Source organism: Pollicipes pollicipes, unplaced genomic scaffold (genome assembly GCF_011947565.3).
Source record: "Pollicipes pollicipes isolate AB1234 unplaced genomic scaffold, Ppol_2.1 Scaffold_7261;HRSCAF=8764_pilon_pilon_pilon, whole genome shotgun sequence".
Classification (NCBI taxonomy): Eukaryota; Metazoa; Arthropoda; class Thecostraca; order Pollicipedomorpha; family Pollicipedidae; genus Pollicipes; species Pollicipes pollicipes.
Window position 1 is genome coordinate 26,101,614 of NW_023597054.1, and position 111,156 is coordinate 26,212,769.

Sequence of the window (111,156 nt, forward strand, 5' to 3'; positions counted from 1 at the left end):
AACTGATGTGAGCCAAAGGCGGATGACCTGACTTACAACATGTTTAGCCTTAAAACGGTTTTTTCGGCGGGCCTAATCGCTTTAAGCGAAAGACGTCCACCTGGCGATGGAGAATTCCCCGCCGAGTAACCTGGTGTGGTGTGGTCGCTTGTGTCATTCGTAGACTCCCAGGCAAGTCCACCCTGACGAATTATGAAAGATCGCCGTTGTCTTCTGTCAGAGAACTGCGCAATGACCTTCCTCTGAAAGAATTTCCTGGCCTTGATGTAATCCGGAATGACAATGAGGTTGAACGCCATCAAGGCGTCTCTGAATAAAGTCGATAAGCCGTGAGTAGAAGCTCGCCCCGTACCTCGCAGTCGTTGCGTATCCAGCATAAATAGCTCGGGATAATATTCCCAGCTAACGTCCGTGCGGAAAAGCGGGCTAGCGGAAAGAAGGACACTGAACTGCTTAATTATGAATACGCTCTCTCGGCGCACTCATTCGTCAGAGCGAATCGCTTTCCTTTGATTTACCATAAATCAAATCTGGTTTGACACATAGCATCCAAATGCTGCAAGGTTTGCTGCGCACCCGTTTCACCGGTGCCAGCTCTGTCCAGCCGATGAGCGTTGCGTGGGAGCAGCTCGCCACCGCGCCAACGGCGCCTACTGAGCGGCTCATCGTGCCGGTCCGTAATCGGACGAAGACCCCGGTGGCACCGGCAGGCCCCTACGAACTATTGGCTGGCTGTCACCGGTCCGAGCTGGGGATTCCGGTGTTAAGCGTCATCCTGTTCGCATTGGAATCCGCTGGTCAGACCGTCGAAAACTGACATTTTCATGTGGAAGTTTAACTCTTGGCCATCCTGTGTGACAGCTAGCTTAAGCACCTTACGATCATCAGACTATCTTTTGACGTAAAACAGCGAAACCCACTTGATCGGGGATCATTTCGAATAACCTGCCCTGAGCCGTGGACAGGTCGTGTGCTACAAGCCAGTGTTGTTATCTCGCCATGAGCCGAGCGTGGCTTTTCTGACGATTTAGCACTGCGCCTCGGTGCGCGCGCGCAGCGTGCCACCTGCCCCGGCAGTTTCTGGCCCGGCTGCCGGCGCGTGCTCCGAACAGCTCAGGGGCTACTAGGTATACCAAACCATTTTGGGCCTTCTGGGCGCGCCCCGGACCTCTCCGGACTGTATGCGTCCCGGACCTCTCCGGACTGTACGCGCCCCGGACCGCTCCGGACTGCACGCGCCCCGGACTGCTCCGGACTGTACGCGCTCCGGACTGCTCCGGACTGCACGCGCCCCGGATCATCCGCACGCATTCCAGACCGGAGCGAGCCGTCCGGATGCGCTCCGGACCGTCCCGGACCGCGCGGATGTGTGCCGCATTTTTCGGACCGTCCGGACCGTGCGGACGCTCTCCGGATGGGAGCGGGCCGGATCGGCAGAACGCTCCGGACGGGAGCGGGCTGGGTCGGCACGACGCTCCGGACGGGAGCGGGCCGGGTCGGCAGAACGCTCCGGACGGGAGCGGGCCGGGTCGGCAGGACGCTCCGGACGGGAGCGTGCCGGGTCGGCAGGACGCTCCGGACGGGAGCGGGCCGGGTCGGCAGGACGCTCCGGACGGGAGCGGGCCGGGTCGGCAGAACGCTCCGGACGGGAGCGGGCCTGGTCGGCACGACGCTCCGGACGGGAGCGGGCCGGGTCGGCAGAACGCTCCGGACGGGAGCGGGCCGGGTCGGCAAGACGCTCCGGACGGGAGTGGGCCGGGTCGGCAGGACGTACCGGACGGGAGCGGGCCGGGTCGGCAGGACGTTCCGGACGAGAACGGGCCGGGTCGGCAGGACTCTCCGGACGGGAGCGGGTCGGGTCGGCAGGACGCTCCGAACGGGAGCGGGCCGGGTCGGCAGAACGCTCCGGACGGGAGCGGGTCGGGTCGGCAGGAGCCGTCGCCCGCCGGCCCGGCTGCAAACGGGTTCCGGGTGGCGGCGGCCGACGGCCCCGCCGACTGGTTCTATCAGCGTGTAATCGGTGTTTATGGGTGGATATTTTTGACCGCCGGGGCGGGCGTCTGGTTCCCACGCCTCTGTGCCGGTCAGCCGTGCGGCATCGTCGGATTAGCGGAGCCGGTCCTGCTCCAGACGCCGTGCCGCCTCCAGTGGGTCACCCGTGCAGGCCGGCCACGTGTGCCGTACAGGTCTAGCCGGGTCACGGGCTCCCAACATGTCGGTGTTGGTCCGTCGGGTCCGCTGGTGTCGGTCCACCATGGCACATGGCGCCGAGCAGGGTTGGTTAGTTGTCTCGCCACGGGTTTCACAAGCACTCCGGCTCGACGGAATGCCATGGTTACACGTGTGTTCGCATAAGGATGAGATGGGGTGGGCAGGGGTGCAGTTTCCCTTTTAGTTAAGAAGGGAAGGGTCTTCAGCGCCCCTCCCCAACTTTGGGATGCAAGCGGGCAAAATCAGGGGAGAAACTTGTTTGTTGGCATATTTTGGGGATAGGTTGGGTAATTGTTCACTGTTCATCCCCCCTCCATCTCATTTTGCAAAACTACGCCCGCAGGGTTGGGTGAGACTAGCTTGGCTTGGCTTGGTTGGGGCGGCGCGATCAAAGACCTCGCGGTTCACCTGTCGCGGCGCGATCAGAGGCCCCACGGCTCATCTGCTGCAGCTCGATCAGAGCCCTCTGGACGGGTCCGCGGCCTCTGCTGACACGGCGGCCCCGGCTCAAAGACTGGCGAGTGACCACTCCCGGCTGCTGAGAAAGCGGAGGTCAAGTAGCAGGTGTGGCCAGGTGGGCAGCTCTTCCCACCCAAAACGGCTGAGTTATTCTAGGAATGCATGTATACAACCAGACATGTAAAACTTCAATAAACACGTCGGAAAGGGAAGGCGCTTCGCGTTGCGTTTGTCTTACGACAGTAGGTGCGCGAGCCCCTGACGCTGGGCGGTCACAGATCCTTGAATTTACGACTGTGTCGCGTCGTCGGTACCGGCCGCGCGCTCCTGTGATGCTCTCGTCACGGCACCTGGGCAGCGGTCAGTGGCGCAGCCAGGGCTGCGGCCGGGTGGGGCCAACACCTGGGTAGCGGTCAGTGGCGCAGCCAGGGCTGCGGTCAGGTGGGGCGAGCACCTGGGCAGCGGTTAGTGGCGAAGCCAGAGCTGCAGTCAGGTGGGGCGAGCACCTGGGCAGCGGTCAGTGGCGCAGCCAGGCCTGTGACCGTGTGGGGTGACCGAAGCCCATCTGTCTGCCCTCTCGAACACTGCCACTGCTGAGGACATCCAGTCGATCGGGGCGACTACGACCAAAAGACTCCTGGCGCGTGGCGTCGGCCGCCCTGCTGGACACGCCCCTGCGTCACGCCTCGCTGCCTACGGACCGGGCGCAGACCGTTGGCCGCCGACCGATCGCCGATCGGCATCTCGGGCCCTCGGACGCAGCTCCTGACGCCACCCGGAGCCAGCTCAGCGGCGCCGGAGCGCTGCGCCCCCGTGCCCCCGCCGGAGGGGCGCTGCGCACCGCCCCCCCCCCCCCGGCGGGGCAGTGTGTCAAAATTACATAGGTTAAAGTTGCCCTGGAGGCCAGCAATGTCTTCGCGAAATCCCCGAAGGAGACCGGGATCAACAAAATATGTGATATATCCGGAAATGGAAGACTAAAATTGCGGAAAGAATGACAAAACCGAAAGCCCAAATCGTCCATGGCAAAGTACCATTTTCCACACACAACACTGAATTTTGACATACTCGGCTGGGGTCACCTGGGCTGCAGAGCTGCACGTGCTACCAGCGTCGCGCAGGGACAACGGGTGGTGCATTTCTTCTCGAAGGCTGTTTTGATATGCACGTGCTTAGGGAAATGTGATGAGTTCAGCGTAGTGTACACCCACGACTATGTTGCATCACGCATTTTTTCTTGGCTGAAAGTGTGGTTTTCTTTCTATGCATCAATCGTTTTAGCAAATACCGAAACGCGTGTTTGGTCATATTGGTGTACAAGTAGCACTAAATTTTTAAAGCAGGAAGGTTTCTGACTCCTCCAGCTCCTACAGGATCTCCATTCATGATGTGTACCAGTCACAGACGGTGATTTGTCTGTCGTAGCATTCGCAGTCGTAACCCCACGGAACCATGAAGACACCCCCTGTGCGTAGCGCAGCTGCTGGTAGAACCTGGGGAAGACGTGTCTGCCCCCATGCACACCTGCATCCTTTCCTCCCAGCGATCGTTGTGCCTTTCCTAGAGCGCCATAAATTACCCGTTTCCAGCGAGCACGGCGTCCACTGGGAGGGGAGGGGGCTGCTAATACGGCCCGGTGACAGGTCGTAAAGGCAGAGCGCCGGACGTCGACCGTCGTCCACCGCCGGCACGGAGGTCCGTGAGGGCCTCAGTCGCCCTGCCCCCATTACTCCCCCCCCCCCCCCGCCGCCGGATGCTCGGACGCCGGTCGTTGGGCGGGCAGGCGCGTGCCGAACTGGAGCCGCCCGCGTCCGGTGGCGACTTCAGGGGCGCGCCTTAGGGGCGGGGGGCGTCAAGGTCGCAACTTTCTATTGAAACGGGCGCGAACAGGCACGGAGGGTAGCCCGGCTGGCGAAAACAGGCGCCCAGCTGCGACTCATCGGCGGGATTGTTTTCATACTGATCACAATCATCAGGGATTGTTAAGTGAAAGGATGCATCACTTTACACAGTTCCGGGGCGTGCGTCACAGCATGCGATGGAAGTTCTTCACGGAGTTGGTACTCCACACCCACAGCACGCTCAGAAAGCACACCAGGCACAGGTTGCTACCGTTGGGATTGGCTTACAAGGGGTGGAATGTTCTAAGATTCACGCATTAGTTAACCACAGCTTTCATGCACCCTCGACCACGGACCAGGAAATCCTGCTATTTTGCCTATAAACGCCGAGAAAATTGATGCTTATTTATTTCTGATGACATTTCATGTCACGATTTCCTTTCACGTATTAAATGTTGCTACCAGCAACTGTAAAAGCCGGAGGCAAAATGCCGACTACATTGTGCCATTTACGAGGAGCGGAATTGTAAGTCATTTTCAGATTAATTGAACTGAACTCATCATCGCATCGGAATGATACATTAATACTCATTACTCTTCATCAACAGTGTAATGAGAGATGCGCAAGTTTCATAACTATGCATCCTCGGCAAAGTATCGCTGTCATCTGAAGGCTGCTTCAACCACATGGTCACAAACGAAATGAAACACATGAACAACCAAATCCATCACGCCTTCGCGACTTTCTTGCATTACACACTTTTCCTCTCCGAAAGGCTTCGAAAGTACTTAATGGATTGACTGAACTATCCAGGTGCTTAATACGCTTACAATACCACACGCATATGAATGAGGATCCTTCAGCTTCACTATGACAGCACCAGTGTTGCATGCACCCGTCATCATATACTTACATTGAAGGCATCCCTCACGTTAGCTGTTGTTAGCTGTTGGGAAGCAATAACTACATGCAGGTGCGCAATGTAACCTCCGTTTCGCTTCAAATGATAGGAAGTCCTGTGAAAGGCCTACTCCGGGCGTTCGCCTCAAATCTGCATGTCTACAAATGGCCGTTCACACGCCCTCTGACCCCGGTCGCGTCTCTCGATGACCCCCGTGGCCCCGGCCTCCTCTCCAGGTGACCTCCCGGGCGGAGCGGCGCGGCTCCTCCGACCGGCTCAGCTGGCCGCCGCCGACAGCCAAACGATCGGCCGCCGCCAGCGCCGCCTGTCGGTAGAGACTCCATCGCCCCACGCCGCACGAACACCGGCCCGCCGGCCGGGAGTGTGACGCCGGCGCGCGCCGCCGTGGGAGGTAGTGGTGACCGTGCCGCGTGCCGGCTGCGCTGGCGGAGATTTACCACGACCTCCGCATGGGAAGCGACGTGACGGAGCACGGCACGGACGCCCAGTGAGGATTTGTGACGCTCCTACTCCGACCGCCGCCTCTGCGCGGGACGTGAGAGGTAAGTGGAGGTCATTAATCTCTGACATTGTCGGTTGGGTCAAATCGTGCCTGCTCGTTACTTCGAACGCTTATTGGCCTGTGTCCCTGAAAAAACAGTCACATCAGGTCAGCCCTCGTGTTCAGTACACGGCATGCTCCTTGACATGCCCTTCAAAAAGCGCTCAGCCGCACCGCGACATTACGCCACCACCAAATGACGTTACCACATGATCACCCCATTCAACCAGCAGCAACCGCAGCAGTGGGGCACGGGCGGCTCTACCGGAGCGGCCGTGCGGTGTGCCGTGCTCAGGAGACCCGCCGCTCTGTGGCGGGCTCGGCCTGCCGACGGTCCGGCCACCACGCACGGGGCCCGCCGAGCGGCCCGCGCTCGGCGCTGACGTCACGGCCCGGCCGCGCCGCCGGAATACAGAGCGGCGTTCCCCGGCGGCGCCTGCACGCCCGCTCGGGCCGCGAGCTGCGCGCCGGCGAAACGGCCCATAACGCCGGCAGAGCCGAGCTGCACAGAGGCGGAGACGGGATGCACAGAGGCGGAGATGAGCTTCACAGCGGTGAAGACGGCTTGCGCAGAGGCGGAGACGGGTTGCACAGAGGCGGAGATGAGCTTCACAGCGGTGAACACGGGCTGCACAAAGGCGGAGGCGGGCTGCTCAGAGGCGGAGATGAGCTTTACGGCAGTGAAGACGGGCTGTACAAATGTGAAGGTGAGCTTCACAGCGGTGAAGACAGGCTGCTCAGAGGCGGAAATGAGCTTTACAGCAGTGAAGACGGGCTGCACAAAGGCGAAGGTGAGCTTCACAGCGGTAAAGACGGGCTGCACAAAGGCGAAGATGAGCTTTACAGCGGTGAAGACGGGTTACACAGAGGCGGAGACGGCTGTAACACCAGAAGAGGGGGCGGGGGAGGGGGGGGGGGGGCTGCACAGAGGCGGAAGCGGCTTGTAGCATCAGCGAGGATGGGCCGTGCAGAGGTGACGACGGCTGCGCAGCGGACGGGGACGGAGAAGGGGATGGTGGGACGGGTTCCACAGCGGCGGAGACGATCCGCGCAGCGTTGGAGACGGCCGCGCAACGGCAAAGGAAGTTGCACAGTGACGGAAACAAGCCGCAGATAGGACATGCTCTTGTGCAGAGTCTTGATATTATATTTAGTCTGACATGTGCATGTCTGACGAGAGTGAGTAGGCATGTGCATGTCTGACAAGTAGCCGCAGATGCTGTGGTGTCGGATTGCATTTCTATTCCGTGCGTTCGCGGTTCAGACGGCTCTTTTGATAACACAGATATCCGGCCCGATATAGATGCATTGTTCCACACGTTGATTGATGATTAGTTAGCTTACTGCCTGACATGCCCCGCGATATTTCCTCCGTTCTTAATTATGATAGGCTTAGTGCCCTGCTCTGCGATGGCTGAGGAGTGGCGGGCATAGCTATGCTCAGGATGGATGTCTGAGCTAACTGCCCACTGTGTGCAACTATTGCTCTGGAAGGAAATGCATACTGATATTCAGATGATATTCAGATGATATCAGATGATATTCAGCTGATACGCATGCAAATCTCTACAACACTTTTCTGTCATCCAGCTCTCTACTTATTATGAACGCAGCCTCCCACAGGTTGTCCTTTTGTTCTTTATCCGTGTTCTATATAGTTACCTGAAATGAAAAACAATTTATCGAGCGGGACCTTACAACGACCAACTTAAGTACTGGGATTTATATTTCATATAAGGCGATTTATAATTCACATAATTTATACTTCATATAAAGGGTGTAACATGCCAAGGAAAGCGAATTATACAGTTACTTAGTTCAGATGCAACAAAACCGAACAAAGACTGAAGAATAAGGCGTGAAACTTCCGAAAAACTATCAGCAACATTTAATGAATACCGAATATAAAGCTCATAGCTTTGCTAGTCGGTTAAGGTCACCGCCTCCGCCAGATCCACCGCTGCTCTCGAGTGCCAGCCTGAGAACGTCAGTGTGACAGAGCGCGGCTGTTCTGTTCTGTACATGGCTACATTCTTTGCCTTTTTCAGGCATTGATTCAAGGTGAACGAAAGTAATTGATGCATGACCTTTAAGCTTGATGTAAGGAAGAGTTTTTCATAATAAACGCTTCACTAGCGTGCTCCCTGTCTAGAAGAAAACCTGACTGGGGACTTCCGTAAGTGCGATTGTTTATTTTTTTATGTGCAGTTATGCAGCCTTGAGCTGTAAAGCCTTGGTTTCTGTTTCTTAAACAACCTTTTCTGTAGCCTTTTCTGCAGTTCATGGAAACTTTGATGCTCTGGTGTCGGTCAGTAGACGCACGAAGGAACGTTACTGATAAGCGGTTTTTGCCCTAAGTGCTATTCCATACCTTATTATTTTAGATTGGTACGAAGTTGAGCGAAGTGTCCAGAGTTCACGAGGCTCATCCTATATTCATGTGATCGAGACAGTTCCGTCTTCTGTTGTTTGTTTTTTTGTGGTTACATCATTCCGTTTAATCACCTTCCAAGAAAAACACCCGCAGATTCAGGTGTTATCACGATTCACACACATGTTGAATGATTCGGTGAAGGACACTGATCAGTCGTCAGTCGCAAGCTACGGTCATCTATCGTTTCCTATGTTGAGCCATCAGGTGCTGCGTTGTTTAAAGTCTTGTTTGGTGCCTTTTTAAGTCAGCAGCACCTACAGATGGTACATGTCTGCTGAAATAGGTGTAAGACACATGGGTTCATTAATTACCAGCTCAGTTGCGGGGCTGCTCTGATGAAGAAATCGCTGACCGCCCTTTGTTCTTGGCTCGTAAAGTCGCTTTCCCTGCGTACAAAACTGCCCGTCATCGCTCGGGCGTTCAGCAGCGGGACGCTTCTTGTCGTCGCCGGCACGTTTGCCCCGAGCTGACCCCTCGTGACCTGATCTTGCCCACGGCGTGTCGATCCGGCATGACCGGATAATCTGATTCCTTGGGCCAGCAGTAAGAGGTTCGCTGTGTCTGCAGAGAGACACTTGGCTCGTCCAGTTGTTTAATGGCGTCAGCGGAGATTAATGCAGAGCAGGCGAGGACGTAGGCCGGCCTCTGGCGAGCACTGGTGTGACCTGGTGACCTCCGATCCTAAGACGGAGCTAGTGTCGACCTGACCACCTCTAGGCGTGGGAGTGGGCCAGTCTGATCACCTAGAAACATGACTGGTGTTGATCTGACCTCCTCATGGCGGGAGTGGTGCCAGTGGGAGACCGTGGGTTCGCATTCCAAAGACAGCGCTTGATCACTTGGCTTGTCGGGGGCGGTTAAGCGGCAATCGACCAAGGTGTCAGCTGACACTGGGCAGTGGTATCACTTCACTACACTGTATGTTAAAATGTGTCGACAAACATGGTCTGCTGGACTAAAATTGCTGTGCCGGTGTGGTGTGTACCGGCTTCTTGCGCGAGGCGTGTTTGCGAGTCGTCTGCTTCCAAAACGATGCCTGTCGGTGGTGGATCAAATTTACACAACAGAAATGACAAATAATAAGCTGTAAGATACCCTGCCGACTTGTGAGCACGCTAACGTTGATTTCACTGGCTCGACAGTGTTTTTGAAACGGGAGCTGGCAAGCATGCCAAAAGCAAGGGCTTACAAACCTACCAGAATGAGTACGGCAGGCCTTCGTCCGTTTGAGATGAATGAGTTTCATACAACGCTACATGGCCGTATCTCGATGTTTTGCTCATCATCATCTTGTGGGAAACTTTGACGGTTTGTTAACGGGCTCCGACCGAGATCGCTGTCTGAGGAGGCGGTCTGTGACTAGGGCGGCAACTGTGTCATTCGGTACCCATGTGCGTATTGCGCAACCGCATTCAGTGCGCTCTATTTGCGCAATGCTGCAGCAAATGAGGTCGTGACGCTTGCGAGTTTTTGATGATAGATAAAATGCTTTTGTGAAATGGTGGAGGTAAATGATGGACAAGATTATGAATGTTGGAGGCATTCAATGAGCTGTAGCATGTCGATTTCTCCCGCTCGATTAACAGATTGCGGGTACCTAAAAGCAAAAACATGTGCTGCAGGGTTATACTACTCATGCAAAGCTCGTTTCTTCAGTCTCCTGCACACATTGATTATGCTGAAATGTGTATTAATACGCGCCCGGGTGGCCGGCTAGATAGCCTTCGCTCGGGTGGGGAGGGGTCAATTTGACCCCCTGAGATCTCGGGAAACAAGAGAGCTAGAGTCACCAAATCTACAGGGTGTATTGACCTGCACATGAACTCACTTTGTTTAAGGTTTCAGGTTCCCTGATAATGAAATTTAGGTAAAAAAGGTCAAAAAAGGTCAAGTTCCATGTTGGTCTCCAAAGTGCCCCCAGAACCTAGATAATCGTGTATAAGCAAAAGGTGACATACTCATTTAAGGTCAGTGACCTTTTTTGGCCTTCTGAAGGTCAAGGTGACCAAATAATATAAGATTGCTTTGGGTTTTGCATTTGACTAAGCGACAAAGATCACGCTAGGCAGTATGTTCCTAGAATCAAAGTGTTGACCTGGGTCATTTTAGGTCAATGACCTATTCTAACTTCTAAGAAGTCCATGGAAGCTGTATAATGCGATTCCTGCTATCAATGAATTTGAAATGAGCACCAGAAACTATTCCATACAGCAAGCCCTAGAGTAACAAAACAGGTTGGTTTTGACCTTGGCGTGACCTTTACATCTGACCTTAGGTCAATGTAATTTGCTCATTCAACTGCTGTGTTGCCAAAGAAGGCATCTCAGAGATGTATGGCTTCGTCTAACACTCCGTTGTTGGATCAGATTAAAGGATTCCCTAGAAATACCTTCGCTGAAACCATGGCCTGAATTTGACCTGCTATAGGTCAACGACCTTACAAGATGCACCTAAATTTTGTATGTCAAACGGTCCGCCATTCAATTATCTACAACTATGCAAAATTTGGCGTGGCTGTGCCGCGCCGTTCGGGAACCATTCTGGAAAAACCTTTGGAGGGTCAATTTGACCCCCACCCGAACGCGTGTTAATAGCCGAAACACGTCTTTCCGCCATTAGGAATGTTGGTCCTGTCTGGTTGCACTTTTTTGCCCCACATTGGCTCATAAGAGGAGATATTTGCATGAGTTCCAGTAGCTGTCTTATCTGTCAATGAACGACACAATCGGAATTGTGGAGTGATCTTATTTGGATGCCTCGGGCTTTGCTTTTTTGCGCCTTGCATACACGGTTAGATACTGATGGTTTGAGTGTACCTCTGCAATATAACGAGGAAGACCCGAGATATCTCTAATTCAGTCATACTGTAATGAACTAGGCTGTCTTTTGCTTTTATTTACGATGATTATTGTTGAAGTTGTCGACGCACGCAGGCTCGCCATCTCAGCTCCATGCGCCCGGTGTCCGGAGTCGGCAATCACGTGTTCGCGTGCTGCTGGCCGCTGACACACCGCGATCAGTGGCAACGCACAACGCCACGTCCGGGCGTCGAACCGGGTGTGACGTCACCAATCGGGGGCCTGTCGCCGCCGGCGCGTCTCGGCCAGCCGGCTGCCGGGCCCGAACCACTCCAGATCAGGTGGAGCGGCGCGGCGCGGTGCGGCTGCTCAGTGTCCGGTGCGGATAGCACGCAGAGCTTATCGAGCTCGCCCGAGCTCACAGATCTCTCGTCGTGATCTGTGCCTGGTCAGATCCGATCAAAAATCGTTCGAACCAGATCCGATCAATGGTGGCTTTCAGCCTGCTTCCCTTCGGTCGGGCTTGTAGCTGCTCAGTGTATTCACGGCGTGCACATGTTCAGTTGACGTTCACTGTGGTCGAGGGACGAAGCGACAAAGCGCAGTCTTTTGCAGAGTCTGATGGGGACTTGTACATGAATGAACGACCCAACCTGGCCCAGCCCCTTTTTGTTTTGGTATGGCTGACTCTTTTTGAACGCAGTAATAATGCATTGTAAGCTTATGCGCTTGGCGGGATACGGCATCACATTTTCAGTCATTTGCACACGCATTATGTCATCTCATCTGAAATGATGCTGCATAGACGAGCTGCGTTGCTGTGCTCTATTGCACGGTACAAGTCGGTAATGAAGGTATCGGGTACCTATCGATCACACACACACTTGCAGTAAATGTGAATCATCGTTCCAGTAGATGGGTAATGATAATACACAATAAACAAAAAACATCGTTTCAGTAAATGTGGAACAGTAACTGCAGGCACAAGCGATGTTAGCATCGTTCTTTTCAAAGATTCGTCGTTTGAAATGCCATCGGGCCGCCTCGCTTGGTATTTATGCCTACAGCTAGAGGTGTTGAAACCTAACAACTCATCCAAAGCAGTGCGTCTGGTTATGCATTTAAATGCATAACCGAATGCACTGCTTTGCTCAAAACTCATGTTCTTTGCTTTGCATCAAAACATCATCAACAATGCAATGCATTTGGTTAAGCCTTAAGAATGTGCATGAGTTTAAATGACATGTACATGGGAATAACCGAGAGGTGTCGGCGGGCGGTTAGGCGCCCATTAAATGCTTTATGTAAATAAAGCAAATGTTGAACTCGTCATGTCACGTGAGCATGAGCGAGTACGGCCCGAAACGTCGAGTTTTCTCCAGATAGCCGATTCTTGCTTGGTAGCGCTATTTGACCACCACCTTCTGTTATAATGAAGTTCGATCGTTTTCAGAACAAAAACTCCCAGTTCGTAACACTGCTTCTGTAATTCAGACCGAGCAATCATAATTATCCATGATCCCTCCATGGCTTAACCCCTTCCAAATACTTCCATTGCTAGGCTGTAGTTGGCTGTGAGTGAGTGTTATTGCCGTTTCAATCAGAGCAACCATCTTCAAGGCAGCGCCATCCAATTAGTGAAATGGCTGAGACAATCAATGCTTCCTTGATAAAATGCCAAGTACTTTCATGTCCGTGACCGTTACAATGCCGGTGCTCCATCACACGCTTCATGGCAGCCGTCAGTTCTGATGGGGCGCCGTTGTTGTTCGGCCCCGTTTAAAAATAGCCGGGCGCACGCCCGCCGCGTCCGGCGCGCCGTGTTTCTGGAGGCGCCCAGCCGCCGCGATCAGTCAAATCCCCGGCACGCACTGCCGGCCGTGCCGCCGCGGACAGGCTCGGCAGCTGTGCCGCCGCCCGCCGCCCGCCGCCCGCCGCGCTGTCCCGCTACACGGTCACCGGCGCCGGCGCCGCTGGCCGGCCCAGTCGGCTTCGGCGCGAGGTCTCGCCGCGGAGAGCAGGTGAATTCGCGGCCGGCCGACGGCACGGCCGATATAGGTCAGCCGGCAGCGCGGCCGGGCCGCCCGTTCAACGCCCGGCCTCGTGTCCAGAATAGCAGACGAGGAGGCTTGGTGTCATGGCGGGCATGGGCGGTGACTTGGCGACGCTTCAAGTAGCGAAAAGTTGGCGAGGAGTGATTTGATTGGTGGAGAGGGAACTGAGATTTCGAAGCGACTTGGGTAATACAGCTCTGCGCTGTCCAATTGTAAAGGGAAAATGCGTCGCTGAGCTTTAATATTTCCCTAGCTTGGCTGGAATACGCTGAATATGCAAAAGGTTTGTGGACGGTTGTCACCCCTGTCCTCTCAGTTTGTCATTCTAGCTGTAGCGTATATGTCTTTAAATATCTTTATATATTTTTACGTCTTCTATATGTGATGGGTGTCTTCAGCCCGATGCAATGGATGTGTTTTCCCCTGGCGCATGCCATCAGTTGACATGCACATGCTTCAGTGACTGCTTCAGCAGCACACATCATCAGTTTAGCAGTGTTGCCAGCAGAGGTCTGCAAAGATCTGCAAGGGTCATCGACCCTCTGGTCGTGAGCGAGCTTGACGCGAATCATGCTACAGCGATGTAAAACTATGTATTTAGTACTGGTGGCGAGGAAAACGCATAATCCTGTGGGTGATAGCGGGGTAGTCGCGAGCAAACTACCATGGGTACTCGTCCGCGAGCCATGGACTTAGCCGTGTTCGGGAGTTTTTAATGACTGATATGAGATCTCGGCGCCCAGAGCGGGTGGAGCCTTAAAACCAGTCATGTGATGTCGACGAAAGCGCTGGCTTCATGGGCGATATCAATACTGGCCGACCCATAGGTACGTCAGTAACAGATTTACCGTTTGCCAACGTCGCTTTTCTTAAAACCGGCCTAAAATGGATTGCGTTGTGGCCAAAGCCGAAACACATCGGACCGTTAAAAGTGTACAGGCTGGGGAAACATTCCTTTTGAACAAACATGCACGCAAAGCATTAGCGTTTTTCCAAATGCTTCCGTCAGCCACCAAAAACTTTAATTACACGAAATTCATGTATCTCGTCGACCAAAATATCCAGTTCTCAGTAGGCTTAAATTCAACAATAGTCCACGAGTCACTCGTGAATGTGTGCGCGAACCTTTAACATCTAAAATTGTGAAAGAAGGGCATTCCACCTCATGTTTTGATAATTACCGGACGCATTCATTTTCAAAGGCCATGGCCCCATTCGCTTATGTTTAAATAGAGTCTAACTCGTGATAAGAAGCACGTGATCACCTCGTTTGTCCCGTGTCGCAAAAGACGTCATACTGGTTGTACCGTCAACCGGATCTCACTAAAATGCTTAACTGAAATGGGCGGTACCAAGTGTGGACGTAACCACGCCCTGTCATTCGGGGCTTACGACGCGTTCGGCTACTGAGACCAGATGACATCGCCTGCCCTCAGGCGAGCAGGTGGTGCTCGCCCCTGCCCCAGCATGAAGGAGGGGCACAGCGAACAGTCGAAACCCGTACCTCTGGTTTCTCAGGCGCGCTGCTTGGCTTAGCTTAGCACGAGGTGTCACTCGGGTCAGGGGACGCAGCCAGAGCCTTGGTAAATGGATGGGAGGCGGGGGGGGGGGGGGGGGCGCAGGTTTGACAAAAGCCCCCGGATGAAAATGCCTCCCCCCCCGCCTGATAAGAAAATTGGATGAGGCCCACCTGACTTCGAGAAGGCACAGTTTTCTGTCTTATCTAATTCTCACTTTTTCAACCGGAGCAGAGATCAAAAGCTAACGGAAGATGCAAATCGGTTTGCATTCTGAAGACAATAAGCTGAATGAGCGGGCATTAAACGACTGTATGAATAAATCGACAACGTTTTCATTTTACAATGGTTCGGCGAGCGTTTTCTGAACCGATAGTACTCAGGGACTTTGCTAGGATTGCCAGGATTGATTTACCAGGATTGTTTTACGAATGTTTTGAGGACCCTATGAATGGAGGTAGATCGAAATGAGGTCAACGTTTGATAAAAACATGGTCAGTTCATGCCCGTCTGGAATGTCCGCATCGATGAGTAATGCAAGTTATGCATTCGAGTTTTGAGCATGCTCGCTCGCAAGTCTTAGAAACAAAACCCCGACTACCGCCGTCGCTGTCCCCATGGCCGCGTGGCGTGAGCCCTGCGGCTAGTACTAGGTGCTGGCAGACAGGCGGACACAAAGTATGACGTATCTGAAAGAAGCGCCTTTAAACGCTTTAGGGCATCAACTCGTAAGTGAACAAGGCAGTCCGGGTGTATTTCACCTGGAATTTTTAGATTGATGATGGTTACGGATGAACATTCATTTACAGCACCGTGAACTGATGCTGGAATGTGATGAAGAAAGACTACAGGTAAAATCTTCTTTTGTTGCCTCTTCCTGCGGCTGTTCCGTTCAGAGGACAACCTTTCAACTACGGTGTTGACATATTACTCCAGTCTAATTTGTGAACGTTGCGAAATGATTTGGAAATAAATTTGGCAGCATGATTCCTCGTCGGTCGTTCTCGCGCGCCCGGCGCTCGCCGCCTGTTGTAATCTGCAGCGGCCAACGCCGTTCGGCATTCTCCCGGTTAGGGCTGTAGGGCCATTCCGTTCCAGCGCAGGGCGTCTACCAGATACCCTTCTGGCGCCAGGGCGGCATGGTCCCCTGGTCGATCCGGTGGTACCAAAGGGATGCATTACACACTGGTCCTCTCCGTGACGCGGGAGGCCCTGTCACCCGGGCTGTTGGCCCGAGATTGGCGCAGGAGCCCTCATTGACGTTAGATTCCTTATCGCTGCAGGTGTTCCAAGTAATTGGTACACAGACTCCAGTTTGGCTTAACAAGCCCTTTGCCGTAATGGGTTGCAGGCCCCCATTTGGCACAGGGGGCTCTGAATGACGCAGGGCCATGAACATAAGTTGTACATTATTTCATTGTCAGCCGGCCGTGACCAACGTTCACCATTTACCATTGACCAACGGCCCTCTGACATTCACCATCCCGTCCCCGTCCCTGTTCGCCAAAGTTTCCCTGGCCGGTTCGGGGCCTCTTTTCGACCGACACAGGACCCCCTTTCAGGCCATGTGGGCCCCTGACCGACACAGGGACCCCTCATTGTTTCAGGGCCCCGAGCCGATGCAAACTGGGTACTTCGGCCTTTTTCTGCTTGGGAATTGGGCCACCAGGGATCAGGTCCGACACGGAGACAGCTGCGCGGTGTTGGTGGTCTCATCCCAAAATTGTCCCCTCCTTGAAAAAGGGTTCCAAGGCTCTCGTTGTCCCAGGGGCCCTACATCTGTACAAGAGACCCTCTGACTGGCATTTGAGGTCATGGTCCCACAAGCTGGGATACAGGGATCCTACCGCCAGCCTCTCGGGCCGTTCAGCTTTCCGATCGGGCCCTTGATCGTCAGGCACGGGACCCTCTTCGCCCCCCCCCTCCCCCCAGAGCGCTACCCCTCGCCGACCCGGGGCCGCTTGCCAGCGCAGAACCCCTTGTCAGACATTGTGACCCCATCGAGCCCCAGCCAGTGTAAATCGCGGGTCCAGGCTCGTCCTTACTTGGGCAACGGGCCCTCAGACTGACACGGAGCCGACTGTTCGGCACTGGTGGTGCCTGACTGACAGAAAGGCCACATCGGCTTAGGGCGCCTCCAAGCAGCACAACGAGCCCTCTAGCTAGAATCTGAGGGCCCGGACCCGTGGGTCCGGGCCCCTTAACACGACTTCAGGTCACCCTTTGGGTCTAAGGGTAGGGGACGATAAGGAGAAGGGTATGGAGAAGCACTTTCCTTTTGCACCCAGCCCCTCCGCCCTTGCTACTGACTGGCGCCCCTTTCTGTTTTTTTTTGTGTCATCTGGTATGATCTGTCAGTCAAAATATTATAAGTTGCCCAAAAGTGGCTGGGGTCCGGGCCCCACCGACTCCAGTAGTAGTTATGGTAGTGATGTCCGTGGTACCAGGAATAAGCATTTTCCAGCTTTCAAAAAATCCAAAAATAGCTTGATTCTCATCCGATTGTATTTCGTTGGAAGCGTCCCGCGTGTTTCGTTTGCAAGGTGTATTGTATGACGTTTGCATGACAAGAATACATGACTCCAATCCTCACGCTGCACGATAAGGCCACACGGCATGTAACGCTTCAATTAGCTTCTTTGCAGCTTACCATTCGTACGAGCAGAACGGGCGTCACCGCCTTTCATGCGGCTTACAAGCCCGCATTCGAAAAAGGAAGGCCGTATTGGGATTGGCTGATGAACTGATATCGGCGGTTATAGCCGCCAACCGTTACCGGGACCAGCCCTGAAGCCGCCGCTGCCGAGTCGGACCCGGCTGCTGCTCTGCTGCAGTGCGAGGCCGCAGAGCGGCGCGCCTGGCCGACAGAAGTCCACCCGAGATGTCGGACAGCACCAGCTATCCATAACTAGAGCGTAGGCCGTCTGCACGCACAGGCGGCAGCCCAACAAGTGGTCCGTGGGCAGAGGACCGGCCGATGGTCTGTTCAAGGCCGTCTGCACGCACAGGCGGCAGCCCAACAAGTGGTCCGTGGGCAGAGGACCGGCCGATGGTCTGTTCAAGGCCGTCTGCACGCACAGGCGGCAGCCCAACAAGTGGTCCGCGGGCGGAGGACCGGGGACTTCCGGCCGATGGTCTGTTGCAGGCGGTCTGGTACGGCACGTCCGGACCGCCCACCGCGATGAGTCCAGGCTGGTGCGCAGCACCGGGAGATGTGCGTTCTGTGCGTTACATTTGCACGGGTCAAATGTGACAACTTGCCAACTTCTTGAACAATGTCATTGTTCTTCAGCGATGTCAATTTGTCACGTCTTTCGTGTAGTTTTGGTAGCCGTGGAATGAACGTGTCTTTAGCGTTATATTTAATTATCAAAGGTAAACCGAAAAATAACCTGAGCCATGGACACCAATAACCATCCCAAAGTTAACAAAATGACAGGATTCCGCAATGATCAAAATCAAAATCAGGCTGATCGACGCATTTCACATCTCGCGCCAATCTGCTCTGGCCGCGGCCGGCGTCGGTGGACACGTTTAATCCAGCAGTAAAAAGCAAAGGACACCAGCAGGAACATGTGTCGATGACACCTGATGCCATCGCGTCACAAGCCGCATTGCGTGTTGGCTGGAGCCGGGCGGGGGACGAGCGGGCTCGAGCGAGACCCAAGGCGGCGGGCCTGGCCGGGAGGGCTCGAGCGGGGGCCGGGCGGAGGCCGGGCGGGCTCCAGAGAGGCACCAGGGCACCTTGCAGGGCCGGACCGGCGGCGCGTGCTCACGCCAACCTCGGGCGGCGTACGCCCGTCACCTGACCCCAGGGAACTTGAATCACCTAACCCAACCGACTTAACCATATCCAAAACATTCCATCAAACACCGTCATGAACTCTGATCAAGTGCGCCTTATGTGCGCCCGAAAACGGTGACGGCGTTGGCGAGTCTCACGGTCTCGTCAGTCGTGCTGGCCTGTGAATGCATAGGCGGCCACTCTGCCGCCCCTTTCCCAGCGCTAAAAATGACCTCCACAGGTACATCGACGATGCGAAGACGGAACCACCCAGAGTTTGGCGCGATCCCCTGGTCGTTGACGCTGTTCCCACGCCGTGACGTGAGGCCCCATGTCTGGTAGACAGCTCTGCTGTGGGCGTGCTCGGCTGCCGCGTGGGCGCGATTCTGCTGCGGCCAAGCCGGTGCTGGTGTTGAGTAGGCTGTTAATCCGTCAATTAATGCTCATACCTGGTCCGAGCTTCGTGACACACTGCTCTAAGAGCTCACTGTCGGTCACAACGAGGGGCGATTCATAAATCACGTGCAAACCGTCGTGTAAACCATTCTGTAAGAAAGGAGATCACTGCTCATTGATCCTAGTTGAGTCAGCGTTCCGCTGATTTCGTGTCAGGGCCGCCATTGCAAGCCGCTTCAACGGTAGGGACCATTCGTAGATTTGAAGATCAATGGAAGCATGCCTTACACATCTACTCTGTGCTCAAGGTGGCTGCAGTTAACGAATGCAGCCGTATATAATAATTGATAAATGAACATAATGAAATATGGTTCGACATACGTATTCCAGTAAGAACTGGCAAAACTGGTTCCGGTACGCTCTGCGTAGGGTAGTCGTGTTTGCAAATGATACTTTTAACGTGATTTAATCGTTAGTCACGTTTAATCGTTTCCTTTCGCGCGTAGTGACATCTGTCGTACGTAGGAACACGGGATGCTTGCACATGTGCTGTTGTTAGTCTTGCCGGCAGTCGAGCACCTGACGCGCATTGCTTGACGACGTCGACCAATGTCGACAAGAAACTGCTCGTTTTCAAGACGCTAATAGTTGCATAGTTCCGACTGAAGTGTGCTTACGACGTAACAAAACGCAAGCATGAAAAAGAGATGACTGCCCGTGGCGGTTTCTTCACATTGTGTTGCAAAATATGGCGCCTGTGGAAGGCCGTGATGATTGGAGCGTGCTGGGCGGGAGGATCATCGCCGTAACGTCAGACTCCGGTCATCACGGCCTCTGCCGGGCTGGCAGCCGGCTAATTACATCAATATCGCCGGCTGCAAGCATGCGATCGCTCAGGGCAGGCATTACGAAGGCCTGCCACTTCCTGGTAGAGAGGAGGGGCCTCAACAAGCATGTTTTTGGTCATAGCAGACAGAGCTCAGACTCCGGCTGACGGAGGTCAGAGTCAACAGGCAGACTTAAAGCCTTAGCAGACAGGCCTCGTACTCCAGCAGGTAGAACTCAGACCCCGACAGACTGAACTCAGAGCTCAACAGATAGACCTCAGGCCACGGGAGACGGATCTCAAACCAGCGAGTTACGGGGTCACAAAATAAAGAGATCCATGACGTTGGCTGTCAACAAGCATCCTGGTGGTCAGCAGTTGGTGACGTTCGATGGTTGGTTGAATGTGCCGATGTGCGAGGGATGACAAGTAGGGGGGATGGGGGGAATGCTCTTAAAACTATGACACTTTCAGTGCTGTTCTGGAACAGCACATATGTAGTATTACCACGTCCAACGCACGCTGTTGAATCATGTATTGCCCTTTTCTGGTCATCCTTAGAAGTTAGGGGAAACATTCTGCTGAAAAGAATCGATCAGAAACAATCCAGGAATGACTCAGGAAGCGTAGGTATGGAACGCATCGTTTAACGAACCCAGCGACCGTCCGTCCTTTCGGTGCCGCGACGTTAACCACGCTGCCCCAGTGTGTGCCTGCGGTGAGGCGAGCAGAGTAGGACGGACCTCAGTATGATCTCACTCCTCCGACCCGGAACCGCCAGCTGAGCCCGCTGCTGGCCGGCCCATGCACCGTTCGGTTCAATGGGTGAGGCCGCCACCGACACCGGCGGCCGGGACGCGGGCAACGCACGGCGTGCCGGGAGTCGGACGTACCGGCGCCGGCCGGCGGCGGCCGACTGCTGCCGACCCGGGCGACTTTTTACTGCCGCGATCTGTTCGCGCGGCGGGCCGTCGCAAACGCTGGCATAGATCTGAACTACCTCTCCGCGCCGGCTCGTGCAGAAACGTGCTACGTCATCGCCATCGGCCACCCGCCATCAGCCAGCGGCCGGTGACGGCCACGCCTTTCGTCCATAGCCCATATGTCTCAGCGGTATCGCGTGAAAAGAGTTCCGCCTTTTCGCTTATCTCAGTCTCTCCCACTGCAGCTCTCTCTCTCTCTCTCCTCTCTCTCTCTCTCTCTCTCTCTCTCTCTCTCTCTCCTCTCTCTCTCTCTCTCTCTCTCTCTCCTCTCTCTCTCTCTCTCTCTCTCTCTCTCTCTCTCTCTCTCTCTCTCTCTCTCTCTCTCTCCTCTCTCTCTCTCCTCTCTCTCTCTCTCTCTCTCTCTCTCTCTCTCTCTCTCTCTCTCTCTCTCTCTCTCTCTCTCTCTCTCTCTCTCTCTTCTCTCTCTCTCTCTCTCTCTCTCTCTCTCTCTCTCTCTCTCTCTCTCTTCTCTCTCTCTCTCTCTCTCTTCTCTCTCTCTTCTCTCTCTCTCTCTCTCTCTCTCTCTCTCTCTATCTCTCTCTCTCTCTCTCTCTCTCTCTCTCTCTCCTCTATATCATCTCTCTCTATCTCTCTCTCTCTCTCTAGCTCTCTCTCTCCTCTCTCTCTCACTCTCTCCCTTTCTCTCACTCTCTCTCTCTCTCTCTCTCGCCCTTTTGCTCTTTTGCGCTCTTGCGCCCTTTCGTTTTCTTTGTCTCCTTTCCTCCTTTCGTTGTCTCAGCGCTGGATTTCTTGCTCTCTACCCTCTGCTCTCCGCGCTGTGTGCCCTGTGTCAGGGGCAAAGCCTGGATTTTCGTAACGTGGAAGGGGGAGGTCGGAGCTAGTTGAGTACGCATCACGCCCTTTTTTCACTTTCTGTCGGGAGCCATCTAAGATGAAAAAAATTCAGACAAAAAGGCTCCTTTCTTGACTGCGCCCCTGTCCTGTGTGTTCTGTGCCATGCACCCCACTCTGTTCTTTCTCATCTCCTTTCATTTCCTGTTCTCTCCTTCCTCCTCCTCTTTTCTCCTTTTTCTCTGTCTCTTCCGCTGTTAGTTAGGGCGCCCCGTCGCCTGCGCGTGAGTTCGTGTACTCCATTACGGCAATTAAGCGTGCTTCAAACTCGGCCTCGGTCGCAGTCACGCACCAGGCTCCGCCCTTCAGAGGCAGAGGCTGGGATTAGAGGAACCGACGCCCCGCTGTGCTCTCTGGAGCGCAGGGGACTCGGCTTGCCGACCAGCGCTGGTCCCGTCGTCAGCACGTCGGCCAGCACTGTTACCCTCGTCAGCACGCCGGCTGCTGCCCTCCCATGGCGGTGGCGGCTGTCAGCGGTGGTGCAGGGGCCAGGTTGGGCGGCTCGTCTGGTCGGCCCTGGGTCGTGGTTTGTGGGCTATCGCTGCCGTTCCGCCTTCGCAAACAAAGCCGGCCCCCTGCCGATAAGCGGACGGCGCGCGCGGGGCCGGCCGCGACGCGTGTTGTGCGCCGGCTGGAGTGCGTGTCCGCGTCAAACCTGGCCGCGGGGCGACGGTGGGATGCCGCCCCGCTGGGCGGAGGCGGCGGCGCGGTGGCCGGGTCAGCGGCGCTCGGACCAGTTCGGTGCGGCCGCGCCAGGCCGCGCCAGGCCGTTCCACGCTGCGTTCCATGCGTCACCGCTCGGTCAGGTGTATCCCCCCTCTCTCCACCCCCAGAGAAACCGGTCGGGCCAGCCGGCCGGCGCGCCCTGGCCCGCGGGCCCACTCGGTGACTCGGTGTGCCGTCGTCATGGGAAACACTGCGTCACGGGTCCGATGCCGGCCTATTGAGCCGGACCGGGCGGTGATTGGGGCCCGGCTGCGTGCGGCCGACCAGCTGCCGCGGCACGGAGCCGGAGTCTGGTGTTTACTGCGCAGTCTCATAGGTCTCAGTGCAGATGTACTCTGTATGATGCCCCTGCCTGTGTGCTATATAGTCATGAGTGGTCCATTTTTGTCGCGAAACTGCACACTCCTCACCTTAATAGCCAGTTTATGTATGCATTTATTCACAAGTGATTTCATGCATGCACTTGGAGCTCACATACCAAGGCAGCTGGTTAAATTGCGCCAAATTATTCACTTCCTGAAGCTGCGAATTAACGCTGTACCCTGTAATTCGCGGCACGCGTCCGACTGTTGGGACTGACTAGGCTGCCTAGCGAGCCAGCGATCCCGGCGGTCATCACCGGATAGAGGCCCGACCAGAGCTGAACTGCGCGCGGCTCAGCACGGCAGGCGGTGGACTGCCAGAACCTACTGCGCTGGAGATGCGCACAGAGGGCGCGAGCGACGACCCCACCCACGCGACGCTCCGCCCTGCCGCTGTGAGGCGCGCAGTCCCGGCCGTGCGGTCCTGACCTTGCGGCCCCGGCCGTGCAGTCCTGACCGGGCGGTCCTGACCGGGCGGTCCTGACCGGGCAGTCCCGGCCGGGCAGTCCTGACCGGGCGGTCCTGACCGGGCAGTTCCGGCCGTGAGATCCCGGCCGTGCGGTCCTGACCGGGCGGTCCTGGCCGGGCGGTCCCGGCCGTGTGATCCCGGCTGAAGGCGGACCGGCCCGCGTGTTCCCCAGGCCGCAAACAAGCGGCGCGGGCGCCCAGACCGCCCCGTCCCGTCCCGCGCGCCGCCAGCTGACCACAGGCCAGCTGGCGGGCGCGGCTACGGCTGGTCGGAGGCCGCGCACCTGCCCACAGAGCTGAAGGGCCGGCGGCGCGACGCTCCAGACGCGGGTGGGGAGCGGGCAGCCATGATGGAAGGGGTGCCTGTTCGTGTTGGTTAGACGTGTTCACTTTAGAGTGAATGTTTGTGTTGGATCTTCTGCGCTTTTGTCAGTCAAACATCTATTCGCACTGTTACTTTCATTGCTAGGCAATGACAGAGGATGGTGTGCATATGATCAGGCGTAGGCACCTGCAAGATTTATATGCAAGCCGTAGAAATAGATAGCTAGGTGGATTTGGTTGCAGATACCGCATGCTGATAAGCCTGATGCTCATGTCCCAGTGGCGCGTGGGTCACAGCTGTGGTGGAGCTGAGCTCATGCTCCCAGTGGCGTGTGGGTCACAGCTGTGATGGAGCTGAATTCATGCTCCAGTGACGTGTGGGTCCAGTCCCATGATCAACGGAGCACGGCCCTTACACCCGACCGGGGATCAGCGGGGACGCCGAGGTCATGCGGGCTTTACCTGGCGACCGCAGCAGCCAGCCGTCGGGCCGGCCAAGGGTGAATCCAGTCGAGTCTGCCGCTCCCGGTCCGCTGCAGCGGCGCACGGGACAGCGGGGTCAGCAGGAGCAGTACGGACCCAGCGGGGTCAGCAGGGGCAGCACCGACCCAGCGGGGTCAACAGCTGCTGACCAGCCACGCGGATAGCCGGCTGCGCGACGCGCTATTTGAATTTGAACGACGATGCATGTGATTTGAATTTATTTGGTGTAGCAAGCACGATAAAACAAAACGCACGAAACTCATTCAAAACTACGGCAACGACGGCTTGTATTTGACGGTGTTGATGCATTTATTGATAACATGAAAGTCACTTGGTTAGGACAATTAGCAAACCCGAATGCTGATCGGGCGGCATTAGCCGATATACATATGCCCAGCTTGTATCCCCTCTAAACATGCGGAAGTGGCGAATTAGGTCACACGTCAGGAAACGTTACACCGTTTTGTACAGGTTTGCTGAACGCATTTATTAGATTTAACTCTGGTTAGCAACCAAGCATCGAAGGCACGTTAGCAGAATTAATGCGGCTTTGTAATCACACCAAATCCACTGAAACAAAGATCCGGAATTGGGTTGACAAAGGGTTGCAATTTATCGTAGCCTTATTCCGTTGTTGTACAGAAAATATATGTTCAACAGAACAGCTCAACGCATTTCACATGCGAATGGCATTATTGTGCTATATGTCTCTTACGCGTAGCCTTTCACTTAGCTTACGCATCCAAGCAGACACCTACTATCTTAGCACTCAAGCATTTCCTTTAAGATTAGCATGATGCTGAATAAAACAAACGCCAAAGGTGTGCATACGACACTTTCACCTAAGCACTAGAAAAACACAAAATTTGTAACGAGTGAGTTCACGGTGGTTGTGAGAAAGATGTAGGCAACTTTGTGCAAGGAAGTTTTGTTCAAGTTAGGATCGCTACTATATCTTCGTATATACTATAGCTTTATTAGACAACTGTTACAAGAGTAAACGCAACGAACAAATTTTTGCATGCAGCACATCTTAAACACCAAAATCACTGCTCTTTCTGTGAGAATTCTGGGTAGATTCTGGTTCACCAAACAGATGGTGCTGCTACCTGGTGCTGTTACAGATGGTGCTGATGGTGCTGCAGGTGCTGTTACCCAAAGGTGCAATTTTTATTAGAGAGATAACCTTACACACTCGAAAAACTTACAGCCTTCAGTTCAGTTACAGTCCCTCTTCGACAGCGTGTCTGGTGTTCAGGCGCTGATACTGATTGTAAGCAAGCCGGCGATGCATGGAACTACAACAGCTCAACAGCAGCTACAGCTACAGCAATGGGGACGCACCTGCCGTGAAAACAGTCCATTTTTCTCGTTCTCAATTCATAACTCAGAACTAAAATTATCTACATGTAAGCATGTGTATACGCATATTATATATATATATGCGTTAGCATGAATGGTATGTGACATTAGTATAAATGATAATGTATATATATATGCATATATATACGATGTTAATTTAGCTGTTTCTTCGTACACCTAAAATATATATAGCGGTCGCATTCCCATTGGTCGTGGCTCAAGAGATGTTACCACAAGCAGTGTGAAACCTCAGAATAATTGCAAGTGACTACATGATGGATTTATGCTGTCTGGCACCATGTTTTCGCACGGAAGTCCTTCAAGGACACTCGTTAGCTTGCGTTTCAATATGCAGCAGGGGGCGATTAATTACCGCCCCTGCATTCTCGTTAGCATGTTTTGGCGCCTGGCTGTCGTCAAGCGTCGTTTCGGAGGTCGGCCGCAGTTGCATCATGTCGGCAATTCGCGACATTCCACATCCTTCAAGCCACGGGAAGATGGCTGAGCTCACTTAGAACGTTATCTGCTTTTTGTCGTGCATTGTTAGCGTTCTTTCTGCTGCATGGATATCGTGATCCACTAAAGTTCAGTCAGCCGCCGAAACAAGCACTGTGGCAACATACCGGACTTGGGCTTCCGTGTTTGCGGGAGTCATTCCTTCCCCGACCCATGGCCAAGCCGATCCCACCGAGCGTCCACCGAGCGACTGTCAGCACCTCAGTCATGAACGCGTCTCCCCCCCCCCCCACCCCCCTGGCACAGCTGGCGTCGGGACGACCCGGCGGGTCGTAACCCAGGCCGCGTGCGGTGCATGGGTGACGACCCGCCGCGTGCGGTGCCGAACCCCCTCCGCTCGTCTGACGCGCAGCCCGCTCTGCCCTGCAGGTCTGGGGAGCGCGGCGCGCCGCCGGGGCCGCCGCCGGCTGCACGCTGGATTCACGCCGGGCACCAGTGGTCGGTAAGTGTGTCCCACACGCGGACCCAGACGCGCCCCGGAGTCCTCGACCGCTGCACGCTCACGCTCGCCATTGTCGGTTGCCAGGGCCAGGGCAGGATAGGTAGAGCCATGCGCCTTCAATGCATAGATCGCTAGGTCCCGCTTTCTCGTTTAGGTTCGAAAGGGCGTTTTCATACTGACACCGTGCGCTTGATGACCGCTTTGTGACAGCACATCATTCACGACTAGTTTAGTCCAGGTCTGTCCATTAAACGCCTACATAACCGCTGTGCGTCCTAATGCGGGCGGCGGCAGCGAAGCTGAGCGTTGGACGGGCCACAGGCAGCTTTCATTTCCCAACAGTGACAAAACACGGCAGTGGGACGCTTCTACCACAACAACCGCAGATTCAATCAAAGGCAGGGCCAGCCTCCCCTAATGGCCAGCGATTACGAAGTAGCCTTTGGCGACGAAGTGCTGCGCTGCATTAGAGCCCAATCAACGCGCCGCGACCCCGCGACCCCCGGGCCGGCAGCAGCGCCGGCGGCGCGCCGGGCGCGCTCTGTCAATACCACGTGACCAGCCGCGGGCGGGCTCGTCTGACCTCCTGACCCCGCACGCAGCTGGCGCGGCGGCCGCGGTCCGACAGTGCGCCCGAGCGCACCAGCAACCAGCGACGCGAGATGTGACGCGCGCGCTGTCCCGGCGGCCGCGGCGAGAGCGCAGGCGCGCCGACCGGGCGGCCCCGATGGTGAGAGGCGCGTGGGCTGCCGCCGGCCAGCCATTTGCATGCGGCCCGAGCTGCCCCGCTTGCGCGCTGGCCAAGGTGCGGCTGGGGGTACCGCTGCGTCTGCGGAAGGCGCCGCTCCGTCGGACGGGCCGACGCCCGCCGCCGGGGACGGCAGGCGGGCGGGCGGCCGGCGCCGTGGCCGGCTGACCCGTTTGTTGTTGCTGTGGTCCGCTTGTCGGTCGGCGCCCGGCGGCGCTGGGTCAGCACGCCGGGCGGAGGGCGGCAGACGGGTGGCGGGCCTCTGGCGGCTGGTCTGCACGCCGTCCAGCAGCGGTTGACCAGACATACAGCCCGCAGACGGGCCACAGCCAACCCTGTTTCTGCGGCCAGCTGCAGAGTCGGTCGATCAGATGCCCGTCAGCAGCGACTGCTGGCGGCTGAGTGGCGATCAACTCCCGGATCAGCCGTTGGCGACACGGACCGAGATGCTCTCCATGGGCGTCAGCCCACGTCGAGCTGAGCGCTCCAGTGACGCACGCGTCGCTGCGAGTCGTCGCGTCCAACTGTAAACAAGCTCTGATTCACCAGAACAATGAACGCTGACCGGCGTTACTCGATCTCGGTGTCTGCCCTCCTCAGTCGCAGGCCAGCGGCCGCCTGCCCTCGGCCCACGTTTTTTGCCGCTCTCCCTTCTCCCCGCGTCGCTCGGCGTGAAATTCTCGGCGCGCCTCCGCCGACGCTGCTGCCGAGCGGAGAGCGAACAAAGCTCCCCCTCCGAGGCGCGCCGACAGCGCCGCTCGCCCCGCCCCGCCGCCGCCGTCGCCGCCGAGTTTGCACGGAGAGGGCCGGGGCTGGCGCCGCCGCCGGCGGACCCGGCAGTGCTGCGTCGGTCGCGTCGCCGTTGGGAGCGGTGCGGACGTCCGGCGAAGCTGACCGTAGATGTAGCGCGAGGGTGCGACGCGCTTGGATGGCGGCGCGATGACGAGTGACAGCGCGAATGAAAGGGACTTGTTGGGAGTGCGGTGCTAAACTGAGTGGAGCCGCGGTGACCTGCGGGCAGCAGCGGCTCGCGCTGCCAACCAGTGCGGCGGTGGTACCTAGTGTGGTGAGGTGCTGCCGGCGTTGGTGGCTGGTGTGGTGAGGTGCTGCCATTTGCTGCCGGCGGTGGTAGCTGGTGGGTGAAGTGCTGCTTTCTGCTGCCGGCGAGTGGCTGCGTCTCGGCGGCTCCGTCTGCCCCCCCCCCCCCCCTCCTCCGCCCACTGGCCGACTGAGTGACGCCCGATCGGCGATGCAAGCGCCGCCCTCCCCATGACGACTGGCGGCGGCTCATTCAACTGCTTCGGCAGCGCAGGTGAGGCGGGGAGGCCCGCCGCCGCGGCCCGCTCTCGCGCGGCGGCTGCGCACGATCTCATGCTCCGCCCGCGCCCGGGTCACGACCCGCGAGCGGCGCGGGCGCCGCAGGCCCGGCTGCGGGAGTCGCCGACCGCCGGCGGTACGCACTGAGGCCGGCCGCTGCACGAGCCGAGCGGGAGAGCGGGCGGGGAGCGAAGGAGAGAGCGAGGCAGGCCTTGCAGAGGTGGCTGCTGGCCAGCCCCGCGGCCCGGCCGTCGTGCCACATCTTGCTGGCGTTATTGTTGCAGCAGCGGTCCAATGTATGCATGCACGTGCAACCGATCGTGTGCAACAACAGATTGTCGGCCGTAAATTCAAACGGGCCAGTCACCGACCCACTTTTCTGGCCCATGGCTCCTCTTTCTCTCTCTCTCTCTCCCTCTTTCTCTCTCCCTCTCTCTCTCTCTCTCTCTCCTCTCTCTCTCTCTCTCCTCTCTCTCTCTCTCTCTCTCTCTCTCTCTCTCTCTCTCTCTCTCTCTCTCTCTCTCTCTCTCTCTCTCTCTCTCTCTCTCTCTCTCTCTCTCTCTCCCTCCCCCACCCCTTCTGTTCCTCTCCCTTTCTCTCTCTTATTCTCCCTCCCCTCTCCGCGGCACCCCGCCTGGTATCTCGCATCTCGCCGTTGCCTGCTCCTTCGGCGGGTTTGACCGCCTGTGTCAGTGCGTCCGGGCTGCGACCCCACGCGCAGTCGACTGGCGGCGACGCCGTCAACACCGCCCGGACGCCCTGCCGCCGCTCTTGCGCTAAAAACAAAACAGTCGGGCCCGAAGATGCTGTAGGAGGTCTGATCCAGATGTGCTGGCCCACACGATGCGTGGCTTTTCCTTGCGCCTGGGCGAGACACGCAGCCTCCCAGGATGTCTGCCTTGTGTGGTCCGAGGCGCTGAGCACTCGGGCCGTTTGCCTCGCGTGGTCCGAGGCGCTGCGCACTCGGACCGTCTGCCTTGTGTGAGGCGGTGAGCACTCGGACTGTCTGCCTTGTGTGGTCCGAAGCACCGCGCACTCGGGCCTTGTGTGGTCCGAGGCGCTGCGCATTCGGGCCGTTTGCCTCGCGTGGTCCGAGGCGCTGCGCACTCGGACCGTCTGCCTTGTGCGAGGCGCTGAGCACTCGGACCGTCTGCCTTGTGTGGTCCGAAGCACTGCGCACTCGGGCCTTGTGTAGTCCGAGGCGCTGCGCATTCGGACCGTCTGCCTTGTGTGGCCCAAAGCCTTGCGCACTCGGACCGTCTGCCTCGTGTGGTACGAAGCGCGGCGTACTCGGGCCTTGTGTGGTTCGAGGCGCTGCGCACTCGGGCCTTGTGTGGTCCGAGGCGCTGCGCACTCGGGTCTTGTGTGGTCCGAAGCGCTGCGCACTCGGACCGTTGCGATGTCTCTTCGACACAGTGACCCATTTGACTTCTTCCATTGTCCTGTGCGACAAACATTTTACATTCCTAAGTGAAAGGTCGTGCACCGACTCTCCTGGCGCCACGTTTCGGGGCGGAAATCTCCCAAACAATGGCCAGGAAGAATTTCTAGGAACAACACGTCCGCAGTGCTGTTCGTGGTATCGCCGCGGGTATTACTCATCTGACTGCGGTGGGGTGCCCGTCAAAGTCTTTTACCTTGTCGCTGTTCTATGCGGAGGGCCTTTGAATAATGGATAAAAGACTAATGCCATGTCCTGCCTATCGGCCGGACCGAATTGATTGCGTCACGTTTCTCCGGAAAATAAGCTTCTTGTCGCCGTCTGGTACACCGGCGAGACAACAGCAAAGCTCTGGCAGCGGATGGTGGCACACTGTAAGCACGTAGGGGATGTGAGCTGCCGTTGGCGGCCGTTGCCGGCCCATTTCTGGCAGATGTGACGCAATACGGAACCGCGTGGAGGTGCACGCGTCCCGGCAGCTAATGGGTTGCTCATAGTCCAATAGGTGCGATTTGAGGGAGCGTACACTGTGTGGGGCGTCGCGTCAAGCACTTGCCGTGGCTGAAGCGGCGCAAACAAACCAGTCCAATTCCCGGCTCATGCAAGGCCGGCTATTTTGGCTCCGGCCGCGCCATCCCTCCCTCACAGCGGGCAAAGGGAGGGCGCCAGCGCAAGATGGCTCAGCTGGCGGCCACGCCATCCCTCCCTCAAGGTGGGCAGAGCGGGAGCGCCAGCGCGAGATGGCTCAGCTGGCGGCCGCGCCATCCCTCCCTCACGGCGGGCAAAGGGAGGGCACCAGCGCGAGATGGCTCAGCTGGCGGCCGCACCATCCTTCCCCCACAGCGGGCAGAGCGGGAGCGCCAGCGCGAGATGGCTCAGCTGGCGGCCGCACCATCCTTCCCTCACGGCGGGCAGAGCGGGAGCGCCAGCGCAGGATGGCTTAGCTGGCGGCCGCGCCATCCCTCCCTCACGGTGGGCAAAGGGATGGCGCGCGCTGAGCCATCTTGCGCCAGCGCAGAATGGCTCAACCGGCCACGCCACGCATTCGGCGGCGGTCGGCCCACAGGCGAGCGTGGCCTGGCTGGCGAGCTGGGCAGCTGTCTCAGTCCACACAGAACACTGGCGGGCGAGGCGGTGAGAGCTGGGATCTGTCGGCCCGCCAGAGAGCTGCCCAGTGGCCAGGTAGGAGGCAGAACACGGCGGCTCGGGCCGTGGCGGCGACGGTGGGAGCAGGGCAGAGGGAGAGAGCGCAGATGAGGCCGGGAGGCTGGCAGGGTGTAGGCGAGCCCAGAGACGTGACATTGCCGGCGCTCGAGCGCCGCCGATAACAGCTTTTTGCTGCCTTCTCAGTACGGACTGGTTCACTATCAAGCCGAGCAAAAACGGGCAGTGGGCACGCCACGCGCGGGTGGAGCCTTCCGCCGCACCACAAAGCTGGGCGCGCCGCCCGTTTTGAATTATTTCCGCGGAGCATGGAAGCCGGGTCATCCGACCAACGGCGCTCTGGCGGCCGCCGGGCCCTGCCAGGCTGCACTCAGTCAGCCTTGTGGTCCCTGGGCGGGCAATGGCGTGGCAGCTCACACACTGTCGGCAGGGCGAAAATGCATATCGGATCACTTTACCGGTATTGTAGGGCCATAGGCCCAGCACTAAGTCCAAAGCTAAAGGGTCAAACGAAGGCCAGGTTGTACCATTGTTGAAGCTACCGCTGCCCTCTACCCAGTTTTTACGTCTTGCTTTGTCAGCAATCTGTACTCTCTGGAGGTGAGTGTAGCTCTGTTTGGGGTGAGTGGGGTGCGTATAGCTCTTTTGGGTGATTGAGGTCAGTGGAGCTCTTTTTGGATGAGTGTAGCTCCTTTTAGGTGCGTGTGGTTTTTGTGGGGGGAGTTAGCTCTTTTTGGGGTGAGTGTACGCTCTCCCTTGGTTGACTTGTTCATTGAGTTCAGTTTTCCCTTTATAGGGGTGGGCTCTGCGTTCTATTGATGGATCGTACTCTCTGTGGGTAGTTTTGTTTATCTAGGTGTGTGGGATATGCTTGCTTTGGGTGGACCGTGCTCCGGACGTTGGCTGTGTTCCCTCGTTGGTCTGTGGGCTCTGGATCATATTTGCTCCCAGTGGGTGGGCTGTGACCTATTCAGCGGGCTATGCCCTATGTGGGCGAACCGTGCCCTATGTGGGCGAGCCGTGGCCTATGTGGGCGGCTGTGGCCTATGTGGACGAGCTGTAACCCATGTGGGGGGCTGTGGCCTATACGGGCGGTCTGTTTCCTCCGTGGGTGGGCTGAGCCCCATGTGGGCGAACCATACCCTGTGTGGGCGAACCATGCCCTATGTGGGCGGGCGGTTGCCTATCCGGGCGGTCTGTGGCCTATGTGGGCGGGCTGTGGCCTATGTGGGTGGGCTTTGGCCTATGCGGGCAGGTTTGTTCCCTCTGTGGGTGGGCCGGGTGTTGCACGGCCTTCGCGTGCCGAGCGGCAGGAGGTCGGCTCTGGTCGTGCTCGGTCGACTCAGTCGCTCGGCAAGTTGCCGGCACTGCCTGCTTCGACTGGAGAAGGCAGGAGTAGGGGAGGGGATGCTCGGGCCACTCCTGTTCCAGGCTCGCCGCCTCCGCGGAAAACGCGGACAAACGAATGGTTGGCCGAACACGACGTGACTGTCAGGAGGCGCGTCATGCCGCTGCTGGACTCCCAGCAGCCCGCGGACGAACCCAGCCACTGGACTTGTGTTTGCGTGATGTGTGCACTCACAGGGATCGGTACGGCTCATCTGTGATCGGTTAGTTCAGTTGTGACCAAGTTAGTCGGCCGTGACTCGGATGGGTCACTGGCGGGGCAGACAGGACGTCGGACAGACGCGGCGCCAGACCCAGCGGCGGGCTCCTCGTCCGGTCGCCCGGCGCCTCTCAGACCGCAGGACCCGGGCGCCTGGGAAAGGCGGGCTGGGCAGCGGCCGGACCGGCGCGCTCCACGACATAACAGATTCACTTTTGGGCGACGTCGGCCGACTTCAGGGTCGCAGCGGGCCCGTTCGACGGTAATGAACGGTTCGCTAATGGCGCCCTTTCAGCGTCCGATGCGATCTGTAACGGCGGCGCGCCGTCCCCGCCGCCTATCTGATGGCCGGCCTCGGCAGGCGCGCCTCAACGCGCGCCGCCGGCTCTGATGTGGTCCTCCGCCCGGCGTGACCAGACCGGCCCGGACCTGGTCGGATGTGCCGGTGCCGTGTCCGGATGGACCGGCCGCCCCGGCCCGCTGACCCGACGTCCCGTCCCGGCCGGCGCTGACCACCAGAAGTACCTTCTCTTGGATCTGGCGGTATGTCCGGACGGGCTGGATTAGCCAAAAGCATCTGTATGCAGCGCCTTATTTGAAGTGACTGACCCTGTTTCTGAAAACAGACCGTGTGGCTCTACGAAGCTTTCTGTCTTCGGCGTGACGTCTAAGGTGATCAAAGTCACGAGTGCATCAGACACGGCAATGGCTCTGGATTTATGAACTTTGGAAAAAAGCTGTCGGCGCGTCCGCAGACCGGTTGACATGAACCGTGATGTCGTGCTCAGACGGACTGGGCAGACGACTTGTCGGGACTGACCACCTGACTGACCCACCAAGCCTGCACTGGGTGTGCCGGCCGACCCGACGACATGGCGCATGCGCACAGCAGTTGGCTGGCGACAGAGGCCAGCTGCAGTGACCGCGCAGCACCGGCTCGCCCGGCATGCGCCCGCTCCGAGCGCCAGCACAAGCCGCGACAACGTCGCCCGCCGACCGCGTCGGACCGGTGGGGGGCGGCGACCTGACCCGCTCTGGCGGCCGGCCGACCGGCGGCGGGGAGCGTGGGAGCGCCGGTTGCGCCTAATGGCGCCGCCTTCCGGCCGGCGCCGACCGCCGCCGCGCCAGTCAAGGCTGTTGGTCAGTGAAGACGCGACGGTCGCCGGAGCGGCGCGCTGGTGACGCTGCGGCGCCCGCCGACGCACCCGGGCCCGGCTGGCGTTGACGTCGGTGACTCAGCGGTGACATCGGTGACTCAGCGACGCCTCGGCAGCGCTGAGGCGGTCACTCGCATCGTGATCCGAGAAGGTGCGTGAGACACGGGTCCTCAGTGGCCGCGGTTGGCTGGCGGAGCCCGCCCCGACAGTGGTCGGCGAGCGGGTCGTGTTGCTGCGCGGACAGCCAGCTCCGCCCTCGCGTCTCTGTGCCAACCCGACGCCTGAACCGCCGCTCGCGGAAGACGCCGGAGCTGGACCAGCCGGCGAGGCGCGCCCGTCACCGGCAGCTTCCGAGCGAGTCCACGGCGGGACTCCGCCGGCATGCATGACGTCAGTGGCGCCGCCGGTCCGGCGCGGGCGACGGTGCTCCTCAGCAGGCTGGCGGCCGTGTTTGCGCAGCGGCGGCCGGCCGCCAGTCCTATCTACGAGGCCGTCCGGGAGTGGGACGCGGAGACCGACTCGCCGACTCACCCCTCCCCCCAGCAGGGTAAGGCGGCGGCGGCGCGCGCCAGCCGGGCCGGCGTCGCGCCGCCTGTAAACAGGACGATAAATCGCTGGCCGATCTGGCGCACTCGTCTCGTCTCACGCCTCGGCAGCGCCGTCCGATCAATTACACGACCACCGGTGGAGGGCGGATGCGCAGCGCGCTCCGTCCAAACCTGCGCGGAGATCAGGAGGGATCGCTCATGCCGCGTCATTGGCTATCGCTATTTCCATAAGTTCTTGTCAGTCCCGGAAGACGTTTGAAGAAGCTGTTCGGGGGATATTGGACGGTCGGTGTTTGTCGCCTTGCATGACTGGTGGAGATCAGAGAGACGGTCTTAAGAGACAGTGGCATTTTGTATGCGCGAGGCGAAGTCGATACGCGGTATTTCAGTACCGGTGTGCCGTTACAGACCGTTGTAATGCTACATAATTGCTTGCCTACCACAGGCAACATTTAATACAGACATTCAGGAGGTATTCGACAATCGCCGCTGGTCGTCATGCATGTCTTATGGAGGTCAGAGAGCCAGCCAGTCTTGTGAGACAGAGACATCTTGTGCATACACGGTTGGGTCAATGCAACACATGTCACAACTTTGAGTCGGTGGAAGATAATCTCTCCGCTGACATATCGGGTGAAATGGACCTCGAGGAGACCGGCAATAACCTTTGGAGGCTGGTTGCTTGGTATGCGCTGTAGCCAGTGGAGGCATTTTCATTTTCCCAATTGAAGTGCACATCAGGATTAAGTCGTCATATTTGTGGCACCACAGGCTGCACCTCTCGATTTTGCAGTACGTCATGCTGAGCTGACCACCTGCTGGAAACGGAGATGTGATGCCCGCCGACGGTGGCGTCGACGTTCGGTGTGTGACCCCGTTTGTTCTCATCACCGTTGGGTGTGCGGCCCCGGTTGTTCTCACACCGTTGGGTGTGCGGCCCCGGTTGTTCTCACACCGTTGGGTGTGCGGCCCCGGTTGTTCTCACACCGTTGGGTGTGCGGCCCCGGTTGTCCTCATCACCGTTTGGTGTGTGGCCCAGGTTGTCCTCATCACCGTTGGATGTGCGCCTTTGATTGTCCTCGTCACCGTGGGGTGTGCGGCTTCGGTTGTCCTCATCAGCGTTTGGTGTGCGGGTTCGATTGTCCTCATCACCGTTGGGTGTGCGGCCCCGGTTGTCCTTATCACCGTTCTCAGAGATCAAAAGGCTTACGCCTATCTCCCTCAAAATACAAATTACAAATGGTATCACCTGGCTCCTTAGCCCTCGTCCTGAATCCCCGTTTTTCATAATACGGACTGATTTTTTCATCACATTCCTCATTTTGTGATATAGCATGTGAAACATAACTTTAAATAATAGGAGCATTTCAGCCCCCTGTCATGTTGGACAGGCGTTGATATCAGTCTCCCAGGCTCGTGGGCGAGTGGACGCTGTTTTATCTCTGGCCGCCCTGCCGGTGGCGGGGCCTCCTGAGAGAGGGCCAGCGACGGTGTTCGGCCATCTCTCATTGTTCGCCCCCCCCCCCCAATTCATTTGGCGAGACTAAGCTGCTGCAAAGTACATGTGTTGAAAGGCAATGGCATGACATACTCAGAAGTTGCAACGGTTAAAACGAGACTCTCTGTTTATCATTAAAATGTCACCGATAGGTGCGATACCCAGCCACAGGTGACAGGTAATAGCATCTGTAGTTGGTGACACTCATGTGTCATCAGCTACCTAGTGTCTAGCTGGTAACGCTCATTTGTCACCAGATATCACGGAGGAGGGAGGGATGGGTGGGTTGGGGAGATCATGCCTTCCAATTTTCCCAACATGGGCTTTGTCCCTTTCAAGTTTGACCATTAAACCCGCGTGTTTCATGTCGTTCCATTTATAAAGTCATATCAGATCAAGTTACCCCCCCCCCCCGTTTGAACCCCTCCCGCAGGCTGCTTCCAATTTGACCCTTCCAATCCAGATTTGCCCCACCCCACCTACGAAACGTGGCTACCCCACGACGGGTGACGTCAGCCGAAAGAAATAAGCTGTCAGTGGAGGTGTACACATGGCGTAACACCACAAAGGCACGTCAGCAACCATCTAGCTGGTAAGGCTGGCAGGTGAACATAATCAGGCAGTACAAGACCGCCTTGGAACGCAAAAGATCGTGGTCTGAAACGTGTCAGAGCATACTGGCATACTGGTGAACAGCAGCGCGTTCTGAGCTCACCGCACCCACATAGCCAGACGTTTTATCACATGTGTTAAGTTCATAGACGCTGATAAAAGAGTTCACAAGCGCGCGTCAAAGTTGCGGTATATTTCAAAGGCTATTTTTAATGCAACACGCATTTTCTCATACTATGCGGAGGCGCCTGGTGCCGAGCTGTGTTGGCGGCGTATTGGTACTCGGTCCACCCGCATCCGTCTGGCGGGCTGGCCGGCACGCACCCGTCCTCCACCCCGCATGGTGGTTGAATGAGGTGAACCGCCGCCATGGCGAGTGCACCGGAATTGTGGAGCACGGGTGACTTGCCTCCACTACGATTTCAGTTGGTGACGCTCAGAAATTCGTGTTATTACTATATATGATAATTTTGGGTCTCCCAAGTCGAGGCTTTGGCAAGGTATGTGACCTTGATGGCCTTGATCGTGCGTTCAGGATTCCGTAATTTCCGAAGCATTTCCTGAGGCTAGACAGCACCGGTGCCTTTTAATCGTGTTTTACAACAGCCATGATTAAGCTCAGGGTTCTTCCATGACGACAACGCACTCACGATTTCAAAATCCGAGGGCAAGCGTCAGTGACTGCGGTGGCTTGGCAGCTTTTCTGAACATGTTTCGGTGCGGTAATTTCCCAGACCGACCGCTTCTGCCATCGCCCAAACATTCGGTTCGACCATTTGAGATACGCGGCGCGCAGTGGCGGTCCGCCTCCACAGCGAGCGTGACGCGGCCGCCGGCCCCGCCGCCGGCGTCGGACGCGGCCGGCCGCAGGTGGGGGCCGGCCGGCTTCCGTCGGCCGGGGCTGACCGCAGTTGGGGACCGGCCGGCTTCCGTCTGCCGGGGCTGACCGCAGCTGGGGACCGGCCGGCTTCCGTCTGCCGGGGCTGACCGCAGTTGGGGACCGGCCGGCTTCCGTCTGCCGGGGCTGACCGCAGCTGGGGACTGGCCGGCGTCCATCGTCTTGGGCCGGCCGCAGCTGGGGGCCGGCCGACTTCCGTCGGCCGGGGCTGCCCGCAGCTGGGGGCCGGCCGGCTTCCGTCGGCCGGGGCTGCCTACAGCTGAGGGCCGGCCGGCTTCCGTAGTCCGGGACCGGCCGCAGCTGGGCGCCGGCAAGCTTCCGTCTTTGGCGGCCGCCGGCCCTCACCAGTCACTAGTCGATAGCACACTCCGACTGCAGGACGGCGGGTTTATGTCTCGGACGCTTTAGGTGCCTCTCAGTGATGCTTCGTGTAGAAACAAAGCGAGGTAAAACGGGAAAGCTTTGCCAGAAGGAAAGGCTTTGCCGTTTGACCAAGACGAAATGCGATAGTGGTTCAAGTCAGTCGGTAAACGAGAGCTTTGGGGCAGAAGCCGATAGGGCTTCACGCTTGTGCACTCTGAAGCTGTCCCCGTTCCTTCCTGTGGGCGCCAGGGACGTGCACTCTGGAGGTGCCCGCTCCCCTCCCTTCGACGTCCCGGGACGTCCCGGTCGGTTCTGCTTGGCTCAAACGTCGCGCACTTTTGAGGGGATGGGGTGCACAGGGACACGCTAACCGTCGGCTAAAACGCTGCGTGACGGAACGCTGACACGGCGAGTCTCGTCCTTCGTGACCAAGTGCTCGAATGTATCCCATTACTCGGGTCGATCGGCGAACACAATGGTGCCCGGATGCCTCAAGGACGGCGCGACCATAAAATATGGTGTCTTTTGGTATATCGCTGGAAAGTGCTGACATCCTTCGACACGGTTACCGCTAGTCGTCGACTGGCGTCTTGCGACAAAGAGAAGCTTTGTTGTCTAGGTATGGCACTAACAGTCGCAGAATGCTTTCATTTTGTTCATGTATCACTCGGTCGTTCTCCACGTTTATTTTATATACGAGGCGGTTGCGCTTTTATGGTTCTAGTAAGAATTTTGAAAAGACGTACGAAAGCAAGAGGATCCATGTGGCTCAGTTTGCTGATCTAGAGTACCATTATGACTCATGCAATGGCATGACGAATACCTACCCCCTGACTTGGCCAACCGCCTGGGATATTGCTCTAGCTAACACAAGCAGTATCCTCTGCGTCATTCCTTACGGCATGTCTGAAAACGAAATAAAATAAACATATCACTAGTCGCCTTCGGGTTGAATGTCTTTGACTCAAGCGCAATTTTATGGATCTCTTTGTTTACTTCAGTGTCCGTGTGATTGTATTTTTGCAAGGCACCATATCCGTAGAGGCTACTGGAGACCGGATGTACAGGTGATGAGGATGATGGTGAGACCAGGATGTACAGATGATGAGGATGATAGTGAGACCGGATGTACTTGGATGGTCCCTCGGATGCGTCAGTGGCGATAACGCAGAACAGCATGCGCGAGGTAAAACCACAGTCTCAGAGTAATCAACACAGACACTTCCTTCCCAGACGGTTTTTTGTCCGTGGGAAATAACAGACCAGTGATGACGTCCGTTAGAACTCCAAAGTAGTTATTTTTGGTGAAATGACCAGTGTTGAGTGTGCTCCATACTTGTCCGACGAGACCGGGCAATCACGTGCGGCGCAGCATGGGACTGAAATTGTGTGATTCTGTTGTTGGCGATTCAGGGCATTATTGCGGCTCATACGCGTTGAAACATACCGGCATCAGTGAAGAATGCTTTGTTGTTTCAACCGAGGCAGGTGGGATTGCAATTGGATTTGTTCCGGCCTGTTTATCGAAGGGAGTACAGGAGAACAAGGGCATGATACCAACCATTGCACAGCGAGGAGGCAGACTTCCAGACAGCCTTTAAGAGACCACAAGAAAACAGCAGACAATGACAGAGCGATGTCAAGCTTGACATAGTTCATGGTGCCTCCACTGATCCCCATTATGATGCTAGTTACCGGGTGTTACGGGCGCGTCAACTATGATGGTCACTTGCGCCTATCCTCGTTATGATGCCCATTTCGCATGTGCTGCACCTTTAGGTTGGCAAAGGTCAAATTTAACAATGAACCCTTATTTTATTTCTGAAGCGTTGCGAAAGCGATTTTACGCCAAAGCCATTCTCTGTGTTTGTCGTTCGTGACTGCACAGTTATGTAAATGGTAACGAATCAGAGTAAATTATACGAAAACCTTGAGACCTTGAGGTTCCACAAATCTCAGGGGATTAAAACAGTTCGGATAGCTAAATAATGGTTTCAAGAGTCTTACAAGGCAATTGAAGTGATGATTGATTGTTCGATGACAATTGATGATGTAACGGCTATCTCATATCTGTCTTGCTCCAAAATTGTCGCTTTTCGATGCGACCAGTTGTCGTACTTTGACATATTGTCTCCAAAAAAAGTTAATGCCAACTTGACATGGAAGGTCGCTGGCGGAAGTCAAGGGGTTCCAAATGGTCATGAATGGATTCTTCAGGCGTAAAACGCACCCGAGTGGCCGGTGGAATATCCTTCACTCGGGTGGGGGTCATTTTGACCCTCCGAAATCTGTTAAAATTGGAGGTCCATAGGTCAATGACTTTTGGACCAAACAAGGTCAAATCCAAGTTTGATGTCAGTGGTGCCCCCAGACCTCCTCATGGCACCGCCTTGAATCTAGATGTCTGTTCTAAGCAAAGGGTCACTGGTATTTATTTTAAGTCAGTGACCATGTTAAGCTTTCATAAGTTCATGACTAGAAACCCGCGGGGGTAGTTTTATTCTTTAAAATTTTAATAAACCTTAAAGGCAATGTTTCACGTTTGAAGACATTCAAGCAAGCGTGGGATAGGATAAAATAAGCTCATACAACTATTGGTATGCTTTTAAGTGGAAGCTCTAGACGATACTTTTTCTTTGTGAAGTAAGTAGCCTCCTCAGTATGTCATTGTTCGATGAAGTCATTGCACTTTGCACAACATTGATTGGGAGCCAGTTGACAGGCCGTTACATCTGGAGTTCGTGCTCACGAGCGCAGGGTATGAACCACTCGACAATGACATTTTTATTGAATTTGATCGCCGCAAGGTCAGTGGAATGACAGGATCTGAAAAACATTATTATGGCGTCATGAATACCTGGGTGACCTTGAAATAGTCTGACATATTTGGCTCATCTTAGGAGACGTGCAACCTAATAACTAGAAGGGTCTAGGTGGTCTAGGAGGTTAAAAGGGCAGGACTGTGAACTGCACCGAATGATCTTCAATATGGCTATGTAAGGTCAAAACCCCATGCAAATGTGAAACACTCCCTTTAATCATTGCGCTAGGCGGTTCGTTCCAAAAACAAAGCAATGATCTGGGTCATTTTAGGTCAGCGACCTAATTTGACAGCCAAAAAGTCCACGGAAAATGTCTATTACGGTCCCTATTATCAAACAATTTGTAATGAACATTACAGATTACCCAAAATACAAGCTATTCCAATAAAAAGGTACCTTGGTTTTGACATCGGTGTGACTTTTATGCCTGCCCTTAAGTCAAAAGAATTTGTAGCAACGCTAAATTAAATTGTTCTTTTGCCTAAGTAATTATCTCAGAGATGTATGGGCTCGTCTAACACCCCGTTGTTGCATCAGATTGTACAATTCCCAAGGAACTGTCTTCGCTGACAGCCACGGGGTGACTTTGACCTGCTGCAGGTCAGCGACCTTACAAGATGAATCGCATGGTTTATACCAAAAAACATCTGTTTATTTTTCTGCAGTTATGCAAAGCTTGGTGCGACTACATCGCGCAGTTGAACAAGTGTGGTCAAATTGATCCCCCACCCGGGCGCGTGTAATGCCATCGATACGTGATACACTAGGATCGGATGGGTCGAGGACATATACATATACGACAAATACGTCGCTCACGTCGCTCACGTCAGCACAAATGCTGACAGTGTTTAGTTTTCCTACCCATGTTAGGTGATGCGTCTTGTCCACGTGGCTGGGGCGACCAGCCCCTTCTTAGAATTAAACTCAACGTGTTCGGCTCTTCTCACTGCCACTCTAGCACTCACTCGTAGTACTTAAATCTTCCGAGAGGTGGCCGTGGTGGTGCTGGAGGTACTTGCTGAACCGAATATCATGTGCTTTTCTGTTTTGACACTTTCTCATGGTGTTCTTGCATGTTCGTCTGTGAGCTCAGAGTGTTTACCTGTATTCTTGTGTTCGGTTATGGCGCTTTTCTTTGTGTCCCACCTTCGGATCATGTTTCAAAAAAAACATTGCTGAAACCTTTGGACCTAGCGTCTATTAATAGCTGCCACTGATGCCAGTGTGCCACACCATGAAGGTCTACAAAGAATGCAACTCTTTATGTCCTTTTCGAGCCTGAACTGCGCTCAGTGCATTGTAGCAGTAGTACTTTCTTGGTAGCCCCAAAGTGCACCCCGAGTCCGCGACAACTACAGCTGTCGCAAACGCCGTCGTCATGACAGCCACCGTCGTCATGACTACAGCAGAACCTGCTGAGGGCCGTTGTCAGCTATTATGGTTTATATATATCACATTTGAGCTGTTTTGACTCGCACATTGCGGACCTGCGGGCGTGGCGTCCCCACGGGTATAGATGACGTCATTACAAATGGGTGTTTGATTGGCACAGCGGACGGCAAGGGCCATTCACCGAGAAGCGCGTTGGTTGAAGTTTGAGCCAGTGCATCACTGTGGATCTCACTGTGGATCTGTGGATAATACTCCGTTTCCCAAAGCCAAAGTGCGCTTCGAAAAGAGTCACTGGTAGCATCCTTAGGGGAGAATTTAGAGTCGTGGTACAACGTTTTGTTGAATTCGCGTGATAATTGCCTCATGTTTGCATATATTTTCTCTAAGCAGTGTTTCGAGGTTTCGTAGCATTTGCTCCATAAGGGTTTTGACGCATTAGTGTGCTGCAAACACTACAAAACACGCGTTGGAAAAGAAATGGTAATGCAATGCACTAGTTTCCTAGTGGTGAGCAGGAATTCCAATGAGGCTTCTTCCGCAGGAGCTGGAAAAGTAATGATAATGCAATGCGCTAGTTTCATAGTGGTGAGCAGGAAGTCTAATGAGGCCTCTTCCGCAGGAGTAGTAAGTGCGAGTAGTAAGTAGTAAGTAAGCAGCTTCCGCGGCTACTTAAAATAAAAATGATGAGCATTTCGAGAGAGAGAGAGAGAGAGAGAGAGAGAGAGAGAGAGAGAGAGAGAGAGAGAGAGAGAGAGAGAGAGAGGAGAGAGAGAGAGAGAGAGAGAGAGAGAGAGAGAGAGAGAGAGAGAGAGAGAGAGAGAGAGAGAGAGAGAGAGAGAGAGAGAGAGAGAGAGAGAGAGAGAGAGAGAGAGAGAGAGAGAGAGAGAGAGAGAGAGAGAGAGAGAGAGAGAGAGAGAGAGAGAGAGAGAGAGAGAGAGAGAGAGAGAGAGAGAGAGAGAGAGAGAGAGAGAGAGAGAGAGAGAGAGAGAGAGAGAGAGAGAGAGAGAGAGAGAGAGAGAGAGAGAGAGAGAGAGAGAGAGAGAGAGAGAGAGAGAGAGAGAGAGAGAGAGAGAGAGAGAGAGAGAGAGAGAGAGAGAGAGAGAGAGAGAGAGAAGAGAGAGAGAGAGAGAGAGAGAGAGAGAGAGAGAGAGAGAGAGAGAGAGAGAGAGAGAGAGAGAGAGAGAGAGAGAGAGAGAGAGAGAGAGAGAGAGAGAGAGAGAGAGAGAGAGAGAGAGAGAGAGAGAGAGAGAGAGAGAGAGAGAGAGAGAGAGAGAGAGAGACCTGAAGGAGGCATGCCTCTGGATCGTTATACTATCGATCATGGCTGCCATATCAGGGCCAAGAATCACGTGGACCGTTAAACCTGCTGATAATCAGACCAAACTATCCGTAAACAACGCTCGGCTGCTCATCTGCGGCACTGCCTGGCCCGGAACCGAGGACGGAGAGAGGGCCAAATTGGTCGGGCCCAATTTGGAACAGACGATCTATTGTCGGTCAGAACTGTGTTCATTTCCACCCAAACTGCCGGTAATCGGTGATTTGGTAGCCCAACTTTGATGACCTGGGTTACACTGGACACTGCCTGTGCACCACGCAGGACCAGAACTTCGTTGTGCAACTAGCACTTTGCTATCTTATAGCGCATGGCGTCGCACCGCATCATAAATGCAAATCTATCAAGGCCCAGGACTTGTATCCACTGCCCAGACGTGTTTTTGATGTACAACACGATGCCATTACGCTGGACACGTTTACCAGGCGCAGGAACAAAGGGGGCAGGCATCCATCACGTTCACTCCGGTCTCAACCGACAACTGCATCAGTTGAGCGGCCTGTCCATACCGGTTGGCGGAAAGCGATTCCTGGAGCGCTGATTCAGTGCCCCGTGTGAGACTCAACGCTCAAGGGCCAAGCTCCGTATCATGCATCATTATGACTGGTGATGTCCGAGTTGTCTTAAAAAACAAATCTCGTGTCGCCTTTAGCACTTTCTAGCGACTTTCTGGAATATCCAGGCTTACCACTGAGAGCCGAAACAGGTATCAGGACCAAGCCTCTTCCAAACAGACGCAAGCACCATCCCATAATAAGAGCGGTGTGAAGAACCACCATTCATTCCGGACCTGCTCCCAACGCAAATATTGCGTATTTTTTCCGATGCTACTGATTGCGGTTTTTTGTGCGTTCCAGCTACGAAGGTCATTTCACCCCCGGCCTTTGTTCATTCTATACGATCAGCTCTTTGTTAAGAGTGTATCCAAATGGAGGAATAGGCTACCTGTTACGATTACGTGGAGATTAAGCAGAAGAACATATCACTTCAAGTCCAGCAGCAGATAGAAACTTGAAAACGTTCGTCACCATCGACCTGCGGCACGTCTCCTATTGAGGAAGTCAAAGTTATAAACCGCCAGAAGAAGTGGAATCTCTCGCCGTCCAGGGACATGCTGCCCACCAGAGCATGGTTAACAGTCCGTGGTTTATCGCAACGACCACATCACGGGCCTCCCCTGGCTCGTAAGGTATCATTGCCGATGTTGTTGATTTGACTTTCCTATAAATATTTTATGGGGATCGATCGAAATAGCGTGAAGGGCATATGAATTGATTCAAGATTGATTTCTTTTAATGAGTAGGGGATAATGAGTAGATGGCAGGGAATAATTATGTCCATTCGAGCACATTACAATTAATATGCAAACACTTAATGTGCGACAAAACTATGCCGAATCGTTTCACACAGGGAGACGAATCAGACCAAATCATTGAACTGGTACGTGAAGTGATATAGAATGCATTCAAAACGGACAAAGCAATGATTTGAATCAGATTTGAAGCGCTTAACAAAAATCGTGAGTCAATGGAGAATCAATTGTCAAAGCTTTGAATCGAACACAAGTCTGCTTGGGACATGGCCGTGGCCGACCGGCCGGTGCGTAGCGCCTTAATCCCAATATTTTGGATATTTATTCTTATAGTGCTATTTCATGTTTCAAATCGAGCAATGGATCATTTTTTTGTCCCAACTAATGGTTCGGAAGGTGAGCTATTTTTGATGGGTCACACTCCAAACTCTATTTTTGCCAGACATATCTAGTTGAAATCATGCAAGAGGTAGAAAACCGAGCATTCTACATTCACATGGAAAAAGGAAACAATTCTCTTTATCAAATTTTGATTCAAAAGCTTGAACCTCGTAGCTCATAGCGTTGTAATCCAACATAATATGCTTTAGCATCGCATGAGGATGAAATGCGTTTGAAGTGCGTTTGTTGTCATCGTGGAAAAGTGGGATTGGTTAATATTCGATCGAAGGCAAATGCGATATAACCTCATTATGACTTCTTTGTAATCTACTTGTAAGAAGTCTATCACACATCCGCCGATGGAATATCACAACCGTGCGTATGCGCCTTGCTATTTTGAGGAAAAGGCGTTCGCAGGTTTACTGGGTGCTCTGGACCGAACAGTAACTTCCTCTTAAAATTGGTCCCGCATGCGAGGGGGGTCACCTCTCTGACTTTCGTCTTTCCGACAGGCGTGGGCGGGTGCGTCGCGATGGCGCGCGTCGACAGCGGCCACGAGACGCTGGCCGACGACGACTCGCCGACGCCGACGTACGACAGCGACGGCGGCGACCTCAGCACGAGCCTGCCCGAGCAGCACGGCGGCGACCTCAACACGACGCTGTCTGAGCAGCACATCTATGAGGAAGTGGCGCACAGGGCGGCGCGCGCGCCGCCCAAGCTGCCCGCCATCAGCGGTGTCCTGCAGAATGCGGTGAGAGCAGGTGGACCGGGCGAGACGACGGGCGGGAGGGTGGGGTGAGCTGGGGAGGAGGGATGATTAGTTTTAAGGGGCGCTTTGGCTGCCGGGGCCACTTTGCCGGGGAGAGGAGTGGGGGGTCTGTCCCAGATCGGACGATAGATCATGGGGGCTGGTGGCTCGGAGAGACTGGGTAGCCTGAGGAAAGGGAGTGAGGGGTGGACTGAGGAAGAGCACGGGGTATGTGAGCATACTGGGCCGAACCAGAGGACGTGCTGTGCGGGGGCGGGGCGAGGAGGGAAGAGGCCATGAAAAGGACGACGCAAGAGGCGTGCAAAATATGACATGGATGTCGTGTATGGATCTCACCTATGTGAAAGAGAAGGAAATGTGACGAGAGATCTGCACTTGTCCCTGCTTTGCCAGCCGGGCAATGGCTACAGAGGTATTGGGATTTGGCGAGCCTTGGTCGGGTTCATCTGTAGACAGTAACGGACACGTGAAACGGAGGGTCTTCGGCTGGTCACCCCATAGCCCGACTCTGTTCTGTGGTAGAATTTGAAGAAATGCATAACCACATTTCACTCCTCACATTAGATGAAATCGTTGCGCGTTGAGCTCGCAGCAGACTTAGTCGGCGGGCAATCGGCTTATCAAGCTACCTCGACTGAAGGCACTCTTCGTTTTCGATGGTGGAAGGTCCGGTTATGAACAACGCCGATCAGAACGCAGCGTTCCAAAACGGGCCGAGCAATCCCAGATAGCGTCAGTTAATTTATCATCCACACAATCCCAGCACCCGGGGGCGAACAGGCAATCAGCAAAACAAGCAGACGAACCGGCGCCCACGGACGACGTGCGCGGCTGTCTCCGAGTGCGGCCCAGCCGCCGCGCTCAGGCGGAGCGGCTGCGTACGCTGCGTACGTGGCTGTCTCTGAGAGCGGCCCGGCCGCCGCGCTCAGGCGGAGCGACTGCGTGCGCTGCGTACGTGGCTGTCTCCGAGTGCGGCCCGGCCGCCGCGCTCAGGCGGAGCGGCTGCGTACGCCGCGTGCGCTGCGTACGTGGCTGTCTCCGAATGCGGCCCGGCCGGCGCGCTCAGGCGGAACGGCGGCGTGGATACACGCCGACAGCCTGATCGGGATGGCCGCAGCGGCTAATTTGGGAAGCGTTTCTCTGTCAGTCTCATGGGCCGGCGCCGTTAATATGCGCCGCGCCGGGCCGCAGTTAGGACTGCAGTCAGGGCCGGCCCGCTCCCATTAGCGGCCGCGTCGACTGCCGATCTGCCACCTGGACGCGGTGAGGGCGGCCGTCCCACCAGTAGGCGCCGGTCAGCGGCGCGCGGCAACCCCAACCAGAGGGCTCTCCCTGGCTCAGATGGTGACCCGCTCGACTTTAATCGCTTCCTTCACTGCCATAGGCTTTCCGCACGGAAGGGAAGCAGATCATGGCTCCCTGACTTCCCCAAATGTTATTGCTGTGCTGCGTTGACTGCAAAGTTTGAAATTATGTTGGAAATGTTTTTGCGACAAACAATGAGATGAAACATTGAATTTTTCCGCATTGGTGTCACACTAGGCAGAATGCATGCATGATCGCTCGTAGTCAAGTTTGCTGTGCAAATGTTAGCGTGGCAAGAGCTTCAACATTAAAAAATAACCATACAGTTCAGGTTCTGTCGAAACCCTACACTCGCAAGGCGTGCAGCATGGACGCGAGGTAAAGAGTGCGCGTGGGCACGCCTGCGTGACTTGTGAGAGGACAGGAAATCAAAACCGTCATGTGGAGAATCAGTTTTGGTGCGTGTGAGACCCTAGCGGACAAGTGTGATACTAAAAGTACAGGAAGACACCGCAGAGTGCGGCGGTGAAACAGCGCCAGCTGGTGGTGCTGTGGGCGGAGGTGAGCCATTTAATCATAATGTTTTTGTGAAGAAAATGGTTGAGTGCCAGGCGCCGCCATTCAGCCGGGATGGCTGATTTGCCGTCACTGCTGCACGCCGTGCCACCTTTCAGCCAGGGATGGCTGATCTGCCGTCGCTTGCTGATCTGCCGTCCCTGCTGCACGCCAGCTGACGGGAGCACCCTGTGATGAACCGCGACCGGTGCGCGGAGCGGCGGACGACGAAAATGGCTCTGATCGCGGCGATGTATGGCACAACAGTTAAGCCGGCTGCGCCCATCAGTCTTGATCCAACGTTATCGAGTGTAACTAATTACATAACTTCATGCGATGACTTCGTCTAGTATCGTCGTCCATTTCAAAACCAGTTCAATGAAGTCATGCGAACCTTTTTTTGTCCCTCGTTCACGTTTTGACTTCTGCCGTGTCTCGGGGCTGACGCAAGCTGGCGTACGTAAGCATATCGCTTTTCACATAACAGATTTGGTAATATGCACAGTTCATGACGTTTCCTAGTAAGGCTGCCTGACGAAATTGAGACCAGCGATAGGGGTCACGGGGATCCTACGGATACCTTTACCTCACACGTAGGGGGGGGGGGGTCACAGGGTCGGACTCGTCCCCATGACGGGCCTGCGGCAGCCCTCTGCCGTCAGTCGCGTGTCACACGTCGTCACACGCCGTCTGCCGGTTGCGCGGCAATCACTGTCATCCAGGGTTATAGCGCTGCAGTATCACTCATTGGTCAGAAAGAGGTAGGAGGTGGCGGACAAGAGGGGTCGGATTTAATATGGAGAGGATGTCAGCTGTAGGTTATTTTCAAGCGGATCAAAGACTGCCGCGTTCGTTCGCTTTTCCTCGATTGGAGGCACTTTGCATGCGAACTGAGGAATGCGGCCGGCCGACGGCACAGAATGGAGAAGGCGGCTTCAAAAGTGGAGGGGCAGAGGTCGACGTTGCAACAGCCTGCAGGGCGCCGCCATCTGCCGGCGACGGGCGCGGCGCCTGTGCGGCCGGCCGGCGCACCCTCGGCCGTCTCCGGGAGCGGACCGTTGAACCCGCGCTGCCGAGCCGGGGCCGGGGCCGGGCCGGCGCCGGCGGCCGGCGCGGCTCTCTCGCCACCTGACACGCGCGCCCCGCCCTCAGCAAGGTCAGGTGGGACAGCGCCGTCCGGCGCGCCGCCGCCGCCAGAGCGCGCCCGGCTCGCCAGGGCTGAGCGCGGCGCGGCGGGCAGGCGATCGGCCGGCGTGTCCGCCGGTGTGTGCGCAGTGGTGTGGGGGCGGTGTCCGACGGCTGGAGAGGTGGCGGGAGGTGCTGCCGACGCCGGGCCGCCCGGCCGGCACCGCCCTACCGGCCGGGCGTCACGCGCTCCGCCCACAGCCACGCTGCGGGGAGCTTGGGTGACCTATGAAGAGGTCCGTGTCGTGCTTCAACCTGCGCGGGAAGCATGATGACGACGAGGAGGTATGTCTTGCATGGATTGTGGCTCTCCAGCTGTCCTGGGTACAGGCTGTTAAAGGCTGGACGATCCAAAACGAATAAATGAAGCGATGGCTCTGTATAACTTTCGACTCATTCTTTTGATCATAAGTGTAATCTATAAAATCGCAGGTTGCATTAGACAGTAAGTTGCCGAACTGAACCAGTGATCCAGAACGGGATTAGTGGCGTCGAACTGGACAGGGGACGATTCCGAGCCAGTGGCGCTGCGGAACGCGAATGCGGACGATGGATGCCGCACCTCCAGCGGAAGCTGTTTTTCGGCCGGAACATGCGCCGTTGATGGCCGGATCGTGCCTGACGCTCTGCTTCGGGTGTCTGCACGTACGCGGGCACGTGCTGTACGCCTGCGGCACGTCCGCAGACGAGGCCTTCCGGCACGAAGCCGCCGGCTCAGCCAGCGCAGCACGGCACCCGTCCGCTCGGGTGGCCTGCCCGCCGGGACGCTGGTGGGAGGGCAGCACGGCACTCGTCCGCTCGGGTGGCCTGCCCGCCGGGACGCTGGTGGGAGGGTGGCCATCCGCTCGGGTAGCCTGCCTGCCGGGACGCTGGTGGGAGGGCACACTCGTCCGCTCGGGTAGCCTGCCCACCGGGGCGCTGGTGGGAGGGCAGCACGGCACTCGTCCGCTCGGGTTGCCTGCCCACCGGGACGCTGGTGGGTGGGCAGCGGGGCAGGCGTGAGCGCCGCCATGGCAGCGCGAGCGTATTGCGGTGGGCGGACCGGGCAGCAGGTGCTCAGTGGCCGTGTAGGTGCGCCAACGCAGCGGCCGTGTAGATGCGCCAACGACTGATGTCAAGAGCGGGCTTCATTTGACTTACCATTTTCGTGGGTTCTGCTGGTAACGTTCCATTTTTCTCAGCTGCCACTACATCCGGTATCACCGCCGTACCTCCTGTGATGTGATCATGCCACGGCCGCCTGTCTTGAGTCTGCCTCACCGCCGTCCTGATTAGTGGCTGGCAGCCCCACCCGAGAACCTGCTCAGCACAGCTTCAGATAACCCGTGCGGGGCAAGCCTCGGTGTCGAAGGTGACGGAGGATAACAGCTCAGCTTCATTCGCTACCTCTTTCACCCATTCCATAGCTCTGGAAGGGTGAAAAATGGACGAAAGAGCTCTACCGCAACCAAAGCAAACCTGCCGATTACACTGGCGATAACTGCTGAGCTGCATTCATCGCTCCGTGGCTCGCGTGCTGGCTGAGCCTTGATTTGATGCCCAATAACAGAGCTTTTCTTAAGCCGTCCGCGAGCATCTGAATGGACAGCCTGCTTTGAATGGCTACCGGAGAACGAGGGAAGTTACATCGTGCTGCTATGTCGACGCGGCTGACACCGCTGCTCTCGCGATGTGCCCACAGACTGGGCGTGAGGCTCGTGATGGATCGGCTTCAGGACCCCGGTCACAGGATGGCTGGGCGTTGTAATCATTTCCTGTCAACCGTAATGACTTTTCGTTGTATGGGGACCGGTGCGCGGTGCACGCAATCACGTGACTGTGACCTGACCGGATGGCTCTAGCGTACAGTCATCGGCGGCCCAGTTACAACAGTCCCGTGTCAGTGTTGGAGTCGAGTTACGACAGTCCCGCGCCAACGTCGGAGTCGCGTTACAACAGTCCCGCGCCAACGTCGGAGTCGCGTTACAACGGTCCCGCACCAACGTTGGGCGCATCAGTGTTGGAGTCGAGTTACAATAGTTCCTGGAGTTGAGTTGTTGTTACAATAGTTCCTGGAGTTGGAGTTACAACAGTCCCGCACTAGCGTTGGAGTCAAGCTGCAATAGTCCCGCACCAATGGCAGGAGACGGACGACAGCTTGGGTGCGCTGGCTGATCCGTTTGCGGTTCTCTTTAGTTCAGTGATGGGTAGTAATAGTTAGCGTTAGTAATAGTTAGTCATGGTTGTTCAGTTATGGTCGTCTTTAGTAACAGTGTGCTGCAGCAAGTCCGAAACATTGACTCGGAAGTATCCAGATGCGCAGCCAGAGCCTTAGCAAGGGGGGGGGGGGCACAGGGCTGACAAAGGGCCCCCTAATAATAAAACGCCCCACGAAAATCGCCAGATGTGTCCCATTTGTTGCTGAGGACATGTTTTTCTCCATATGTTTACAGACATGTACACACACACACACACACACACACATATATATATATATATATATATATATATATATATATATATATAAATTCATCCTACTATGACTGGAATAGAAAACAGACGCTACCGCGTGATCCAATCTGCCTGATGTTTTTAGTCCATAAACTAAAAGAGCATGCGTTAAACGACCGCATGAAATAAATCGCCGGCCCTCTTATGTTCCAATAGTCCAGTGGACTTTGCTTAAACCGGTAGAGCTCAGAAACTTTGTCAGAATTTTTTCTGGGTGGTACAGAGATAGCAGGGACCCCGCGAATGTAACTTGAAGATGAAAATGAATCGGCAATTTATAGTAGCATGGCCAAGCTATGTATGTCTGGAAACCTTCAACATTCATTCGGAATTCGATTTGTGATGCAAATTATGTGACGTAGTTTTGAGCGTGCGCGTTCGCATATCTTAGCAGCAAAACCTCGAACCAAGCGTTGTAGTATCCGTAGGCCGCGCGGCGTCGGCTTCGCAACTGACATTAGGCCGTGGCCAAAATGTGGATGAAAATGATGTTGCATTTGAAAATAAGTACCTTTAAAGCCCTAGGACATGAAATCTCACATTTGGAGAGATTTCGGATGCACGTATCACCTGTGCGATTTCTAGTTTGATGGTAGTAACGGATTGGCATTTACAGCACCGCGAAGTGGTGCTGGAATCTGGTGGTGGAAGTGGAGGAGTAAGGATATCATCTCTATATTTTGTGTTGCTGTAACTGTTGGTCTGTCCAAAGCACAACCTCAAAGTTGTTAAAAAATATTCCGCCCAGTCTCATCTTTGAACTGTGCGAAATAATTTTGAAAGGCATTCAGAACCTCATTTTATGGTAGTCGTTGTTGCGCGCACGACGCACACGCGCGGCGTTACTTGCAGTGGCCAACGCCGTTCGATTCTACGGAAACTCATGTCATTGCTGTCCTTGCTCCCCGAGATGCGGGCGCGTCATTTAGGCTTCACGACGCACTCAGCTGCTGAGACTATATGGCGTTGCCTGCCTCTCACCCGGACAGGAGAGGCCGGGCACCGCGGGAATGGAATTGGCTCCATTGCCTTCATGCGAGCACTTATCATAAAGTCTCTTGCTTTCTTTCACTACAGAGCGCTCTGACCAACTTAGGGGCCCTCCGTCATTCGGGTTCCGATCCCCGTCCCTATTGATCGAATCTCCCCCTGATCGATTCGAGGCCGCTTGTTGACACAGAATACCGCGCCAGGCACTGTGGGCCCCTGAATGATGCAGGAGCCCCGACCAATGTGAATCACAGGCCCAGTCTTGACCCTGCCTGGGAAATTCCCCCCCCCCCCCCCCACCCCCAAGAACTGAGACCAACACGGAGCCGACTTTTCGTTGTTGGTGATCGCCGGCCGAAATAGAGGAACGCTCTGCCTCAGGGGCTGCTATCGGTGCAAGAGGCCATCTTGCTAACATTTGTGGTCACGACCCCATGAGCAGGGGTCCCCAATGTGACCTACAGGTAGCCCTTCGGACCGTCCAGGTCTTCCAGTCAGGCGCTTAATCTTTGGTATCGAGAGACTCTTGGACCCCTCTTCGAGCCCTTCAAACGCCGCTCCAACTCGGGACCACTTGCCGTCCACAGGACCCCTATTAGCACTATGGCCCCTGACCGACACAGGAGCCCCACATTGTGCCAGGGACCCCGAACAGCGGGTCCCGGTCTCGTTCCTGCTTGGGGAAATGGATCTCAAGAGCTCAGATGAGCATGGAATCGACTGCTTGGTGTTCGTGAGACACCCGCATTGTCTCAGGGGTTCCTCAAACGGTGCAAGAGGACCTCTGACTGATATGTCAAGACACGGCCCGACGGACCGCGATTCTTTATGTGGCCTTCAGCCAGTCCTTCGGGCCCTCATACCCTCCAACCGGGCTTTTGGTCGACTTGGGACCTCTTGCCAACACAGAATCCCCGTTTAGGTACTGCGGGCCCCTGATAGACGCAGTGACCGCGGCCAACGTAAATCGCTGGCCTGACTTTGTCGCCTGCTTGGGTGGTGGGTCCTCAGGCCCATACCGACACGCAGCCGACTATTCAGTACTGGTGGCGCATGATCTACATGTAGGCCATGTCGACTCCATGAGTCCCCGATCGGCGTAAGGGCCATCTGGCTGTTATTTTGAGGGCCCGTCTCCGCAGGCCGGGGACCCGGAATAAGACTCCGACCAGCCCTTCGTGCCCTTAAACCCTCCAATCGGGCCCCTGGTCGTCGGACCCACTGGGTTCTCTAGGCTCTTTGGGCCTCTTCGAACACTTTCTGGCCGACTCGGGGCCCCTTGCCAACATATGGCCCCCGTTAGGCGCTGTCGGGCGCTGACAGACGCTGCGGCACCGACAAATGGAAATTGCTGGCTCCGGCTTTGTTTTTGCCTGGGAAATGAGCCCTTAAGCCCATGCCGCCCCAAAGCCGACTTTTTTGCGTTTCTGGTGGTGTCTCATGGACATATTTGCCCTTATCGACTCAGGGACCCCTGATCAGCGCGCAGGGTCTTCTGGCTTGTATTGGAATGCCCGGCTCTGAGAGCCGGGTCCCTGAATGCGACCTGCGGCCGGCCCTTCGGGCTCCTCGGGCCCACAAATCGGGTTTTTAATCGTAGGTTCCGAGCGGCCCTTCAGGCCCTCGGAACATACGATTAAGACTGGAACCGACCTGGTCAGCCCCACACGCTGACCTCGGGCTCTGCCGCAGGGTCCCGTGATCCGGCCGGTGGCATACCGGCCCACGCCGACGCACACGCCCTCGGCTACACCCACCCGCTTCGGCAGCGTGGAGCGCATCAACAGGACGTCCCACTACGGCAGTAAGTGGATGGACAGGGTGGACATGGCGTCACTGGTGTCAGCTGGCGCCGGCCTGTAGATGACTTGACGGCCTGTGGCTCAGAGGAAGCTGTTTGTCGTCCGTAGGAGGTCTTCAGTGTACAGCCGGGTTCATCAGAGTGCAGCGTGTGTGGTAAAGTGTTTTATGCCGTCGGAACGCATTTATGTGTTCAGAAAGTCGTCGTCCCTAACATTACCGGTACTGCAAACAGCAATACAGAGCGTGTAGAGTTATGGGTGCGAGCGAGCACCTGCCACGATCCTCTGACCAACATGATGTACAGCCGTGGTTGTTAGGGCCCGTGGAGCTTAGCATCTAGCGTGCACGATATCAAAGCATGTGTGGGCCTTGAATCGCCGACAAAGTTGGCCCAGGGGCTGGCTTAATGGCGGCAAATTAGTCCAAAGCGGAGCGGGACGTGACTGGGTGGCCCCGGTCACGTGTCTTCATCCTCCACACTTGATCGCAGTAGTAGCTTGGTGTCGCTGCAGCCTCGCCAAGCGCCAGGTGATCTCCATGGGTTTTCCGCCGACCCACGCCAAGTTGACTCTCTCTTAATCACAATGAACAAACTTTCTGTGATGGCCGCTGGCCCGACCTCCCTGGCGCCCGCTGACCTGACCCCGGCCGCCTACCCAGGCGCACTGGAGCTGAAGGCGGCAGGACCGGCCGGCGTCGACCGCCGCGTCAACTCCAACATGGCGCGCGCCCGTTACGAGAGCTTGGACAGCCTGCGCGCCGCCGCCGGGCCGCCTGTACTCGGCCGACGCGCTGCTGGACGAGTACCGGGCCCGCGGCAGCAGCCGGCCGGCCGAGCCGCGCCGCGAGTCGTTCAGCGGCCACTCCGAGCCGCGCCGCGAGTCGTTCAGCGGCCACTCCGGGTCGCGACCGCCGCCGCTGGCGCACTGCCTGGCGCGCCACGACTCGCTGCAGAGCCTGGCGGCCGGCGGTGCGGCGGCCGGCGCGCGCATCGGCGGCAGCGTCTCCAACCTGGCGCAGCTGGGGCGTCGCGAGGCGGCGTTCCAGCGGGCCAGCGTGTCGCGTGCCGGCTCGGTCAGCAGCGAGCGGCTGGCGCGCGCGGCGGCCGGCGCGCACGGCGCCGCCGGCGTCGTCTCCTCCACGCCCAGCCCGTCCGACTCGGGCGTGGCTGGGCTCGAGGCCATCCTCCGAGAGCGCGACTCCGAGATTAATTTCCTGCGGGAGACCATGGAGCAGAATGAGCAGGTACGCCGCTGCCGCCCCATGTCGACGGCGCATTCGTGTTGCAACCATGCCGCGATGTGGTGTTTTGGACTTGTGTATAATTCTGTCCACTCATTATGACGCGTGTCGTGCACTGTGTTGGATCGCTTTCAAATAGCATGAAAATGGTAAGGGCTTTACTCGTCACCTCATGTTTTCCCCGGTACTCCACGGCAAATATAGCATAAGCGGACACAACCACTGTGCCTTTTATTTATATGTGTAACGTACAGTAGCCCCGACTTTGGTACAACGATGCAATGGAGCTCACCTAACTTCAAGCTGGCGTCTTCAAGTCTATCGCTCACTTAAGAACCGTGCGGACAACGAATGCATGTTGTATTACTCCCTTCACAGCTGTTCTTGCTTTGTCAGAACTTGTGAGAAGTTGTTCTGGCTTCTGGGGGTTGGATGCCGGGTTGTGTCGATTGCCCATGCCAGTAGTAACGACTGTCAGCCGATCTGGTTAGCTATAATTCAGGCCCTTATTGCAGGTAATATTCTCAGTTTATCATGAGAAAGAGAAAACGTGGGAGAAAGAGCTGAGGAAAATCAAGGCCATCTACGACAACCGACTGAAAGCTAGCCAGCAGAGGGCCCTCAAGATGGAGCAGATGCTTACGATGCAGACTTATCAGGTAGGCAAGAGTAATACTCACCATAAACAAGTCAGTACAAAACACCCGCCCCTTTGTGGACAGGGCCTTTATTTCACATTAGTTTTCTACCGCCACGCCGAACTGTATTGCCGACGACACCAACGCAGTTTCAGCAAAGTACTACCATCGTTTTAAGTCTTTCGACTTCCGGGTTGCAAGCCCAGGAACCCCTGGTACAACCACTGCATCAGTGATAAAGGGATGCCATGCGCGATGCTCCAGTCAGCCGTGATGAACAGCGGCTTTGATTCCGACCGGCGCGGCATTGTGCAGTTGGGCAGCTTGTATTCTTATGCAAATCCTCGCTAACCAGCCATTGGTGCCGGCGTGAGCACATTCCTCGAGCCGGCGGGTAAGTGCTCGCCGATCTGACACCGGGCTGGGCTGGGCTAGGCCTTCCTCTCCCACGCTCGGGCCAATCCGTGGTGCCGACCAATCGGGGGAGGGGGTAGAGGCGCCCGATTTTCCCGGAAACCAGTGTAGGCATGCGCAGTCGTGCGCGTAAAGGACGTCCAGTCACTGTTGTTGCTGGCGCGGCGGTGGTGCCGGCCACTGCGGCGGCCACGACCGACACGCGATCCGAGTCCGACACGCGGTACGATTCCAGCACACCATCCGAGTCCGACACACGGTGCGAGTCCGACACACGATCCGAATCCGACACACGGTGCGAGTCCGACGCGCTGCACGATTCTAACACGCGATCCGAGTTCGGCACACGGTGTGAGTCCGACACGCGGTCCGAGTGCGACATGCGGCGCGAGTCCGACACGCGAGTCCGACACGCGGTGCGAGTCCGACACGCGGTGCGAGTTCGACACACGGCTGATTGTCCCGTCGAGACGCGGGGCGACACAGCCGGACTAGGATTTGAGGCCAGGCCACACCCCGGCTAGGCACACGGGACCAGGGTAGGTTCATGTGACAGGTTATGTTTCGGTTGGTACACGGAGACCGGAGCGGGAGCGGGCGCCAACCGCCAGGTCCGTCAAGTCACATATGCCCGTCAAGTTAGCGTCGTAATCGTATTCGAATTCGGTGTCAAGTTCAGATTTCCAACAGCAGTTCATCCCCCTTCCCAGGTTAATCCCATTGACTTATTCACGAATCTGTAATCCTCTTTCCTCTAAGTCACTTAGTTTGACCTCTACAGGTCAATGAAAAGTCAAAACTTGGTTATGCTGGCAGTCCTTCGTTCACCAAATAAATCCAATAAAATGGGCATCGTATTGATCTTCGCCATGTCCTCTTTTGCGCATCTCAAAACCTCACTCTCAAAATCAAAGATCAATGTAACTAAATTTGGATAACATGACATTCCTTCCCTTATGAAAAATGTAACAAAAACGGTGTGATAGTGATGCTCGTGACTCCTTCGTCACGTATGGAAAATTGTATTTTCAAAACCAAAGTTCAACGTCGCACAAAGAGCGATACCATAGAATTTGTTTCTTAGCAAAGAAATATGACTACAGGGGCATCGAAGTAATGCCCGTGATGTCCGCTTTCGTCACGTCTGCAAAACTTACTCTCAAGATCATAGAATGCGGTCACACCAAACGCAGTACCCTGACATGTATTTTTTGACCGAAGAAACGAAACAAAATGGGTAACGTTGTGATGAGGGTGGTGATTACTTTCGTTTCATTCAGGTCAATTGTATTCGTTTGATTATAAAATACGCAAAAAACGAATATCATACTGATACCCGCGATATCTGCATTTCTCACATGAGCAAAAACTAGCCATCGAAGTCAACGGTCAGGATCACACAACATGCGATACCCTGGAATTTACTCGTTTAAGACAAACAACACACTGGGTATCGGATTGGTGCTTTTAGTATTCAATTTCCGTCAAATCGTATTTTTTAAAGTCAAAGGTGAAGGTAAGCAAAATACGTGGCGCCCTGCCATTGTTTCTTTGCCAAATAAATTGAACAAATGCCGTATTTCATTGATGTTCGTGATGTTTGCCTTCGTCACACCTGAAAGCTAACTCCAGGTTAAAGGTCAGGTGTCACGAAAATTGTAGTATCTTGACAGGTATTTATTTACTTAACAAATGTAGAAAGTTGTGCCACATTGATACTTATGATATCTGCGTTCGTCGCACTGGTAAACAATTATTCTGACGATCGAATGTCAAGGTCACCCACAACGCGGTACCTTGACACGTATTCGTTTCCTTAAAATATTCCAAAAAGTCGTGTCGTGTTAATACCACTGATGTCTGGTTTCGTCACATCTGAAAAACTTCGCTTTGAAGGTCAACGGTCAAGGTCATGAAAACGCGGCACTCTGCCATTTATCTATTAACCTAAGAAATTATTTAAAGATTAGCATGTTGACACTCGCCGTTTCTGCTTTCCAGTGCCCGCATCCGCTTACCGCTTACCCGGCTTTTACTGGCTTTCCGCTTACCCGGCTGTATTACTTTCAAGGTCAGATGTCAAGGTCACAAAATGCCGTGAGCTGGCATTTGTTCAGTTTGGTAGAGAAATACAGTCCACGATTCGTCACGCTTGCTAAAACTACCTCCAAAGTTATAAGGTCAAAGATTGAGGCCACGCAAAACGTGGTTCCCTGCCATTAACTCGTTTACTAAAAAAAATACACCGAAAGCTGCGTGGCACAAATGCTCCTAATGTCTACTTTCATTTACCTGAAAATCTAGCTTCCAGGGTCAAATATCAGTGCCTCGCGGAAGGCGGTAGGTTGGATTTGACTAGTTGCAAATTAAATGAAACAAAATGTGTATCATAGTTACGATTACGTCCGATTACGATTGTGTTAAGTGATACATGGTACGATCGCGATGCATATTCCCGCCATTTTTGCAACTGTTCAAGCCCCGGGACCTGCTTCCCAGCCTGCAGACCGCCGCCGAGCAGGTCCCTGGTGGCCCGCAGTTGTGCTTCGGCCGGCACACGGGGCAGGGGACGGGGCACTGGACGGACCACCTCACGCTGACGCGACTCCCATGGTGCGGCCCACCCCGACACCCTCGGCAACACCAGCGACGACGGAGTGCGGCAGGCACCTGCGGCTTCTCCCGGGAACGGGGGGGGGGGGGGGGGCGCTCTTCCCCAGACAAATCACCAAGCACCCCTCCCGGCTACCCGGCGCGGCTTTCCCTGCACGGCTGCAGTTGTTCGACAATTCCTGACACACCGCCGGCGTGCAGGCTGCAGCACGATTTACTGCGGGCCACAGCTGCGGCACTGCATGTCGCCCGCGCACCGGCGGCATCACCAGCCGCCGGCCCGCAGCTGGCGAGAGACGTACGGCCCGTAAACGTCCGCCGGATGGCGCGGTCAGGGAGCGTGTCTATGGGCCGCAGGAACGCAAGCAATGCTGCAGCGTGCAGCGAATGTCGGAAAAATAAAGCCCAGTAGACGCGCGCGGTTTGCCGGCTGGGGCGTCGGCCGTCGGTGCCGCTGGTAACGGCCGCTGCATGGTAACGGCGGGTGCAAATAACTTCTTTGTGAGGTGCAGTCAGCAGCAGCCGCCGGCTGTACACTCCGCCGCACTGTTTGGTGTAAATAAATAAGAAAGCGCCGTGTCCCGCTGTGGCTACCCGCACACGTCTCCTAGTTTTCTCTAGTTCTTCTTCTGGCCTCTGACCTCAGGCTGAAGACGTCTGCTGCTTTCTGACCTCCACGCCTGGGTGCAACGTGGTGTTTACCTGCAGACACTGCATCCTCTTCCCCAGCAGCAGCCTGGCAGCCGTCCTCCTTCTCAGCTCTAGCGTAGTGGTTGAGGCCGCTTCGCCTCCCTCCCTCCCAGCTGTAACCCAGCCCCCCCCCCCCACGGCTGCAACGTGGTTCCCAAGCCTGTGTACTCCTCTCTTAGCCGCGTGACCCCTGAGCACGCGCCCCTCTCCTCCAGCTACAGCAAGAGAAGCGGAAGCTGCGTCAGGAGACGGACGAGCTGCGCCGCGATAAGGATCAGACGGCCCGGCAGAACAAGGAGCTGAAGCAGGAGCTGACGGCGCTGCGCTCCCAGCTTGAGGACACCGAGTGGAGACTGTGTCAGAAGACAGGTCAGGCCCACGCCGTCGGAGCTGTGTCGGCTACGCACGGCCTGCATGACCAGTCTGACGCAGAGCCGTGTCGTCCGTCGGGCGCCAGCTAACTGCGCGCCGGCTGTGCCTCGTGGCAGTTGGCATTCGCACCACGACTTGGAAGTGTGGCTGAGATAGGAGTAAAATAAGTCAATTACAGCCGCAGTTTACTTACCCATGGGGTATCAGAGGTTACACCGTAGCGGACAACATCAACTGAAAATGAAACAAAAGTCATCGAAGGCATGGTACGTATGATATGATATGAGTGCGCGATCAGTTCTTCACGGTTGGTGTTCACACGCTAAACGCTGTTGTTTACCGTTCGTCCAGGTGAGATATCGCTGCTGAAGTCGCAGCTGAAGGACTGCCAGGGCGATCAGACCACACGCAGTCATGAGATGCTGCACATCCGAGCACAGGTGCGCGAGTACGCCGCCCAGCTGGAGACCAAGGACGCCGACAACAAGCGGCTCCAGGCCGAGACGCAGGCACTCCGCGAGCAGGTCAGTGGATTGGCTGCACGCTCCCACAGCAGGCCAGTGGATTGGCTGCACGCTCCCAAAGCATGCCAGTGGACTGACTGCACGTTCCCAGAACACGCTAGTGGCTTGCCTGCACGCCTTCCGAGCAGGTCAGCCAATTGGCTGCACGCTCCCCTAGCAGACCAGTGGATTGGCTGCACACTCCGCTAGCAGGTCGGTAGCCCAGGTACGAGCGCAGGCCCCCGCAAGCCGGTCAGTGGCTTGGATGAGGGCTCAGGCCTTCCAGGGCATGCGACATGGCCGTAGTCGGAGATGCCGGCGGCAATGGACTACAGCTGCTTGCGGTCCACCGCGGTCTCCGGCCGTCTTGCTGACCCAGTAGCTGTTGCTCCCATCTGTGGTGGTGGCGAGGCCTCAGTCTTTCCCGACCTCTAGTTATAAACCGGTGATGGCCCACTGGCGTGATCAGCTCGGTGTCCTTGGAACAATAAACCATGCAGCGCGCAACCGTGCTAGGTCAAGCTACGTGCGAACTCGAAGGTGTGCAGTCAGCAGTCCACAAGCCGGTCCACTGTGACTCGCGGCAGCGGGACAAGACCCACGCATAGCTTGGACCCCTCCTACTGACCTGGTGCTATCATTCCTGACCATTTTGGTCTGGCGTGTCTGCGGCTGTTCGTGACCCATACCTGGGATGCATACCGCTACTACGGAATCTTCTGGTGGCCTGATGCGTCCCTTCTGCTTCCGCCCATTTCTTTGATCGGGTACGTCCCTGCGGTTCCCGGGTCTTCTGCTGACGTGCCCCCCCCCCCCCCACACACTGTTCCCAACTCTTCTGCTGACCCGACGGCTGTTGTTCCGTTCCCTTCCCTCTGCTGATCCGTTCACCGTCGGCCAGGCCATGGACCGCCGCTCGGACGAGACGAACGTGGTGATCGGCCAGCTGCAGCGCGAGATGGAGCGGCTGAAAACCGAGCTCAGCATCGGCCGGGCGCAGGCACAGGCGCAGCGCGAGGGCTTCGAGGAGGAGCGACTCCACTGGCTCGACGAGAAGCAAAAGGTGCACCGCCCCCGCCTCCGGCCACGCCGGTGCACTTTGCGCCGGCGAGGTCTCGTCAGCCGTCAGAGACGCGCTCGTCCGCAGCGGTCAGGGGTCACCGCCCGGCCGGCCGGCGTGCTGCGCGTTTAATTGTGAGGTCGCTTGTCCATTTCAAGACGATGTATCTTGTTTACGCGTCGGGCTGCGGCCGTGTGTATTGCTCACTTGAGACGGAACAATGCTCGTATCGACGGCATGGCTCCAGTCCGTTCTCGCTAAGTTTTCGAGCGGCCCAGCAAACCAAAGCCTCCCCGCCCATCCCCCTCCCCCGCCCTAACCTGTGTTCGCCTCTGCAGGTGGTAAACTATCAGAAGCAGCTGCAGCTCAACTACATGGAGATGTACAAGCGGAACAAGAGCCTGGAACTAGAGCTGAGTAGCCGAGAGAGCAAGCTGAACTCGAGCGGCGAGTCGCAGTGCTGACATGACCCGACCGCCTCGCCCCCCGTGCCAAATGTGACTTGTTACGCTGCTCTGATATTAGTCGCGCGGGCGCCGCGCCGCCGCCCGAGGCGGGCGAGCAGACGGCTGTGGCGCGCGCAGCCAAGCAACGCGACGCCGGCATGGGACGTGGGAGGCCAGGAGCGCCGCCGCGGCGCCCGCCCGCTCCGTGCTGACGTGCGGCGCGCGCTTACGCGTGTGAAGTGATCGTGATGGCGGATTGTGACTGGACGTGCGTGCTGCTGTCTCTGAGCTCTTCACGTCTGGCTGAGGCCAGCGAATCTGTGGACGTGTCCCATTGACGGTAACTCTTAGACAGTCTAGTCAGTCTAGTAGGTTGTGTCCGCGAAGCTGGAGCTCCTATTTATTCTCGTTGTCAATAAACGTGGATCGGAACGTTCCGACTGTGCGTGTCGAGACAGGCCTGTTCGGACACGTTGTGCGCGCGCACCACTGTGTTTGGGGGTGGCTGCACACTCAGCCCACATGAACCGTATAGCTTCCAAAAATACAGGCCACACCAATGAGTGGCATAACACACTCGGCTTCCATGGTCCGTATTGTTACCAAAAATAAAGGCCACGCCAATGAGGTGCATCATACATCGTCAGTGTAAACATCCCGTATGACTTTCGAAGCAGCATTCCCTCAACCTATCACAGCCGTGCTCCCTCAGTCTTCTTTTCCGGATACAAAGGCTGAAAACAAAAGAGAAGCGCTTGGAGAAAGCCTCGGCCCACGCAAGATTGTGCCGTGCAGAAATAGCAACGCCATCTCTCGTCACTCAGCCGCAGCGCAACACGCATAACAAATGGCAATGTGCACAAAAACAGTGACAAGAACACGGACGGGGTGCCCACCTCGTTTGATGGCCTTGACCTTGGCTGGGTCACATTGCAGCCAGTGGCGCTCATCGCTGGCGGCGCCCATGGTGACGCCGGCGGGCATGTCCAGGGCGGAGCTGCGCGCGCTGCGGGCCGAGGCGTGCAGCTCTCGGACGCCCGTCAGCCGGAGCAGAGCCGGCGCCGTCTGCGGCGTCACACCGCCGCCCGGCATCACGGTCAGCCGGCCGGCCGACAGCGACACCAGCCGGCCAATCAGCGCCGCGCCCTGCCAGAGATACACCAGGCGGCCCGGTCAGGGGGAGGGGGCACGCCCCGTCAGCGGCGGCACCAGGCGGCCCAGTCAGGGGGAAGGGTATGCCCCGTCAGAGGCAGCGCCAGGCGGCCCGGTCAGGGGGAGGGGTACGCCCTGCCAGGCGCGGCGCAAGGCGGCCCAGTCAGGCAGTGACCAGGACCTCTCAGGGGTGACACCAAGTGGTTTGATCAATGGGTCTGAGGGAAACCAAAGTGTGATAAAGGGAGAAGGGACAGCATAACATTATGCTCTGGCATATTTGTAAATCATGCCAACACCTTTTATAAATAAATTACAATCTTCAAGCCAGAAATCCTTGGTTTTCTTTCATGGTAAACATCAAGCATTATGCAAGCATCAACAAGCATCACACTCGGGTATGGTTTTGTTTCACACCTCCAGCATCCTGTGTGACATGGGTCAGAAAGACACTACCTTTTTGGAGGCTACTCTTAATACAGCATTGCCATAGGATAGGAGTTCTGTCTGCTTTGTCACTGCAAAACCAGGAAGCTGAGGGATGAAAATGGACAAATGTCTAACCTTATTTGTGAGTGGCCCCTTGTTGATGCTCAATGGAAAACAAGTGAATGAGCCAGTGTGACATGGCTGGATATGCATGGCCACACCCACCTCCAAAGCTGAAGGGGCCTGCCCGCTCGTTAGCAGACGCACAAAGCCCAGCTTGATGATGGTGGTGAGAGCCTGCTCTGGGTGCAGGGTGCAGTCAAAGGCACGATGGAATGTGCAGGACAAAGGTGCAGCCACCCTGAGCAACTGGTAGCACTTGTCCTGAAAAATGGAAGCCAAGCATGGTTGATGTTACCCTTGAAGTCCACAGTTGGATGCACTTCAGATATCAAAATAAGACCATAACATTTGCACACAGAAATATTAATAGAAAGAACTGTTGACAAGCCTTGATGATACATCTGAATCACTCAATGTCTCCTGCATTCAGCATGGATTAGTTAACTTCCTGAGATTAACTTTCAAGCACCATGCTCAGTCTACATTTGTATGCCATATGGACTATTGCCATCAGGATCATCATTTGTCTGCATGCACAAAAGGGTGGGGGGAAATGCGATGGGCAGATACATCGCAAAATGTTTAAGCTGCTACTTTAATGGAAGTGTAAGGAAGCGTTGACTTTCAAGGTTATTTCGCACCCAAAAGGCAAAAATCCAAACACCACACCTGATCAACAGCTCCTGATTCATCTAAGCATCCAAAAACAAAACCATCAGCACCAGCTTTCTTCATGCTTTGGATGTCTGCCTCCATGACATCCATATCATCGCTGCTGTACACAAAGTCTCCCTGGCGACATCTGATCAAAACAAACACTGGAATCTGGAACAAGAAAGTATTAAAATAAACCTACTGCAGTAGTTGCTTTGTAGAATCATGCAAATTTTACAGGCATGACTTTAACATAGTTTGTTTCAACATAACATCCCTGAATAAGAACATGGTTAAACATGCATACAGAACCATCGCTGGACAAACTTGGTACATGAATATCACAATGACCAGAAATAAGGCGCATGCTGCACACCTGCACAAGCTTCTTGACTGTTGTCAGAAGACCAAGACTGGGAGTCAAACCTCCCTCTGAAAGCGCTGCACATAACTCAAGCCGGTCTGCACCTCCATCCGCTGCAGACACAGCAGAGTCTACAGAATCCACGCACACCTCTAGCATTGTCCAAATACTACTAATAACGGTGAATGCTTAAATTAAACCGCCCCGCCGTATTTCCGGGGATCAATGTTTACAGTTTAGTCTCTGGGCGCGCGGGTAAAAGTTATCTATTTTAGCAGATTTGCAGCGCACCTTTGCCTGCAGTGGCGTATTTTCATGCGCGCCGGAATGAATAGGCGCAATGAATTGTCGCCATTACGTGACAAAAGTTAATTTTATAAATGTCTGAGGGATTTCAGCCAAATATGTTCCGTACATATATTTTTAGCTTTATTTTCAACGATGCTTTCAATTTTTCGCAGTGCTATTTTCAGTTACAGCTGATCTGACGAATCTAACGCGTCGATGACAAAGGGGACGCAGTTCTTATAATTCACTGAAAACAGTCGCGGTGATCCGGTGGGGTAGAATAGGGCTGTGTTTTACCTAAACCAAATACCGGAGGGTATGTAAATTAGCAGTACGCCGGCTTCTCTGGAATAGTGGGAAAATTACTCGGAAAAGTCTGTGGAGGGCTTCGGGGGAATCAAGTTGTGCTAGGGAATGTTGCTCAGTATAGATTGATCTAAATGCTGTTTTGGTGGTTTAATTTGATCCCAAACTGGACAATCCGTACTCACTTGCCGATCTGGAAACTATACCCTGACCTAGCCCATCAGTTGGGTGGGGGGCAGTCATTTAGATAGAGAGTATCTCTGGGGTGTAATTCACACCAAAAATTTGAGAAATTGACAACTCATTAAAGTCTTTATGATATCAGAAAATAGAAGCATGTCCTGTGGAAAAGACATCTGACATCCTACATTCTGCTTCACTGGCGACTTTCCTGCCTAACTCACTTGATGGTTGTCCTGCCTGTTGAGCCCAGCAGGGTTGTTCGACAGTATGGCCTATGCAACATTTGTTGTGCAGGTGTGCCAGTGGCAGATCCTGGCCATAAGCTTGCTCATAGTGACTGTATATACAGTTGTGCATGTTTCTAGAGGCTAGAACTATAGCTTCTTTAGATGGGCCTGTTGATAGCATTCACTACTGAGCTGGAACAGGTGGGAACAATATATGTCATGAGGTTTATGCAAACACCATTTTCCCACTCAAGTACAAAATTGCTAGATATGCTTGTTAAATTCATTATCAGCCTATCCAAACAGGATCTCACCAAAGTAAATCATGTCTCAAAGAATGACAAAGGAATGCTACATTTTTAGCTTTGCACATGGTTGCCAGGCTTATGTATTTGTATGTTTTTCAGGGTTCATCCATCTGCTACTCATCAGAGAAGCATGATGCTGTCAAGACTTACCCACCATTCCCGTCTGGCATTAGCTGGAACAAGGTGATGATTCAGATGAGGAGAAAGCGCTTATAGGACATAATTTAAGTTCGGCTTTATAATTTGCCAACTAGGTCAGGGTGTACTTTCCTACCTAACATTAGAAAAAATCATTGGACATCATTTGTTGTGTTTAAGGCAGGGCATATTGTAAATAATCACAAAACAGGTAGATTCATGCTCTTACCTTCAAATTTTTTATAATTACGATGGCGAGCTCCTGAGCTCCGCACACACACAGCAGCTGCGACACCGGCGCCATTACTGCTGCGGTCACAACATTACTGTGCATCAAGCAGCATCAAGAACCATACAAATGTAGGGGGCCAAGGTAACAAGAATCCATGACATTTGATCCTTGACCCAATGGGACGATGGGTTGCAGGGGGATTGGGTGGAAGGCCATAAAAGGTTACAATTCTAACACGACCTCGACATCTGCACTTTGAGGCATTGTTCACTTTCAATTTTCAAGGCCTTGTTTCACAAGTTCTTCCCAAAGTTGGAGGTAGGTGGTGGGATGGGGTTTTCTTGAGCACCCCCCCCCCCCCCCCCTCCAACTAGATAGGAAACTGCACCCATGGTGTATATGTATGAATGCATGTATGTGTGTGGTTTTGTTGAGTGTTGTTTGAGTTTTTATGTTTTGTATCAACAATATTCAGACCAAGTTGATGGTCCTACATTCAGGTCAATTTGCACACAGATGTGATTTGCATTGTTTGCAGACTTGGTATTGGTGGTCTGCAGACTCAGTTGCACTGTTAAGCACACTGAGACTGTTTCACAACAAAAGGCATTTGGTCATAATCTGATCTAAAAATTTGTATGTATGCATTTTAAAAGTATGTGCTTTATTGATTTGTTTATATACATGCTGTCCCCCATTCTGAAATGTTTGCAACCACGGCTGGCGGCAGGCTGTTTAGCGCGTCGCCGGCGGCTCGTCAGGAGTCGTCCGACGGCTGGCTGAGCAAGCTGCTGGTGAGGAAGATCGAGCCCACCAAGGAGTCCCACTCACGCATGCTCTCCGACAAGGAGGTCATCTACGAACTGCAGACGCACAATGTCCGCTGCGGCGAAATGGACAACTACCTGAACAACTAGTAAGATCGTTTGGTATCGACGGTGAAGCATCAGCTTCGATTCAGTATTGGAAGTAGATAACAGGGCTTATATGGCGTAGCGTGGCGTAGCGTCCATGGCGTGCAGCGCACGCGTCGCGAGGTGACACTACTGCGCGGTGCTACCCACGAGCTCGGACGCATAAGAGGTGACATGGTGCTTGGATTCACCGTGGTCAGAGCATGGAAATGCAGCTGGTTGCTGGAGATTGGATGGCTAAGTCAGACCAGACTCAAAGCTCCGATGTACCTCTTGTGGTTTTGTACCTCTTGGGTACATAGCCAATATTTAAAAAGTCATGAACAGGTCCTTTAGCCAAGACATCCGTCAGAACTCCCGCCGCGCCGGTCAAAACCTATGCGATAGAGTCCTTTCCTGCATGCTCCCCCACCTCCGCTTCCACCTTCCGGGGCATCGAGGTTGTTACCGAGTCTTCTGCGTGGATTTAGGCAAATTGGACTGCCTGAAAATATACTTAAAGCTAGGTGTCACATGCAGATAGTACTTTCGCAACGCAGCATGTGTGCTCTAAAGCTGCAAATGAAGAGCGAAAACTCGCGTGCGTTGCGAAATTGCCTGTGGGTACGGGATCTTCTGCTTGTCGTTGTCCGTGGTCAGTACGTAACGGGAGCTTGTGTTCGGCGTGACGTCAGTGAGCGGTACCACAATGAGGTGCAGGAGCGCACTGTCGGCGGCCAACTGCAGCAAGAGCTGGTGGGCAGCTGGCAGGTGACTGTCGGCGACCAGGATCAGTGTCTGCACCTCTGGAAGTACAACGGCGGCTACAAGGCTGTCGACGCAGCCAGGACCGCCCACCTCGAACAGAAGGTGACGGTGGTGACTGCTGAGGGCCTGGCCGGGGACTGCGCAATACGATGTGTGCTCGGAGGGGCGGCTCGAGTGGGGTGGTCGGTACTGATCCGCGCAAAGTAGATCGCTTTGGTGACAGTGTGCCCGGTCTGCATCCTGCTGGGTGATGGTGACATGTTTCAGCCTCAGGCTGGTTTGTGCGTGAGCTGTGACGTACCCTTACCCCGCTGACCGTACTGCTCGAACTACAGAAGGAGCTGTGGTCTGTGGGTCCTGTGGTGTTCCCTCAGGACCTGGCTGTGCTACTCATGTTACTGAAGGGGCTGCGGGCTGTGGGTTCTGTGGTGTTCCATCAGGACCTGGTTGTGCTGCTGGAACTACTGAAGAAGTTGTGTGCTGTGGGTCCAGTGGTGTTCCCTCAGGACCTGGCTGTGCCACTCAGTGAGCAGGGCCCACTTCGACTGCAGGTCCGGGGCCACTGAAAGTGTAGAGGTTAACGCGTCTGCGTTCACCACTACACGTCTGGGAAACCGGAGGTATGGGGTTCGATTCCCGTGGTGCCCACCTTTCCTGCCAGGGTGAGAGGGAAGGCGACGTCATATAGCCTCAGCCGCTGAGCGCGTCGTAAGTCCCAAGGACGACGACCACTCTTTCCCCCAGGACCTTGCGGCGCTGCTCAAGGAGCGGGGCTGCCTCCTCCGCGCCCGCCACTCCCAGTACCTGCTGGCGTTCAGCTTCTGGCCGCCGCCGGCGCCCCGCGAGGGCCACCACCTGTACGAGATTCGCAGCTACCTGCTTAAGCCGGGCACCATGATCGAGTGGGGCAACAACTGGGCGCGTGCCATCCACTACCGGCGCGAAGGCGACGAGGCGTTTGCCGGCTTCTTCTCACAAGTCGGCCGCCTCTACAACGTCCACCATATCTGGTGTGAGTACCCAGTGCGCGAGCGCGCAGTCCCGATCAGTTTCTGTGTGTGTGCGTGTGGATGATTCTGCTAAGCTTTGAGCGTAGACTGTGCGTCGCTCAGATGCTGCTTGATGTGTTCATTGTTTTCGTGGTCTGCATGTGCGTGCTTGGCCAGTAACCTGTTGCCTGAGCTTGGGCTGTGTATGTTGAGTACACAGTGCACCCAACAGTCGAAACTGAATGATATGAAGTGGTATTCACTAACATAGGTCTTGATTATTTTACAACAAAGTCTGTGCACTCTCACCATTTTCGGATTTTTTGCTTTTGTTCTGGTTGTACATATGGTTGCTGTGAGAGGCCCATGGTAAGGTACACCTAGGCTGGCGTTATCACCTCAGCTTAATGAATGTTGAATTTGGGTGCATTATTCATTATTATACCCTCTGCTGCTCTATAGTGCGCCGGCTCGTCCCAACCTTTGTAATAGAGGGGATCATAAGCGGCTGTTGCGATTTAACCTCCACTCGATGGAAATTGATGCTTACCTATCAGTCCGGAAGTTACCGTTCAGTGAAACCAAAGGTGTGCTTTGGCAATGTCATCTAAACATTTTTCCAGGGTTGTCTTCATTGCAACTATTTGCCAATTTTGTCACCACGACGTGGATTAAATACTTATATTGATTGGTTGTGGCCGTCTGATGCAACAAATTGCATATGTAAAGCATACTGTGTGGCGAATGGCTTGCGGAACTGTCATAACAAGAGGCTGCGCGCTCTCTGCAATACTGCATCTCCTTCAGGGGCGTAGGTTTTCAATATGAGTCGGGGAGGGGGCTGAACAATGAAAAATGACCAAACCTTTCACTAAAACATGTTATCAAACAAATTTCTCAGAATTGTTTAAACAGTCATGTGGACATCATCACAAACATCAGGTTTGGGCAAGCAGAGATCAAACAGATCTCAGATTCTTCAGATTCCCAAACATATTTTCAAACAGATTTGGCCCAGTTCGTTCCCAGCTCCAGTGGAGGGGTCTTCAGACTGAATAGGAAACTACACCCCTGATCTTCCTCAGTCTGCGTGTCTCCTAAGCATCGTGCTACTGCGCGCCGTTGCGCTGCGGTGGGTTTGTGCACGTGGCGTGAGTAGTTGTCCGGCCGGGCCGCCGGAGCCGCGCCGACCACTAACACCACCCGCGGCCGCCGTCGCAGGCTACGAGTCCATGCAGCACCGCAAGGAAATTCGCGAGACCGCCTGGAGGAAGCCAGGCTGGGACGAGTGTGTGGCCTACACGGTGCCGCTCATCCAGAACTTCCAGAGTCGCATCATACTGCCGAACCCGTTCTCGCCGAGCCGCTAGGGGGCGCGGCGCGGCGCGGTTGGCAGGTAGGTGGCGAGCTGGCGGACGGCGGCCGACCCGCGGTGGGTGCGGCTGACCCCGCACTAGGCTCGGCCGCTCACCACTTCCGGCCGGTCCGACACCGGCCATCGAGAGCGGAGCTGACGAGACGTCAGGGCGTGTGTGTGACGTCCGCCGGCGAGTATTGGCAGTAATCGTTTGTGCATGATGGCAACTGACGCCGAATACTGACGCTTCATTGCTGGCGCCCGTTCTTTGTCAAGTTGCCAGAATTTTTACCCTGCGAATGCTAACTACCGCTCACTTTTTCATGGGAAAATGTTCTTTGTAATAAGGAAAGCCAAATTAGCTTGGTTGCTATTGGTACAACCTTGGACATGTCTCAGAATCGAAGATGGTGGCCGCCACCATCTTGAATGCCAACTTATTTTGATCCGAATAACATAGATGGCCGTGTAATATCGATTAAAGGGGTTATTATGGAAGGACGAGTCCATTACTGAAATTATCGTTGGGCTACGAGGTCTAATTCTACGCTAAATCAGAGGTAAAGTATCAAGCCAGAAAATCTTTGACGCGTAGTGTCGCGTCTTTTAAAGAGACCTTGAGGACGCTACTACCAGCCAGCACCCGTCGCATTTCCATACGACATTCTTCTGTGGCAAAGCCATCATCACTTCGTACACCTAGCCCCCTTCGTTGTCTTCGATGTCCATCTGCTCACTGGCGCAACGGCTAGCGTATTTTTCCTTAACACTTAAAGCAGTTTGTACGCCGAAGGCCTTTGCTGTGGCTGTTGCGGCTGCAACGTGCAACGCTGCATGCCTTGCTTTCAGCGCTGGAGCTGCAGGTCAGTACATCCATGGGCGTTTCGGGAGTAGCTGCTGCTGTTGAGACGGGCGGTATGGTAGTGGAGACTTCGCCGCTCCAACCGAAGTTGCCAATATCTTTAGGGCCTATTCCTGGGGGAGGTCACGGAAAGCTTTTCAGGGTTGGGGCAGGGAGTGTAGTGGGCCAGTTAAGTCTCTAGACTTTCAGCCAGGCCTTCTGCGGTCCCAGGAACTCGCCAGACGAGACGGTGCAGCACCTGACCAAGGTCAACGAACATCTTATCTGCTGGCACTGGAGTCTCGCTGTCCAAGTGTCACCAGGCGTGCGCGCCTTCAGTAGCTCCTCCCTGGCACGCTAGGAAAGGTGTTCATCTGTCTCGCACATCAGCTCAGTTAGTGAGCATAACTGACTTGCCACGAAGGAATACGGCAGCAATGCCTTGAGGCAGTGCTGAAATGGGAACTTGTTCCCCGCTCCGCACAGGAGCTTGAGTGCCAGCAGTGTAGGGTTTAAGAGGCATTTATGCATAGGTTTCTGGTCAGGAGCACTTCGGCTGTCTCCAGGTAGCCCCTCAGCTCCTGTCTTGACAGAAGGATGGTGTGTCTGACACATTTCGCTGCGGAGATGTCCTGACACGTTTCGGGCAGAACCTCTGCAGCAGAACGGCGATAGTGGGCTGTCCCCTGCGCGAATTACCTTCCATGTTATGCGGCTGTAGCACTGCAAGGGACCTTCTAATCTAAACACACTTCGGCTTCCGTCAAAGGCTCTGTCCGTTGAAGAGTCATGGATTCAGTCCCCTGTCGTCAGGTCCAGTCAACAGTGAGGCCTAGCACGGCTGTCGGAAGTCCACAAGACTGAAAAGCCGGCCGAGCGGACGGGTTTTAATAAACAGATAGACCAACTGGTGACGGACTCAGTCCTGAAGTTTAAGACACCGATGGTGCTCGGGTCGATGGTCGACTCGCCGCATGACAGCCAGACACACTTCTGTCTACGCTCGTGTGTCTCGAAAGCACTCGCAATGCAGTCGGGATACAGCACACCCATCTCACAGCCGACCTTCACTTGTAGCAAGCCGCATAACTAGTCTAATCCAACGAGCCTCAGCGCCGGACCAACATCATACTTCATTGCACTCGGGCATGGTGCACACTCATGATGCACGGGCGTACTTCCCACAGGCATCATGCATACCCCATGAGTGTCCTGGCCTGTATAGGGATACTGATGTGGGGAGCTGTTGTGAGCGTAACTAGCAGCGCAGCGCTTGGTGGCGGCATCATCAGCAGGACAAACGGGCAAACCGCCCCTGGCAGCAAGTCATACCAGAAGCTGAGCGACTACGTGAAGTCAGCCTGAGACACCCGACTGGGAGGATGTGGGCAGGCTCCTTGGTGGACGGGCGATCCATGGGAACAGCGCAGAAACGATTATAACGAGGGATACTGGTATCGAGCGCCAGCAGGATGCAAATCAGTCACCACCCTGAGCATACACGCTGTCGCTTTAGCGCCAGAGGTTCTTCGGCTGTGGCTTGTACGGTTTTTGACCTGTACCCAGCTGCGTGTGCCTAGCTGTCCCACCATAGTGACTTTGATCCGAACCGAGACTGTCTACTGTCCAGGAAAGAGTATAAGCCAGAGTCACTATGATACGACTTCAGCAACGTTGGGGGAATCGCTATAGGAGCCCGTAAGGACTTTCATGTTTCACTGTTTGCAGTGGCGTGATTTGTCAGCTGAGATACCTCGTCCTGGTAGAGTTGTGGGCTACTCATCGCATATCTCTATGCAGCGACGTACTCCTAAACGGTCACTTTAGTAGATTCGAGAGTGCATGGCTGTGTAAGTATTACGGTCTGCTATAAACATGCATCATGTATGGAACACATTATTCAATATTAATATAATGTATGTCACATGCAGCTGCTGCGAGGTTTACCCTTACAGTGAGCACGAGAAGAACAAACGGCAGATATTGGTCAAAATGCAGAAATGGGCTCCCTTCCATCAAAAGTCCCCAGAAATGGCATCGCACTAGGCTCCAAGTCGTCGAGATGAAATGTGCAACTGAACCATCATTCAAGATGGCGCTGGCCGCCATCTTGAATACCGAGAAATGCACAACGTTGCACATTCAGCAACCAAGCGAATTTTGCTCTCCTAGATACATACAACTAGATACATAAAAATTTCCATCAAAAGCTCGCGGTATTTCACATTGCATGCTGGCATATAAGAAGCATAGGGATCGCAACTCGACTTCACGTATACAGCGAAGTGAAAAGTGTCTGGTGTGAGCGCCGTGTATGTGGCACATGGTTATAAGATTGTGGTATATAGCACATGCAGCTTCTGTAAGTGGTACCCGTACAATGTTGTTGAAGATAGCGAACGACATGTATCGATCAGTAGAGGTGATTTTCATTATTCGTGATCGTCTTTGACCTTTGACCCTTAATTTGATCTTGGGTTTGACCCCATGCGTCAAAAGTAACTGTTGGACTCCCTGTTATAGAAAACCCCTCAAAATCGGTGTCAAACGACCCTCCAAGTCATCGAGAACAAAACATTGAAACTGGACCAAAATTCAAGATGGCCGCGGTCGCTATTTTGGATTTTAAAAAATGTTCAAAGCTGCACAAGTGGTAACGAAACTCATTTGGATCTCTTACCTACATAGAGCATATTTCACGAAAAGAGTTCGCGATAGTCTACATTGCAGGGTCTCATATAGGACGTGTGAGGATGGCAGCTCGACTACCTGGGCACACAACGCGTAACACTGAGCGTACGGGACAATGTCGGTCACGCGGCTCAGTTTAAACAGGGATAACGGTGACTGTAGCGACACGGCACTGTGCAGGGCTGTCGGGCGTCTCGCGCTTGCGTCAGTGATTGTCGCCGTGCCGCGTGTGGTCCGTCCTCGCTTGACAAACTAACACGGACACGCCTGCTGCTCGGTTCGAGCGGCGTTGCCTGACCGGCACCGCCTCCGTCCGCAGGCTACGACGACCTGCAGCACCGCAAGGAGACGCGCGAGAACGCCTGGTTCAAGCCGGGATGGGATGAGTGCGTGGCCCACACGGTGCCGCTCATCGGTGGCATGCAGTCGCGCATCACGTGGCCCACCCGCTTTTCCCCCACGCAGTAGTGGAAGAGGTGTACCCGACCAACGTCGCAGCCGCTGTAGTGACCGAAAGCCGACGGACAGCTTTCTGATGCGTCTGTTTGCCGCAGTCCGAGAGCGCCGGGTGACTGGTTGGGTGCGGTTGTTGGAGTAGCGCGTTTGAGTCGGTCTGTTGACTGCTGTTACGTTGTGAGTCCGTGAAGCGCGAGCCTGAGTCGAAGATTCTGCAGAAGGCTGTGGTGGGAGAGATCTTTGGTGACGGAGGCGACCTGTAGGTTTTCAGCTGAGGGAAAGTTTTGAAACATTTATTTTGAGGGTTTGGTCTTATGTTGTCTTGTTTGCTGAAATGAAGCGTGAATGCTATTGAGTACATAATAAACGAATCATGTCCTTACTTCGGCCCACTATTTACTCAATTATTTCACTTGCTAGCAAACGCAGAGCTCTCGTGGGTAGTACTTGTATGTTACCATGTATTGGCACGTTAGTTATCTTAAGGAAGATATAAAACAAGGCACGACACAAGACAATGAGCAGCTGCTGTTAATAATGACCCTCCGCTGCCCGAATGCAGTGGACCGCGATTGGCCGACCGGACTAGATGCCCGCTCGTCGAGGTCGCGACTCCGCCCGTGCGACACGTCCTTTGACCCAGCCGACGTGGTTAAAACTAGTTGGCATCACAGAGTGCAGCCGGGGCGCGGCCGGCGGCTGGCGGCCCGTGTATCACATTTCACCGGTCGGCCGCCGGCACCAGGTGGCTGCCGTCGGACGTGTCGCCCTTCTCCGACGGCGCCGCCGCCGCCGCCGCCGCCCGCTCGCCGGCCGGCGGCGATGGCAGGCGGCGCTCGGGCGCGCGGCGCGAGAGCGATTCGGCGCGTCGCGTTCGCCCGCCGATCGACGATGCAGGACGCTCGGACGCTGAGCGCCGGTACGCCTGGCGGTCGGCGGCGGCCGGCTGGCGGACCGGCGACGCCGGGCGGGAGCCCCGGCCGTGCATGGCCGGCACTGACATCTGGCGGTTCATGGCGCGCGGCGGTGCGGGCACGAGCCGCGGCGGACTATGGCGCGGCGCCGGCACGGACATCTGACGGCCCACAGCCGGCGGCGGCGGCGGCGGCTGGGTGGGCGGCGGTCCCGGACACTGTGGCCGGCTGTGGGGCGCCGGCGCCGACAGCTGCCGCTCGGGGCTGGTGGCGCGCGGCAGGTCGTAGATGCGCTCCGACAGCTGCCGCTCGGGCGTGGCGCCGCGCGGAAGGTCGTACACCGGTTCGTCGGGCGCGGCGCCGAACGAAAGTCGCTCCTCGGACGGCGAACGGCCGGGCGACGAGCGGCTCCGACTGGGCGCCGACTGGCCGCTCAGACGCGTCAGCTCGGTGCTGCTCGGGTCGGGCGGCCGCTCGGAGGCGCCTGGCGAGCTGGCCGCGTCGCGCGGCGGGCTTGTCGACTGCTTCCGGCTGCTACCCAGCGACGAGTCGCGTGACGTCACGCGACTGTAGGCGGCCGTGCGCCGTGGCAGGCTGCCGCTCGTCTGCGACGACGACTGCGATACGCGCCGCGCCGCCCGTGGTGACGCCATGCCGTCGGTGGCGTCGGCGCCGCTCGGCTCATGCGACGACTTTTGCAGCCACTGCAGCACCTGGTCGTTGGGGTGCATGGGTGCCGTCGGCACGATCGGCTTCTTACGCGCTCGCTCGCCGTGTTTGCGGTGCTGGCCGTCCTTCGTGGCGTTGCGGCCTAGCCATTCGGAGATGACGTTCTCTGGCGAGACGGGCAAGCCGAAGCGTTTCTTTTTGTCGTCGCCTGCCTTGCCGGTCGGCTTGGCGTCCTTTGCCGGCCGCTTGGTGGGACTGATGGAGCGCGAGCGCGTCTTCTTGTGCTCGCGCTGCGAAGAGCGGTGCCTTTGGGAGGAGGAGCGCCTCAAGCCGGCTTCCGCCGGCCTCGTCCGGGCCTTCTCGCCGTCCGGCCGGTGGCGGCGTGCGCGGTCGCGGTCGGGACTGCGCGGCCGCACCGCCGCGTCGGCCGTGGCGCGCCGCTGCTTGCTGGGGCTCTCCTGGCGGACCGGCTTCTGCGGGCTGCCCGGCGGCTTGGGCAGCGAGCGTCGCTTCTCGGCGTTAGCCGCCGACGTCGCCGGTTTTCCGGCGCGCCAGCACGGCCGGCAGCGACTTCCGCTTGTCTGCGTCGGCCGTGGCCTCGGCGCCCTTGGCGGCGGCGGCAGCACCAGCGCTGGTCAGCTTCGGCTCCGTCTTCGTGTCGCCGGCCGTCACCTCCGCCGGAATGTTGGAGTAGCTGATGACCTTGACGCCCTCCTTGCCGGCGGCCGTTTCGTGCGGCCGACGCCGCGAACGCGACTTGTGCTCCTTTCGGCGGCGTTTGTGGCCGTGCGGCCCGGCGGTGCGGCTGCGCTCGCGCTTGCCGCGCTGCGTCTCGATGACGCGCGCCACGCCGCTGGCCACGCTGGCGCGCGACGAGAGCGCCATATGGCTGGCGGCGCGGCGCGCCTTGGCCGCAGCGCGCTTCACCTCGTCGACGCGCTGGCGCAGCGGCAGCCGGCCGCGCTCGGCGGTCGCGTGCTCGGTGACGACGGGCGCGGCCGACGCCGTCTCCGTGTCGGCAGTGACGTCCGGCAGCGGCGGGCTCTCCACGTCGTCCTGCGGCCGCTTCTTGGCGGAAGTAGCGCCGTCGGCGCGGTGCCGGTGGCGCCGCCGCGATCGCTGCGGCGGCGACTTGCCGAAGATGCGGATGACGGCGATCTGCGGCGAGCGTGGAGGTGACAATGTGCAGACAAGCCGTCCTTTACCTTTATTGTCCGGACCAATCCGATGTGGGTCCGGGAGAAACCGGCTGGAGCGGCTTTATTTATCATTCATTCAAGAGTAGAAACTCCAAGGGCTCAAGAGGATGAAACAGATTCAACGAGTAATGCAGTTGAAACTAAGTACAGTGAAACATCGCGTATGTTTGTAAATAATTGTTTTTACGTAAGAGCCGGCCTTGCTCGACCCAATACTCATAGCTACAGAAGACTGTCCTGGCATGTCAAACATAAACCATTGACTTAAGAAAACTTACGTCATGGTTGCATTTACATTTAATGCACGTGAATTGCGTTTAAAACAGCAGCCTCAATAGCAAGAGGGTTGTTTCCCATTTAGTTGGATGGGCCTCCAACCCTCCTCCCCCCCCCCCCCCCCCCACCCACACACACTTGGGCTTCAGTTCTCCAATATTGAGAAGGAAGTGGGCAAAATCCGGGGAGAAACTCGTTTGTTAGCTTATTTGGGGGGTAGGATGTGTCATTTTCGCTGCTCAGCCCGCCTCTTCCCCCCCCCCCTCCCCTCCTCCCCACTCGCTTCATAAAACCGCGATTCTGCTCCATAGTGTCGCAACTGTATCAGTATAATGGGAGCACGTTGCATCAGCGGACCCGGAACGCGTCAATAATGGGCCCCAATTTCGATAGATAAAGAATACGCGTCAATCACGGTCATGAACGACATGCCGAAACGAGTTTACTCACCAACGACAGAATAATGATGACCAATCCGAGGACGATCATGTACCAATACTGGTCCATGAACTCCTTCACGACCGACAGGCTCTGGTCGGACAAAAGGAGGTCCTTGAGCGTGGCCAACGGACCGATGGGATCCACCTGAAACACGCCCGGTCCGTGCAGAGGTCAGCTGAGGTCAGTTGCAGAATAAGTCGGACGAATGCAGAAGACACCCATCGATGTTAACAGGAATAGACAGGCGTACTCACGGGGTCAGCCAGCTTCTCAACAGCTGTTGACAGAGTCGGAGAGATAATCACGGGGTTTGTGGTACGGCCCCAAACCGGCGCGAGAAAGACCGGGATCTCAGAGAAAAGACGGAACTGACCTCCGTGCTGCACAGATGACACGAGGAGATTCGTAACATGCGGCGAAAGCAATAGCAGCGGAAAGGGTGCGCTGAAGTGAGTCCTCTACACTGACATGTGTGCCTAGCAATATACTTTGGCCCCGGCGACAACGCGGTCTGGCAACGTAAAATGTTATTTTAAACTTAGTAAAGCTGGTAGCGCCTAAGCCAGGTCAGTTATCGCTCTGACCCCGGCTGGTGACCGCTGATCATGCCCCATTCTGAGCCAATCATTTCTCTGACCCTATCAATAGACCCATTTGAGTCCAATAGATACGAAGTCGTTTTAAGTCATGGTCGCAACGACCCTGGAAATAGACCGCTTTGAGCCTCTTAATAGACCAGCCTGAGCTCCGAGATGGGCAGCTTTGAGTCCCGTGATGGGTCACTTTGTGTCTACCCGGTAATAAATGACTGGTCCCAGTCACGGATCGCCCTGACTAGGGTTGTCACCGTGGTTTAACACCTGATTTCAGTCACAGATTGCCCTGACTGGGGGTGTCACTGGGGTTGAACGCCTGGTTCCAATCGCAGATCGCCCTGCCTGGGGGTGTCACTGGGGTTTTAACTCCTGGGACTCAGGCAAGGGCTTGTGTACCCAAACTGGCGCTCGATGGTAGTCAAACCGACGAAAAAGATGTTGCAATGACAGAATAATGACCACCGTAAAAGGAGTGCCAAGGGCCATACCCCAGGAACATGGTCCCTGGTAGCCATCGGTGGTGTCTCCGGCTCTGTCCCTTTAAAGGGCCGTTCTGGGCCTCGTGATGGGTCACTGAGGGTCGGGCGACAGACTGCTGGCCGAGTCTGGTGACAGATCGCGGTCCCGGAACGCTCCGGACCGCCCGGGACCGGCTGGGCTGGCGTTCTGGGCCTCGTAATGGGTCACTGAGGGCCGGGAGACAGATCGCTGGCCGAGTCTGGTGACGGGCCGCCGCCCCGGAGCGCTGCGGACCGCCCGGGACCGGCTGGGCTAGCGTTCTGGGCCTCGTAATGGGTCACTGAGGGTCGGGAGACAGATCGCTGGCCGAGTCTGGTGACGGGCCGCCGCCCCGGAGCGCTGCGGACCGCCCGGGACCGGCTGGGCTGGCGCCTGACCTCTCGGCACTGCTGGAAGACGTCGCAGTAGCCGGCGTACTGGTTACAGGGCGTGCCGGGCCGGCTGTACCGGGCCGGGATCTCGAACGGCGACTCGTTCCACTCGAACGACGAGCTGCGGGACAGCAGAGCGGGACGTCACGTGCGGTCGCGTGCAGGCGGCAGCCTTGTGGTCGGACATGGAAGCGAGGGGACGATATCTGCGCCGTCAACCGCGCTGGGGAGAGATACACCGCTGATCTCCAAGCAGTGTTGCTAGGGCTGCGGTGCCAGGTACGGCGATGTGGGAACGACGGCTTGGCTGCCAGGTGTGATGGCGCATGCGATGTTTCAGTTCCCAGACAAAGCGGATAAATTGCTCGGCATGGTAACTGGGATTTCGCAGCAAAGGTCGAACATTGGCAGGGGCATAGCGGTGTTGAGGTGAATAATCAAGGCATGGCGGTGTGAAGGTGAACAACGAAGTGAATATGTGTGATGGAACATTGGCAGGGGCATAGCGGTGTTGAGGTGAATAATTAAAGCATGGCGGTGTGAAGGTGAACAATGAAATGAATATGTGTGACACTGCATCTCCTCGGCAGCGAGGACTGACGCGTCCAATGTGCAGGTTGCATTGCGTAGTTCAGTACTTGAAGATGATGGGAGTTTATGTCCATTAGCTCAGACCAAAATGAATCGATTGAATACGGAGAACGCTATTACAATATGCAAATTGTTGCAGAGGTGGACATTCTGATGTCCTTTTACGGTGCACGTCACGAATTTCAACGATTGCGATCATGTGCTTATTTTGTAATACCGGGACAGCTCACCGCATTAGAGTTCAGCCACCCGTTTCTAGGTCAACATGGACCAAGCGCTCTGTATAAATGCGCACATGCAACGTGCGACAATATGAAGGCGACGAGCTTACTTTCATACAGATCGTTGCATTGTCCTTTCCGTTTCACTGGCCTTGGTCTTACGCTGGTGACAATCGTTTTGTTAAGGCTTGCCGGGTGAATTTTGAATTGATTTTTCCATTTGAAATTTTTCAGTGAAGTACATCGAGGCTCATCAAATTTCATGTGGACCCATAACCTAGTTGTGTACTTGTACCTTTTTCCCGCTCAAAAAGAATTGGATGCTGTTCTTAACGCGGCCCCGGGAATTTCGAAGAATCAGAGATATTCCTACGGAAAAATTGAAAATGTCTTACAGTTTTAAAACAATTCATGTAGCATACCTCCATGAAAACTGCTGATATCAAGCAGTTGTTTCCCAAAAGCAAACGCGCACAGCCTTACGACACGGCCATTCATTAAAGCCAACGCCCCTTATATTTGACTATCACGATGAGACACCGTCAAATATAAAGTGTGTGGCAATATTGTATCTTCGTACAGAGAATCTGATGCGTCATTGTCCTGTCTACAACAACCAGCATAGCTTATGAAATTTTCCCCGTTTGCAATCCTGTCCCTCCCATACATTGCAAGAAAGTCAAGAAGTCACAACAGCTGTTCCCCGCGCCCGTACGGTGGCGGCGCGACCCGCTGTCCTTGGTCGACCACATCACAAGCCGCGCGCAGATTTTCCCCATCACCGCTAACCCGACCGGTTCGCCGGCGACGGTTCTTTGCGGCGGCGGTGAGCTAACAATGCTATCACCGCGAGCAGATCGTCAGCCATGCCCAAACACGGTGCGAGGGGATTTCTTCTGCCCTCTCGCCTGCCCTCCCCACTCCAGGCTGAGCGCCGCCGGGGCTGGTGGCCGGCCCTCAACTCCACTGAGTCACCCGCACGCTGCCGGCTGTGGCCGTGCAGCAGCTCGGGCTCGGCGCACTCGAGCCTCGCGCTCCGCCGCGCGCCGCCGTGGTCAGCGGGCGCCGCGGTCGATGCGTCGGCCGACCGCGGCGCCCGGCTTCACTCACCGGCACGGCTGGTCGGCGCCGGGGCGCTTGCAGCACAGCTCGCAGGACCTGGTAGCGTTGCCGCCGTCGACCGGATCACATTGGCATGACTCCAGCCCGTACGCCAGGCAGATCGAACCCGAACACTCCTGCCGGTGTCGGCGCGTGACGTCACACAATGCACTCTGCCAGGCTCCGGCGGCACGCGGACGCCTGGCTTGACCTTGGACACTGTGCGTTTTTGTGAATCGCTAATGCATTCGCTGCAGTCTGCAAATTTGTACAGGGATGGTGAGGCAATGTACGTGCTTGTAAGTAGCTGTAAGCGGATAATGCGTTTAAGCTTATGACTGTTCAGAGAATGAACACCCGTGCATGACTGTTCAGATATTTTGAAACGCTGTGCGCCATTACGTGTGGTACAGCCTCATGAAAAAGCCCAAACTACAGCCCAGAGTGTAAACCCATTCAATAGACATTGCGTGCAGCGCGCTTCACGAAAAGTAGCTTGCGTTAACACTTTGTTAATTGGGTTAGATCACGATCAACAAATAGGTGGAACGCATTTACATTTACTGCAGCATTTTGCTCACACACCTTTTGAGTGGCTAAACCTCGGAAAATTCATCCAAAAGCTTTCAGTCAAAGATTTTTTAGAAAGCACGAACCGAAACCGTTAACGCTATCAGAATCTGGTGTTTAGCCCTACAGCATTCGGACCTGATATTGTAGAGCTCTGATAGAAAGTACTCAGCCTGATAACCTTCTGATTCCCATCAACACCCAGCATGCAAATCCAGCTGAACACTCCAGTATAGGTACAAATCCAGCTCAGGAACCCAGCGCCCAGCTCAACACCTCAGGAAAACAATGCCAGTTGAGCAACTCAGCGTCAAGCCCAGCCCAGCACCAGTGTCAGGTCCAGCTCAGCACCAGTGCCAAGCGCATCTGAGCACCAGTGCCCAGCCCAGCTCAGCACCAGTGCCCAGCCAGCTCAGCACCAGCGGGCAGCCGCGGCTCAGCGGCCGCCGACCGGGCGCGACGCACGAGCGCGCACTGACCCCCTGATAGCAGACGTTGTACTCGTTGCAGACAGTGCGGTCGGGCTTGCGGATGGAGGGCGGACAGTGTGGCGAGCGGCCGTTACAGCGGCTGGTGGCGCGGCAGCCGTTGTCGTTGCGGCACTGCTGCCCGTACCCGAGCTCGCAGGTGGAGTTGCAGCACGGGCCCTGCCGGTCACGGGGTCGAGCGTGAGCGGAGTGCGGACTAGGACACGGACTGATGCCGTGGAGCACGGGCCCTGCCGGTCACGGGGCCGGGTTTAGTCAGAGGGGTGCGGACTAGGCAGTGGAGCACGGGCCCTGCCGGTCACGGGGCCGGGCGTCAGCGGGGTGCAGACTAGGACACGGGCTGATCCCGTACAGACTGGGCCCGGCGGTACAGTATATGCAGAGCATGTGCTGAGTCAACGCTCTGGACAACATGACGGAGAGTAAGGTGTGTTGTATCTAGTGTCTGCGTGAAGTGGAGATTCGGCATTGCATGAAGAAAACGCGCCTGATTGGAAAGAATTGTAACATTTAAACGACATGAGCGGCTCTCACTTAGCGCAATTTAAAGCACCGCATTACCCAACACCAGCACAAGCGAAACGACCAGCTGTAGCTGAATCGCTCGGCTCGGCTACGCTGTCTACGACAGGATGGTCTCACCGCACGCGGGGCATTCACCCGACCTCGGCCCCTCGCTTGATAGCGCTTCCGGTGCCCCTGACCTAATCGCTGAGCAGGCCTTCGAGCCCTATCTGGGCAGCTTAAGCAGACGTTTCAGGTACCGTCACTACCTCGTTAGATGCTTTCAGCTTTACAGTTTTACGAGTCAAGTAGAGTCAGCCCGATGTAAGCACCCAGCAATCCAGTTCGCAGATCATGGGAGCGGCTATTGATGCCTGCTCTCCTTACCGCAGAAGCAAACACGCGAGAAAACAGGCCTAAGACGGCTGCAATCAAGTTATATGTTATGCATGACTGAACCGCCATCCGCTATCAGCGTGCTCTGACCTGGCTGGGGCTGCATTGCGCACCGGGCCGCAGCCGGCACGGCGGCTGGCCCGGGGGCGGCGCGGCGCGCATCGGGTTACAGCAGGCCTCGATGCAGTCCTCCTCCCAGCCGCAGTCGCACTCCTCGCCATCCTCCACCACGCCGTTTCCGCAGATGGCTGCCTGCGGCTCTGGGGGCGGCGTCGGCGGCTCAGTGCGGTGCCGTCAGCTGATGAACGGGTCATGCCAGGGTCACTCGACACTCGGCGCGGGCAGAAAACTGCCCGTTCTTCCATTCTCAATCTGGCGCAATGAGCGCAAAACGATGCAGCGTCGCCACACATCTCCAGTTTTGGCTTCGTTGCCATTATGTAACACTTCGAGACAGGAGCAGAATGAGAAAACTGAGTTATGCTGCAGTGGGCAGTTGAAGAGGTCAGACAGGCTCGGGTCGGACGACATTCATGAACTGGAACTGGATGGGATGGGCTGAGTGGGACCGGCTCAGGTTGCACCAGGTCGCGCGGGGCAGTGTCGGACCAGATCTGGTCGGATCGCATCGGGTTGAATCGGATCAAACTGGATCGACCTGGGTCGGGTCGGGTCGGGTCGGGTCAGGTCGGGTCGGGTCGGGTCGGGTCGTGTTGGGTTGGGTTGGGTTGGGTTGGGTTGGGTTGGGTTGAGTTGGGTTGGGTTGGGTCGGGTCGGGTCGGGTCGGGTCGGGTCGGGTCGGGTCGGGTCGGGTCGGGTCGGGTCGGGTCGGGTCGGGTTGGATTGGGTCGAATCAGGTAGTGTCGGGTCGGGTTGCATCGGGCTGGGTCGGGTCAAGTCAGGTCAGGTCAGATCAGATCGGGTCGGGTCGGGTCGGGTCGGGTTGGGTCAGGCTTCAGGCATCGCCTTACCGACAAAGCAGCCTTTTTTGGAGCGCGCCTTCACGCGCAGCACAGGCTCAATGGACCGCAGGCTGCACGGCGAAAAACGGTCGTTGTTCCTCTTGTCGCCCGACGTGGCTCGCGCGAACATGATGTAGTTGCCGTTCTCTCCGCCAGGGGTACACTCCTTGTTCTTGTCGGGATCATGCTGCGCGGCAAGAATGGAGGGGCGTGTGATTTGACTGTCCATACCGATGTTAGCGATGTTCTATCGCATGCATAACTTACAGTTCCGCGTGGGTTCGACGCATTCGACTATGACTGATTGATTTTATCAAACAAGGTTACGCCGCCGTTTGAGACGTGGCGTGATCTCGGCATTACAGACGCCGTGAGTCACCATGACGCAATCACTGTTGGACGTTAATCACAAAGCACCAAACAGGGCCGATAACATGTGCAAAAACCTCTGCCAGAGGGAGTGCCCCCCCCCCCCTCCCCGCGCCGCACGTGCAAGGCTGCGCAGTCTCACCTGAGAGCCGAAGTTGTGTCCCACTTCATGGGCAAAGGTCACGTGGCTCACGGCTGGAGGCACCCGTTTGCCGTAATTTAGTATGCTGATGATGCCTGAGTTCAGACTCTTCTTGCTGCCTCGGTAATGCTGGCAATGGGCAAAACATAGTTACGCGTGCGTCCAAGCGATTGAAAAGTCACTGCAGGTATGTGCCGGCACAAATAGCATGTTGATAAGTGGTCGGGTTACTAATTGCTGCATCAGTGAATGAATGCTGCACGTTGTCGTTAGCGTTTGTTGCCGCACAATGTTTAGGCTGTGGTTGAATCACAAAGAAATACCGGACATTGTTCGCTTCTTGAAACAAACGCAAGACGACAGATACGGATACCTTGTGCATATCAAGCGCTGCCAAAGCGTGTTCAGGGACTCGACAACGCCGGACATTGTATAACGTGCTGCAAAAATAGGCGCCCCACAGTGACTGCAGAGAAAGACGGCGTTGATTGGCAGAGGCGCAGCCAAGGGGAGGTCAGGTCAGGTCAATACCTCGTCTGACCCCGAAGGACATTTTACTTTGGAAAAATATTCAGCTCTAACGGGTTCAGTGACAGAGTTCATGAGCACTTGGGATACTGATCTCGAGTTTGACCTTGTTTGACCTGATTTGACCTGAAGATCACGCCCTGAAGGCACAAACATTTCACACAAATTAACTCACACACAGGTGTATCCGCCCTGCTGCATTTGGTGTATCTAGCCCTCTTAGTTTGTTTATACCTCAGGCAGCTATGCGGACCAGACGCCTCCCTCATTCAAACGCATCGTATTCAACCAGCTACCCAGGCGCTTGGCAAATAAAAACAAAAAGATGAGTGAATAGGAGGTTTAGTAAAGGCACTGTCACTCTTCACCTAAAAATGCATGAGTGGTATATTTAATAGAATTACGTTTGTTGTGATCCATTCACTTCCCGAACGAGCACCGATTTGTGGAGCCTAGCCTCCGTCTGGCACAGGACCCGTCACCAGGTGTAGAGTAATCGAAGAAAGTTTATAAGTCTATATGGTGCGTACTCGGGCTTGGCCGGGTGACTTACCCCATTTTTTTCGCAGACTCCTCCCGCCTGGTTCAGGTCCCCAGTCCAAGCCAGACCTAACGTGCCACCCTCGAAGTCGCGGTACGTAAACATGTAAGCTAGACAAAACGAGTCGTAGTTTTCCTCTGAAAATGAAAAACATGTCCAGGTTACTTGTGCCATTTGCTTTGTCTGAAACAGACCAAACACCATTTGTCGGTACAGTAAGGCAGCTGGATCAATAATACATATGTTCCTAGACCCACACGCATTGACATATTTCTGTCTTCCGAAATACAGTAATGTAGGGGCCGCATCCCCGCGCATGACTTCAATGTACGTTACGTATTCATCATGTACCTGGTGGAGTCGCAAGTGGCGTAATTCACTACGTACTAAGACACGTGCGGCTCAAGGACGGCAATAATATCGGTGCAATTGCAATGCTAATAATGGCTTAAAACACAAAAAGAAACACTGCTGCTGGACTGCGCAGCGCTTAAGCTGATACCCGCCATCAGCGTGACTGATTCGTCGGACCAGAACACCGCTTGCAACAGCTGCAACCTTTCAGTACATCCCTTCAGGGTCATCGCAAACACGCCACCGTGCCCCGCGCCCCCAGAAGTCCAGCTGCCGCCAGGTCCGCTGACGCTGACGCCTCACCTGAGAACAGCTCCAGGTACTTCTCCACGCCGTAGTTGCCGGGGAACCGGTAGCCGACGTCGTTGACAGCTGTGGGCTTGTGCACTCGGATCCGCTTTATCATGAACCCGATGTTGTCCTGTATGCCATCCTGGTCGAAGTCTGTGGGCACAGGGCAGACATGTGAATAAGCGCTAAACAGCCCGCATCGGTTTAGCCTGTCTACGTTCCGGATACAGCTACGATACATTTGGTGACCAAATGCAAACGAGCGGCAAGCGATCGTACGATGCTATCATGTAGCTTCCAATTGCTGGTTTGCATGTGCAGGACTGGCGCCGTTCCAACGCCCAATGTCAAGGTCGCGCCCCAGGAAAAACGCCGAACCACTTAATGGTTTACAAAAGCCGACCGTTGTTAATGCATGGTAGCTGGTTACACTAAAAAGGCATTTCGGCTTGTTCCTCGGAGTACGGTGACGTTTAATCAGACAACACTTAGCCCTCAATAATGATTAAAGTTTATCCAGGCGCGTTAGATCATCGCGGACTGGGATGGAGTTCAAAACCCTCTCAACGTCAACTATTCCTGTGGCCGCCATAGCGTGAATGTTAAACTTCCACAAAGCAGGGGCAATGACACCCGTACAATCCCTAATTCTGCAGTCTGTGCCCTATTTTGGCTGGTACACGGACCAGGGTTGTCTGTAAACCTTTTGGGTGCAGCGTATTTTGTACTCATCGAGGGTGACGTTGGAATTCTTTTCGACAGTTCAAAAAAAATTACAATTTCCTTTTTGCCCCTGTTATTACCAACACATTTTAACACGCCTAGAATAACACCATTTTGACCGGTGAGCTATCTAACGCCCCCAAACCTCATCGCGGAACTAAAGGACGCGCTCTGTGGCCCCGCTGTCGCGGGCGCGCCCTGTGGCCCCGCTGTCGCGAGCGCGCCCTGTGGCCCCGCTGTCGCGAGTGCGCCCCGTGGCCCCAATGTGGCGAGCGCGTTCCTGCTGAACACCGTCAGCGAGCCTTACCGACTGTCTTGTAAATCTCGTTAGCCTGCTGCACGTGGCGAATCATGGCGTCGATGCAGGCCTCTTCACTGCCGAACTGCTCGTAGAACAGGTGGTCGGCCTGCAGGTACATGGTGCACGTCGTCTTCTTGTTGTTGATTACGGCGCGCCGCCGTCGCGAGCCACTCCTCGTCCCGTTTGCGGTGTTCCCCGCGGTCACGGGTGCCGCCAAGTTCTCGTACAGCTGCGCGTGTCCCAGCCACTCGTCAACGTCGCCGTCCGGTGACGTCCGAGTGACGTCACCGGCGGTCCTGTTGCGCTCGGCGAGGCGCTGCGACGCGCAGCCGCCGGCTGGCTGGCGCGGGTGGGTAACGTCAGAGAGGCGGTAGATGAGCGAGTGGAAGTCCTGCGCTTGCTGGAAGTATCGGCTTGAGGGTTCGATGTAAAAGTGCTCGGAGGCGGTCACCACGCTGCCGTCGAACAGGCCGTCGGAGCCGATGACGCCCTGCACCACGGCGTCCTCGTCGTCTGGAACGGACAGACTACGTCAGGCGGCGGCCGCGGAAAACGCCGCGGTGCTGCGCTGGTGCCAAATGAGCCATGTCTGCCCGCCATCCCGGGCCTGACCCCAGGACCGCTCCTGGGGCCGAAGAAGCCGTCGTTCTTGGAGTCTCTTGAAGCTGCAGTGCACTAGTGGAGTGGTTTGCTTGACCTCAGAATGGACAGAGCGGAGAGAAAGAGCATGTCGGCGCGCAAGGAATGTCCATTGTTTAACATGCATGCAGAATGGACGTCATGACCTACTGCTTGACGGCTACCAAATAGAAACGACGTCCAACAACTAGTCTGCTGGGACTTGTGAGTCAGGCTTACCCCAACACCCTCACTTCGGGTACCATCCACGCGACGGCATGGGGGAAGCTGGTGTCATTGCTGCTACCGCACGCATAAAAATCCTTCTCTTCAAACAGCAGGCGTGATGCGAAGCATAGAATCATAGCATTCATTCGAATGCCATCAAACTGGCACGTCCATGCAGCCGGACTACACAAAAACGCGTCACTAATATGTATCACATGTTAAAACGGTCCGGCTGACCGCACGCAAGGTGTTCCGTAGTTCAATGCCCGAAACAGCGTGGCCACAATCGGGGTATTCGTGCGCCAGTTCCTCGCAGCATTCCGACGAGAATCCGTTCTGCTTGCTCGGTTTTGGTGTCAGTCTTTGGCGGGGAAATCATCATTCTGCGACGCCAGCCGTGGCTGAGGCACGCACGAAGGTCAACGTCAGTGATAGCAACCGCTCAGAGCGCCTTTTTGCAGGCGTGGTATGTCTCCTCGGGCACGCTATCAAGAAAGCTACCGGTCTCTGCCATGATGTAGAGAATGTTATTACGGCCTCGAGATAATGATCAGTTGGTGCCGACCAGAACGTGCCATCTGGCGGTGATTTGGTTCCGTTTTTCCCGGCCCCCTGACGCGCCCACTTGGGGTGATTATCGCCTGGCGTCGTATCAGACACGTGACACCGGGTCAGGCGGGGTCAGAAGTCAGCCCGTGACCGACAAATGTGGGACGGACACGATCACCCGTCCCTAAGCCGAGGAGAAAGGAGGAACCACCCACCCCACGCGAGAGCCAGAGACGACTTTGCCCGACGCAAGAGGCAAAAGAAGACCCTGGGGAACACTTCTGATCCTTAGCACTGCCACCGGCGGACAGCGTAAGAGCAATACGAATTAGTTGGCGTCAGCCGGGTACCCATGGTCTGCTGCTCTGCCAGAAACGGACAGCTGAAGAGCCGGCCAGCTCTCTTCACGTCGCCTTGGTACGCCCCTGGTACCCTGCACCGACAGCGGCTGACAGAAGGAGAGCCGGCCGGTCCGACCGTGTCCCGGAAATGGGCGTCACGCTGTGACCTTGGCTCAGAGCCCCGGACCTGTTTCTAGCGGGCTGACTCCGGCGCCGCCCTTCGGTCAGGTCTCGGTCGGCGGGCTCCGGCCACCAACGGTGGGAACGGTCACTTGCCAGGAGTCGCCGCAGTCCAGAAGCGGTTGGCCCAGCGAGGCACGGGAGGTGAGCTCACCACACGGTCCTTCATCGATTGGAAAGGCTCTTGTCGTTTCCGGCTATATCAGCTCACGGAGAACGAGCTTTATCGTTTTACGGATGTGTCTTCTTCCAAAAAGGACAGCCTCTGAATCGATTAAAGGGGTGTCCCATCTTTGGGACATATTTCAAAAGCATGCTTTGTGAATATGTACACTGTGAACATACCCGTCAGCGTCAGAACAAGACAAGGGTATCAATTTAGATTATTTTCTAGCCCAAAATTACGCTGTCAACGCTTTGTAACCTCATTGCACTTCTTCCCTGCAGCACGACCACCGTCGTTATAACAAACACCATGCGCACCTCTATTGGTGCAGATAAAAGAACGTTTGTGATTGGTCCAATGTGCAAGGGCCTGGTATAAAGGAGCACATTGGTCAAAGTTTGAACCAGTGAGTCACGGGAATCATGTGATACTACCATTCCCAAAATCAAGGTGCGCCTCGAAAAAAACACGGTAAGCCCCAAAGAGGAGAAACCAGTCATAGTAAGACGTTTGGTTAAATTCACGGGATAATAACATTATGTTCACGTATATTTTTGTCTAAACAGTGTTTCAAGCTTTCGTAGCACGTATTACGCAAACCTTCTGACACATTAGTATGTTGCAAACATTACAGGAGACACACTTTGAAAAAGCAAGGGAAACAAACTGGATTACTTTCATCGGGGCGAGCAGGGATTCAAATGAGATTTCTCCCCGAGGGTCGGCTGCTTTACATAGAAATTCAGGGCTATTCAGGTGGATTTCGAGAAAATTGCCTGTCTGAACAAATAATACGCGTCTGGTGTTACAATAAGTCAAAATTACAAAAAGGTGGGATACTCCCTTTAATCAGCACAACAGAATTTTAAGTCCACCTCTCTCTAAAAAAACGCGTTCAAACCCGACGTTGCTTAAAAACAAACAGTGAGCTTCATCTGCCCCGTCAAAGGTATGGAAAGTTTCACCCATAGCTCAGATGCAGTGCACTTCGTTCATGAGCGGCAGATGCAGCGAGCTCTGCAAACATCGGCATAAGTCTGGGGATGTGACCTGTGACCCTCAGGTTCGGTCAGCTACACTGAGGCACGCGTCCGCAGGCGGTGGCGGTGGGCGGGCCGACTGCGGCTGGGAGCGGCGCCAGTCGAGGCCACAGTGCCGGCGGCCGCTCGGTCGGCTGGCGCTCACGAGCGGGGCTCGGGGCGCGCTGCGATCTGGGTTTGTGGGCGGCCCGGGTTGGCGGCTGCGCCTCGGGCGGTCGGCGCGGCGTCCGGCCGTGAGAGGCGCGCAGCGGGCCGCGACGGACCAGCGCGCGCGCCGGAACCTACCCTCCAGCGAGCCGGTGTAGACGGAGCTGGTGTCGAAGGCAACCGGCCCCGAGCTGCTCTCGAACACGACGTCCGGCGCGAAGACGGCCCGGTCCGGCCGGAGGCGGAGACGGAACTCCCTGCGGGTCACAGGTCACGAGGTCAGACGAGGGTCAGGACTCTGCTCACGGAGCCGCGGCCCCGACAGCCGGCATGAGGAAGTGGTGTGTGTGTGAGTGTGAATGTGCATGCACAAACCCTTTTGCCCCGTCAAAGGTGTGAAAGACCTTTGACGGCCGAAGGTTTTGAAGACCTTTGACAAAGATCTATGAAAACCTGTGTGCTGTGAAAGTCGCATGGAAAGCATAAGAGCGCCTTGCGTGAGAGATGGACTGCTTCAGAGAAGATTTGAGCCATGAGCACATATTCATTGGCTTATGATGGGGAAGAAATGTGTTAATGAATTACATCCATCCCGTATAGAGCTGCTTGCTCCTTATGCATTCGGCACAAAGATTACCCTTGCCGTTGAATCACAGACACCGAAGTCGTTTTGGTTATCCAGAAAGCCGACGGAAACGTGTCATATGCAATAATTGGAGCACTTCCACATGAAAAATTGCTTTCGCAAAATGCTGCAAAATTCCCCGATACTTTGAAAAAGTGCCTGTTCGGCTACTATATCGAATCTTAACTCCAACTCAGCCGATCCGTGGTATTGATGTCCGGCCTGGGGCCTGCGCTAACGGTAAAACTTCAAAGAAGAGACTGTAATTGACTTCAGGGAATTCACGCCATCTGTTGACGCATGGGACGGACAGGGCCAGACAGTGGGCCACATATGCTTCGGAGCGGTAACGATCCCGCCCGAAGAATTACAGCATTCCTCAACGGAGCGTCCGACCTCATTTGCCAGCGGAAGCGGACTACGCAAACGAGCCGACGTCCGCGGACGAGCCCAGCTGTGCATTCAAGGTGATCGCACATGCACACACACGCGGCTTCATTCAAGCACACCGCAGCACGAGCGTGCACCCATGCGGCCTGGGGTGTGACGGTGGGCGAGTCGAATGGGTCGACAGTCGGCACGCTACGCGCCGATCCGTCTCGGCCGACTCGGCGCCGGACTCGGCGTCCAGTGGCTGTCAAACTAGCGGTCGGTGGCTCGCAAATCGGCCGTGACACTAATTGGGCGTAGAACGCGGAGACGCGACTAACGCGGCACGCATATCGTGCGATCGCCGTTCCTCCGCCGGCGATTGCGCCGCGGAATGCGACGCGTAGGTAAGCGTGCTGTCTGATTCAGCGGGACGCGCGGTCGTGCGCCGCATTCGGAATGTCCCAGACGGCGCTGCGATGCCAGCTTGGCGGAAGTCGAGTCCAGCCAGCCGCGTTCCCAAGCGGGTCGTGTGCAACACCGGTCAACAATCCACCCTCCCCTCCCCCCCCCCCGCCGGCACACACACACACATCACCACCGCGGTCGGTCGGAGCGGTGATGTCTGTCGGTCGGCGCCGCATCGGAAGCGGTCGTCGACCGACCGCGTGGTCTCTTCGTGTGAAGGAATGCAGTCTCCGGGCCTGGAGGGTATGTTTCGTTGCAGAGCTCAAGTCTCCGTGGGGTTTTCGAGGTGATGCGTTGGACGACGTGAGCTGTTGCTAGCCAGTGATACACTGGTGCTATTACAACCCAGTTTCTGTCCAATTCCAGCTGGAGAACAGCGCAAAAAAACGATGTGTTCAAAGCCGTCTTTTTCGAAAAGGCACCGTCTGTCTCCACGAGCGTTTATACGTCCCGGTTTCGGAGAACTCTGAGCACCCAACATCACGTCAGGCTGCTCCAACAAGACTAATGGTTCTTTCAACTTCCCTGACATTTTGGACGTTCTTTTTTAGAAACTGATCCACAAGACGTACCGTTACATCGCACAGAGGACGGTATGAAGGCGAGCCTGAAGTTCGGATTATCGTGCGGAATGTAGTATGACGGTAATGTGGTGGATCGTCACTCGCCATCAATTAAGGCTCATTACCGCGTGTGAATATGTCATAAGAGGGAGATTGCAATCTGAGATATTTAATTATCCAGTCAATCCTGCCGAGCCGTAGCGGAAGGATTGTCGATTGCCTGCCGACCGTGAAGCGGATTTTCATTCCGGCATTCGTAAGGCAGGCAAGCGGCCGACCTCCACTGAACTTGCCGCATGCCTGCCAGTAATATTAAATATATTTTCCAAACATTTTGTTAAAGGGCTTCGTCACTTGATTAATGGACACATTGTCTGGCAGGAAAAAGTAAACAAGTTGGCTTTTGTACTAGGATTTTTTGTGCTTTGTGCTTTGTGCACAGAAAAATATTGCGTTTTTCCAGATATGCCTTCATAACCTATATGCATGAGGCATCGGGATTCAACCATATTGGGGCTTACCTCTCATCATACTTCGCATCATTGTTTTGACTGTTGTTCACTTCAGATGGACAACAGCCAGCGTTGTCCATCTAAAATTAATGTTGTCACATAATCGTAATTTAGGATCGGGATCAGTGTTCAAGCATATAAATGCCATACATATACACTATTGCAGCTCTTTTACCTGCCGAGCCAACGACACCACAGCGGTGTGTTTTGAGTACTATGATACTGAGCACTCGGTGCCACTTGTCTACCATGTGGCCCATGTTAAAGGGGATATAATATCACTTTCAGCGTTTAAGGTGTTGTTAAATCAGACGAATGCGATTTTATCAGTAATATCATTTTCCTCGAAATACTTCTGCAAAGCTCGGAATATCGGTTGACAGTGGCCGCTCCTGCGGAAGAAATCTCATTTGACTCCCTGCTCACTGCTATGAAAGTAAGACATTACATATACCTCGCTTTCCCAAACGTGCCCGTTCCGTAATGTTTGCGACAAGCTACATGTCAACATGTTTGTGTAATGAATGCTATAAATCCCTGAAACATTCTGGACAAAAATGCATGCGATCATAAAGCTTTTATCTCGCGAATTCATTGGGATGCTGTAATATGGCTTAAATTTATCCCACATCTCTCCAATATGGCGTTAACCACATTGGCTCTTTTCAAGGCGGACTTTGACTTTGGAAATGGAAGTTTCACATGGTCCACAGTGACGCACTGGTTCAAACTTCAACCAATGCGCGTCTTCGCAACAGGCCCTTGTCGCACTTTGACCAATCACAAGCGCTCTCTTATTCGCACTATTAGAGATGCCACGGTGGTTGTCATAACAACGGCGATCGCGAGCGCGAGGAAGAAGCGTGGTGATGTTACAAAGCGCTGACAGCGTACTTTGGACTCGAAGATAATTAAAATTGATATCCCTACTACGTCTTGACGGTGCTGCAGTGGCAATACCCAGTGTCTTCATAAGACGTAACTGGTCCTGAGGTTCACTAGAGTATATTTTTGAAATATGCTTCCGATGTGGAACACTGCCTTTAAGACCAAAACATTGCAGAATTTCTGCAGCGCAAGGCGCGGAAGGTTGCCAAAAAGATGCCACTGCACTTCGGAGATCAATGAACTTTCTTCGCCTTCAAGACACACTTATTGTTTTGCCTGTTAAATATTTTAAAGTTGAAGACTTCCCCTCATTAAACAATGCCAAAAAATAAGCATTTTAAAATGGATGCGCCGTGAGAGATTTCAAGCCATGATATGTACGATCAAAATTAAAGCAGCTGTGTACGTGTGCCCAAGCATATGGCGTGTGCTGTATGCGGTTGTTATGCACCCAGTTGTTACAGCTGTATGCAGACCGCGGCCGTACAGCAACGTCATGCGCTAACTAGTTTCCATGCCGACACACATGCCACGTTATAACCGTGCAAGCTTGTAAATTATGCTTTGGGCTCCCAAGTCTTGATATTTCTGCGAAACCCCAACGCACTGTTCATAATTTCACCACCTCCACAAATCGTATTGACGCGCGATTGGTGGTTTGTGGTTTGAGAGCCACTGAACTCTCCCGAGTGGGCGCTGAACGAGCAGCGAGCCGCCCAATTTTGCTGGCCCGTCTCCGCCCGTTAGCCTTGTGGCCGCCAAGACACCTATAGTTTGGCTGTTTGGAGCGGGCAGGGCCGGTCTCTGTCCGCCGGCCTCACCGGCCATCAGACGATACAGTTGCGAAGCGCGACAGGCGCTCCCACGGACGTCTCCCTGATGTCGCCTCGGGCGGAACGACGTCCCGCTGATTTTTTGGGCGCGACGCTGGCTCGCCGCGCCATGTGGTGGAATGACACAGCCGGTGGGTGTACCTGGCCTTCATTCTCTTCGCCAAGGTCGCAGAACTGCGCTGAAAACGCCGTTTGGGATGCCGATACGACTGGCGGGGGAGACGCCGACGCCGACCCGACCGCCGACGCCGGTCGGCTCCGCCACCGCCGCGGCCGCGGAACCGACCACCGGCGCCGCAGCCGACGTTCAGCCGGCCACCGCTGACGTCATCGGCTGTGGTCAGCTGACTGCCATGGTCAGCGCCACCCGCAGCCGACCGCGCCAAGTCCGCCGCCGAGTGAAGCCTGCTGGGAAAGCCGACGGAAAACCGTTGGGCCGCGCGGAGAAATGAGCCAGCGCGGTGACCTGTTTCATATCCCGGCCGACACGCCGTCCTGACCCACTGCCGCGCGACACTGAATGGGGTGGCAGCGGCCGCCGCCGACGGACGGGGCCGGGCCGGCAGGTCGTGTATGGGGAGACGGGACGACCCGCCTCGGCCGCACCCGTGCCGTTTCGCAATCGGCCGCATCCACAAAACAAGACCTCGAACTTGTGATGCAACAAAGCGGGCAGCCACGCGTCCTCGCAGGGCTCTCAACGGTTCCGGCACGTGGCGTACATTGATCAGTGTCGCGCTGTGGGCTGAGACATGCACTGGCGCGCAATCACTGCCCGGTTTGCCGCCGCGGTAACGGACCAACGACCGCCAGCTGTTGAACGCGACGTGGGCGGGTCTGAGTCACAGGCACTGCTGGCCGGCCGGCCGGTGGCGCGGCCCGTGCCGGTACAGCGCGAAGCCGCAGCGCAGCTGTGACCTTGCCTGACCTCCGGTGGCGGCCCGCGGGTTCCCGTGTGACCCGTGTCGCCGCGCTGCCGCCAGCTGGCGTCGAATCGGGGGAGGGCGGCGCAGTAGCGGTTGTGAAACCGCGGCTGAATCGGGGCCGAGCGGGAGGCCGCCTCATGACTGCCCGATTGTGTGAGAGGCGGCTCATCAGCGTGCGCGGCCGGGCCTTTCGTGCAAGTGTGTCAATACGAGGCCCGCTATGCTGATGGCGCGGCGCGGGCCGACGCCCCACGCCTCAACTGCGCGCCCGGCCCGCCGTAGCCATCGGATCTGGGACATCGGACCTGGGAAGGCTAGCTTCGAACACTGCGCTTGAAAAAGCGTGGCGACAAACGTGGCGGAAACGAAGCCTAGCAGGATGAAAGCTGTGCTTTTGGACTGCCTTGTAGGAGGGGGCAAGGCTCCGCCGGTCCCCATTACATCCGGTTGCGGCCGCGGCTGCGGGGGCGAGTCTCGGCAGCGGACCGCGGCTGCGGATCTGGCACGTTATCCTGTCATCTGCCGGCCGTTACTGTGATGTCAGGCGCATGGCAGCGGACCCGGCCGGCGGCGGACGGGCCGCCGGCCGGATACCATGAACCATGTACCGGTGACGCGCGCTTCTCGGACAGTGTGGCCGTCTGCAGCTCCTGGTCTCGCCGCCGGCCGGGCCCGGGTCCTCTCGCTCTCCGTCCCCGGTCCTGACGCGCGTGTGGGCGGCGCGCCTGGCGAGCTGGTAACGGTGACGCGACCGTCCTGCGCTCCGAGATACGAGGATTCCTCACCGCGTGGGCCGGACTCAGACTCGTCCTGCGCGCCAGATCCATCAAAAATTCCGCTGCGCGCGGGCCAGATTCCTCCCGTGCGCCCAGCTCCGCTGAGAACTCTGCGTCTCGTAGGTCGTGCTCGTGGCGTTCGAGGCCTACGCGCCTTCAGCCGCGCGCTCGAAGACGGTGACAGGTGACCTCACGGCTGCAGCTGGGTTCAGGCCGAGGTCGGGCTGGGCCGGTGAGCGCGTGACGCGGCGAAGACGGTGCAGTGATGCGATGTCACGCGCGTCACGTGCGCCGGGGACAAGGGACAGCCGGGTGAGGGTGACAGCCGCCGCCGCTGGCGCTTACAGGACAGGTCAAAGAGAAGTCAGAACCGAAATGAAAGAGGATAAAAGACGGAGAATTTTGGCAAGGACTGGCAACTTTGGCAAACAAGCTAGAATGGACCCAGATCAAATGACAAAGAGTGAAAAGAACCATGAGCCAACGGGAATTCAATTCGGGGTGGGGAAATATTAACAAAAAACAATTGGTTATGGGTCAAAAGTAGAATGAACAAACGTTTGGTGTCCACATGCTTTGCTTTGCAAAGGGACAGCGCCATTGGTGCCGATTACAGCTCTTTTGGAATTGCGGTCTAAAGCGTATTGAAAATAAAGTAGTGCTCACCCAACATCATTTGCGTTCTGCGACACTGCTTTCGCACAGTCGCAGCGGCAGCTCAGCAATGCTGCAAAGGCAGCCCACTGTGGTTGCGTTCAACTCGTAACAAAAACTAAAACTTTTACGTTAATCTAAGCATACTTCACTTCGTCAAAAAACACCCACGATCGTGGCGGTGGCTAACGCAAACCGCAGTTTCCATCGTCGCATGTCTTGAGCCAATGCAGAAGCGGTTCCTTAAAAACAGAACACTTTCACTGTTTTTCTCTTTTAAGATTGTACTTTTCTTTGAGAAACTGGCCACAGTTTTTTAGAAATCACATTTGCGAATGGTGAGTGTTCCGAAAGGGCGGGGGGGGGGGGGGGGGGGTACTCAGTTCATTCTCGCTCAAGCTGTCGTGACATGTTTCTCAATCCTCAGGTCTTGCCCTGCTAGTTTTCCCCCAAGCCCCACATTACTGCATTCTGGGTAGCGATGTTGTGACGTCATTACGGAACTAAGTCATATAGCACCAATGCTATGGCGGCGTGACAACGCTGTTCTTTGCAGGCTTGTTTAATCAATAATATGCCCATAAGCAGACTTTTTCGACCCAGCACATTCAATGAAACATTTTCAGCAGGGAAATAACGTTGGTTTGCGACAGAACCACAAAGTTATTGCTGAATTGCGCTACCAGCCTGCCCCCGACAAACGAATGGCGTTACCCACTCACCAGTGGTTTATCACAAAGAACTCTAACCGGAAGTGCTTAGAAACAGTCTGTGCAAGAGAGTTCGACATGCAACAACAGCAACAACATAGGATAGAAATGAGATACTGCGGGCCAGACGGGTTCGTGGCACCCTGGGACGCGCATTGAGAAGTTGGAACGCACATCCTGTAGTCATAAGGGGAGCGTTGTTGGGGTGGATGCAGGGTTGGCCTTCCCGTATTGGGGAAGTGTGTGGTGATCCCCGGGTGCTTAAATACAACGCGTTCCATTTCAGTTCCAGACAGCAGTTTTCCTGCAAAATGGGCTGATTTCTGGTAAGTTTTGCAATTTCTGCCAGTCGAGGCCCACATCTCAGCTCCGAAATAGTCTAATAGGGATATTTTGGAGTGGTGCCGGTCTTATTCTCTGCGCACCATTTTTACCTAACCCATCCAACATTATACATCTGCAAGTTAACCAACACTTAGGAAGATCATGGGGCAGCAACAGCGAAATCCTTAGCCCCTGCCCTCCTGACATTACCTCATTTTCACATTTCACTCCATATAGGTACTGCAGTGCAAAAATGTATACATGATCACCGCCCATTAATCAATTTAATGATAACATAACATAAATATTCATGCGCGTTTGCCTGAACGAATATGGCTTCGGTGCCGTAAGTAGAAAAAGTGCTTTAGTAGGATTTATTTTTACAATCAAATCCTTGCATTGATTTGTCTTTAGAAGACTTAAACTGAAAAACATTATATCTATTCACATAACATTAAAGTAAAGGTGAAGAATGGGGCTGCCATCCAGTTCAGTAGCGAAGTCACTGTTTTTAATCATGCAACTAGTATCTACCAACCTTTTCGTAGTATCAACCCAACACCATACTGTGGGTTATCAGAGTTTAGTCCCATGGTGACGTCACGTCTACGTCGCCTTCTCTAGTAACCTTGGCTTTCCTACAGGGGTTAAGTTTTATCAATGCGAGCCCCACAAACATGCTCCCCTTTTCGCAAGTTCTACAGCCGTCACCGATGTCGAAGGGGTGAAACATTGTGTCATGGAATGTCACAAATGTGGTACCCGAGGTGTATGCAAATGTCACTGTCATCGATGCACTGCCCATAAATCCTGACACACAACCACACCCACACCCACAATTACACCCTCACCCACACCCACTCGAGCACGCACACACACACACACACACACACACACACACACACACACACACACACACACACACACACACACACACACACACACACACACACACACACACACACACACACACACACACACACACACACACACACACACACACACACACACACACATACACACACACACACACACACGCACACACACCCGCTCACACCCGCACACACATACACACACGCACACACACGCACACACACACACATACACACACATACACAAGCACACACACGCACACACACGCACGTTCGCCACTATAATGGTTGACAGGGATAAAGGTCGCTGTTAAAGGAAAGAGGCCAAGTTTCAACAGCTCGAAGAAATAAAAGATTTAGCGCGATGCGCAGAAGTCAAAATGGTTAAGTCGTGAAAAGACAACTGGTCAAAAGAGGCGCAGCTGGAGAATGCTAGAAAAAGTCTGTGAGACAAATGCACCAGAATGAACGTCTTTCGGTGGGGAGCCTTTCAAATTGTGCCAACGTCGATGAAAGTTGGATGACTGCTGCCGCACTTGCAACGCCTCAGTCGTGAAGAATGGTGTATTGGTCCAACAATAGAGAACTGAAGAAGATAACCCTGATCAAGGGTTCACGTGTTTCACCTCCGTCGGGCCCAAGATGACCCACGCTTTTGTTTAAGAAACTTGCTTTAACCAAGAGGAAAACGCCATCGAATAGCTCAATAAAGCTGCGCCACGATGGAATTCTGGAAGACTGGTGCAGGTGACCCTGCATGGGCCGTGGCAGACTACTTAGTCAAGTACGTTATTGGTACGTCTTTTTCATTCAAACAGCCATGTGCTCTGCGACAGGGAAGGGAGGGAAAGGTGTTATATGTGCCGCAGCCTGCTTGAGCACACTCCTAATGGCAATTGTAAAATCAAGTCATCCGATCGGTGGCATGTCGAATCAGGTCATGAGAACCAAGTGCATCTATTGTGGTACGCATAACCCAGCCTGCTATTTCATGAACCAAGCGCGGTGCGATAAAAAATAATACACAATACATAGCTGTTGTGAAACTGCGTTACATACCAGGAGATATGATATGTGATGTCTCAACTTAGGTCACAAAAGAAAAATATTGTTGTTTAATGATTCCTACATTAGGCTTATTTGAAGTGACCTCATTGAGCTATGGCTTCTTTCCACATGATGAATTTGGCAGCAATATGATGTACAGAGGCCTGCGCTCTCTCCTTGTGAATTTGGCCCCTAGACCAGCCTGGATTGTTCCCTGTTGACATGGATTGCTTATGGGGTCCTCTCCCCCAGCCCGTCTATCATTTTGACTCTTGTCCCCAATGAGTCCCACTTCCGACTTTGTTCGGTTCACTGCCTCGGATCTGATCATTTTCCATCTGGCTGTTTGTATGGACGAGGCGCCGCCCCCCCCCCCCCTCGCGCGAGCTTCCAGTGCGGCCGGCGGCCGGCGAGCCAGGCGCCGGGCGGCCGTCACCGGTCGGCCCTGAACTGCGGCGGCGAGCGGTGCCGGCACGGGCGGCGGCGGCGGCCGCCGCGGCGGCCGCGGCGGCGGTGGCGGCGGTCCGGCCCGGCGGCCTAACTAACTCTTCGCCAGCGAGACGGGCAAGGCCAGAACCGACGCCGGCTGACCGAGAGCGACGGAGCCGACGCCGGTCGCGCTGGTGAGGGGACGGTCGTCCATTGGTGAGACCCATGAGACAGCCCGCCTCCACCGTGCTGCTCATCACTCCTGACATTCCGTTCGTAACTGCCGACAGCGGGGTGGGGGTGGGGGATATGGATGACCGTCTTTGTCTGCCCAGACCCTCGGCTGTCGCTGCATTGTTGTCCATTGGCCGCGTGACTGCAGACCGGCGCGCTGGGAGAGCGGGCAGACTGTGCCGAGCCGTCAGGTCATGGCTAGCGCCCGGCTGGACGGCGGCCCATCCCTGGTCCGTCTCTCGTCTGTCCCTGGTCCGTCCATGATCCGCTCATGTCCTGGCACGCCGGCCACCGGGCCGGGAGCAGCCCAGTCCGGCGCAGCCTGCACCAGGCGCGAGGCTCGCTCTGCTCCCAACTCCGGAGATGCGGCAGCGGATGCACCGGCTGAAGCCGACAGAGCGTGTCCTGGCTGGCGGGAAGCGGGATCAGTGGACGAGGCTGATAACGGGTAGTTTCTCCGGCTGTTCGGGTTTGGTGATCGCGATGTGATGCACGTGACGTAACGCCAAGCCGGTGACTCCAAGTGGTGACTCCGAGTGTGTCAGGCGAAAACAACGCGCATGCTGCATCCGACGTATGAGGAAAATCAGCTTGGATCTCGCTTCAGGTTATCGTCAACCCGACACAAATATCAGTTGTTAGGCCGACTGGAATGGTATAAAAAAGGAGTCAACGAGGCGGAAAAATTCAGCCAGCGGGAATGTTGGCCCGACGGGTGTAACAGTTACGGTTGCCTTTATACATACCAGTCAGTTTAACTAGAGATACTCGTTTCGATAAAGGTGTGTAGCCGAAATATCAGTGCATCTATCTCTCCATAGTTCTGTTTTTTCTATGAGAAATGAAGTAATTCATACTGCCCTACCTATATGCATAATGTTCCTCGCAAATGCACTTAACAATTTATGTGCTTCGGTGACATTTTCACCTGAGGAGATGTTACTTTAAAGCCTTCAATTTTTTGGCAACGTCGTTAGATGGCGTCGTGGCAGTGGTGTTAGGTTAGCTCAGACCCTGGTCACAGCGACTTCATTCCATGGCGACTTTGACAGTCGATGCAAAATTATTATTCAAGTTAATGATAACTTAAAACGAGATCCAAGCTGGTTTTCCTCATACGTTGGACACAGTAAGTGCGTTATTTTCGGTCGCTAACTGCTATCAATACTTCCACGGGTGACCGATGATGATGATCATCTGGGTCATAGTGTGCCCCGACTGCTTGCTCAAATGGTGTTCGTACGAGAAATTGATCAAGCCATTTACTCCAAAGCAGCTACCCCAGGGAAATACCGATATACACTTACTCTGGAGCAAATGACCTTTGGTTTCACCTATTTCACGGCTACTGACATTCGTTTCGAGAGAGGAATGTGCCGAAATATCAATAATACCTAAGGTATTCAGTGCATTTGCAAGAAACATTGTTAACATAGGTAAGGCAGTGGTAATAGCCCTTTTCCTTGGAGAAGAACCAAGAGAATGGACATATAGATAGGCTGATGTTCTGGAAACATGGTTTTATTAAAACAATAGTAGAAGGCTCAGTGCATTTTCGGGGAATAAAGTTTAGTTATAATTTACATCATAACTATACAACGCAAACCTCTGATCCTTCTGCCAGGAGTAACACCATCAATACTGCCTAATTTCCAATGCACATACAACCTGGCTATTATGCCAAACCATTCTCCGCGCAGTTTCAAAGCGCAACTGGTCTTATACGATATGATGCTTTTTTAGAGGCCGTTAGTGGGTCTGCGAGGCCTCAGTTGTCAAATCATTCGAAAAGTGAATACATTAAACCAGTGACGATAAGTATGTCGAGGCTTCGACCGGTTCAGCCAGTTCTCGTGACCGTACTGCTGACACAATAGACACCGCATGTCGCGTCGGAGGGTTTGCCGCCTGCCAGCTCCATCCTCTCCCCTCCCCCCCTCATGTTTGCGGGCGGTATGCCCAAATTGCAGCGAACGGGGCGGTACAGGCGTCCACCTGGTATTGATCTTCTTCTGTTGCCAATAGTCACTCCCCTCACCGCGTGTAACAAACCAATGTACGGCCGGCGACCGCGTACAAAAAAAGTTCAACCGCTACAGGAATACCAATTCAGATCACAGCACCGCGCTTTCTTTGTTTTGTCGATCGTGTCTGACAGTGCATGACAGAACGGGCGCTCACCCCCGCACTAAACGACCCGTAAATCGATGACTGCCCCAGCGGCCGCCACATACGGTGGCGTGGTCAGACGGCTAACACTGCGCCGGGCCGGCTCTTCGGGCGCTCCGGGGCCGACCACGGGGCTGACCGACCGCCGCCCGTACGGTACAGGGGTGAGTGGTCGGCCGCCGGGTCAGACCAGCGTGGGGACGAGCCGCGCGGCGGGCCATGGCCCCGGAACTGGCGCGCACCGCCGCCGGGACGCGGCCGGCGCCGCGGCGGCGCCCGGCCGACAACCGTTGCCACGGCATGGAGGATCGCCAGAGCATGCCGCCCATTCACGGCTCATTGTTTGACGGAACGGGAGCAGCGTGCGTCACCCGGAGCGGAGCCGGCCAGCTGCATGACCAGGGGCCGGCGGCGGGGGGGGGGGGGGCAAAATTACCCCGCACCAGCAGGGCCACCCTGCCCATGTTCACAAGTGCAAGACTGCATTCATCCAAACGGCAATCAATTCAGATACCCGTGCGCCTAACAGCGCGCACGATACTTCATCACCTCGAGAAACGGGCTATCAACAGCGAAGGGCAAAAACGCGCGCAGCCGACGACAAAGACAAGCCGGCAATGTCGGCGGGCTGAACGCGCGGGGCAGCGCCCGTGCCTTTGTCCCTGCCCTGACAGCGTTCGCGTGGCTGGAAGGGGCCGCGGGTGGGCGGCGGGGACGCGCGCCGGGCTGCCGGCTCGCGATCGGCTTCAATGCGCGCCGGAAGCGCGGCCGCCCTTGGCCCATCACACGCGGAGGAGAGACAGAGGCCAGCTGACGGCCGTTTCGCGCCAGCCCCGGCCGAGGCGCCGCCAACAGTGGAGCTAGCAGGGCGCTGTGCGCCGCCTTATACGGGGAGGCCGTTGATTGTTTGTCGCCTGCGCGGCCAATCACCTGCCGTCAGATCGGCCACCTGCTCCCTCCCCTGCGCGCGCGTGCGTGTGTGTGCTTGTGTATTTGTGTGTGGTGGGTGTGGTGGGTGGTGGGGAGGGCTTTGAGGCGACTGCTCGCAGCGTTTGGTCATGTCAGAGGAGACTGCCAGCGCCGTCTCTGTTCGGCCGAGGCCCGGGCCGCCCGTGAAAAGGTTGCCACAGACTTCCGGCCTCGCGCCGCTCAGTCGGCGCCACGGCATTGACCTGGACACGGCCTGCACATTGCACAATGGGCGGCAGACGCGCGAGCTCGGCTGACCGAGTCGTGCGTGGGTTGACCCGTGTGGTGGGGCAGAGCAGGGGAGCCAGGTCGGCGACCAGAGCAGAGGAGCCAGATCAGCGGACAGAGCAGAGGAGCCAGGTCAGTGGCCAGAGCAGAGGAGCCAGGTCAGTGGCCAGAACAGAGGAGACAGGCTAGCGACCAGAGAAGAGGAGCCAGGTCAGTGGACAGGGCAGAGGAGCCAGGTCAGCGGCCAGAGCAGAGGAGCCAGGTCAGCGGCCAGAGCAGAGGAGCCAGGCTAGCGACCAGAGCAGAGGAGCCAGGTCAGCGGACAGAGCAGATGTCTTGCCATCCGCGCGCGTGGTACCCGAGATGATGCCGCGTGGCGGCGCGCACGCCCACATGAGTCACGTCACGGGTTCCCCTGATATGGACTGTTATCCAGTCCATGTATCGCGCCCTGGATATGCAGTCAGAGTCGGATGTGGACCTATTTGCTTTGAAAGTGACGAGCCTACACGCAACGCGCACACAACTCAGAGTGAGCACGTGCGGGGCTTCGGTAATGTTCGACAGCTACGCTTTGTAAATGGATTTCACTCATGTGCTTTTTCATTCTAGAGAACACATTTCGCAGGTGCACGCATACAGGAACTGCGCTCCAGCGGTTGGCTAATTGGCTGTCTCTAACTGGTAAGGGGTCATCCATAGTTTACGAAACGGTGGAGGGGAGGGCTCGTGACAGGTGCTAAGCCAGTAGCTAGGGTTACCTAAAGTTAAAATAGCTACATGGAATATATAAATCATGGAAAAATGCGTTAGGTAATGTATGGATGCTCCTTCGCACCGGGCTAGCCAGTCCGGGCGCATGCCCGAACAAGCTGGGCAGGGGCGGCCTGCCTCCCGCAGGTGGGCGGTGGCAGGGGCGGACGGCTGCAGGCAGCCGGGTCTCTGACCTGTCGCTGGCGTGGAACCGCAGCTGCACGTGCCGGCGGGGGTCGGCCTGACGGCGGACGCGCCGATGCTCCTGCTGCAGAGCCACGGCGTCATACCGCAACGGCTCGTAGTGGCGGACAAAGTCGTTTAAAATGGTGCCTGCAAAAGCGGTGTGTCATCAGCACGTTTTCCAGAACTTCGCGAGCAGAGGCCGTCCGCGGATCACAGGCGAACATCAGGGGCTTAAGTCTAAGCGTTTTCCTCAAGCAAAGGCATGCCACGAGCAACGCGCGGCGGCCAGCCTTGTTTGGAGGGCGGGTGGGGCACGATAAGACGCGGAGAAGGGCAATCCCACGCAATCAGGACCCTTAAAGCTACGTTGCCAATGCCTGAGGCTGTCATGCTGCTGGAAGAAAGTCCAACTGAAAGGAGCACTGCTTCATTGTTCACGTACACGCATGAAGACACGCATAGACGACTACACGCCGCTAAGTATACGTTGCAGCACACAAACAGCCTTTAAGTATGGTCGCCACGTGATCCGAACTATGAGCGGGAGGGCCACGGACGCCGCCGAGCGGAGTCGCTATTGTGCAACTCGGCCTGTGTTGTTCGGCTCAAGGTGTATGTGGCCGCATAACTCCGCTCCATGGCGCGGGACATGACGGCAGCTGACGCATGCTGACAGGCGCGGGCCGAGCGCACGCGTGTGCGGCCTGACCTGGCCTGGAGCAGGCTGCCCGGCGGGGAGCGGGGCGCCGCCCGCCGCAGCGGCGGCGCTCTCCACCCTCGCCCCATTCGGTCCGGCTCCTCGGGCCATGCCGTGAGCCGGCAGCTCACTAACACCGATAATACAAAGACTCGGCCCGGGCACGCCCGGCCGCAGCCTGCCGAGCAGATGCAGCGATGCGGCTTTGTGTTGCGCTGTCTGACTCATGGTCCGGTCCGGCTCGGCCGTCCGGTTCTGGCATGGGCCGAGGGATGGCTCGGCTGTCGGCGATGCCGGCGGAAGAACAGCCGGGCAGCCGCGACCGAGGCGCGGCGAGCCGGCCGGGGACCCCACGAAAGCCGTCCTCGCATAGCCGTCCTCTCGGACCCGTTCTCACACGGTGTCCTCTCAGCGCCGGGCCCCTCCGATCGCCCGGACGTCCCCTGAGACGTGCCAGCCGGCCGTTCCTCCCAGCCGGCGCGGGGCGGAGGCGCCGGGCCTTGGAGAGTCGGCCGGCGGGTGGCTCGGCGCAGGGCCGATCGTCGGCCAGGTGGTCGGCCGGCGGGTCATCGTCCCGGCTCTTACCTCGCACGACGGCGGCGGCGGCGCACAGCAGCAGCAGGCTCCAGCGCGGCAGCATGTCCGAGCACGAGTGACGCGCGCCGCGGCCGCGGCCAGCATCGCAGTGCTGCCCACGCAGGCGCACACGCGCTCCCGCTCGCCCTCACTGGCCGGCCGCTGCGCGTGGCGCTCCTTCGCGGCCGCCGGCTCACCCGTCTTTGTGGCCCCGCCGCCGCGCCGCCGCCGCCGCCGCCGCCGCCGCCGAGGTCAGCTGACGCCGGAGAACGGGCCGTGACGTCACGGCGACGGCATGACGTCACGTCGCAGGTGGGCGGCTGGATGCGGTCGGCACGCACTGACCGCGCCGAAATTGAAAGTGTCCGGCGTGCTGTCGCATTACGGCTCAGCCGGGTTGAGTTGGCCGTCCCTTGATGCATTTAGAGGCGCGTCGATCGTAAGGCCATTTTGCCCCCTATTTTTGGGAAGGGTCTTATTGTATTTTGTTCCGTTTTATCGAAAGGTTGCCACGGTATTGTCGTTTTATTATTCCTTGATGTGTCCAATGCTGAGGTAGTTGCGTTTAAGGAGGAGATTGAGTCATCAGAAACGTTCAACGTTCGTATGATTTTGTTTAAAACGAAAAGTGGTATTCCGGAGAACAGCACCACAGCCTTACAAAATGCAAAACAGTATACAAATGGCAACTTCTGCACTTTTTGTTTCGACTCAGCTGTGGTATGCAGGACGTCATGGCCAAACACATTGCCGCCATACTGTTGGATGACATTAGTGCAAGAAATCATCGTGACTGCAGTGCAAGATGCGACCCCCTGGCAACAAAAACCTGCATCGATGTAGACAGAGCATTGACGGGCATTGTCCTGACGTTTAAAATGTGATTACAGTTGGTCACTGGGCTGTTTGTTCGCGGCTTTTTGAGCTTTTGAAAACCTGGCTTTATCACATCTTTTACTCAGCCAGTAGTCGGCTAGACCGAGAAAAGTTTCCAGGATTGGGGACCGAGGCTTAGTTTGAGTCGTTTCTTTCCATGTACCATCGTAAGCTTGACGCCAAATTATTCCAAATGTCTGTGGCTCAAACCCTCACGCCGGTATATATATGTATATATATATATATATATATATATATATATATATATATATATATATATATATATATATATATATATGCATACATATATAGGGCATATACATACATATATACATATTTAATTTGCGTTCAGCCTACATCATATTTACGCTACCTTAAACATGCATCCGATCGACTTAATCACCAGCCATCTTGCTCTAGCCACACTAGAGAAAGTGTTTTATGTGGTAAATGGCAGCATCTGATTATACGATCTACGGCGAACGGAAATCTTTAGAGGCAAACGCAAGGCTGCTCTAGTACAAACGGCTCAGTTTTGTCTTTTTATATGGCTTCAGTTCTTCTATCTGATTGCTTGGTCCCCTCAACATATGTTCATAGGGTTTGAGATGGCTCTGTCATAGGTGTTTGGCGTAGTCCAGCAAGTCACGTGAAAATTAGGCATGTATATAATGTCTGGGTTACCAACTTTCACAAATTTACCGCTATTACGGTATTTGGTTGACGATTCGGCACCCTGTGTCATCAAGTAGGCGGTGACAAAAGGCGAACTTTGTTCGCCCACGTAACCAAAATATTGAAAAAGGCTGTCACCCTCCATTACTGAGTGTTGTTTTTGGAGAGCCACGAAATATATGGCGTTATTTTTTAATGTACTGGCTTTTTCCTTGGTTAATAAAAAACAACTTGCAGGGATAGCTGTTTGAGACTATCACCTCATCCATTCTGTCAGCAATTTTTGCCTGCAACCCTGATACCCTGGGGAACTTTTGCGCGTCGTCATGTGCATGGACATAGTCACTCCGTAGACCGGTGGGGACCCTTTCGCTTTCGGTCAAATGGCGTCTACCAGGCCGAACAATCAGCTGCCTCAGGAATCCAACTCGAGGTGCCTGCCACATGCTAGAATGGGGAGAGTCTAAATATGAGGGTATGATTAATATATATATATATATATATATATATATATATATATATATATATATATCACAATGATTGCCCGCCATATTGCAAGCTTGCGACCACTGAGAGCCACGGCTCCGAAACGTAAGGGGTGTCGTTAGTTGTGTTACCACGCCAATGCTGAAAGAAGAGCATTAATCGATTAATTTAACATCAAACATGAAATAGCAGCCAGAGCATTCTGTGCATATATATATATATATATATATATATATATATATATATATATATATATATATATATATACATACATATATATATATATATATATGTATATATATATTAACGTATAACAATGTGATATATACATACATTACTACATATTGGTATATATGTTTATATATGCACCGATATATTTCACTAAAAAGACCGCTGACTCAGCAAAAACGAGCTTTTTCACTGTTCGAATTACCGGGCTATTGACTTATTTGTCGTTTAGATCAAAGATAGTTGGTGCAAATCACTGACACGTTCGTTAATCTGCACATTCTTACGTTTCGAGATCTTGTCGCATCGTCAGAGAAATTAAGATGGCACAAGAAATAGGCCTTGGGTTTTTAGGACAAAAATTGTGAATTACTATCTGGAAAACATCTCTCGTGTATGTAGTGTGTGGAACGAAGTTTGCAACTTTGTTCAAACCTCGTTCCATATTGCATTTGAATGGATTCACTACATTGACACATTTTAGTTTGTTGGCTTGTCTGGGCTGTTTTTCATAAGAAAGTTAGAGATTTTCCTTTTGCAATAATAGATGGCCATTGTCTATTTTGTGGTTGTCCTTGCCATTTACATGTCGAGAGATGATTCCCGCAGAGCTTTCTTATCTTGTTGTTGGCGGATATTACACCTGACAAAACTAAACTAGCAGCAACAGGGGCAATCAATTGAAATGCAATATCTAAGGCTGCAAAACTTCGTTTCCCATACACTACATTGGCGTAAACACAACGACACTCTCACGACGCCTGACAAAGCACTTACTGACGGGGCACCTCTGGAACACATGCGACACGAACATGACAGGGCATTGACACAATAATAAGTGACGGACAACACTGGCATTCCTCGGACGTGCATGACAGAGGACGAAATCTCAGCCCCAAACAGGCAAATAAATTATTGCACAACCTTGAGTATGGTGATGGGCGGTTGGCCTACTAAAGATGTGATTGCGGCAATGCCGTCGTGTCTTTGTAGTGTTTGATTACGTATGCATTTTATATGCATCAAAACCAAGGAGGATTTTGTCCGATTTCAATTGGTTCGTGCCATTTAGACTTTTCTGCAGTTGGTGGAGGTGGGCCTCGTCTCTGACACCAACAAATATGCCACTGACATTATCTGCTGTTTTAAGCTTAATTGTTTTTGAGGGACACGGTTCTCCATCCAGCACATGCACATATTTGCAAACAGGTACCCGAGTGGTGACCCCATTGCGACACCCTCTACATTGGTGACAGAATTTTCCCGCTTGGACAAACGGAACGCTGCCTCTGTTGCGCAGCATCGGTGCATTTTCTGCAGGCCCACCATACAGTGGCAATCGTCATTACGATTCACGCTGACCTGAGGGTCGACAGACATTTACCTTTTCTTGACATCGACGTGGACGCGAGCAGCGAATCTTTCGTCACAAAAGTGCATCGTAGGCCCCACTGATGCTGGAAAACGTATCGAACCGGCTAGCGAATGCCCAGAGCGTTACCGCACGGCTGCATCGTTCGGCTTTTGAACGACGCGTGCCCTAAAATATGCTCCAGCTGGTCCACCCACGCACCACGAACTTGAACGTGTGTAAGCAAGTACTTGTTAATGACGGTTATTCGAGCAGAGCCATTGATGAGGAGATTGAGTCCACCTTGGATCGACGAAATCGGTAACCACTCGACAAGAACAAGCCCCATCAACTTTTTTATCGAAATCAAATGCCCCCGTCATATAAAGTGGATGAAAAGTCTTGGCGGAACTATAATCAAGACAAATACACACCGCACTGACGAAAACACTGAAATAGACTTACCATCTATTACAAGATCGGTAGCAACTAGCCGCCCCTATAATGAAAAAAACAACCCTTACATCGGACCAAAATCAACTAAACGCGCACTAATATAGTGTATGAATTTAAATGCCCTTACGGAGACCGCCGGCTGCGCAATTCTACCTTCATTGGTATGACCATAAGATCCCTGTCACGACGCATGATATGCACTTGCAGGAGGGAGGGCCAGACTAACATGTGCGCAAAACCCACAACAAAAAACTCCTACGTTCTGACCTGACTGAAAACACACTGATTCTAAGATTACGTCCGAACAAACGCTGTCCACAAGTTCTTGAAGCCATCCTGGTCAGGGAAAAAAGGTCGGACTTAAACAACTTAAGTCATGCATTATTTTGGACCTGTTCAGTCACCCATTGACAGCAGGGTGATTCGGTGCATTTACCTTTGTATGCTGTTAAGCTGGCTGGAAAGTACTATGCGTCTATTTGTATGTGTTTTGTAATTTGTGTAGTATTTGCGTGTCAAATCTGTTACCCTGATGGCTCACCAATAATTATGTTCGTGGAGCATGC

General features: G+C 55.2%; 4 protein-coding genes across 5 annotated transcripts; 2 read left to right on the top strand and 2 right to left on the bottom strand.

The window, feature by feature from the left end:
• The first annotated feature begins 33,973 nt into the window (after positions 1–33,973).
• Positions 33,974–62,617, top strand: LOC119111237 (leucine zipper putative tumor suppressor 2). Its single transcript, XM_037235058.1, has 10 exons — positions 33,974–34,282; positions 45,410–45,651; positions 53,887–53,998; positions 54,658–54,803; positions 55,105–55,242; positions 55,755–55,898; positions 59,810–59,963; positions 60,318–60,490; positions 61,371–61,532; positions 61,868–62,617. Exons 1-10 carry the CDS (start codon positions 34,117–34,119, stop codon positions 61,991–61,993), a joined length of 1,563 nt encoding a protein of 520 aa, XP_037090953.1. The 5' UTR covers positions 33,974–34,116; the 3' UTR covers positions 61,994–62,617.
• LOC119111238 (copper homeostasis protein cutC homolog) lies at positions 62,575–66,028 on the bottom strand. Its single transcript, XM_037235059.1, has 6 exons — positions 66,016–66,028; positions 64,710–64,885; positions 64,349–64,504; positions 63,782–63,940; positions 62,872–63,121; positions 62,575–62,709 (listed from the first exon to the last, which is right to left on the bottom strand). The coding sequence occupies exons 1-6, from the start codon at positions 66,026–66,028 to the stop codon at positions 62,684–62,686; spliced, it is 780 nt and encodes a 259-aa protein (XP_037090954.1). The 3' UTR covers positions 62,575–62,683.
• Positions 65,212–74,756, top strand: Nipsnap (protein nipsnap). 2 transcript variants are annotated; one of them, XM_037237069.1, is made up of 7 exons: positions 65,212–65,301; positions 66,109–66,192; positions 67,110–67,295; positions 67,968–68,142; positions 68,785–69,052; positions 70,251–70,425; positions 74,238–74,338. In XM_037237069.1, the coding sequence occupies exons 2-6, from the start codon at positions 66,140–66,142 to the stop codon at positions 70,397–70,399; spliced, it is 831 nt and encodes a 276-aa protein (XP_037092964.1). In that variant the 5' UTR covers positions 65,212–65,301; positions 66,109–66,139; the 3' UTR covers positions 70,400–70,425; positions 74,238–74,338. The 2 variants fall into 2 exon arrangements, with proteins under 2 accessions (XP_037092964.1, XP_037092965.1); XM_037237070.1 differs by lacking the exon at positions 70,251–70,425 and having other exon boundaries at positions 74,238–74,756.
• A 286-nt stretch (positions 74,757–75,042) lies between these two features.
• LOC119111239 (disintegrin and metalloproteinase domain-containing protein 10) lies at positions 75,043–106,692 on the bottom strand. The gene is made up of 17 exons (XM_037235060.1): positions 106,528–106,692; positions 105,254–105,392; positions 90,849–90,967; positions 87,448–87,954; positions 86,430–86,570; positions 85,785–85,909; positions 84,704–84,832; positions 84,202–84,379; positions 83,321–83,490; positions 82,322–82,489; positions 81,282–81,409; positions 79,366–79,480; positions 77,883–78,017; positions 76,510–77,115; positions 75,811–76,247; positions 75,565–75,741; positions 75,043–75,073 (listed from the first exon to the last, which is right to left on the bottom strand). The coding sequence occupies exons 1-17, from the start codon at positions 106,580–106,582 to the stop codon at positions 75,043–75,045; spliced, it is 3,360 nt and encodes a 1,119-aa protein (XP_037090955.1). The 5' UTR covers positions 106,583–106,692.
• Between the last annotated feature and the right edge of the window lie 4,464 nt (positions 106,693–111,156).

Bases quoted from the DNA above. Each gene is read 5' to 3' on its own strand.
- LOC119111238 (XM_037235059.1), bottom strand. The intron at 64,505-64,709 runs GTGTGCAGCATG...TTCTTGTTCCAG, and splicing joins CAGTCAAGAAGCTTGTGCAG to ATTCCAGTGTTTGTTTTGAT. The intron at 63,941-64,348 runs GTGTGGTGTTTG...TCCATTTTTCAG, and splicing joins AATCAGGAGCTGTTGATCAG to GACAAGTGCTACCAGTTGCT.
- LOC119111237 (XM_037235058.1), top strand. From the start codon at position 34,117: ATGCATGACGTCAGTGGCGCCGCCGGTCCGGCGCGGGCGACGGTGCTC. The intron at 34,283-45,409 runs GTAAGGCGGCGG...TCTTTCCGACAG, and splicing joins TCACCCCTCCCCCCAGCAGG to GCGTGGGCGGGTGCGTCGCG. The intron at 45,652-53,886 runs GTGAGAGCAGGT...GCTCTGCCGCAG, and splicing joins GCGGTGTCCTGCAGAATGCG to GGTCCCGTGATCCGGCCGGT.
- LOC119111239 (XM_037235060.1), bottom strand. From the start codon at position 106,582: ATGCTGCCGCGCTGGAGCCTGCTGCTGCTGTGCGCCGCCGCCGCCGTC. The intron at 86,571-87,447 runs GTAAGGCTCGCT...CTGTGCCCACAG, and splicing joins CGAGATTTACAAGACAGTCG to ACTTCGACCAGGATGGCATA. The intron at 83,491-84,201 runs GTAAGGCGATGC...CGCCGCCCCCAG, and splicing joins CAAAAAAGGCTGCTTTGTCG to AGCCGCAGGCAGCCATCTGC.
- Nipsnap (XM_037237070.1), top strand. From the start codon at position 66,140: ATGATGCTGTCAAGACTTACCCACCATTCCCGTCTGGCATTAGCTGGA. The intron at 67,296-67,967 runs GTAAGATCGTTT...GCGTGACGTCAG, and splicing joins GACAACTACCTGAACAACTA to TGAGCGGTACCACAATGAGG. The intron at 68,143-68,784 runs GTGACGGTGGTG...TCTTTCCCCCAG, and splicing joins CCGCCCACCTCGAACAGAAG to GACCTTGCGGCGCTGCTCAA.